General features: G+C 37.3%; 2 protein-coding genes and 1 long non-coding RNA gene across 7 annotated transcripts; 1 reads left to right on the top strand and 2 right to left on the bottom strand.

Annotated features, from left to right (window-relative positions):
- Positions 1-43,065: 43,065 nt before the first annotated feature.
- Positions 43,066-54,556, top strand: tcea2 (transcription elongation factor A (SII), 2). The gene is given in 10 exon segments (XM_038309199.1): positions 43,066-43,294; positions 45,521-45,583; positions 48,281-48,386; positions 48,999-49,092; positions 49,190-49,238; positions 49,240-49,333; positions 51,786-51,842; positions 52,729-52,883; positions 53,286-53,432; positions 53,519-54,556. Coding segments are annotated over 10 exon segments (990 nt in total). The 5' UTR covers positions 43,066-43,225; the 3' UTR covers positions 53,675-54,556.
- A 3,426-nt stretch (positions 54,557-57,982) lies between these two features.
- On the bottom strand, positions 57,983-64,157 carry LOC119799458. Its single transcript, XR_005282851.1, has 3 exons — positions 64,131-64,157; positions 63,913-63,983; positions 57,983-58,484 (listed from the first exon to the last, which is right to left on the bottom strand). It is a non-coding gene; the product is annotated as an uncharacterized LOC119799458 (long non-coding RNA).
- A 4,999-nt stretch (positions 64,158-69,156) lies between these two features.
- Positions 69,157-121,549, bottom strand: rgs19 (regulator of G protein signaling 19). 5 transcript variants are annotated; one of them, XM_038309362.1, is made up of 6 exons: positions 121,327-121,536; positions 101,617-101,724; positions 81,556-81,728; positions 77,449-77,541; positions 74,493-74,727; positions 69,157-71,295 (listed from the first exon to the last, which is right to left on the bottom strand). In XM_038309362.1, the coding sequence occupies exons 2-6, from the start codon at positions 101,629-101,631 to the stop codon at positions 71,107-71,109; spliced, it is 705 nt and encodes a 234-aa protein (XP_038165290.1). In that variant the 5' UTR covers positions 101,632-101,724; positions 121,327-121,536; the 3' UTR covers positions 69,157-71,106. The 5 variants fall into 5 exon arrangements, with proteins under 5 accessions (XP_038165290.1, XP_038165289.1, XP_038165287.1 ...); XM_038309361.1 differs by having other exon boundaries at positions 101,617-101,727; XM_038309359.1 differs by lacking the exon at positions 101,617-101,724 and having other exon boundaries at positions 121,327-121,549.
- Between the last annotated feature and the right edge of the window lie 347 nt (positions 121,550-121,896).

Genomic DNA, 121,896 nt, shown 5'->3' on the forward strand with positions numbered 1-121,896 from the left:
ATTAAGGAATATAGGGCTGTTTAAAGGCGCTACTCAAAGTTTTATGTTGAAGAAGAATGAAATTCTTAAGATCCATATAATTGGATGGATAGAATAACATAAGGGAACGTAAAGAGGACAGGTTTGTTTAGATCAGGGGTCTTCAACAGGGGGTTCGCGGGTCACAAAAGTTTTGGTTGATTAGACTTTTTTTTATATTCCCCCTGGATTTTTTCCACTAATAGAAATGTCTTTAAATCTACATTAACATGAATTCAAAACACTGTAGTAAACAGATAAATGGAGGCAGAAGATGTCTTTCAGTCATCGATGCACACATTCTGCGACACAGGCGCTCTTTTAAGCTGGGCACCGTTTCATTAACAACATCTGTCCCATCAACCAGGAATAAGAATCAGAAATACTTTAATAATCCCAGGCCAAAATTACTTTCGTTAATGTCACCATCTGTAATAGAGTGACTATAGGATCAGTTTGATTTATCACAATGTCATACAATATATATAATTAGGGGGTCCCCGCTTTATCTCGTCTCAGTTTGGGGGTCCTTGGCCTGGAAAATGTTAAAGACCCTTGGTTTTGATATTCATCTACTGTATATACAGGAATGTTTTATAGGCCTGAAAGTACTGCATATCTTACAAAGAAAGCTATTGAGGTTGAGGTGAAGGCAAATTAAGCCCTTTACAATTTAGTCCTAAGCCGATCGAAAGACCTGGTGCCCTTTTACAGTTTTTATTCAATTCCAAACTAAAGTAAATTATTTTTCTTTTTCTTCAGCTATGATGTTTTTTTTTCTTAATCAAAATCATGCACAAAGGGGTATTTAACTAACCTGACTCCGCCAGATGGATTTGCTCTGCATATCCATCTGGAAACCTTCCGTTGAAGTAATTTCGGGAAGGGGCGAAAATACTGGTTAGCTGATTGGCCTATGTTGGTGATAGACGGGCCAAATAAACCAATCAGATCAACGAAGCATATGACGTACTAACGAGCAACGATGAAAACACAACCACAAACCAGTCGGGAGAAGAGCAAAAACATCTTTTCCTCTGAGAAAAGCCTCCAGAGCAGTGTTTTGCTCTTCTTTCAGTGAAGAAATACTCTGTAATTCCGATAAAACTTGCTCGATAGCCACGCTAACGCTAGTTTCATCGGCTGAAGCCGCCATGTTCTTTAGACTGAACTGTCGTGCTTCTCGTTGCATCACACCTCAACCTGCCTCAAAGCCAACGCTGATTGGACGTTCGTTTGGTGAACGGCTCCAAATTTTCTTTAACAGAGAGTAGCCAGACTGATCTGCGAGTGAAACCTTGAAAGCTCGCGAGATCAGGATGGTCTCACGAGGATAGTATTTAACTTGATTCATGCATCACTGAGTAATCCTCATGACGTTTGCACTCATAACAGTTACACCTCCATATTCTGTGAAAAAAAAAGTTTAGAGATGAACTATATAAGAATGCCCCAACAGGAAGAAGCTACCTTAGCCGTACAGAGCCTTCACTAAAAAAACGGCTACTTTCTCTGATCAGGGATACAATGATTTTGGCTCAAACTCGAGACAACATAGCTCTTTAGCGGCCAATCTGCAAAGGGCAATAACTTTTCTAACTCTGGTCTAAGTCATGGGTGAAATTAACTTTTTTGGCCTTGAATGGTCTTGGGCTTTGTTCAGCCTTCAGAATGGGCGGTATATGGGATGCCATTAAATGGCTGGCACCCAGACGGGGAGAGGCGGCTTGGCTTTGAAGGCAACTGGGTTTTTCTTCAGTGTTGGAAGAAAAAACACTAAATATTTCATAACAAATTGATACTCTGTAGCTCTAAAGGCATTATTTTATCAAACATTTGCTTATGGGTAACTTTGAAAGGTTTGAAAAACCATAATGTAGAACAAATAAGGTCACGTTCAACTTTCAAGGTGACTCCATTGTATTTCCACTCCTATTCTCTTTCAGAAGCAAATACACTGGGAAGATGGTGGGTAAAGTTTTGCTATTACTTCTATTCATCAGTAAATTTTAATCCAACTTAAGAAGCACTCTGCTTGCTTATAGTGACAAGGGATACAATGGCAGAGGGAACACAAAAGTACAATGTTTGGCTTCACTGATAAAACTGATATTAACAATTCATGCTGCCAGATATGCATTAAAAGGTTCACTCTCAAAGGCAAGATCAGAAGAAATTTGACCAAAGACCTATCTAAAGAACATGAAAGACAGTCTATGTTCGTTTTTTTATACCTTATAATAAAAAAGGTATAGATAACATACTAGATTGCTAAGAAATATCACTAGGAGTAGTTAGTGTGAGGGATCGCATTCGAGTCAATGAGTCAACTGGTTTTTCTTAGAAAACTTTGACTGGATGATCAGGCGATCTATCCAAGGGAAACCCTTAGTTTCACTGCCAGTCTAAAGCATCAGATCAGCATCATATCTTTAGGCTATGGTCAAACTTTAACCTTTGGAATAGAATAGAATAGAAATACCATAGACCTTAGAAGGGAAATTCAGGTGTGCGAGGAAGCAAAATAAAAAGTCAATGTCAACATACACATAAGGCAAAAAAGAAAAAAGACTACGACAATACATTGTTCAAATAGCAAGATTGTACAGTTTTTTTCTGAGATCCCTAAAGTGCAGCCAGACACAGAAGTTCAAAAAATAGAGTTTGAAACCATCAGAGACTCTTTGTCATTCTTTTCATTCAAAAAGAGTGCAAAAAAATGGCTTGTAGAGAGCCAAATTTGTGGGCACTAAGGTTTTCTGTGTATTTAAATAATTTATAATTATTTTAGATGAATTGTATTTCTTAACTATAATGTTTTTTATTTAATTGGTATTGTAAATTTATCTTGTGATTTTATACTTGTGTTTATTTTTAAGGTTGCCTTTTTTATCCCTGGCTGGGTGACTACCGATGAAAATTAGCACTCCTTAGCTAACTCGGGTATATTTATATTGTTTTAATGTTGATTAATGTACATTGTCCCCTTTCAAATAACCAATAAATAAATAAATAAAATAAAGGTGGTGGGCAGCAACAGAGACAGGAACCTCTAGAACAGAGGTCACGGATTAGCAGACCAGGGTCAGGATCCGGACGCACCTGCTGGCTAATCCGGACCCAACCTGATTTAAAACATTTATAAATTACTGCATGTTGTCCGACAACAGTGTCAAACTTCACTTATATGGTAAAGCCCTCTTGAGCGTTGCGGACCAGGCTACACATGATACAAATTAGCCAATGAACTGTGTCAGTCAGGGCTGCTGCTGGTAGCTACTTTTAGACACAGCAGGCAAACCTGTGGCACGCCAGGCGATGGGAAAGAAGGAAGCCCATTCAAGATGATTAAGTTTATCATTTTTTAACTGGTGCAGTCTATATGCTCTAAAGTATGTTTTTCTTCCAGTCACACAAAATGCTGATTTCTGTGGCTCGGGCTTAAGTCTTTTTGCTTTCCTTTTCCCTCCTCTCCTGGTAATTTTTAGCCCTGTTGTATGATCATGCCGGGGGTTACTAGTCACTAACCCCCAGCACAAAGGAGTCACTAAAAACAGCTACTGTTTTAGTGACACCTTAAAACTGAGACTGTTTTCGGCATCCGGTTTAGAAACAAAAGAATATGAACAGCTCTTGCTTTTCATGCTTTCACAAATGTTCATAGATATTTTTTTTCTGAAACACTATATTTTCCGTTTAAAAATTACTCCTTTTTTTAAATACCCCACTGTATTAGGTGTGGAAATGTATGCATCATCAATTATTATCATAAAACTCAGTTAAAAATGTTTTGTATAATTTATGAAGGTCCCCAGATCTGCACCCTGATATTATGTCTGAGACTTTTACTTCAAAAACCCAAAAGAGGCTAAAGTCAAGAAATTTTACGTTGCTTATGTAGCCTCTAATCAACGCTTTCACGCAAAATTCTGAAAACAAAGACATAAAATCACTTAGATAGCAGCTCTATGGTGAAAACTTTGAGCAGGCGGTTGGCATCCGGTTGCTCTCACAGCTATCTGTCTGGCTGTCTCTCTGTCTGACTATACATAGCGTTTCAGCAGAGCTTATCATTGCTTATCCTGTAATTAATGCAGTGCAGCACCACAGAACAATATACGACCTTTCCCACCAAACACAACGCCTCTGTTCCTGGGCCGAACACTTTTTTTTGTGTCTCATCTCTTCTGTCCTGTTGTCTTCTCTTTCTCATGGCCCCTGTCATTTTCGTTCTCTCTTTAGCTTCTCACTCTCACGCTAACATTTTCACAACGCTTTCCTATTTGAGGAGCTATCTGAATCTTTCATCTTTATTAAATGGGCTTATTTGTTCTTTGTGTAAATCTTACTTTACTTGTTTCACTCTACCATTTTGCTATTACCATGTACTATGTGGAGTTCTCAGAAAAAGAAACCAATAAAAGACAAAGATATACAGAAATCCAGGAAGGTAAAGAAAGGTCCAGAGATAAAACCGTGATGCATTATGGGAATGTGACCTGTAAGTCATGCAATGTCACAATAAAGATCACATGAGTCATCTTTTAATGAGAAGGGTGGGTAATGAATCATCAGGGTGGTACTGCCCTATAAAAAATATCTTCTATTGAGTTATTTTTTGAAGTATTACAAAGGTTTATGGACATACAGTTATTAAAATAATACTACTTGAAAAAGTAAGTTAGCCAATATAAAAAAAAAGCTCAATAAGCACATTCCAAAAAGATATGAAAAAACGTTTTTAGAACAGTGTCTGTATTTCTTTTTAGAATCTCCTGTATGTAGCTAATAACATAGAGCAATCTATTATTTGTATTTTTTTGGTATATTCTTTTAAACCTCCATACTTCCATTGCTGTTTAATTTTACTTCTAAGATGTATGGATTTCCTCATTGAGAGACAACTGCCAACCCTCTTTTATATTTCTTAGGTTAGCATCCAAAACAAGTTTTTTTATTTCAATCCAGAAATTTTCTGCAGGATGCAGGACTGAAAAGTTCATATCAATCTTGTTCTTAAACATGTCTGCTCTGTCGCATTTGTGGGCCATTATCCTGTTTGATTAATAAAAGGGTATTTTCCCTCTTTAGCATAAGAAAACATGTCAGTTATTTTTGATTTGTTGAGCTTGATCTACCTTGCTGAACATGCAATATAGCTTTAACCATACCATGACAAATGACACCATGGAACAGCTATTGGCACTTATCTCTATACAGATGGCAGTTTCATGTTTTCTTTTACATTTTTCAGGTTTCCATGCTAAAACGTTTGAGCCCTTTTAAGCCAAGCAATAATTTCCTGCTCATGTTTATTCTTCTTCCTTTCCTTTTAGTTTATTTTTCCTGAAAGTATGAATCATATGATCCCCTTTACTCTGATTTGTAATGTTTGTTCTTAGAAGAGATGACTGATCTCTACGCTGTTCTTATGTTAACTGTGCATCTTTCATTTACTGAATCACTAGTAGAGATTCAACAGCAACATCAAGGCTGTTGTCAATATAGGCTGTACCCTACCAGTAAATTATTTGTGTTCTAAAACCATAATTTACACCAAAAACAGTGATTGTTTATCTGGTTAGTGGTTGAAGTCTCCTGTAGAATGTAGAATAATGTGGCTAAATGGAGCAATCTACTGGTTCTAAGTCAATATCACTGTTTAAACAGTTTCTGGTAGGAACTGTAGTACGAATTTAAAATATTTCAATTGTATTCCTATATTTAGTTGTAAGTTGGGTACTTTCTCAAGGATTTGGAAGACCATTTTCCTTCATTTAATCTCAGGACCCTGTGGAAAGACAGGAAGCCCAAACAGAGATAAGCACATAGGAGAAAAATCCCCAGGCGGATACAGGAAGGATAGGTGCATACCACAAAAACTGCAGCATTCACTGTTTCAACTGGTCTTCCAAATTTTGTCATGTACATTTTTCTGAGATTAGCCATTTGTTCACCCCAAGATATATATACATATATATATATATATACATAAAAAAATCTTAAAACATTTCTTGGGACATTTGTTGCATTTATTTGTTAGCTTTTTGACATAAAAGAGAACAGAGAGGAAGAGGATGGATAAACAGCAGGTGGACTGGGCTAGGAGTCAAGTTCAAGACTGGTGAGGGAGCCTCAGTAAATGGCACTCATACCCTATCCTGATATAGGAATTAGTTACCGGTAAGAAAAACATGTATCGCATTATTTTTAGAAGACACACTATAAAAAATATTTCCCATTGGATAAAGATGACATAAATACACACTGAGAAAATAACTTCTCTTCTTTGGTCAAGGTGTAGTTTTCTGGAATGCATTATTTAACTTTTCTCATACTTGTGTGTAATGGTGGTGGAGTGTTTATACAACAACAAAGATTTGGTGACCAAGGGATGCAAAAGCCCTGCAAACACATGAATTGATGGTGTCAGGGCTCATAACAAGAGAACCCTGTTTTTCGAGGCAGACAGACATATTGGCGCTACACTACTTAATGTACTTGGTCTCATAAAGCTCTGTTCTAACCAACATCTAAACCTGAGGAGAGGGTGGATGAACTGCAAACCCCAAAAAGGGTTGATCATTCACCTAAAATTATTAAAGAGAACTTTAAACAAAGAAGCAGCAATGATTATAGTAACTCTGGAGGAGCTACAGAGGAAAAGGGTGATAACTATAAGTGATGATCCTCAAAAATCTTGTCTTTCTTTAGTAGTGACAGAAAGAATACCACTGTTCCGAGAACACAAAAAGGTCGGGTTGCAATTTCCCTAAACCCATGTATGGCACATTGTAAATGTGGTGCAAAACAGATATCATCACATTATATTGCCTACTTGCAAAATTCTATGTTTGCTGGAAAGCTAACCTTAGTCTGATATGTTAGCAGTCTTTACCATGTTGAAAAATAGTGGTGGCGTACTATGCCAGGGGGTAAGGGAAGCTTTTCAGAGTTTATGGCAAGATCAATAAAGCTTAATATAAGACATTTCTGGAAGAAAACCTATTAGAGGCTAAAAGATGTTTTGAGAGTTGTGTAGAGGTTTAACTTCTATAAGGAGAACAACAATAAATACAAAGCTAAAGCTACACTGAACTAATTTAAATGAACATGTTACATTAGAATGGTTTACTGAAACTCTAATAAAATAATTGGACAGGGTTTGAAATTTACAGTTCAGATTATCTCTGTCTATTCTGAGTGATTTTAACGTACTTGCAGACATGTCTGACTTTAGATTTGCAATGCTTAAATAGTGAAACACTAAGGACTTGTAGCAGAATTGTGGTTGCACAAACTAAAAACTAAAGAACATTAAACTTTTCAGATTTCTTCTGAAAAACTATAGTTTTTTTTTTAAGTTGCCTTTTTCTTCCAGCAAACTACTTAAAACAAATCTTCACTTTTAAGGGTATTATTTTGCTTGCTTGTTTGTTTTAATTTATATTCACCATTTTTCTCTCTCTTTTTTCTTTCTCAGCATCTGGCGACACAATCCTTGCATCACTTGCTATTGCATAAGTTTCTATGATACAAATAATATAAATTTAAACTGAGAGAGAGACAAATAAGAAAGTATACATACTTTATATTTGCAGAAGAGGGGTGAGCTGAATGAGCATTGGTTGTTGTTTGAAATGTCTTACCATTCACAAAGGCATCATATTCTCAGCACAAAAACGAAAATATCATGTGTGACAGCACTCTAAAATTATGACCATAATTCTGGTGTTCTTGGCTGCAAATACCTACATACCATACATGCAAATTACAGACTTGGATCACATTATGAGCATTCTTGAATTACTCATCATTGAAAACTGGTTATCCTTGACATGGTGAAATAAAAATGATTTGGAGCTTCTGAAGTAGATAAAACAAACTAGACAAGATGGAGGGTTGATTCAAACATATCCTGTTCCAGTTTCTGTCTGCATTCCTTCTGTCTGGCATCTGGCACAGACCTGGCAGTTTTACTCCCTTTTATTTTTCAGAACATGTTCTTGGTGGAAATCCTTCTTTCTAGATTTCTATACGAAACAGTGTCACATCTTTTGCAAATGACGAAATGAGTAGGAAAAAGGGTGAATATCAAAGCCAACTCTTACCGACCTAATTTTAATTGCTAGCGCCATTCTTTTAGTGTTGAGTCTTAAATCCTTCCCAATAGTTTGTGCTACCAACAGAGATGGGAAGTAACAAAGTACAAATACTTTGTTACTGTACTCAAGTAGATTTTTCTGATATTTTTACTTTACTTTACTACTTATTTTTATGGCGACTTTTTACTTCTATTCCTTACATTTTTACACAAATATCTGTACTTTCTACTCCTTACATTTAAAAAAAAATTGGCTCGTTTCTTTAGTTTTGAATCCTTTCAATGGAGTTACCGTTATTATTTTTCACGTCATCAATACCAAATTCATTCTAATTGGATGGGAATCTATGTTGCATTTGACGCACCACTACAAGATGAATCGACAGATTCGGCGGTATTCATTCGCTGCAGATCATTGCAGCTTGGTGGCGGTGGCGTTAGCATAGTAGCATGGACGACGAGATGATTGAAAATGAACACAACGGAGATCTAGTCCTATTGTCAGACATCCATTTAAAATGTAGGCAACGGCATGAAAAAAGTGGTTTCTACTTTTACTTTTATACTTTAAGTAAATTTACAAGCCTGTACTTTGTTACTTTTACTTGAGTAAAGAAGTTTAATCAGTACTTCCACTTTTACCAGAGTATTTTTTAACACAAGTATCTGTACTTTTACTCAAGTACGGAAAGTGAGTACTTTTGCCATCTCTGGCTACCAAGTACCTCAACTTTAAAGTAAATTTAAAAAAAGCTGCCAGATCATTGCTTAAAAAATTCATAATAATGAGACTTAACCTCAGTGAGAAAACAAAAAATAACATATAAAAAGTAAACAATTGATTTAGTGACAATGAACTGTTTGTTTCTACCAGCTGTGAACATCTGGAGTCAGATACTTTTGCTTATTCAGGTCAAATGGAGAGCATCTGTGGAAATAGAATTTAATCTATTACTACAGATTTTAAATTAGATTTAAATTTCTTCGTTGACTATTCTAAATATTAATATCTTTGATCAAAAGCAGTCATGTAAGCGACCAGTCCTGGAGGAGCGATGTTCACATACCTTCTGATGCAGCTCTACTTGAACGCTCCAGACTTAGATATTGGCTCATTAGTAGTGATAAACTACATCTTACAGAAACGGTTTAAATATCTGATTCAGGTGTTTAGAGAAAGATATTATATTGAAAACACAGCGGCCTCAAGGATCTGAGTTTGGAAACAATCAGACCTCTACCTTCATAGCTCTGCTGTAGGTTTTTCTGTGATTGGAAGGTGAACCTTTACCTATGGGCTCTGTTAGGTTTTCTTCCAGGACTTTGCTGATTTTTATCATTTAAAACAATGATAAATGTCTTGTACTTTATCAAATTCATAGAATGTTCAGTTATACTGTTGTAATTTTTCACAGTTTTTTTCTAAATTGGGTTAACTTATTGGAAACAAATTAGACTTTTTCTGATTTATGAGAATGAAATGAGGTGAAAAACACCTAATTTTAGCCAATAATAATTGGGTGTCCTTGTGTTAAACATCAAAACTGACAGCAGGTTTACTCAGTATTTTTTTTTCCTTTTGCTCTCCCTTTATAAACTATGAAATATGTGACAGATATTTTTCTTGTAGGTTGTTGCTTTCACACATTCCCATGTAAACAGAACCAGTGAGTTCATGCAACATTTCACGTATTCCCTCTTTGTTTTCAGAAATGAGCCTGTTTAGTCTGAACATTTGAGCATTTTCACTTATCGTTCTTTCCTATTTTTCTTCTTTTTTATTCCCACTTACAAAAACTCTGTAAACTCCCAGCATTTTTTAACTGGCGTCTATTTCCGGCAGCGATCGAATATCTTCTGCCCATCAAAGATGTGTTTGGGAACAAAAGAAAGTTTGAAAGCAAGACTGCCTTGTAGACGACCAGGAAAGTACCAGGGAGAGGGGCCGGGAAAGTGGGACTGTGGATTGTTTGGCACCATGAGAGACGTTGGGTGGGAGGTAACGTTTTTTTTTGCTTTGTGTGGTGTGTGTGGAATCTATTTTTTTCCTTTGTGGCTCGTGTAAAGAGTATGTTTTTTTATTCTTTTGTGGTGAGCGTGTGGGAACCGCTGAATGAGATGGAGTGATTCCTGAAGTCAATGCTATCAGCCTTCGACATACTTAAACACTGGTGGAGGTTTGAAGGGGTGGAGGGGGAATGATAAGGACCTGGATGGGTAAGCAGCATGGAATTTTATGTTGATATCAAAGTAAGTCAATGCAAACGGCAACACAATCAGACAAATGCTCAGTTTCAACAAGATAACAGCGTGATCTGACCCTAGTTCAAACCCTTCATTGGGATGTTGACTCAGTTTGACTAAAACAGTGTCTAAAATAAGTTTAAAGTCAGCTTCATGTAACATTCACACATCTAAAATCTGAAAAAAACCCAACGTGTTTAAAGTTAATTTTGAGGTATTGTATCCTTTTATCACAAGATTAAGTTGGCTGGACATTAGACCCTGAAATGATTGATGTTTTAATTATTGTTTGTAATGTTAAAAAAAATAAGTCCTGAGATCTGGAGATGTTTAGACTATCATATATAAAAAAAAAAAACAAGTCATCTTTTTGTTATTGTGAGAAAGCTAAATGCTTAACCCACAGTATGCGTCTCTATTGAAGACATCTGAATGTGGTCGTCACTAAATCTTTTCTTTTACTTTTCTCGCCTTTGAGGCTTTCCAGACTCAGTTTAGAAACGTTGACAGTGTGGTGTAGCTTATGTTCTCTCTCTTTAGTCTTGTCTAGATCAATATCCATTAAAATGATCCTTGAGATTTGGAAAATGAGAAAGATTTAATAACTAGCATCACAATCCAAGAAAACGAAATGCCTAAGATTAGCATTAAATTAACTAAAATCATCCTTGGTTCTAAGATAACTATTGTTAAATAAACAGGAATTTGTTTGAAGTCCTTCATCCTATCTATTAATTTTACATAGTCTGCTGTTTTTTGCTCAAATGCATGCTCTGATCACCAAGTAATAGAGATTTGACCCTTTCATATTTATGAAGAGTTTATACATACTGAAAATTATGAAACATAGTAGCACAATAAGATATTGTTTTCTATAATTGATTAAAATAATCATTAATGACTCATTATTGATTGAAATAATCCATTAGTGTCACATTGGTTTATGATCAAGTTGAAATTATATAATAAAAATAATGAAAAATGCAGAGGAACTCCCCAAAATTCTGCTATCAATAAATATGTTTGTTTTGTACTTTAATTTTAGACTATCATTTTAAGGAAAGTGAAAAAGGAACAACTTGTAGAGAAGTCTTATAAATAAGAAAATAAATATGATAAGACTTATAAATTTCTTATCATATTTTTCAATTGATTTAATTGTTTAGATTCTTTCAGCAGTAGACAATGCAGGTGTAGTGTCTTGCCAAAAGACATAACAACATCGAAAGTCACAGTTGGGGCTTGGACCAACAACCCCCGGTTGCAGGGCAAACTCCTTCATCCGATACCAATGTCGCTTCCATACACTTATGTGTATAAAACATTATAGTAGAACTCATAAATGGTCAACCTGTGAAAATAATCTTAATAGGCATCATCTTAGCATGAGAAAACCAATACTGAGTGCTACCAAGTCAGAGTTCTGAGAGCCAGACAGGACATGGGGGGAAAATAAAAAATAAAAATCTTTACCAAACAGTTAAAGAAATAATTAAAACATTTTTAAAAAATTGTTTAAAAAACAAATGTCTTATTTCATACAATTTCTCTGTGCGGTGGGGGGGATAGCAGCAGGGAGGGCGTGGGTCCAGTAAACACATGTTATGCAACAAAGCTGAATTAGGACCCGAGTTTACCTCTCCTCTAGATATGGAGTATGATACAGTTGAAAAAAACATAACTTGTACAAAAAGTTGCATAAACTCTTTTATTCAAGGCTACCACAAAACCTGTCATAGTTACGATAGTTCTGTCCCGAGAAACAAGCCACATTCCAGCAACCGATTGGGGGAAGCATGTAGAAAGATGCTTAAATTGTTTGACTAGATGCAGGTCACAAAAAATGGGAAGCTCTACCTAATCTTAAAGCGATTATTTGAGACAAAGAAATCATTCTTATTGTTTTTGGCATTGGATAAATATTTGTAATTCCATTACACTAAATTACTTTTTGAATTTGTTTCATACAATGTATAGCTTAACATATTAGCTTAACATAACAGTTAGTTTAGAAGGTAAGATGATATAAATGCTACAAATTTTGTGTATTGGCTATAGGAAAACAAATCACAGAAAATAAACCAATAACAAATAAAAAACACAGCTGTAATGAGACTTAGAATAAGATTGTTGCTGTTTTAAAATGTCTTTAAAAAACAAACAGACATAATGCTTCTAAGCCATGTCCATTTTTAATGGGTCAGGAATTTTCAGCTGCAAAAATCCTTTTAGTGCTGCAGGAAGCTGCAGAGAGATCTAATACCAGTTTCTTCAGTTGTACAGATAAGTAAAAAACAATCATAAAAAGAAAATCTGTCAGAGAAGTTAAGGAACTTCCAGTAATATTTGTTGCTTACACTCCAAAAATGTCCTTAAAATCAGTTATATGATGATGCGATAGTTACCTGCAAATATTTGTTGTTAGAACAAAGTTGATGTGCAATTGCCTTAAAATCAAATTAAATTTTTATCTCTTATTCTTTTTTTATTAAGTATTTTACAAAGAGTGCAATCTAAAATTGTTTTGACATAAAAGAAATACAAATAAAATTATAAAAATTCCACTATTATTTAACATATTAACTAATACAACTTCAGATGGAACACAAAAATTTCTGATTGTAAAATGTTTTCAAAGTCCTAAGCTATCTGAATAATGAATTAGTCTCAAAACATAACTTAATATTAGCTACTTTGTTTAGGTAAATTGCTTTGTGAGTAATTACATCATACATTTGAATTAACAGGGACAAAGTGGCCATATTTATTATTCAAAACTTGAGATGCTTCAAAATAACAAAAAGTTGCTTTTAGCTGCAAAATATTGAGCAATATATTTTTGTACTTGCTGTAAAACAAATCTCTTTTATATAAAGAAACAACCAAGCAAACAAACAAATAAACAAACAAGTGTTCATTCTAATTATATAAAAAATAGAACAATGACATTTCTCTTATGATTTATATTTCATAAGGTAAGCAGGCTAAGCTTTGTGCTCAAACACATCTGTGGACAGTTAAGATTGAAGCTCATCTGGTTTTAATATTCTTTTATAAAATTATATCTTCAATTTTAATCAACTGTTTTAGTCAGACATGTACCTTCACTAAAATTCAGCAGGGTTATGGAACCTGAAAATACAGTTTTAAAAACATTAACAGGACCCAGTGGCACTAAGGCTGATCATTTATAACGCAATCACCATCCACTCTTTCTCTCTATTCAGTAAGTTAAAGCTCTTGGCTGTCAGTGTTTTAAGTGGAGCTGGGAGAGCAGAAAATGATTCAGTTGCAAAGTAACAATTATAATCTATAATCCATTCTTGTAATTTGTGGTTCACCAACATCATTAATTTAAGCACATCTGAGCATCTGTGACGATGAAATTAATAGCAGCCTGCTCCATGGGATGTCTTTGTCTCACATGGAAAAAAACAACACCTCTATTGCTTGTAATTTGAAGCCTAACTGATGTTCATTATGTTTATCTGCTATTGTTTGCTCAAACAGAGCTACTCATGGCAGCTCTTTCAAAGTAAGACCAAGTGTTTTAAACTGGGAGTCAAGCAGAGATAGTTTGATGTATTTTTGTAAACCTATGTTTATCCTTTTTTTCCCACCAGGAGAAAAAGAACAATATTTGAACATTATCACAAGCATGAAGCTGATGCTAATTAATTATCCCCAACAGAACATGAACAAAGTTTGATAGTTTTGCTCAAAATGGTTTAATACATCTAGAAGTATTCTAATGTTTTTTGGTGTAGAAAGTGTTGACAAGGGCAACATGTATTCTGCATTACAGAGAAGCGTCTTCCCATTTCCCACTGCCAAATACTTGTCCAACTGAGGCAAACCACAAACCAGTAACAAAATGTTGTCTGTTTCATGAACTGAAGCAACAGAGATCTGAGGCTACTAAGCATGCCAAAGTAGAGGACCGTGTGGTGCTGGACCTCAGAGACCAATTTATGGGCTGGCACCTCAGCAGGTTTATGGTGTTGATAGAGATACCAGCAGTAATATATGCAGCTAGGATCATAATTTATTAGTAAATTTATGTTATGCTCTCATGCATTTTAAAGTGGGTTTCTGCATATTTTAATCAAGATAAGAAGACAAAAAACATACAAGCAGATTAGGATGCAAAGATATTTGTTGCACATACAGTAACTCAGAAAGTAGGATCTTAAACGGTCTAAAAAATGTCAAAAAGCTGCAAAAAAAGAAATGGACAAAAAAAGGAGTGACAACATGTTACAGTGAGCTTTTATTCATTTTAATTCAGACTGGATAGTTACTTAGATTAAATAAATCAGTAAAATAAAATAAAATATTGTATTTATAAAAATGTAAAAGTGGCTCTAAAAAAGCTTAAGGTTCTGTTGAGTGCTTTTGTCTGTGCGAGCATGAGGGTGAGATTGTGTGAATGTGACAGGACAAATGTGAATATGTCTTTGTCAACTTGCCAGGCTGAGTGCTTGGCTCCCCTATTGGAACATCTAAAGCCCTCAGCATGAGCAGGGCCTTTTTCATCCACCTTCTTATGCTCCCCACCAGTGAAGGGTGCCTGTGTCCACTGGTGTTCTGATGATTCTCTAAGCACTGTGTTAAGGGTAGGATACTTCGGTAGGTCCTTTTTCATTCCTGGTGGCTGCAGGGTCGGGCCTAGGCCTACTGCCCCTTTGGGGTCCCCCCTTGGGTGGGTCTGAAATTTTTCAGATGCCATTTTCGCAGGACACTTGGCAGAGATTTATGAACTAAAAAAAAGGAGACTAGTACTGAAAAATACCCTCACATTTTTGTGCAAACTGCGCCCACCAGGACTTAATAAACAAATTTGTGCGCCAGGTCCACTGAAAATTTAAACCAACAAATCAAGTCAAAGCATCCAAGCTATCTTGGGAAATATCTGCTACTAAATGAGGAATGTAATGAAGGATTGTTTCTCAACAACTGGTACTCATTACAATGAGGATCAGTAGTTGTAAAGTGAGGACATTTTGCTGGTCCTCACAATGAATATAGCTTAAGGTTAGGCTTAGTGCTAAGATGTTAATTGGGTTAGGGTTGGAGGGAGGTATGCATTGGTAATGATTAGGTTTAGAGTTAGTTTTAGGGTTAGGGCATTGAAAGGAAAGATTCCTCTCCTAAATGTCTGTCCCTGATTGACCTAATGGATACATAATAATTAACTTAATTAAGTGATTAATAATTAAGTGATTAAAGTAGCAAAGTTTATCTGCTGTTGATATGAGTACAAATGGGAAAGTCAGGTACTTCCTGTTGCACCAATTTTCTGTGTACACTGAAGTTTGGGGGCACTCCGGTGGGGACATTTTTACTTCTAATGATAAATGTAATGCACCATCATTAGTGAATATATCCATGGTTAATCTGCCCAGGCTCTCTGCTGGAGAAAAAAATATTACATAAGGATGTTAATCAAAATTATTCAATAAAACTTCTTCTGCACATAAGTAAACAGGTGCCTTACAATGACACTCTTAAAAAAAGACATGCAACCAGATGCCTTCAAAGTCTGACAGTTAAAGCCCAGACATAAATTCAACTAATCAACATTTATGTTCTCAGACATTTTGTTTCCAGTAAGAACCTCCACTGTCATGATCTTGTTACTGATGGCTGGCTTAACTATTCTTTCCGATCACCTGTCTAACTCTACTCATCTGATCCACCTGCTCCTGCCTCTATTTAATGTGCTTGTATTCAGTTATCAGGGCCAGATAATTCTCATTCTCTCATGCCTGTGGTGACAGGGTTTATACTATATCTTAGTGTTTCTGATTTCCTGATCCTGACCTGTTCTGCCTCTCAACCTGCTCCTGTTTTGATTTGCTTGCCTGACCTGGTTTGGGAATCATGGACCTAAGAGCCTTCCTGTTCTGATCTGTTTAGATCTGGTAGGATCCAGGTCACTGGCTGGATCCTACCTTGTTCTCAGGACACGGACTGAACTGTTAAACCAGGTTAGTGACTGATGCGTTTATATCATCCTCTTATATATTGTTAGATTTATGTGGTCACTAACCTGTGTTTCCTTTTACAGAGTTTCCTCTGGTAGATGACCTAGACACTGCTACTCAGGTCATCTGATTTCAAATAAATGCTTTTTGAGTTATCCCACTGCATGTCTTGCCTTGAATAACATGGACCCAATCGACAGGCAGACAGTGGCGTTCTGAGGTCGCGCTATATATTTCTCAGCTTGAGTCAGGGGTACAGTAGATTTTAGATTATTTGCGCTTTCAGGCTACTTTCCCGTCTGTCTCACCCTGAATTTTTATTATCCTGATCTGTGTCTGTTTTTTTCTGACAACCCACTGTCTGTCTTCCCTTGAATATCGGTTCCCTCTGTCTGAGTCCTGACATCCTCATTATTGTCTACATTCAATCCTGACAAACTTGTTGATTTTCTTATGTGAAATGCTAAAAGGCCTTAAGGAGTTTCTTATACTTCTGCAATGCACTGTCAGAGGGCCTGTGGTGCTGTGGCTTGCATTCGAGAAAGTCTTTTGAAACAACCAATGGAAGCCTTAAACAAGTTCTCAAAAGACAAAATACTGCTGATCTCTCTCTATCTCTTTGCATTCCTCCTTATTCATGTTTAGCGCTGGAATCCATTGAAGCTTTGTCAAATCCTACTGGACAGACACCTACCAGAGCTCATCTTATGCATTTTCTGTTAACAGAAAACTGTCGACTTTAAATTCTGTACAATGTCTGTAAAAGCAGATCAGCATGTCGTCAACCATCTGTCCCACAAAACAGTTGGCGAGGCCACTTGTTAAAACAACACAAACTCATTCACCCAGTAAAGCCGCTAATTTAAAACCTAAATACTGTTTTACCACTTTCCAGTGGCTGCAGCTGTTTTGAGTGCGGTTCGGGGGAGAGAAAGTGATTTAGAGGTGAAATGGGATAATGATGATGTTCGTTCTAGTAATTTCTAACGCAAAAAAACATCCTAATTTAAATCAGGCCAGACAATCTGTGATTAAAGCGTGGCAGATGAGGCCAGCAGGCTTAAGGCAAATGTAATTATAGGTGCTATTGCTGGCAGGATTTTGACAGTGGTATCTGGTTTCTGGTGTTGACTAAGAACCTCTGACCAAACATTTAACCCAAGCTGAAGTTTTAAAGACATTTATTTTCACTAAGTTCTTTTTTTTTGCCAATCTGTTGCCAATCGGGCAACATTAACCAGTATGAAAGAATGTTTTGATTTGATAGAAATCAGTTGCCCCTGAAAAAAGTTCATCTTTGATTTACTGTATACATCTCCCTCATTCTGGTACATAACCTTGTCTTGAAAAGCTGTATCTCTGACCAGCCAGCTTTGTTCTTTGAGATGGTGTTGTACACTGATTTTCCTGAGGCCAGGATGTACCCCTTTTGCCCATTGACAGCTGGAGGCACAAGCACGACTCGCGACCCCAGCTGGGATAAGCATGGGTTAGGCATAATGGATGGATGGATAAGATATGCTTTATCATTTATAAAAATCACATTAAGTCCAATTTGTTAGCATATAAGAACAAAAATTCAGATTATAAAATGCAGGAAGTGCAAATCTTTAAAACCACGATTAATTTTTCTTCCGAAATATGCAATGGCACGTTAGTCTAGGATATACATTATTATCCAAGTAGGATACAATGAACTCCTTGGTTGTAAGATCACAAAATGTAAAAAAAAAGCTTAATGAATATGAAACCTTGCCTTTTAGAGTTGTTTTGAATTGTTTCTTTGGAAGTTACTGTTAAATTGCGAGCTGTACTTCTATTGTTTCAGGGCAACATGAAGGGCAAATAATTACATCATTTAAGATGATGCCCAATGTTTTTGCAAACTGGTTTGGTTTTGAATTTCATGAGCTTAATGAAGGCTATTAGAAACACACACACACACAAAAAAAGGTGGAAAGAAGAGGAAGAAAGCCTTGAGAAAAATGTTGATTTTTTTGGGTAATTCCTTTGATCACTGTTGGTAAAGTTTATCTGATATAAAAACACAGCTGTATTGAATTGATGAAAATGGGAGGTTTCTGAAATTGCTTTTTTAGTTTCGAATTATAGCTTTTAGTCTTTCAAGCAACAAAATCAAATAAATGTGTCCTGGAGCAAATGTTTTGTTCTTTTAAAACCCAAAAAATGTAGATGTGGAATAAGTTTCCTTAGATGACATTTGACCAAGCTGGGTTTGATAAAACCCTTTCTATTTATTAATATTATCTTTGTCTGGTATAATCAAGAGTTTTTTTTTTTTTTTTTTTAAGTGTGTGTTTAATTTGGTTGAATTAATTCCATATATAACTCTTAACTTAAGGTAAGGTAAGATAAGATAATCCACAATTTCCCCGTTGTAATAATAATAATGGAACTTTATTAATCGCACACTGTTAAAATTCTCCTCTGCATTTAAAGGATTTTCTATTATATTATAAACTTTCATTAGTTTGGTTTCAAACTATAAGGAAAAAACTTTGAGTTAGTGCTCCTTTAAGCTGTCACTTGGAAAAAAGTACTAGATTTTTTGATAAAAACAAGAGGTTGCAGCTCTGAAACCATAGGTTCAAGCCCCTGCACTAGCTTTCAGTGTCGTTCATTAATTAACCACTATTTTGGTCAAAGTGACCGATTTGTATTGGTTTGCCCTTTTACTAAAATAAAACTTTTAAAAACACTACCAAAGTAAATTGGCTGCTTTAAGCAAAAAATTAACTGGACACATAACTTCTGTACCAACTAAACTGGTAAATATCAACCAATGTATTGGTTGTATTCATCAATCTGATTTTAGCGTATGTTCTAACACATTCTGTTGTTTATTTCTTCTCTGCAATGAATTTTGCCTATTTCAATTAATAACACAGCCTGAAAAAAAAATGTCTTAGGTTTAACTTCTGATTCTGACTCAGTAGTCCATCTGTGCAGAATCTGTGTAGACAGAGACACAGACGTCCAGATTAAAAACATAAGCAGACAGAATCAGAAGCACATCTTAGAGTTCAGTGACAAGGTGGTGATAAAAAGGTTGATGGCATATTAGAAAATCAGCTCATTAGACCTCTGTCTCAATTCTAATGTTATTGTAAACTGTACAGCTGCATTAAAGTGCTGAATCTTCACCGTTTTCCTTTAGCTTTCACTTTCCATTAGGCTAGTTTCTGCTGATCTCTTAAAGTGGACTTGATCAACATTTGTCAAAGTTCTCTCAAATTTTTCTTTCCTTTTTTAAATCCATCAAGGTCAAGCAGTCGGCTAGTTTTCTAGTGAAGAGATCTCGATCATATCTATTAGATATGGTCAAAACTTTTTCTCCAAATTTGCAACCAACAGAAAATGTAAAAAATAACAAGTTCAAATAGGAGGTCCAGGCATTTTTCTTTTATAAGATTGATTGTTCATGAAAATTACAAATCTGCCACAATATTTTAATAAAAGGCTACAACTCCCAATGATTGATTTACAAAAATACCTGTTTTGAGATCAAGATTTTGCTCTTTGATCACTGGGCAGAAAAATCAAATAAACAGTAAAACCAAGAAATGGGGAATAAATCACAAGATCTGTAAATGTCATGGTTGCACCTTTACAGACGTAAAAATAATTCAAACAATAATTATAAAAATGAAAAAAAAAGTTGATTTTAAAAATTGTCAAAAACATGTCTACCAAAAAGCAAAGCAGTCAATGAAAACTACTGGGGGAGGCAAAATGTTCTGTCCTTAGCTGTCTTCCCTTCATTGCACTCTGCTTCTCTCTCATACAAGACATAGATAGAAAAATGTTAATGGCGAAACTCTAATATCGATTAAATCAGATAACGAAGTTAATGCATAACCTTGGAGTGAGTACATGTCTTACTGTTAGAGGAGTTTCAAGCAGTAACAGGTTGCTGAACCTCCTTTCTCTACCTTCTATGTATTTCTGTTCCAAATGTTATTTCTATATTAGCTTAATCTCACATGGAGCCCATTGACTGTTCTTCCTTTTGATGAAATAACAACAGATTAAACCAGGTTCCTCTGGATACCAACATGTGAGCTGCAGGTGTAGTGACCGATAGTTCTGTCATCAGCAAATAAAAATGTAATTTATAATAGCAGAGTTGCATAATATATAATGATATAGACTAATAAAATGGACAGTTGCTTCTAGCCGACAATAAATGTAGTCACTTAGTGAAAAACTAGATTTGGATAACAGCTGACTCCTACATCAAGTCTGGAGCACTTAAAGTGTGCCTGTACGTCAGGGAAGATTAAGAATAGAAGAAAAATGTTGAATGCAAAATTTTCTCCTAAATCTATTCTTTGAACTTTTGAAGATGGAATTTATTCGAATGACCGCTTCTTGCATGAGGCCCAGTGACACTTTTTACATCCATCTCTGTTCTGATGGAGATTGGTAATGGGGAATCTGAATGGCCTCCATTGCAGTAGCTTCAAGTAAGTTTTGCTGGAAGATCATTTGTTGCAGTAGCAGCTGACATCAGAGAATCCCTTGGAGGACATACAGTAAGTGAAGATCTATCAAATTGTCAAAAGAAGCCTTCAAGGGTTGATGGTCTCTCAGGAGCCTTAACAGAGCAGACAGATACTGGGTGTCCATGTTTGAAGACCTTTTATATCCTGAAGAATTGCTTACAACCTCATTTCAGAAGGCATATGCCTAATTCTTAGATTGAAATGGAAAAAAAGAATCTGAACTCCTATTGACATTTTGTCATTGTGATTTATGCATGTCATTTTAGGTTTTCATTAATCCCTAAAATGTTGTGCAATTTATTTATAAATAATTTTTTTGCTCTGTACGCTCCATGTCCAGTCTTACAGCTTACCGGCTGGTCGGAATGCAGCTCATAGCTTGGGTTGTATATCAGGAGACCAATGCAGTGCAGCAAAAACATTTACCAACCCTTAGCTGTGTGGTTTTTAACCCAGTGAGTCATTTGTCCCCAGTTATTGCTGAGGTGCAGCAACAATGAAACATAAATGTAACATTTATGTAGGTAGTCACTTCTTTGTATGTTTGAAAGAAAAGGTGTATAATGACTTTCAAGTTTTTAAGTAAGAACAACTGACACTGAAAAATAAATAAATAAATGTTTGCACATTTAAAACGTTGGCTGAATATAATGCTTGATTTCAGTCATGTCTATCCTGAGGTTGTGATCGTCTAATGATAAAAACATGGTGGAATGAAACTCATTACAGCTGCTGTTAAACTCTTTTTTAATGGGCGGCTCTTTTTTTGTAATTTAACCACAGATCTTTGATGTGGTTACATTTCAGCAAACTCACAGACACCCAAAACAACAAAAACATGAAATTTAAAAACATCTTAGGAATGACAAGGCTGTCTGAACCATGCTTGCTTTAGGAGTGAATCACAAAGTTTTAAATTTAGTTTAATACAGCCAAGAATAAAAAAAAAAAAAAAAAATTCTTAATGGTTTGACTAAAATTCAATTTTTAGCTAATCATATTAGCATTCATCTCTTTGTTGTTCAGCTGAATATTTAAAATCTGATTTCTCTTATGCAGAAGAGTCAGAACATAACCATTAATTTGTCAATTCAGGTAGATACTCACTGATATGTTTAAAATTATAATAGATTTTATTTTATTTTGATAATTTTAACCGACTGTATGGTTGAATTATCTCTGTGTATAATTGATGCTTTATAAATTAGCTGAATTGCATTTAATTAATTGCAGCATTGATTCTTATGAAATAGAAGTGATGTGAATTCTCTTTCGAGAACTATTTAAACAGTTGTTTTAAATATGAAAAGTTTGAGAAATCTTTCCTAAAAACCTTGCTAAACTAAAACAAAAAAAATGCATAGGAGTAAAAGACAGCAACTGTTAGGTTAAACATATTCCTGGTTTTTGAGTGCGAACATGAAAGAAACCAAGGAGGCTAGTTCTTTAGATGTAAAAAGCAAAACAAATAGAGAAATGTAAACTACAGTCAGATGGAGATAAAACTTTATATTTAATGTGGAGTTGACAGATGGGAAGATATCAGGGAGGACTTGAGGAAAGAGACAGATAGAGAGCAAAGGGGACCAAAGTCAGCTCAGCGACTCGAGTCGAATCAGCCACAGAAGTTGAGAAAGTATTCTGTGGTCGCTGCAACTATTTAGAAAATGTTAGATGGAGGGAGGGGATCAGTAACTACGCTCTCAGAGTGTGTGAGGGTGTCTGTGAGAAAAGGGAGAGATGCAGCAGAGAAAGAGGCATCCATCCATGTTTTTTACTTGTAGCCAGCTCTTTGTGTGTAACATAATATTACATGTCCTGTTTCTTAAGAGAATACATAGTTTATTAGAGAAAAACAATTGTAACAAAATAATTACTCACTAATTAGGAAGAGGGGTCTTTGGAGCAGAGTTTTTCTTCAAAACCTCAATTTCTGTCAGAGTTTTGAAACATTTTCGATAGTCCCTCGCTCTACACACCTTGATCAAATAACCAAACTACCTTTCTTGCATGCAATAAAGCTCTACAGAGCTGCTAGTGGGATAATATTTGAGTCAAGTGTTTTTGAATTAGCCTCAGGACATTGGCCCTAGTTATACTGTAGTCTTGCCTGGAGTGTTTGTGTGTGCTGTGTGTGCATGTTTCCCCCAATGAAACATAGGTCTCCGGTAACTCGGGTTTCTTTCTGGTTTCATTGTCCACAAACCTTCATGTCTGATAATATGTTCATTTTAAAGTTTGTGAAGCCAATTCAACCTGGAAAAGCTCACACAGAGCAAAGGCAGCAATTAGAATGTTTTAGTAATATGCAGAAAGATAAGTCTTTGGTGCTCAGAGCCCTAGATTTATCCAACCATACTTTACTTTTTATATAGCACTTTTAAAAAAACAACTAGATCAAAGTGCTGCACAAAAGCAGGAAAACAAACACCATAAAATGCACCAAGATTATCAAAAACAATAGGAAATAAATATGTAAAAACATATGAAATAAGAAGTAAATAAAATATATAATAACTAGACACAAAATCCTTTTACATAATAAACACAAAAGATTTACAAAAGATTTAAAAATGGTCAAAGAGGAAGCCTGTCTGATATACTGCAGTAAATCATTCTAGAGTTTGGAACCTGCTACAGAAAAGGCCCAGTCACCTCTGATCATATTAGTCACACAACTACTAATATGAAGGAACTGGCTTCTGCGGCACGTCAAGGCTCCTCACAAAGATCTAAAACATGCAGATCAGTGGTACCTGATGACCAGAATTGAAAAGCAATACTTTACATGACATCTAACAGCAGGTTTCTTTCTTAACATTGACTCAAATGAAAAAAAAATCTCTAACTTTATTTGTTGTTGCCCAAATAAACCAATTCTTTGATCAGGAAAACCTGAACAGTGTAAAAATTGATATAAAAACTGAGACATTATGTGAACCATAATCAATTTGGAAATTTGTCTCACATTATTAGCCCTGATGTTGACAAATACAGGTGCTGGTCATAAAATTAGAATATCATGAAAAAGTAGATTGATTTCAGTAATTCCATTTAAAAAGTGAAACTTGTATATTATATTCATACATTACATACAAACTCATATATTTCAGATGTTTATTTTGTTTAATTTTGAGGATTACAAATGACAACAAATGAAAATCTCAAATTCATCATATCAGAAAATTAGAATATTGTGAAAAGGTTCAAAATTGATGGCCCCTGGTGCCACACTCTAATCAGCTAATTAACTCAAACCACCTGCAAAAGCCTTTAAATGGTCTTTCAGTCTAGTTCTATAGGCTACACAATCATGGGGAAGACTGCTGACTTGACAGTTGTCCAAAAGACGACCATCGACACCTTGCACAAGGAGGGCAAGACACAAAAGGTCATCGCTAAAGAGGCTGGCTGTTCACAGAGCTCAGTGTCCAAGCACATTAATAGAGAGGCGAAGGGAAGGAAAAGATGTGGTCGAAAAAAGTGTACAAGCAAGAGAGATAACCGCACCCTGGAGAGGATTGTGAAACAAAACCCATTCAAAAATGTGGGGGAGATTCACAAAGAGTGGACTGCAGCTGGAGTGAGTGCTTCAAGAACCACCACACACAGACGTATGAAAGACATGGGTTTCTGCTGTCGCATTCCTTGTGTCAAGCCACTCTTGAACCACAGACAGCGTCAGAAGCGTCTTGCCTGGGCTAAAGAGAAACAGGACTGGACTGCTGGTGAGTGGTCCAAAGTCATGTTCTCTGATGAAAGTAAATTTTGCATTTCCTTTGGAAATCAAGGTCCCAGAGTCTGGAGGAAAAGAAGAGAGGCACTTCATCCACGTTGCTTGAAGTCCAGTGTAAAGTTTCCACAGTCAGTGATGGTTTGGGGTGCCATGTCATCTGCTGGTGTTGGTCCATTGTGTTTTCTGAGGTCCAGGGTCAACGCAGCCACATACCAGGAAGTTTTAGAGCACTTCATGCTTCCTGCAGCTGACCAACTTTTTGGAGATGCAGATTTCATTTTCCAACAGGACTTGGCACCTGCACACAGTGCCAAAGCTACCAGTACCTGGTTGAAGGACCATGGTATCCCTGTTCTCAATTGGCCAGCAAACTCTCCTGACCTTAACCCCATAGAAAATCTATGGGGTATTGTGAAGAAGAAGATGCAATACACCAGACCCAACAATTCAGAAGAGCTAAAAGCCACTATTAGAGCAACCTGGGCTATCATAACACCTGAGCAGTGCCACAGACTGATCGACTCCATGCCACGCCGCATTGCTGCAGTAATACAGGCCAAAGGAGGCCCAACTAAATACTGAGTGCTGTACATGCTCATACTTTTCATGTTCATACTTTTCAGTTGGCCAACATTTCTATAAATCCTTTGTTTTTATTGGTCTTCAGTAATATTCTAATTTTCTGATATGATGAATTTGAGATTTTCATTTGTTGTCATTTGTAATCATCAAAATTAAACAAAATAAACATCTGAAATATATGAGTTTGTATGTAATGTATGAATATAATATACAAGTTTCACTTTTTAAATGGAATTACTGAAATCAATCTACTTTTTCATGATATTCTAATTTTATGACCAGCACCTGTACAAATGACAACAAATGAAAATCTCAAATTCATCATATCAGAAAATTAGAATATTACTGAAGACCAATAAAAACAAAGGATTTATAGAAATGTTGGCCAACTGAAAAGTATGAACATGAAAAGTATGAGCATGTACAGCACTCAGTATTTAGTTGGGCCTCCTTTGGCCTGTATTACTGCAGCAATGCGGCGTGGCATGGAGTCGATCAGTCTGTGGCACTGCTCAGGTGTTATGATAGCCCAGGTTGCTCTAATAGTGGCTTTTAGCTCTTCTGAATTGTTGGGTCTGGTGTATTGCATCTTCTTCTTCACAATACCCCATAGATTTTCTATGGGGTTAAGGTCAGGAGAGTTTGCTGGCCAATTAAGAACAGGGATAACATGGTCCTTCAACCAGGTACTGGTAGCTTTGGCACTGTGTGCAGGTGCCAAGTCCTGTTGGAAAATGAAATCTGCATCTCCAAAAAGTTGGTCAGCTGCAGGAAGCATGAAGTGCTCTAAAACTTCCTGGTATGTGGCTGCGTTGACCCTGGACCTCAGAAAACACAATGGACCAACACCAGCAGATGACATGGCACCCCAAACCATCACTGACTGTGGAAACTTTACACTGGACTTCAAGCAACGTGGATGAAGTGCCTCTCTTCTTTTCCTCCAGACTCTGGGACTTTGATTTCCAAAGGAAATGCAAAATTTACTTTCATCAGAGAACATGACTTTGGACCACTCACCAGCAGTCCAGTCCTGTTTCTCTTTAGCCTAGGCAAGACGCTTCTGACGCTGTCTGTGGTTCAAGAGTGGCTTGACACAAGGAATGCGACAGCAGAAACCCATGTCTTTCATACGTCTGTGTGTGGTGGTTCTTGAAGCACTCACTCCAGCTGCAGTCCACTCTTTGTGAATCTACCCCACATTTTTGAAGGGGTTTTGTTTCACAATCCTCTCCAGGGTGCGGTTATCTCTCTTGCTTGTACACTTTTTTCGACCACATCTTTTCCTTCCCTTCGCCTCTCTATTAATGTGCTTGGACACTGAGCTCTGTGAACAGCCAGCCTCTTTAGCGATGACCTTTTGTGTCTTGCCCTCCTTGTGCAAGGTGTCGATGGTCGTCTTTTGGACAACTGTCAAGTCAGCAGTCTTCCCCATGATTGTGTAGCCTATAGAACTAGACTGAAAGACCATTTAAAGGCTTTTGCAGGTGGTTTGAGTTAATTAGCTGATTAGAGTGTGGCACCAGGGGCCATCAATTTTGAACCTTTTCACAATATTCTAATTTTCTGATATGATGAATTTGAGATTTTCATTTGTTGTCATTTGTAATCCTCAAAATTAAACAAAATAAACATCTGAAATATATGAGTTTGTATGTAATGTATGAATATAATATACAAGTTTCACTTTTTAAATGGAATTACTGAAATCAATCTACTTTTTCATGATATTCTAATTTTATGACCAGCACCTTTATATACTGTACGCTCAAAGTGACCATTACAGTCTGGCATAACATGTTTACTTTGTTTGACAAAATAAGCCACAGAAAAAAAACTATTCCATAGATTGTTTTCACTATCATTTAACACGATAAGCTATGTCTGGTTAAATAGGCTGATCAGATTTGGGTTTCTGAAAAGGAGGACCGGACCGGGCATTCGAACCGAGCCAGCCGGGGAAGGAGCGACCAAACCCGACCCAGTGACAGTATGCTTCCCCCCGCCTGCCCAAAAATATACAAAGGCTTGAAATGGAATAAAAATGAGTGTTCCCCCTTCTGGCTAAAATAGTAGAAAAATTTGACATAGATTTGGAGTCAGTGGGTCACATGACCTGGAAGCTATTGAAGAAATATAAATTATTTTTGCTATAAAGATTTTTTACAATATACAAAGGCTTAAAATGGAATATAAACAAGTGTTCCTCATCAGCCTAATGTAGTAAAACAACTTTGCAAAGAATTTGAGTCGGTAGGTCACATGATCTGGAAGCTATTGAAGAAAAGTCTCAACTTTTGTCTTTAGAAATATCTTTAAAATTGAAAATAGCTTAAAATAGCATATGTAAGTGCCTTACATATGCTATTTATTGGCATGATTTTATATTAGTTTCGTCTGGTGATAAGATAGGGAATTTATTGATTTTGTTTCTCAAGAGTGCTTGGTTCAAAGATTTGTTGATGGTCCCTAACTGCACCACCTGAGAGACGCTGGCCTACATCGGAGTACCTCAGTCGGATCAACTGTTTGCTAGATCCCGTTGACTCCGTGGAGCTTGAATATCCAATATCCAACTTTAAACCAACTTCCCCACGATGCTGACAGCTCAGTTCTGCCGCACTGTAGCTGACCAAAATCCTGGATGATTTTGAAATTCCCCCTAACATTTTTTTAGGTATGAAGAGTAGGATATGTCCGGGAAAAAGAGGACGTCTGGTCACCGTAGGTAACAGGAACCAGGCTGGAACAGGCCTTCCTCAACCTTAGAACTGCAACCATCTTCTGTCAACATTAAGGTCCTCAGAGGACAAGCTAGATGCTACCAGAGCAGCTTATTACCACAGCTGATCAGGACCTGCAAAGATTAAGAAACATGAGGCAAAGAAAACTGTTTCTGCCAACGAGAGGCTGTCCCTGTACTCTGACAGAAACCCAATATACATGCTGTATGATGTGCAGATGACAGCGTTCCACACTGGTTTATGTTCTATGTTTAGAATTGGGATGGACTGATGTTAAGAATCTTTTATTTTAATCTTAATAAACCTTTCATAACCTGATGGTAATGGGTGGTATTGATGATTCACAGCGTAGTTAGAGTTAGAGGTGATGTTAATAGCTAATTGCTCAATATTATTATAGATGAAGGATTAATAAAAGCTTTTGCCTGGGTAGCCAACAATCCTATAGGAATTTTTGGTTTTATGAAACAGTTTTGATTTTTCAGGTAGGTTGAGACTTTTATAGCACCTGGTATTACTAAAGAAAACATGCATCATTACTTATTTGATGGTTCTTTCAGTAATGAAGTACATAGGAAACTCTGAAAACATGCAATGCAAGTAAAATCAGCTGCTTGTCATGTTGATTGAACTGTGGTGATATTTAAAAATAACAGCTTCGCTCAAAAACCATTTAAACCACCCTTCTCATCATCTCATCATCAAATAGAGCTAATTGTGCATTTTGTAGGCCTGTTTTTCAGAATGACTGAAAAACTGTCTGTCTGGGCATGTGCAGCATGGTGGAGGCTGTGGATGTGTGTGCGCAAGACTGTGTGTGTGTGGTCAACAACAATGCCCACACACACAGCCAGCCATGCCACATTCACTGCATCCCACCATTGTCCTGCTGCACTTAACTGATCCAAAATGTAAACATATGTTGACACACGTGTAAAACGTGCTCTGTGCACTTAAACACATCAGTTGATAGGAATCTATATAGTGTGTGTTTGCGCGTGAGTGTGTGCAGAATGGAGGGCAGTTTCTGGGAATTGTGCTGCCGCCACAGTGGGGAGATGCTGAGAGCGGCAGGAGGGTGGAGTGTGTGTGCGCTTGTGTGTGTGCTCATTGTTTTCTCTTGTTAAAGATTAGAGCACTTTTTCAGCACTCAGAAGCACACACGCACACACGCACTCACACACAGCGTGCATACACCCAGCCTGACCTATATCCAACTTTGTATGCTAATACACTCTAAGTAATGAGAGCAGGCATGTTGACAGACGGACAAAGCATGTCACCCTTTGTTAAGACTCAAATCAAAAGCAACAGGGCCTCATTTACTTCATTAAATCCCCTTTGACCTGCAGATTGCTTCAATGCATGATCAAATTTACCAGAGGATTAATCTATGCATTTGCTATAAAGTGAAGTTCTGTGTTAAAAAAATGTTCTACAGGTGAATTTTTATCAGTATTTTAAAATACAACTAAACATGTTTGCTGTGCAAATCTCAAAAAACATGAGAACAATATATAAAATATTTTGAAACTATGGGAACATGGTTAAAAAAATAAATATATAAACAAAAATCTGTGAGATAATCTGCAAAAAATTTCTATATATATATATATATATAGCAACATAGATCATTTTACTTCAAAGCTAAATAAAAGGCGGATCAACAGTTTATCTACCATTAAACTAAAGCAATTATATAATTGACAACCTATATTTCAAATATTTTCACTATGAATCATAAACAAACTCTTTAAAATGACAGTGTTAGAGCAGGCTGGCCGCTTCACAAGTAGATAGTCCTTTGACTCTTAACCTACTTCATCATACTTTAGAAAGACTGTACAATGTGAGTGTTTGTCTTTGTGGTTGTAAAAGCCACGACAACTAAAAGGCTAGAAATAGGTGAAGATCAATAACAAAATGAGTGACCACTGACGTAATATTGCATGACTGAAGTGAAGTCTAAGCTTCCTACTGTAACTATTTGATCTCATTGTTGCATTTTGTAATTTGCTTCCAGTTCTCTTTAACTCAGGTTTGCACGACTTGCTCAACAGAAACAAAAATGAGGCACAGATGCTTTAAAACTCCTCAAGAGACTTATAGAGAGGAAACTGGGGGGCATCTCAAGGGACACAAGGACAGGAAAGTGATTCAGGGAGCCAAAATGTTCCCATTTTCACACCGGTGAAAGAGTTATTCTTTTGTCTTTAATCCCTGAGGAGCAACGTCACTCAATCACACACAAACACAGACACACACACACACACACACACAATACAAGCACAAAAACACACACACCTTGGTGAAATTATGCTCAACACTACACAAAAGTGACAACTGAGACAAAATCAAATGGGCAAAGTTGTTTTCAAGCTTCTCATTTTAGAGGGGGGATTATTTTAGACATTACATTTCTACGTCATCCATTGTTCTACTTGATTGTCCATTATGTCAAAAACATATTAGCAGAAATCCATTTGTTCATACTTTGCAGGGTAGCTGTACAGCTATTAGGAGTTTAGAAAATATGAAAAAAGATTTTCTTGCATAATTATGTGAAAAGAGAAAAGAAAAGAATATTTAGCATATATACTGTAGTTTCCAGACCATGTTTAAGTCCAGTGGTTTACACAAGAGATTACAAATATATAAATATAAAAGATCCATTCGCCCATCTGTCTGTCTGTCCGTCCGTCCGTCCGTCCATCCATCCATCTTGACCAAAATGCAAAGTATTACATACTGTTTGGATATTTTAGGGCCATCTGCAAATAAAGTCTTTTCACTGCAACTTTTTATTGGTTCATTATAAATACAGCATATTTCTCTTAGGAAATATCCTCATTTATTGAAAAAAAAGAATAGAATTTTATATAAACGACACCAGGGCTAAATATGGCAATGTTATGCTGTCATGATTTTATCTAAAGATCTGATCCACATGCAGAAAACAAAACAGAGAGACCAGGGGAAGGTTTAACAGGTTTATTATGAACTGGTAGAGAAGGGTCCAGTGCTGCTCTGAACACTGGCAAACCGGGACTGAAAAGTGAAGGGGAAGATTCTGCGGTTAGTTCAGGCTCAGAGGGAAATTTGTGTTTCGATTGTAAGAGGGAATAAAGGCAACAGGACTCACGTTTCCAGAAAAGGTGTCTTTCTTTGAATCCAGTCAGTGTGGGTTGTTCCAGTAATATACTTGCTCGTTGGAGGGCAGACAGGGTTTACCCAGATTAAGGTGTTTCCTTGAGGAACGCAGGAGCTTACTGCCACTTAGATTTCCTATGGTACTTGAACGGTTTCTTGTAGAGATAAATCTCCTGCTCAGTGTGAAGCCCAAACAATCCTTGGGGAAAAGTTGATCCAAACCACCTGTTTGAATCCTCAGCTCAGCTTGACGCTAAGACAATCCTTCCAGAGGGAGAAGGTCAAAAAAAAATCCAGTTTGCAGGATGACTTCCTGCCGAGAGGCAAAGACAAAAAAACAACAAGGTTAAGACTCGGTTGACAAAAAACTCAGTTTGACTCAGCAAACCTCAGCTTGGCTAGAGTACCCAAAACTGGCAAACAATCTTGCGTCGAGGTAGGGGCAGTCAGCAGCTTAAGAGTCCTCCGGTAATGAGGCAACCATCCGAAGGTGTGTGAGAAGGCCAACCAGAACCAGGCGCTACCTGGTGGTGGAGGGAAAACAAACACAAACACAACCCACACAAACTGGATTCCTAACATATGCAGTCAGTAAAATACTTTGAAAGCCAAGATGTACTTTACAGAAGAATTAAATGGTGTCAGAAAACAACAAACAAGTGCAACAAATTAGATGCAAATTTTGAACATTTTTATGATTATTCATCTCAATAGTCATAAAAATGCTTGACTGCAAAGTGAAAGTCAACTGATTAACATCCCTATCTGTATTCACTATATTTGTCTAGAAAGATGAATCAAGATTACAGGACTAAACAAATCTCCAAAACAGTTATACGAAAAATTAAATAAAAGCCAGAGTGAAAAGGACAATCAAGCTTTTATGAGAGTGCATGTGGACAGAGCATGAATTTGAGGCAGGGGGTCTGCAGGGGAAGTGTGTGGGAGTAGGGCTGCTAGTACCTTCCCACACACACACACACACACACGATCACACACACACACCCACATCCTAAAACCCTCATAAAACATGGGTCCACTCACACGGAACTGACACACACCCACTGCCCAGCAGCAAACCGGGAAGACTAACTGACTGGGCCAGAAGGAAACCTTACAACAACACACACACAGCAAGAGATACTGACACACAAAAACACTGAATAAAACTCTGCCCTTATCTATGAGGATACATTATTTGACAAAGAAGAAAAACTGGCAGCTACTGTAAGTAAGTTCTGATGAAAAGAAAAACAGTGCTAAAAATATTGGCTTAAAAAAATGATGACCTTTTCCACAAATCCCAGATGGGTTTTTGACAATAATCTGAAATCATTTTAATGTCAAGTATTACATTTTATTAGTTCATTATTCAGAATAAATACTCACTAAAATTAACTACTTACACTAACTGCAGAAAATAGAAACAATGTTTATGTTGAGGTTATACAGCAGCTAAGTTTTATGCACCTGTGTTCATATTTTACAGACGTGATGGAGTCTAAAACACAACTGTGGGACTCATGGATCCTAAATTGTTCCAAAAATCTACAAAAATACTAAAAGGCTGACATAATATAATTTAATTTTATTATTTATAAATGAAGATGAGAAGGAACTGGTTTGGGAGAAGGTTTCTCGGTTTTATGAAGTAAAGCATCTAAATTTGTCTTTGAAATGTTTATCAATATTTCCACATTATTGGGTACATTCTGGATAAGATGCAACAGACCTTTTCTGCTGTTCTCTTCATTATACCTCTGCTTTATCCTCTTCCCATGTCCACAATCACGGCCTGTGCAATTCCTGTCCAATTTAATAAAGTTTTACTTCAGGGCAGGCATTAATTGGAAATGTTAACCAGCTGCTCCAAAATGCAAACAAATCTAGAATGAGTACTTACTCATAACAGATACTGAAATGTGCAAGAATTAACTCCCAGAAAAAAATCACAGATGCAAAAAGGATCAAAAGAGAAATTCATTCCTAAGAAACTGTGCTCATAAAGTGGTAATCCATGGATAAGTCATCCCAACATGAATTAAATCAATTGGAAAACTTCACAAAGTTCCAAGAGATTAGCAATTAGCTTGCAGCTGGGCCTAATTTAAGCAATGTGCTTTACAGAGTGGCTGCAGTTTTGATGCAAATCTCTATAATGGCTGCATGCTGTTCTTTCAAGCTAAGCATAGCTATGATAGGCAGGCAATTATTTAGAAGAGCATCTGCCCATTAAAACCTCAGCTTTCTGCTAATTTTAATTAGACTCATTCTAATCTTTATATGTGCTGATGGGATGAACTGCTGTTAAACTGACAATTTTAATGTAAAAATACAGAGGAAACTGTTTTCTTAATAAAATGTAGTAAAATCTTGAAAATCCCACTGCACTAAATAAATCGGGATTCAAAATCACAAGTTTATTGTTGCAAGGCAACCATGCAATTTTTTACCATAAAGCTAAGGCTTAATGTACTCAGAAAATATTTGTTCACCAACATTTGGAATGCTTTTAGGGTTAGTTAGGATCCTACTGTAAGTATTCAACTCTACAACTAGAAAAGCAGCTGGAGAGCACAGACCTTCACCAAGTAATTAATTTCCCCCAACGTATTGTGACTTACTTATACATACATTTTTCAGAATCCTTTTGAAAAATTCCTAGATCCAGACGGTGATCCGGATCACCACCAAAAGAAGCCTCTTTGATCTACTAAATCACACAGCTAATAAAGCTAAACGTCTGTGGTACAATGATGCTATTGTCTAAAGCAGCACAAAAATTTTTGAATTATTGGTTTATTCACTAAAGCTTGTTAACAGTTGGAAACACACTTTAATACCACAGTAAACAATGGAACTGGATTACTGAGAGTAAAAAAACACTACCAAGATTTTTTACTATACATTTTTTTACTATTTGAATTTTACAATTCGACTGTTACGATTACACACAAAAATAAGGACACATCAAGTTTAGGCTACTCCGAATAAAATACAATGAATCTTATAATATTTTTGTGGAACAAGATTTTTTTAAGAAATTAACATGCAGGTTTTTTTTTAATTTTTTTCAATGTTGAGGTTTGAGCTGTTTTTCCTCGTGCCTCAGTGTAGCCCTATGATAGAACTGGCTGGGTCTCAGGGGTGTATCCCTTTCCTGTCCAAAAGAGCTCCGACCACGTTTGACCCAAAAGGATTAATCAACTGCAGAAAATGGATTAATATATGCACCATATGCTGTGTCTAAACAGGCAAGTGTGACTTGTATTGAAAATGGTGAAAAATGTGTTTCACTAGTGCAAACAGTTGGTCGACCTCGTGTTGGCTACTTATCACAAAGGGTTATTCAAGCAAGAAGAGTGCTGTTATACTGTTTAGCTGAAGCTTAGATAAACAGCAGATATATATTATTTTTACATTATGTTACCCCTAAGAAGAACTAGATTACTACTACAGTAGGTAGAACTTTATCTAATTACACAGGCTCTAAAGATGAAAAAGGTGCTTTAAATTGATTTTTGGTTTGGTAGCATAAATGGTAGTGAAGTTTAACATAGCTACAGCAAAACTTGGATTCAAAGGGTCACCAACTCCTACTTAAAACATTTGTCATAGATAACAGTAGTACTCAAGCATGTATACGGTATTGGGAAAATTATTTAAGAAAGTAGAAGTGACTCCGAAAAAGGCCTTTAGTCTTTATTATACCAGTAATGCTTGTTTTATATAATGCAGTTAGTAAAAGAATATTAACCAAAACGCACATTATTCTTTAGAGTATCACAGACATGGTTTTATATATATATATATATATATATATATATATATATATATATATATATATATATATATATATATATATATATATATATATATATATATATATATATATATATATATATATATATATATATATATATATATATATATATATATATTCTATTGTTTAAGTATCACAAAATACCCATTTCTGTATAAGAGCTACATAAAAAAAATAATGTAAAAAGAATGTTTTCCAATACTTAAATAGGTTTTTCATAGGCTAATCACTTGCAATGAAAAAACGTATTACTGGAATATTCTTTTAAAAATGACCATTAGTTTTGCCCTTGATTTGACGAAAGTTAAGGGAGGATTGTTTTTATATAGATCTACCGGTAATCCCAATTCTTGTTGTCATTCCTAAATTATCCTCAATCCATTCTGGAGCAAAAACTATTACCTCAGCTGTAGTCAGTGTTATTTATTCCATTGTTGATTTTTATTATCAAATGGTCTTTGACAAACATCATAAATGTCTTCATATTCCTAATGTTTTACCAAGATTCTCAAACAGTTAAGCTATTTTCTATTAAAACACCTTAATTTCAGTTCACATTTAGAAAACCATAGAAACAGTGAATTCTGCTTAATTCTTAATTCCAACACCAGGATGTGTAAAAGTTGCATTCGTCCACATGGCAAACAATATGTTTCCTACTACTTCATCATAAAATGTATCAGAACAAAAGAAGGCTCAGCAAATGATTTAAATCACCAGAAGAATAGGAATTAATACATGTCATCAGTGGTCTGAAAATCAAAAAAAGCCTCACACAAAAAAATTATTAACCAGGCTTTTCCATTTTTTTTATTTACTTGTAATCAGCTCTGAGTGCTAACATTTATAGATAAAAAAACAACACCAAACAAACAAACAAAAAACAACACACTCTATCAATTCTAAGATCAGCATGAAGAGCCCTGCATGTGGAAGACAGATGGAGATAATTAATAAAAGCGTAACAGCAGAGAAGTTTGTCTGTCTGGGAAAGTGGTGCTTTCTCCATCATATTAATGTGAGAAGGCTCTCGCTCAGTTGGACTCATAGAATTTAAAGACGGTTTCCAAACATTTACAACATGATTATATTTTAATACTTAATAAACATTTCCATGTTTTCGGGTAAACTGTTTTCCTGCTAGATTAAAGAATTAAACATGAAAGTTGTAGGAACAGATTTCTCTGCAGATGCAGATCCATAATATTTATCGAAATCGAGTGTTGATTGCGTCTCCTGGACATCGTCTGTAGGAAACTCCAGGTACGCTTGTGGTGTGTGCTCTGTCCATTGTGGATAAGTTCCCAGGAAGCATTTGTTACATGAATGAGATCAATAGAACCTCTTTTCTTGATGTATCGACTCATTCAGGTAACCTCTGACGCCAGGAAGTCCTCCTCTGTTACAAGCTTTATTTGAAGCAGGAAGTGCCCACTTTCCTTGATCTTTAGATCTTCATTTTGACCTTCACACGCCACCAGGAAGTGTCCTTTCTGCCCGTACTAGATCTATGGACTCCTTGCAAGCTCTGATGGGAGACAGGAAGAGTCCTCTCTGTTGGATGGATGGAGGTATTCTTATTTCCTTCAAACATCCAGCCAAGTATTGTGTTGTGCAGTTAATTTCTTTCTCGCTGATGGTAAATGAGTCCAGACAGCTGCTGAATGAGATAAATAAATGGTCCAGTGTAAGATGTCAAACACTGAACCACAACACCAGCAAACTAGTCCTAGAAGCTTTGACTGTGGTCATATTTTCTGTGGGCAGAAATTGCTGCATCGAGGGACAGACATTTCAGGTATATTTCCTAAAAGCAATACCATTTTAGAGCAGATTCGATCATTTTGTATGCATCCACTAAAGTTGAAGATGTATATTCGATTTGTATAACTGTAACATCTCTGGGGAGTCTTGAATGTCCATTTGAGCCATGTTGTACTTTGTCTTTTAAAGAAAGGAAAATCCACCTGAGAAATGTTGAAAGCTGGTAGGACTGAACAAACTGCACTTTTTTTTTTTTTTTTACAGTGTCCTGTCTGGCAAGGTGGCAATAAGAATAATTGTCTTGATGCCAAAAGGAGCCCAACAGATTTTACTTTCACAAGTGTAGCGGTATCGCAATTGCCATACCGCTCCACTTGTTTCATGTATATAAATTGCTTTATTATAATTATGCAGGGAGTTTTACAGTTCATATGGACACTGCAATGTAAGTAGAGCAGAAAAACAGAAGAAGAAGAAGGAAAAAGAAAAAAACAGGACAAAAGATGAAAGAAAGAGGAGATAGGAAGGAGACAATGACAAAACATTTTCAGTCTGCTTCAACACCTGTAATGAGATGGAGAAAAAAAAAAAAAAAAAAAAAAGAAAAAAGAACAGCACAACCAAAAAACATGGTACGAGATATACAATAAAGCAAACACCTTGAAACTATCACTAAAGTAATATTATTAAGTCTGACATGTACTCTGTGTTACCTGAAGATATGAATGTGGGGTTTCTGTTTGGAAGTGAATCTCTAAGTACCTGAAGCCTAGCACCTGTAGTTGTTTGTGAGGGTGAACTTGTGCATGTAAAGTTTTAACCATAGAAAAAAATGCTCAATAGTGGTTGTGGAGAGCCGGAGAGGCACACCCCCCAGAGCACTGAGTCCAGCGCCGGGAGACCCAAAGCCCCAGGCGCCCAAGGGGACCCCAGAAGCGAAGGCACCAAACTGCACTTTTTTAGTTATACCAACCATCCATCCATTACTTTACACGCTTGTCCCAATTGGGGTCGCAGGGGTGCTGGTGCCTCGCAGTCCATCGCAGGTCATACCAACCATTTAAAATTTATTTCAGTCATAGGCTACAGGGTATGAGGATGTAAAGAACTTGGGGTGTGGTGCACCATCAAAGGATGCTTTGACATGAAGCTGGAATCAAACCTCCTCACTGCATTGTCTTTAAGAACTATAAAAAATGGGGAAAGAAATCTGGAAAAGCAAATACGCTATAGAGTGAAGATAAAACAATGAGGAAAAAAAGACAGTAAATTACAAACGATTAAAGAAGAGATATGCAAAAAAAGATGGCAGGAAGATCAGAGTCTACTTTAATAACAAAACTAGAAAGAAAGATAAAGGTAGAGAAATCCTTTAGCTGGCAGAACGGGAATTCACAGAAAAAAGTCAGTAATGATAAAATAAATAAAACAGTAAAAAAAAAAAAAAAAAAAAAAAAAAAGCAGAGAACACAATAGCAGAGAACATTTAAAGTATAATGGAAGTTATTTTCGCCGCAAGAAAACATTACATAGAGGATGCCAGCTTCTCTGTCAGCAGCCTCTCATGTTGCTGCCGCTTCTCCCTGCAGATCTTCTGTATGAGATGAGTTTGGCTGCAATATGAAGTTTCTCCAAGACTCAGAGGAGAGTCTGGCTGAAATTTGGATGAGGACGATGATAAAGTCTCATGCCATCATTACAAGCAGGCGGCACTATGTGAGTTTTAGATTACATAGATCATAAAGTGGGTCACATTAAGCATATCACAGGTTTAATTTTAATATTTCCTGTTCATTAAATATGTTCATTATATCCACTAATGTAAACAAACCCATGTGCAAATTTATAAAATAGACTGAACTAGTTTTTGTTCGACGTAAAAGACAAAACACGGCCAGAAACTTTTTTTCATCAGTTATCTTAGTAACAGGCCAGTCACCAGGATGAAAGCTGAACCTTTGGAGTTTTACTTTGCTCAGATCTCTAACCTTGTGGTTATGTTAGACATAACAACAACTGGACAACTGCTATATGTTAAAGTATATAGAATATATTAAAGTTCATAAACAAACCCAAAACATAACCAGTTCTTTGTTTACAGGATATTTCAGTGGTTCTCCTCTTTTCATACCTTTTACTTGGTTAAACTTTAATGTTCCTGATTTCTCTCTGCTTTTTCTCATCATATAAGCTACATCTGGCTTGGTAGAAGCTTGATTCTATATTTTGGAACCTTGGTAGGAGAACCTTTTTATTTTGCTGTGAGATCTTATTTATTACCTATAGGCGCCATAGTTGTCATTGCCCTTACAATGACAACTTATGCCAAAACTTCAGGGAATATAATATTATCATCTTTTAGAACTTACTGTAATCAGTCCACCCCATGTTCTGTACAATTCCATGAAGACCTGAGACAGGACATTTATTTTATATTAAAATTATTGATTTAATACAAAGACTTGTTGTTTTACTCTGAGCTTAGTACGGTACAATATTTATTATCATCACTTTAAAAGGTTTTGAAGTACCTTTACCATTTGGAGTAAAAGATTTTGACAGTTCAGCAACTAGTGAATTTCCTGGTGAACACTGTACACAGTGGAAAATGGAAAACCTAATCATTTGGAAATACTGACATCTAGTGAAAGATGTGAAAAACATAAGTTGTACACACTTTTTTTTTTGTAGATAAAAATATAAACGTGTTTCTTTCTTTTTTTTTATGTATAACTTTTTACTACTTTAAACCATACTTTTCACTGAGAGTATATTAGTATTAACCCTTTAACACCGGGTTTTTTTTTTTACCACCTGGTTATATACAGGTGCTGGTCATAAAATTAGAATATCATGAAAAAGTAGATTGATTTCAGTAATTCCATTTAAAAAGTGAAACTTGTATATTATATTCATACATTACATACAAACTCATATATTTCAGATGTTTATTTTGTTTAATTTTGATGATTACAAATGACAACAAATGAAAATCTCAAATTCATCATATCAGAAAATTAGAATATTACTGAAGACCAATAAAAACAAAGGATTTATAGAAATGTTGGCCAACTGAAAAGTATGAACATGAAAAGTATGAGCATGTACAGCACTCAGTATTTAGTTGGGCCTCCTTTGGCCTGTATTACTGCAGCAATGCGGCGTGGCATGGAGTCGATCAGTCTGTGGCACTGCTCAGGTGTTATGATAGCCCAGGTTGCTCTAATAGTGGCTTTTAGCTCTTCTGAATTGTTGGGTCTGGTGTATTGCATCTTCTTCTTCACAATACCCCATAGATTTTCTATGGGGTTAAGGTCAGGAGAGTTTGCTGGCCAATTAAGAACAGGGATACCATGGTCCTTCAACCAGGTACTGGTAGCTTTGGCACTGTGTGCAGGTGCCAAGTCCTGTTGGAAAATGAAATCTGCATCTCCAAAAAGTTGGTCAGCTGCAGGAAGCATGAAGTGCTCTAAAACTTCCTGGTATGTGGCTGCGTTGACCCTGGACCTCAGAAAACACAATGGACCAACACCAGCAGATGACATGGCACCCCAAACCATCACTGACTGTGGAAACTTTACACTGGACTTCAAGCAACGTGGATGAAGTGCCTCTCTTCTTTTCCTCCAGACTCTGGGACCTTGATTTCCAAAGGAAATGCAAAATTTACTTTCATCAGAGAACATGACTTTGGACCACTCACCAGCAGTCCAGTCCTGTTTCTCTTTAGCCCAGGCAAGACGCTTCTGACGCTGTCTGTGGTTCAAGAGTGGCTTGACACAAGGAATGCGACAGCAGAAACCCATGTCTTTCATACGTCTGTGTGTGGTGGTTCTTGAAGCACTCACTCCAGCTGCAGTCCACTCTTTGTGAATCTCCCCCACATTTTTGAATGGGTTTTGTTTCACAATCCTCTCCAGGGTGCGGTTATCTCTCTTGCTTGTACACTTTTTTCGACCACATCTTTTCCTTCCCTTCGCCTCTCTATTAATGTGCTTGGACACTGAGCTCTGTGAACAGCCAGCCTCTTTAGCGATGACCTTTTGTGTCTTGCCCTCCTTGTGCAAGGTGTCGATGGTCGTCTTTTGGACAACTGTCAAGTCAGCAGTCTTCCCCATGATTGTGTAGCCTATAGAACTAGACTGAAAGACCATTTAAAGGCTTTTGCAGGTGGTTTGAGTTAATTAGCTGATTAGAGTGTGGCACCAGGGGCCATCAATTTTGAACCTTTTCACAATATTCTAATTTTCTGATATGATGAATTTGAGATTTTCATTTGTTGTCATTTGTAATCATCAAAATTAAACAAAATAAACATCTGAAATATATGAGTTTGTATGTAATGTATGAATATAATATACAAGTTTCACTTTTTAAATGGAATTACTGAAATCAATCTACTTTTTCATGATATTCTAATTTTATGACCAGCACCTGTAATAGAGTGATAGAGCGTATTCAGAAAATGAAAAAGTGAAAGCATTGATAGGGGAAGCTGAAAGATATTCTAGAAGAATATGACACCACTGTTTTGACCACTATTACCGGTGCAGTGGAGATGAGACGACAGCTGCTTGAAAACCTAACCCTTTATAGGAATCTCAGCGAAATATTCTGATATCCAAAATTTCCATCATGAGTGTTATTGGAAGACAAAACCTATATGGGGACATAATTATTGCAATATCATTTGCAAATGTGTCCGGAGAGTTGTGTGTGTGTGTGTGTGTGTGTGTGTGTGTGTGTGTGTGTGTATTTCGATTTGTGTGCAGTAGGATTTGAAAATGTGTTAGCAGAGATGTCACTGTACTAGAATCTGCAAATGTTGAAATAACGTGCATGTAATCCCATATGCAAATGTGTAAAAAGTCCACAAATCTGTATTCCGATCAACAAACATGTGCTAAGATTTGCTAATGTGTACTGTACTAAGATCTACAAATGTGTAGATCAGTCTGTAAACAGAGACTCTTATGTCTGAAGTATCAACACCCAGAAATACAGACAAATCATTGGTTACAAGTCAAGCATTTTCTCGCTTGGCTCTCTTTACACGTGATTTTTGCAACAACCCTCAAAGCATTAAAGAGACCTTACTTTTCTAATGATACTGCCACCTGTTGACAAAACATGGAACTGCAGCACTCTTCTGCTATTTCTTGTAGCTCTTGCTTAAGGGTTTTTTTTGTTTGTTTTTTGCTTTTTTACCTGGATGTTGGTCCCTTCTGAATATCAATGAAATTATTCTTGAACATAACGTTTCAATGGTTGGCTAGGTCGGACCCATTTAACAGCACGGAAACTTCTGGTAAACATTAAACAGAGGTGTCAGTCTACAAATCAAATTATGTTTTAGTCATTAAGTATCAAATAGAAAGGCTAGTTTAAAGAAAATTTTAAGAAAAATGTACATAATGTCTCTTTAATGCTGATAAAGGAACATGAAATATTTACTTTTTAACTTTTTTTTAACCTTTTTTTTAATTACCTTTCTAATTTTTTAATTAGGTTTTGAACTTTTTAAATGAGTTTAATAAATTCTTTACTTAACTGATAGACATTTTTAAACTTAATTAACTTTAGGTAACATATCACAGACAGTAGGCAACATTAGGACGCTATTCTAATTAGCAGTTACACTCATCTTTAAGACAGAGGTGGATCCTGCAGACCCTGCAGAATCACAGATATACGGTAACAAGAACTTCTTATTCACAAGCTAAACACTCTGTAAAAAGGTGCTAAAATAGATCTCAAAGTATTTACTTTAATAATTGCATATCTCAGCAGTTTTTTAGCATATTTATTTTTCTCTTTCATTGACCTGAAAATTATTAACACTTTAAGTTATGTTCTGGAAATGTTCAGTTGTATTATTTTGTTATCATTGATTTATTTAGTTGATTTGCTGAAAATAATCATCACTGATTAAATATTCTTCTTTTTCAGTGTTTAATAACGTTATTTTCTAGTATACCTTTTCATGTTAATGTCTCACTAACACATGATTGTTTTGTTACTCATTAAAGGCTATCATATGTAATATTTCTTATAAAAGCAAACATTCCACCTCCTAAAAATGTGTCGCTTTCTGTTTTTAAGACCAATAAAACTACTGGTCTTGAAAAGGTCAATTGCAAAAAGTCAGAGCTGCTTTTTATTCCATATTTTTTAACAACCACATTGATTGAAATTCGTTTGATTACAAGAAACAGACCCTTACCATTCAGACATTGTTTATGGAAATATTATTTAAAAGGCTTTTTTATATCATAATTTTTTACTTGTTATTGGAGCGTATTTATCTGAAGAAAAGCAATTCTTTGAGCTGGAGCCGCTGAAGTTTGGTCTGTCTGAATAAACTCCATCTCCCATCATCCTCTTGTGTCACACCACAACAAACGAGAGAGGTTCAGCAGCTGGGACAGAAACCCCACGGGCTGCGTGGAAACAGACAGAAATACAGAGGGATTTTTCCACCCCTCTTCTTAAATGGAGGTTTTCGCCGCAGCACAGCAGCTGAACTGACGCAGAAGAGTCCGCAGAAATGGCTAAAACCCAGGAGGTGGAGCGCATCGCCAAAAAGCTGGATAAAATGGTTCAGAAGAAAAACACGGTGAGATCACAAAGCAGTTGCTGCATCCGCGGAATGAGGACAGCAATCAGCTGATGCCTCCACTTAACTGGACAGAGAGGGAAGATTCTGGAAACACTGTCTGCTCTGCAGGACATCATCTCGGTGTTTTTAATGTTGCTGCTAAAACAGACAGTTTTCTGCTCGTTTTAAAGTGTTTTGTTGGATCTGAATCTCAGCAGCCATTGGTCACAAAGTTGCTCAGAAAAACAGACGCACCTGGAATGAGTTACGTCATCTGTTCAGTAGTTTTTTGCTGAATTTGATTTGATCTACACTGATTAACTTGCTCTTATGTATATCATGGCATGAATAATAGAACTTCAAAAAAAGAGCACTAAAAATACTTTAAGCTCTAAGTTTGATTTATCTAATGTTTTATTTAAAATGATAAATTAAGGGATGACATTGATGCATGGAGGAGGGTTTTCTTAATTAATTTTATTGTCTCTATAGCCTTCTAACCCAATAAGCTCGCTAAAAGTGAATGTTAAACATATCCCACAAATCTACCATCAGGCTGCAGCTGTGTTCATACTTTACCTTCTTCTTCAGTAGGGCCTAAGGGTGGAACAAGTCACACCTTAAACAAGAGTAGGTTTGATTTTACACAATTTGTTAAGACCAACCCATAAACTGTTTTATTAGATTTTAAATAGTAAGCACAGAAACACTTATTGCAGTTACCTGGTCTGGCTGTTAACTCCCTGCCTACTATACGAACACAGCTTCACTACTAACTACCTCTATACACACATGCACTCATCCATATAAAGATGCAAATAGATACAGGTAATCTATATTGTGGAGACCCAAAAGTCACAATAAATGTATTTAAGAAAAAAATGTAATTTAAAAATAAAAAAAGTGAATTTTTCCATTATGTGTCTCCTTTAAATGTATCATTACTCACTCAAAAGGCTAGCATTACTGTGGCTTTATCTCTCCCGCCGAAACTGAACCGTGCCGAGTTTGGACCGAGCTTGGATCGGTTAACTGTGCCAAGCTTGGTTCTTACGAGCATCACGCTAGCATGGTTCCTTGCCTCCTATCCGCGGACAACGATACTGCAGCTCTTAAGGTGGTAGTTATGCAAACAAAAATGCCGACACCCATAACATTTAGTAACTTATGTGACTGGATATCTTCCTTTGCCCATATTCCAAAGAGAGCCTCAGTCTCAGCATCATCCCAGGTCACATCACACTTTTGGTTAATAGGCCTAGAAGAAGTTTGTGTTGTAAACAAGTAAAAAGATCAGTGAATTGCAAAGCTGGACACACTGGAAAACCTGCAAAATGAGTCAGCTGACTGTAAATAGGAGATGACGTGTTTTTTTCTTGCGCTCTTCGTTATCAGAGAACCGAGCCAAAACTGAACCGTGCTGATGAACTAGTACTCGATTTAGCGCGGTTCGTTTGCGTTCCATTAACACTCAGCATCTCGGTTATCGTGCTCGGAACGTTTCCAGCACAGTTTCAAAAGGCGAGTGTAAATGGGGCTCAAGACACCAATGGTTTCCTAAGCTTTATTATCCTAAACATGTGTCAGACAGTGTGTGTGAAATGAAAAAAAAAATGTTTTTATTCACATTCACAAATCAAAAAACGCTCCAAATTAAAGGAGCAATATGTGAGTTTTCACCACGTGGTTGGCTGTTGCGAACTGTCTGCAGACAATTACTAGATGTGTGACAAACCAGATCTCTCTCTATCTCCACTCCAACTGCAAACCTGTCCTGACCCACCACCTTCCCCTCTCCTCTTCTTACCAACTGCCTTGAATTTTTATATTTGCAAACGATGAAAATGTTCCAAAACATCGCCTTTGAGAACATGTCTAGTAAAGAAAGGCAGATACCCGTAATTTTATGATGCTGCTGGCAACGAAACTCATTTATTCACCAACCTGTTAGTCAATAAATGAGTAGTTATGATATTAACTAAGTCTTTTGCAATTAGCTTCAATCAATGTATGTTTGTAGCAAAAGATGTTAGCAGACTATTACGACAGTAACATAGCTAGTTTATGATTGCAGTAGAATTGCTCTCCTGCAAAAAGAAATAAAAAATGTGCTCTCATGCATTACTGCTCCGTTCTCGCACGGTAAAAAGTACAGTACTGTTGGAGAAAACTGGTTACCAGCATGTGTTAAATCAATAAATGAAATGGAATTCTGCATTAATTAAGAGTTTGATATCTTTAAAGGACGGTGCTCTTGATTTGCTGAGGGAATTAAAGAACATGAAGATGTCTCTGGAGACTCTGCAGGTGAGTCTGGCATTAGTGTTTTTTGTTGTTGTTTTTTGACAGCAAATGTTTCCTCCTTGCAAACCTCCAATAACAGTTTAAACTTGTTCTGTCTTTTTGAAAGTACATTCATTTAGATTTATCTATACATAGTAGAAGTCTTCCATTTTCCAGAAGTATTGTAGTTTACAGTTCCTGGACCACTAACTTTTGATTTTCCAATAAAATGTGACTGATGCCTTCAGTTTAAACTTATTAAACCCCCGTACTAAAGGCAAAAGCTGCTACAGAAGAGGTCAGAAAGCTCAATGACTCTCAGTGCTGTGCTCTGAGTTTCAGCAGTCAGAAGCTCTGGCTGAGAATCTGCTCTTATATTGTGAAGCGGATATGATGCAGCATCTACAGGTGCTGGTCATAAAATTAGAATATCATGAAAAAGTAGATTGATTTCAGTAATTCCATTTAAAAAGTGAAACTTGTATATTATATTCATACATTACATACAAACTCATATATTTCAGATGTTTATTTTGTTTAATTTTGATGATTACAAATGACAACAAATGAAAATCTCAAATTCATCATATCAGAAAATTAGAATATTACTGAAGACCAATAAAAACAAAGGATTTATAGAAATGTTGGCCAACTGAAAAGTATGAACATGAAAAGTATGAGCATGTACAGCACTCAGTATTTAGTTGGGCCTCCTTTGGCCTGTATTACTGCAGCAATGCGGCGTGGCATGGAGTCGATCAGTCTGTGGCACTGCTCAGGTGTTATGATAGCCCAGGTTGCTCTAATAGTGGCTTTTAGCTCTTCTGAATTGTTGGGTCTGGTGTATTGCATCTTCTTCTTCACAATACCCCATAGATTTTCTATGGGGTTAAGGTCAGGAGAGTTTGCTGGCCAATTAAGAACAGGGATACCATGGTCCTTCAACCAGGTACTGGTAGCTTTGGCACTGTGTGCAGGTGCCAAGTCCTGTTGGAAAATGAAATCTGCATCTCCAAAAAGTTGGTCAGCTGCAGGAAGCATGAAGTGCTCTAAAACTTCCTGGTATGTGGCTGCGTTGACCCTGGACCTCAGAAAACACAATGGACCAACACCAGCAGATGACATGGCACCCCAAACCATCACTGACTGTGGAAACTTTACACTGGACTTCAAGCAACGTGGATGAAGTGCCTCTCTTCTTTTCCTCCAGACTCTGGGACCTTGATTTCCAAAGGAAATGCAAAATTTACTTTCATCAGAGAACATGACTTTGGACCACTCACCAGCAGTCCAGTCCTGTTTCTCTTTAGACGCTTCTGACGCTGTCTGTGGTTCAAGAGTGGCTTGACACAAGGAATGCGACAGCAGAAACCCATGTCTTTCATACGTCTGTGTGTGGTGGTTCTTGAAGCACTCACTCCAGCTGCAGTCCACTCTTTGTGAATCTCCCCCACATTTTTGAATGGGTTTTGTTTCACAATCCTCTCCAGGGTGCGGTTATCTCTCTTGCTTGTACACTTTTTTCGACCACATCTTTTCCTTCCCTTCGCCTCTCTATTAATGTGCTTGGACACTGAGCTCTGTGAACAGCCAGCCTCTTTAGCGATGACCTTTTGTGTCTTGCCCTCCTTGTGCAAGGTGTCGATGGTCGTCTTTTGGACAACTGTCAAGTCAGCAGTCTTCCCCATGATTGTGTAGCCTATAGAACTAGACTGAAAGACCATTTAAAGGCTTTTGCAGGTGGTTTGAGTTAATTAGCTGATTAGAGTGTGGCACCAGGGGCCATCAATTTTGAACCTTTTCACAATATTCTAATTTTCTGATATGATGAATTTGAGATTTTCATTTGTTGTCATTTGTAATCATCAAAATTAAACAAAATAAACATCTGAAATATATGAGTTTGTATGTAATGTATGAATATAATATACAAGTTTCACTTTTTAAATGGAATTACTGAAATCAATCTACTTTTTCATGATATTCTAATTTAATGACCAGCACCTGTATATGTCATTTTAACTCACTCATTTTCAGGGGTGATAAATATGTTGGATGTAACTACTTTTTTTTTCTTTTAAACATTTTATAGAAAAATGTTTATCATATTTAGTTACTTAGGTAAAAAATGGCAGTACATCTATTCAGTTTTCTACAGTTTACTTATGGAGTGAATTTCGTTACATTATTGTTTCAAGCAAAGAACAGATTTTGTACATGGAATTTGATAAAATTTAATCAGAAAATGAAACTTGACTAACTTCTAGATTGCATTGTTTTATTCCAAATTTTTATTTTCAAATTGTTTTTGTTCTGTTTTTTTATTCTCAACTTTTCATTTACAAAACTTTTTCTTTGCTTTCAACAATAATAGAACAAATTTCACACAAAGGTTCGGACCACATAGGGACAAAACGATAATCATTTAAAAATGTGTACACAATGTGTCCACTATTCTGTCTGTTAGCCCTATCTGTGGCCTACATAGTGTAAGATGATACTTTGCAGACGTCTATCTAATAAATGTTAGCTGAATTTTGATTATGGTATAGTTTGCATAAACAATATAAACATGAACAGAATCAGAATCTTTTAGTCGCAAAAAAAAAAGTAATTCTTGAAAGTCTTAGTTTAAAATCCGAAGCTTCTTTTTACGTGTTTTTTTAATTTATTTTTTTAATCCTTCTTTTTCTCTTGTCTTTTGGAACATATGAATTGCAGTCAACCAGAGTTGGGATGTCAGTGAACGCAGTGAGGAAACAGAGTTCGGATGAGGAGGTTCAGACTCTGGCTAAAACTCTCATCAAGTCCTGGAAGAAACTTCTGGGTGAGTTTCTATCTCTCTGTAAGATGACTTTTAAAATGGCCCTTTTAAAATTTGACCTTAGTATTAGCTTAGTTTGTGATAGATTAAATAATTTTTCAGATTCACATATTGATGCTACATGCAGGCAACCTCTATCAAAAACTTGCCCATGTGATTTGAGAGTTGTATCCGTTGATGAATGACTCATATAAACCAGAACAGCAATTTATGGCAGCCTGAGCTCCTCTTAAACACGAGAGCTAATGAGCTAAAAGTAGTTTTTAGGCAGCAATATGATACTTGCATGATAAGACTAACTCTTGGTTCTCTAATGTAGGATTTGATCTAGGAGGGTAAATATTGCCTTGACTTTAAGAGTAACTCCATGACTTCCCAATATGCTGATCGGAAGGGGTCCATTATCAGATTCCAAAAATTAGAGGTTTAACAGCCATAATAGCCAAAATAACAAATGGAAGATGTTCCACTGATCAGTTTCCTGATCACCTTACTGTTAAATATGTGATTCTGTCATGACTCAGAATCTTTGGGTTTCCCTGATCGAGATGTTCTGATGAAGATAGAAGGAATTCTGGTCCTCATGTGTTTGTTTTTATCCGTCTTGTCTCAAAGAAGGTGCAGAAGGGAAGTCTGATGAGAAAAAGAAGGACGTCTCTCCTGTCAGGTCATCTTCTACCTCCAAGGACTCTGTTACCACTGAGAAAAGGTGATGACTCAGCTTTTATTCACAGTCGCCCATCAAGGTGAATCTTACCTAAAACAGCTACGTTTGTCTCTTTCTTATCCTTCTTCCTTTATACCAGGGAGAAATCAATGGAGACCCCGACCCCTCCCACCACACCTACCGCCCCCCCAGCGGTTGACCTCTTTCCCCCCCGCCCCCGTCACTGCAGACAATGTGCGGACAAAGAGTCGAGAGCTGCTGGTGGCTGCTTTGCAAACTGGTGGTGAGAACTTCTGTCATGTCATTCTGAGCTGCGTTAAACCATGACTTTAATTCTTTGAATCACGCGTATCCCACTGCAACTTCCAACACATCATTACAACCTTGAATATTGATCAATATTGATTGAATATATACTTTTTTCTTGTATTCTGTTGTACGATGCTAAAAAAAAAGGCTTAAACAAGTGAATTTACTCAGAGAAACATAGTCAACAATAGATATGAGAACAGCTGATCAATTTAGCTTTAATCAGTGACTTATAAAGCTTAAAAACATAGAAATATTTTTTAATTGTATAAAATGAAAATAATGAATACGAATATGACAAACTTTTGTTAGCATCTGCTTCTCTTTTGTTAGACACTGCTATTGTTGGCTCCATGTGCCAGATACAATCGCTGTGAAGCTTCTGTCAATGTTAAAATCAGATATTATAGATACAGGCCAATATAATCCGATTAACGTTTTAGGGCTGATTTCTGACTGGGAAATCCCTACATTAAATACTTTTTACACGCTCGCCGACTTCTTTTGTTACTTGGTTACATGATAGCTAGCTGTATTACTTAATAATGTGTCTTAGCTTTCTTTGTCATTGAGGGCATTTCAACACCAGCAGCTCTAGGTTGATCTTAATTCATATCAACCAAATGTTGTTCAGCATAAAAGCACAATCTGACTCTAATGTGCAACAAACTGGTGGATTTCAGAAAACTACCATACTCGATGCAATGCAACTGCCCAAGGAACTTAACACATTTGAGCTTAAAGGGCTCCCGTATTCGCCTCAGCGTGGCATTGTAGGTTGACAGGGAAACTTTTACATTAAAGCTTAAACTGACAAAAATCTGCTCAGAAGATTTTATCATGAAGCAATTGTTGAACACTCACGGAATCAGCAACATTGATGCTGTTTAAGCCAAACGCTCAGAGAAAGGGGCTTTGTTCGGTCCACTGAACATTGTCGCTTAAAATGAAAAATGAAAGCTCTCCTCTGACTCCTTGCATCAAAAACACATTATGTTACATAATGTATTGCATATATAAATTACCTTGTCGATCGTTGGTATTTGTGCGAGATAATCTGCACCTTCTCCTGAATCGGACAGATATTTCCATTCAGCGTCTCCAGTGTATCAGCTTATTATTTTCAAGCCACAGCTGAGCTTCATTTTAAAGCACTATTGTTTGCTAATAGGTTTACATGCAAACCATATAGAAAAAAAAAAAGGTTAGAGCTACTAATAACGAGTGTATCTCAGTCTCCATCATAAAAGTTAAATGACTGAGAAAAAGCTGTTATGAAAGCAGCTTTACTACCGGTAACTGAAAAATCAAACAATATATCATTTTAATAATCTTAGCTGCACTACATGCACAAGTGAAAACACATTATTTTGATATTTAGTTACCCATTTGGGCATCAAGCTGGTGTTCTGCCTATTTATATCATGTACTTTTTTGTATACTTTTTCCTCAGGTACTTGCATGTTTACTTCCTTACCCCGAAATCCCACATCCTCTGTCACCGCTGCTCTCCAGAACATTGTGCAAAGCAAATCCTACAGCCTCCGCGGCTCCTCCCATCTTGCTCCGCGGTGACTTCCTTGGAGTTTCAGGAGGTCACGCACAATATTATTGCTAAAATTTATAGTACCAAAACATGCCGAAATTAACATTTAATTTAATATGAAACATTTACAAAAAATCCCCATCAGTATGAAGCATATGTGCAGTTTCTGCCCAGATATTTTTATTTTGTTGTGGATTTTTGTAACAGCGATAATAGGATCATACAAAATTTTTCTTTTATGAGCTATGTTTGTTCTCAACTTCCAAACTCAGCATCTCTTCATCCAGGCCTGCGACAAGAAGTTTCTTTTGACTGGATGTGATTAAACTTTAACCCTCAAAATAAAATAATTATTTTGATCGAGATGGGAAATATGCTTCCTGGTACCAATAGTTTGCATCCAGTCATTTAAATAAACGGCCTTAGTTTTGGGAATTATATAAGAATTATGCTATAATCTTTAGTTACCAATCTGTCATTACTATATTTTAATTTGACAAACGGGATCTTTTTCCTGTTTGGTGCGGTTGCAATAGCGGATCTTGACTTGGCTGGACCGGAGCGGAGCAAAAATGGCTCGGCTCTGTATTCTGATGATGACGGAGAGAAGACGTAGGTTGATGGGGACGTGCGGAAGATTTGCGGTGGATGTGGAACAACTCATTGATTAACATGACAGACAAGTACTCTGCATGACGTACATGAGCGGCGCGGAGCGCTGATGGAGTATCTGGAATTTGGGGGTTAACTTTTCAGCATTTGCTGCTTGCACCTTTTCACAATTCTGCTTTAAAAGTTGGATAAAATTATTGTTTTTTTTATGTGCAGGATTTTTCTTCATTTGCTTGAAAATTAAAAAAAGAAATGTTTTGTGTTTCAGATGACTTCAAAGCTATTGGGGTTGACTGTGAGCACCTAGCAGCACAGATTGAGGACCATATCCTTTTTGAATTAAATCATTTAGATGAAAGAAAATAAAGGCAGTTCTGCTCCTCCAGGAGGCAGACTGAGGCGTTAGCGGGAGGCAGATGCATGAGCCACATCAGCTGACTCCTCAACGTCGAGGAGCTTTAACTCTTCCTTGAGCCCAACTCAGAAGTTTTATCCAGGATCTCATTCTTTCAGTCTTGATGTTCCTACCCATGGCTAGGAGCGTGGAACAATCAGCTAAAGGAGAACTTTGGTTTTCAGCTCAGCTAAATGTAAAAAAAATCTGTTTTATTACTTTTAAATTTCCTACACTCTGTTGTCTCCAGTATTAATAAACCAAATAATTTACAGGTTTCTTATTCATCAGGGCCAGACTAAATTACACATTTGATCTCACATTTAGTCTGGGTTATCAGGCAATAGCAAAGGAGCATTTCCAGGCTTTTAAACTGTTTGGAAAGTGTTCATGCAGAATAGAGTAAGGACAGAGTTTAATCTTGTAAGAAGCAACACTAGAAATTACCTGGAGGGTATAAGTGGTTAGAAAAAGAAAAGACTGATTGCTGAATGTTCTTACTTTTTATCTGTGTCTTTATGACTTTTCAAATGTAAAATGCGGCATGTTGGGATGGGAGTCGATGCTGATGAGGTATGCTGTTGTTTTCTCTCATCCATATGAGGTTAGACATGCAGCAATGTTCCAAATAGAAGCAAAACCTCTTGTCTCACATCTGTATTAAGGTGCTCAGTTACTATTGCTCATGGTCAGTGATTCATGAATCTGTCTGCAGTAACATTTTTTGACAAACTGGGTGGGGGAAAAAAAATGATATTGTTTTAGCGGCTCTGATTAAAAAAGCAACTTTAATTTTCCTTGACTGTTGATTGGATACGGATATTTCAGGAATTCAAGTCGACAGATATGAAGTACAAAACCCGCCTGCGAAGCCGCATCTCCAACCTGAAGGACCAGAAGAACCCGGACCTGAGGCGCAACGTCCTGTGTGGGAACATCTCCCCTGAACGCATCGCCTCCATGACTGCTGAGGTCAGGCTGGCAGGGTGTCAGAGGTCAAGTTCGGGACATTAGCAGGAAGTTACTTTTCTGCCAGATAGTTTGACTGTTAAGAGGGAAATGGAAACCAGTTCAATTGGAACCAAACGGGGTCACTGAAGCAGACCAAAACATTCAAAGGTCTCAATGAAAAATAACCTAAAAAGGTATTCCCCATGGAAACAGCTATTAGGTTTAATATGTGTATACATAAATAGGCTGAGGGTTCTCTTGATGCCAAGGCTGCGCTGTTGGGTTAAACCAACTCAGAGCATCCCTTAGTGTGTATATTAGAGAATGAATGGCTCCACTTTATGTGCAAAAGAATAAAAAAAGGAAAAATTGTAGTTCTCATACTGAAGCACATGGTCTAAAAATGTGTCTCTTTGATTTTAGGAGATGGCGAGTGCAGAGCTGAAGCAGATCAGGGAAGCTCTGACTAAAGAATCCATCAGAGAACATCAGCTGTCAAAGGTCGGGGGAACCGAGACGGACATGTTCATCTGCAGCAAATGTCACGGCAAGAACTGTACATACACACAGGTAGGGAAACCCAGAGACCACCTCAGAGGAATCCCAAACTGTTTTCCTGTCTGTTTTTTTCAACTTGATCTGGGTTTGATTGACAGGTGCAGACCCGCAGCGCTGATGAACCCATGACGACCTTTGTTCTGTGTAACGGCTGTGGGAACAGATGGAAGGTGAGGAAGTCCCTTCAGTCATTTACAATGTTTGTGGGATCTTGGCAAAAAGTTTCTAAATCATGTGAGTCAGGATCAGTTTAAATGTTCTAAAGGCTGATGTTCTATCAGAAGGTAGCAGCAGAGACCGGCCTTACTCTCCTCCTCTTGCTCCACCTTCTCATTTCACTCCTTCATCTTGCTCTTCATGTCCTCTGTTTTGTTTTTTTTCCAGACTTCTTTCCATTTTTTGTCCCCCCCACCCCTCCTTCCTCCATCTTCTTCAGTTTCATCAGTTCATTCCTTTACCTCCCTCTCAAGTCTCAGACCCTTTACTTTCCTTTTGACCCTCCCATTTATTATCTCCACCTTTCCCCTCCTTATTAGTCCTTCCTTAATTCCCCTCTACTATTCTCCCCTCCTTCATCCCTCCCTTATTTAGCTTCTGGATCGAGGTGAGGTGACTAATTTCCCCTGCTGCTCTATATTGCAACTTGTAAGAATAATCGATGGGAATCGTGGCACAGATTTGAATAAATACTTAAAGCTGCTTCCGTTTCCCAGCTGGGTTCAGCATAATCAGCCTAAACGGAGAAATCTCCCACTTTTCCCACTAGCTGGATGCTACCGTATTGTTAGAAGCTTATCACAGCTTGTTCGCTGCATCTCTTAAGAGGTTTATACTGAAAGATCAAGTTTCAGTAATACTACAAGATGTTCTAAATGAGGCTGTCAAAACTGCAAAAAAAAAAGGTTATTCTTTTTCTAAAATATTATTTGAAATAACATTTTAGTTTATAGTTTTTCAAATAAGGGATAATCAGTACAAACAAGATTAGGCTTAATCTCACAGGTTAAGTTTAATTTTGGTCATGAATGTTCTTGGAAAATGTGAAGAGATAAGTCGCTTGTAATGCCTAAAAAATTTTTTGTTTAGCAAAATGTGAAAGTTTTTGTCAACCATAAACTTTAAAGTATTACAGGGAGCACTGGGTAATATATTGCAGAATCTGTGATATTAAAATATTTCGATGGCAAAATGATATTGATATCAGCTACTTTTTATATATAAATGGACCTTCATTTGTCGGGACCTTCAACATTAATGACAAAGTCATTTGTGTCCAGTCTGAGCATCTGCTGCCTTTAGACTCTGCCAAACACAGAATTGGTATTATATAAGCAAAACATGTGAGTTTATAACATTTGGAATATATTAGACAGCATTTACTGCACTTCAAACAGCACTATGGATGTTGAGCATGTTAATATTTTTATGGTAAAATATTTTCCATTCATTCTGCAGCCTTATTAGATAAGACTGATCAAAACCAGAGCTGTGATGATTTCCTGGTCAGGGCAACTTAAAGAAATGCATTTTATTTCAAATATATTTAATTTTTCTTACAAAGAGAAGGATCTCTTGGATTTAAGGGATCTGCCCTGTTGCTGAAGCTAAATTTGAACTTTATATACCTATTGAGCAAACTTTAATCATGCTGTTTTTTTCTCTTTTCACAGTTCTGTTGAAGACACTGATGGGTGGGTGTGTTTGTGATGCTGTGAGTGTGTGTGTGTGTGTGTGTAAATATATCATTCAGAAAAGAAAAAGTTGGTACAATAATTTAACTTACATTTGGAACAACAGTATTTTTTTATTTTCTAATTTCTTCATATAACCCTAAGAGTTGTAATATACTAAGATAAAACATTCCTGTTATTTGATTTGTATGGAGCTCAGATATGTTGATTTAATATGGAGCAAGCTTTGAGCCTTGTGAAAGTGATGGATCTGCCAATATTTAACTTGTTTTTCTGCATTTTTTTTTTCTTCTTAAAGTTGTATTAAAGTTGCTCCTGGATTGACATAAAATCACGGAGTCATTTCCTTCATTATTAAACTTAAGAAAAAGGTTCTCAACTAAAAGAAGGAAATTTTTAATAGCAACATGACAGATTTCTGGTTCATATTTAAATCACTGCTTGGCCTTAAATAGCAGTAGGCTGGAGCATTAAGCTGACATTTCACATTAAATTTACATATTTAAGACTGGGGAAAAAAAAACAAATTCTTAATCCCACTTTTATCCCTCTGAAAAAGAAACTAAAATTAATATTTTTTGGCATTGGTGGTCATTTGTCACTGAAAATATTTTGTAACTCAAGAATATTTATTGAGAGAAAAATCAGGAAAAAAAATGCAAAATCACTTAGCATGGCACCGCTCTACTAGGTTAGAGGCAGAGAGAGGGAACTCTGAGCTTTTCTTATTGTGCTCCAGAGGATATTCTAGGTCTATATGGTTATTCTCCTCAGTGCAGACCACAGGTTTCCTACAGGAATTTTACTCCATGCGTTCATCCTTTAGATGATTCAAAACTGGCCTGATCAAGAGGCACCTTCTGCAGAGGCAGGGCACTGTAAGTTTTTATATTGCATAACGGAAATTCACATTGGACTTTGGCTATTTCAGAGGAATTTGGATTATTTTTTGTTAAATTCTATTATTTCAATACTTAAGGTAAATCAGTCTTATTTTCTAATTTCAAATATTTTTTCCCCCATAAATGATCCATGAACTGCTGCTTTTTTTGAAATGTTTAAACACTGAACTGTTCACTTGAACGTATACAGCTTTGTCAATAAATTTCTTAAAAAATGAACGATTTTACCAGAAGTGTTCGAGTAAATCTACAATGAAGGTCTGCAGACCTGATACCTCCATGGTAATACTTTGGGTTTATACTAGTGTTGCACCGATACCAGTATAGGACAGGGCCCCGATACTGCCCTAAAATGGTGGTATCGGTATCGGCGAGTACCAACAAATAGGGCACCGATACCATTTTGAGAGCCATAAGTTTATTCAACTATTGTCACCCACTCCTGGTAGGCAATAAAAAGTTCTACTGGATTCCCTTTGTATTAGATTTTTTCCTGCTTCACAAAGGTAGGCAGCAGATGACAAAGCCATGATGGCAATTATTTTACATTATTATGGTATCGGCATTGGCCCATACTGCACAGCCAGGTATCGGGTATCGTATCGGGGCCAAAAAATGGCATCGGCGCAACACTAGTTTATACCCTCTACTAAGGGCTAACACTAATCCTAACATTGGTGGATGAGAAGCTTAGACCTAAGATAAGTTGATTTAATATGACTTAATTAAATTCCCGTTTTTGGATTTTGAGTGATGATAGTAAAAGTAGCGGTGCCATGCCCCTCTTTCATTCACGGTTCCTGACCAAAGCACACATTCCCGGTTCAGGTCCCATCTGACTCCACATAGTTATGTTTGTGCTGGTAAGACAGAAAAGGCTTTTTCCTGTTTTGCTTTCCAAACAACCACTTAGCATGTCGATGGGGTCTAATGGTTGCTATGGTGACCTCTAAGTTGGCACTCTTTGCTGCAGTTCTATAAACAAAGAACTGAGGTTTTTGTACCTGCATTACCATCATTTTCACTGTGCACGTCAAAGAACAAACATGTCTGTGATAGAGACAGTTTAAACCAGAATATTGAGCCTACTCCACTGTTGTTACTGGTTTCCTGAATGATTGAGTCTCCCTAACCCAAAAAGTTATGTTCTCTGGTTATTTTCATTTTAGGTGACATCTAATATGCCTGTCTGACATACTGTATACCCAGGGAAAACTTGGAGTCATTGGTGGCTAAGAAAAAGTGCATTTCATTTCATCTATTTTTGACAGAAACAGAGCAAACAAAGGGTGATAAAGCAAAGCAGGTCACTAAAGTGCTGAATATAAGTTTATAGCTAAATCAAATGCTCAACTTCAGTCCCTGGTTAGGCTTTTCTAAAAAATAGATTTTGCTCACTACACTACTTTAAGTTAAGAAAATAAAAATATCATAAAATTGTAAAATATGCATCTCATACATGCTGAGTACAGCTTGGGTTTGTCTTTAAACAGTTTTTAAGCCTGATAGTCAGCATTTAAAAATCAGCTACAGTCTTGATGTCAGATGGTAATGAGTTCCAGAGCTTAGAGCTTCTAGTAAATCAGATTACATTTTAGACATTTAAGGAGATTCTGATCATCTTAAAGACATTACTCTGAATACGTTTTAAAAGGTTCAGCAATGAAATTCTTTGTTTTAAAGTAATGGTTTCTAGTTATGATTTTAAATACAATCCTTGGATTGGAGGCTATTTCCTACCCTTTTTAACCATTTATTACAAAATAAAATAATTTTAACATTTAAATTTAAGACCTGATCTGCAGCAGAGAAGCAAAGTCAGCAGTTTTTTTTTTTTTTTTGCTTTTTTCCAAGTTATCAGAAGGGTTGAAATATGCATGTAACAATATATCAGCTGTAAGGGAAATGGTTTTAGATCTCAATATCGGTCAATTCCAGATTATTTTAAGACTGAGAATTTACATTTTAAACAAAGTGCTGATGGGTTTGTCTAGATCATGATGTATCAACTCATTAAATCTTTATTACAGATTATATTCAGAAAGTAAAGAACTAGTAAGAATTGCAATCCTACTGTTCCATGAAAGCGAAGAACATTCTCAGGAGATAAATTACTGACCCTGACCTGCCATTAAAAAAAGCAAAGACAGAGAATGATGGTTTAAATGAATCTTGGATACAGTAGAAAGCCAAGTTACACTGGTTATTTTCTGCATGATGGCGGTGGTGTTGAGCATGTTGACGGAGATGACAAGTGGTGAGAAAGCAGAGCACCAAAGGTTCCTGCAGTGTTTGTTGTGGAAACAGCACATAGCTCTTCCATACATGAGCATAGGAGGAGGAGGAAGGAGGTGATGAGACACTTACAAGGCTCAGGGCTCTGTGATATACCACATTCTGTTCGATGTCTTCTTCCTGGAGGGAAAACTGGACTGAAGGCATGCAGAGGAAACGGTCCATGAGCTGGATGGCTTTGACAGAAGAAAAAAAGGTGCAAGAACTAAAATTATCTAAAGTAACCAAGTTAAGAAATCTTTTAAAAATAAAGAACCATCAGATTTAAGGTCACTTTACCACTATACAAGAACTGAGCTCCACGCCTAACAGTTAATATCCTGTTCATTGAAGCCTCTGTGTATGAAGGACCAACTCTGCCATATTTAAAAATAAATACAGAAATAAATAAATGCTCAATAAATGTATAAGCATACAATTAATTGCCAACAAAAAAGTGAGACATAAATGTATATAACTCTTAATTAGCTTCTTTATTTATTTGCCTTTGTAATATTTACCTTATTTATTTTTCTGTCCTTTATAATCTTCAACTTTATTTTTTAATTACTTATATTTTTAAGTATTTATGTGCATGTTATAATATTTTTGTCTGTTTTATTCTTCCTTTGTATTTTTTTACCTTAGTTATTTCTTCGCCGCTGTTTATTTCTCTCTGCCCTTTTTACATTTCTCTCTGCCCTTTTTACATTTCTCTCTGCCCTTTTTACATTTCTCTCTGCCCTTTTTACATTTCTCTATGCATTTCTGTCTCATTATGCAAATGAGGAGGGGGTGTGTCCTAGAGAGTCAACTTCTGCTCATTGGTTGGCTTGGCGGTCCATCTTCTTAACTCACAGAGCTCAGAGTACTAAGTTAAATGTTCTCTTTTCTGTTGCTGTTGTTCAATAAAAGTACGTTTTAAGATAATTTGAGGCGAGAACATTATACTTTTAAGCATCACTATATGGCCCATTCACAGATTTAATGCGTAATTTAAAAGAAAATGTGACGAACTTGAGAGGACCGTGGCAACCAGCAAAGCTCCGAAGCTGACGGCAGCCAGGTCTAACCACAGCCCATCTGCAGCGGCCCTCTCTCGGCATAACCGTGTGTGAAGCGTGTTGGTTAGCATTTTACTACATCGGTCGAATCTACAGGAGGAGAGTCTGATGTCGAGTCTGAAGTCATTAGAACTTGAGTAGGGACTTTGCCAAATACAACAAAAAATCGCCATCATAGCCTGGCTATAGACCTGGCTGCCGTCAGCTTCGGAGCTCCGCTGGTTGCCACGGTCCTCTCAAGTTCGTCACATTTTCTTTTAAATTACGCATTAAATCTGTGAATGGGCCATATGGTGATGCTTAAAAGTATAAGGTTCTCGCCTCAAATGATCTTAAAACGTACTTTTATTGAACAACAGCAACAGAAAAGAGAACATTTAACTTAGTACTCTGAGCTCTGTGAGTTAAGGAGATGGACCGCCAAGCCAACCAATGAGCAGAAGTTGACTCTCTAGGACACACCCCCTCCTCATTTGCATAATGAGGCATAAATGCATAGAGAAATGTAAAAAGGGCAGAGAGAAATAAACAGCGGCGAAGAAATAACTAAGGTAAAAAAATACAAAGGAAGAATAAAACAGACAAAAATATTATAACATGCACATAAATAAATACTTAAAAATATAAGTAATTAAAAAATAAAGTTGAAGATTATAAAGGACAGAAAAATAAATAAGGTAAATATTACAAAGGCAAATAAATAAAGAAGCTAATTAAGAGTTATATACATTTATGTCTCACTTTTTTGTTGGCAATTAATTGTATGCTTATACATTTAATGAGCATTTATTTATTTCTGTATTTATTTTTAAATATGGCAGAGTTGGTCCTTCATATCTGTGCATCTTACCATTTTAACAAAAAGAGGGCCAATCCCAGCTGTGGACTGACAAATGGAGCAGGTAAAAAGAGGAAAACTCATTTTATATATCAGGTAATTGTTAGGTAAATATAATTTATTATTTTTTCTTTTCCCATACAGGACCTTTCAATATGCTAAGATGATGCTCCTTTAAAGTAATTATAAAAACAAAATTCTGTGTCAAAATCCCACACACACACACACACACATATATTTATTTTTTCAAATGAAAAGTTTTTTCAACAAAAAAATTTTTTTTAAATAATCTTATAGGTTCCTAAAAAACATAGTTATGAACCTGTCAATTAATAAAGTTCATTCTCCATGAAGCTGCATGTATTTTTTACCAGATCACTGTTTAAAGTCATGTCAGGTTTGCATGTTCAGAGTGATTGGTTTGAAGATAAAGAATCTATGAACAAAAAAATGACAACTGTAAATGTGTGTCTCCGTGAGAGACATCAGATTGACCTGTTGTAGGGCTGCTTGTAAAAACCTTATGGACAGGTTGTCCTTGGTAATTACAGTGGGGCAAAAAAGTATTTAGTCAGCCACCAATAGTGCAAGTTCTCCCACTCAAAAAGATGAGAGAGGCCGGTAATTTTCATCATAGATATACCTCAACTATGAGAGACAAAATGAGAGAAAAAAATCCAGAAAATCACATTGTCTGATTTTTAAAGAATTTATTTGCAAAATATGGTGGAAAATAAGTATTTGGTCAGTCACAAACAAGCAAGATTTCTGGCTCTCACAGACCTGTAACTTCTTCTGTAAGAGGCTTCTCTGTCCTCCACTCGTTACCGTCATTAATGGCACCTGTTTGAACCTGTTATCAGTATAAAAGACACCTGTCCACAACCTCAAAGAGTCACACTCTAAACTCCACCATGGCCAAAACTAGAGAGCTGTCAAAGGACACCCGAAACAAAATTATAGACCTGCACCAGGCTGGGAAGTCTGAATCTGCAATAGGTAAACAGCTTGGTGTGAAGAAATCAACTGTGGGATCAATTATTAGAAAATGGAAAACATACAAGACCACTGATAATCTTCCTCGATCTGGGGCTCCACGCAAGATCTCCCCCCGTGGGGTCAAAATGATCACAAGAACGGTGAGTAAAAATCCCAGAACTTTGCTTAATCCCCTCAGTAAGCTACTGACTGACAAAACAAAAGCAATTTGGTACAGAAGAAACAGTTCAAAGAATGTCACAAACTTTGTCATATATGAGGGTATCACTTTCTCTGTTTCCTTCAACAAGTCTTATTACATGCCACTTCTGTTTTTCTTGCTTTTCAGAGCTACACTATACAGGTGCTGGTCATAAAATTAGAATATCATGAAAAAGTAGATTGATTTCAGTAATTCCATTTAAAAAGTGAAACTTGTATATTATATTCATACATTACATACAAACTCATATATTTCAGATGTTTATTTTGTTTAATTTTGATGATTACAAATGACAACAAATGAAAATCTCAAATTCATCATATCAGAAAATTAGAATATTGTGAAAAGGTTCAAAATTGATGGCCCCTGGTGCCACACTCTAATCAGCTAATTAACTCAAACCACCTGCAAAAGCCTTTAAATGGTCTTTCAGTCTAGTTCTATAGGCTACACAATCATGGGGAAGACTGCTGACTTGACAGTTGTCCAAAAGACGACCATCGACACCTTGCACAAGGAGGGCAAGACACAAAAGGTCATCGCTAAAGAGGCTGGCTGTTCACAGAGCTCAGTGTCCAAGCACATTAATAGAGAGGCGAAGGGAAGGAAAAGATGTGGTCGAAAAAAGTGTACAAGCAAGAGAGATAACCGCACCCTGGAGAGGATTGTGAAACAAAACCCATTCAAAAATGTGGGGGAGATTCACAAAGAGTGGACTGCAGCGGGAGTGAGTGCTTCAAGAACCACCACACACAGACGTATGAAAGACATGGGTTTCTGCTGTCGCATTCCTTGTGTCAAGCCACTCTTGAACCACAGACAGCGTCAGAAGCGTCTTGCCTGGGCTAAAGAGAAACAGGACTGGACTGCTGGTGAGTGGTCCAAAGTCATGTTCTCTGATGAAAGTAAATTTTGCATTTCCTTTGGAAATCAAGGTCCCAGAGTCTGGAGGAAAAGAAGAGAGGCACTTCATCCACGTTGCTTGAAGTCCAGTGTAAAGTTTCCACAGTCAGTGATGGTTTGGGGTGCCATGTCATCTGCTGGTGTTGGTCCATTGTGTTTTCTGAGGTCCAGGGTCAACGCAGCCACATACCAGGAAGTTTTAGAGCACTTCATGCTTCCTGCAGCTGACCAACTTTTTGGAGATGCAGATTTCATTTTCCAACAGGACTTGGCACCTGCACACAGTGCCAAAGCTACCAGTACCTGGTTGAAGGACCATGGTATCCCTGTTCTTAATTGGCCAGCAAACTCTCCTGACCTTAACCCCATAGAAAATCTATGGGGTATTGTGAAGAAGAAGATGCAATACACCAGACCCAACAATTCAGAAGAGCTAAAAGCCACTATTAGAGCAACCTGGGCTATCATAACACCTGAGCAGTGCCACAGACTGATCGACTCCATGCCACGCCGCATTGCTGCAGTAATACAGGCCAAAGGAGGCCCAACTAAATACTGAGTGCTGTACATGCTCATACTTTTCATGTTCATACTTTTCAGTTGGCCAACATTTCTATAAATCCTTTGTTTTTATTGGTCTCCAGTAATATTCTAATTTTCTGATATGATGAATTTGAGATTTTCATTTGTTATAAACAAATAAACATCTGAAATATATGAGTTTGTATGTAATGTATGAATATAATATACAAGTTTCACTTTTTAAATGGAATTACTGAAATCAATCTACTTTTTCATGATATTCTAATTTTATGACCAGCACCTGTATGCTGCAACCACTAAAGACGCTAATTCCTCCTTTAAAAAGGAGGCTAAGACTTGTTGAAGGAAACAGAGAAAGTGATACCCTCATATATGACAAAGTTTGTGACTTTCTTTGAACTGTTTCTTCTGTACCAAATTGCTTTTGTTTTGTCAGTCAGTACTGAGGGGATTAAGCAAAGTTTTCCTACCGTAAAGCTTGTAAGGACTTTTTTTGTGTGAGCACATTGAGATGATATGTGTTATAAATTTGGCGCTATATAAATTAAATAGAAATTTATTTTCCTTACATTGTTACTGCAGACTATAAGTGTCTCCTACAGGTGAAAATGTCTAGATCCCCAACTGCAAGCACTGATAATGAAATAACTGAATTAACAATCCCTTATACTGCAACACCACTAGAGGGCCAATGCCGCACACAGAATATGTTCAAATGCTGTTAACAGCCTGGTGCCCTGTGTAATAGTTGCTGTTTTTCAACACCTACCCTCTGCATATCCTCCTTCTTGACATTCTTTGTCGGAGGTCATTTTCTGTTCCTCTTTATAACCGAGTCCAAACTACCCGATCCCTGCTTTAAGCTTCTTCCCCTGATAGTCCAATCTGAACTGGCCTCCTGGTTTAATCATTTCTCATCCAGTCTAGTCAGAATCTTACCGTTGTGTAGTTTCCCTCTCACCATTGCAGCCATCTGTCTCTCACAGATCACAAGCAATTTTCTCTACCATCTCCACCCTGCTTGTCCTCTCCTCTCCATCTTTTTTGTGCACTACAGGTACTTCAACTTTCGTTACCTTCAACTCTTTACAACTTCCTTGCAAGTGCTGCGATGACCTCTGCTAAGGGGTTAGATGATCTCTTAGTTCTGCATAATGAAAAAGGAAACACAAACACATATATGTATATACATACATACACACACATATATATAATTTTTTTGCTATTAGCTGGAATCTTTTTACTAATTACTGTAAAAAAAAAATGCTTTTCTACTACTTTGTCTATTGCTTACCTAGACGTTTTACTGCTACTCCATACATGAATGATGTTTGTGTACGTGTGACACATACTTGAGTAATCCCAAACAAAAGAGACTCGGGTTACAGCGAGCTGTGGGAAAGAAACCAGGCATACAACCTGCAAAATGACAAGTTTCATAGGCTGTGTGAAAGTACAGGTGCTGGTCATAAAATTAGAATATCATGAAAAAGTAGATTGATTTCAGTAATTCCATTTAAAAAGTGAAACTTGTATATTATATTCATACATTACATACAAACTCATATATTTCAGATGTTTATTTTGTTTAATTTTGATGATTACAAATGACAACAAATGAAAATCTCAAATTCATCATATCAGAAAATTAGAATATTACTGAAGACCAATAAAAACAAAGGATTTATAGAAATGTTGGCCAACTGAAAAGTATGAACATGAAAAGTATGAGCATGTACAGCACTCAGTATTTAGTTGGGCCTCCTTTGGCCTGTATTACTGCAGCAATGCGGCGTGGCATGGAGTCGATCAGTCTGTGGCACTGCTCAGGTGTTATGATAGCCCAGGTTGCTCTAATAGTGGCTTTTAGCTCTTCTGAATTGTTGGGTCTGGTGTATTGCATCTTCTTCTTCACAATACCCCATAGATTTTCTATGGGGTTAAGGTCAGGAGAGTTTGCTGGCCAATTAAGAACAGGGATACCATGGTCCTTCAACCAGGTACTGGTAGCTTTGGCACTGTGTGCAGGTGCCAAGTCCTGTTGGAAAATGAAATCTGCATCTCCAAAAAGTTGGTCAGCTGCAGGAAGCATGAAGTGCTCTAAAACTTCCTGGTATGTGGCTGCGTTGACCCTGGACCTCAGAAAACACAATGGACCAACACCAGCAGATGACATGGCACCCCAAACCATCACTGACTGTGGAAACTTTACACTGGACTTCAAGCAACGTGGATGAAGTGCCTCTCTTCTTTTCCTCCAGACTCTGGGACCTTGATTTCCAAAGGAAATGCAAAATTTACTTTCATCAGAGAACATGACTTTGGACCACTCACCAGCAGTCCAGTCCTGTTTCTCTTTAGCCCAGGCAAGACGCTTCTGACGCTGTCTGTGGTTCAAGAGTGGCTTGACACAAGGAATGCGACAGCAGAAACCCATGTCTTTCATACGTCTGTGTGTGGTGGTTCTTGAAGCACTCACTCCAGCTGCAGTCCACTCTTTGTGAATCTCCCCCACATTTTTGAATGGGTTTTGTTTCACAATCCTCTCCAGGGTGCGGTTATCTCTCTTGCTTGTACACTTTTTTCGACCACATCTTTTCCTTCCCTTCGCCTCTCTATTAATGTGCTTGGACACTGAGCTCTGTGAACAGCCAGCCTCTTTAGCGATGACCTTTTGTGTCTTGCCCTCCTTGTGCAAGGTGTCGATGGTCGTCTTTTGGACAACTGTCAAGTCAGCAGTCTTCCCCATGATTGTGTAGCCTATAGAACTAGACTGAAAGACCATTTAAAGGCTTTTGCAGGTGGTTTGAGTTAATTAGCTGATTAGAGTGTGGCACCAGGGGCCATCAATTTTGAACCTTTTCACAATATTCTAATTTTCTGATATGATGAATTTGAGATTTTCCTTTGTTGTCATTTGTAATCATCAAAATTAAACAAAATAAACATCTGAAATATATGAGTTTGTATGTAATGTATGAATATAATATACAAGTTTCACTTTTTAAATGGAATTACTGAAATCAATCAACTTTTTCATGATATTCTAATTTTATGACCAGCACCTGTATGCTGGTTTCTTTCACGAGCACAATGTTAGCAGTATAAACACTGAGTGTTAAGTATAACAGCTCTACACTGCTCAGTTCATGTTCACTTTCATTTTAAATAGGACTCACATTTATCTGTGACCTCGGGGAATTGACTCCATGTCGTTTTTTTTTTTTACCCCTGCACACCTCAGCTGTGTTTATGATTTGCTCTTGGAGACACTTTTAAACGGCTTTAGAAGATTGTTTTGGATGATCACTTTGATTCTGGTAGAACATTTGATCAATCGTCAGAATTTGTCTAATTGATTTAGGATGATTTTTCAGGAAATGACTCCTCTTTTATGCATAGTTAAAAAAATGTATAGACCCTTGTCCTAACAGTAACTTTCAACCAGCCCCACAGCATCATACCACGATCACCATGCTTCCCAGTTGGCACTGTACTTTTAGGTTTAGAAAGCTCCACTAACTCCTTCAAATGTCATTCTTAGCATCGTAACAAAACAGCTCAAACTTCGTTCAAATGGCTTCAAATGGCAACATTGTTGCTAATAATCTTCACTGATTACCGTTGATCTAATGGTGAGGATTTCAGCTTTCTTTGGATATTTGTAAATGGGTGACATGACTGAAGTTAGCATCTCTAAATGTGTTTCAGCTACTCCGTCCATCAATTCCAACACTATTAAATATTCTTATGCTAAATAATTAGGACAGGGATGTCCAACCCCAGTCCTGGAGAGCTACAAGCACACCTACATCAATGTTACCAGGCCTCTGTAGAACTGAATAATGTGCTGATAAGGGATTTTTAGCCATTTGAGTCGTGTGTTTAAGTATTGCATCCAAAAGTTTTAGGACTAGACTGGAGTTTAGCATCCCTGGAAAAGGTGATCAACTAAACTTGAGTTAAAACAAAGAAAAACAATACCTTATACTGAAAATCAGTTCTCACAAATTTTTATTTACTTTTTTTTTTTTTCTGATGCTATCTGAGCATGTTACTGGATGTCTGGATGTTTTCTTTTATTTTTAATTATTGCAATTATTATGAACAGTTTAAGGCCAATATCTTTTTTTCCTTCATGAAATGGATCAGAATATTTTTTTTCTTCTTACAGAAAAGAACCTAAGTAACTTTTATTTAAAGGTAACTTTTGTTTTACTTTTACTTAAGTAACATTTTGCAATGGTAACTTTACTGAGTATATTTGTTATCTAAGCTAATGTACTTTACTGGAGTTTTTTCTATCTTTTCACCTCTCCATCGCACCAGGCATTGTACAGGAGTGACATATCAATCATCTGGAGGGATAAGAGGGGTCCAGTGCCCCCTTCTAGCTCCACCCCAGTTTGATGCAGCATTAATCTGGTCTTAGTTGTTGCTTCAACAGAGTTGGTTTCATTTAAGAAAACAAAACACAATAATTGACCCACTGCAGGGTTTAGGTGCTTGTTTGGGTCAGTTTGATTAACATGAAGGATTTAACCTTTAATTACCTTCGTAAAACAAAAACGGAAAGGAATTCAATTCCTCAGTTCTCCAGGCGCCATCAACAAAACCCCAAAGCCTCCATCTGTTTTTTCTTCACCTTCAGCTAACTGAATCAAAGTGTTAAACTTTAATTTTTTTGTTTTCTGGCTATTTTATTAAAGGCCAGTTTACTACATAAACCTATGTAGGAAATAATCAGACTGAAGTCTTTCTGATTTATTAAATCTGGAATAAAGAGAAAAACGCTAACCAGGCCTCGGATCCAACACTGGACAGATGACACTGCTGCTCACTGGATGTTCAATGGTTTCTGTTTATGTATGTACAATTAAAATCACATTTTTAACAAAATATAAAATAAATAACTTTAACAATACTAAGGTAAATGCATTCTGAGTGACCAACCTGCTAAAAGACTTATACATTTCTCTTTTTTTATTTAATGGTCTGTCTCTGCCGCTACAGACACCACCAATCATTTTTTTCTCCCCATAATAATTTCCCATGAAGCACTGGGGTTACGCATACCGTCTCATACAATAGTTACTTTGTTTTTCTTTGTTTATTTTGTATATCAGCTTTTTCATCAAGTTTTTTTTTTTTTTTTGCACCTGGGATTTTTTCTCCCACCCCTCTTCCTGAAACTGACCAACCACAGATCAGCCCTGCGGCCTCCTGCAGCCAATCAGGAGCAGGCATCCAAGTGGGCATCAGACAGTGGCGTGGTCGAAGGTGAGAGGTTACAGAGGTCAGCAGCATCAGTGCCCAGGTAGGCTACCCTGGTGTATGTGTGTGTGTAAATATTGGAATAACTATACTTACAGGGACTGTGTTTCATTTTTATTTTGGTGACATTTTTAGCTAAGAGAGTTCAATCGTTTATTTAGTTAACTGACGCTTGATGATCTGATCAGTCACTGCATCATCTTGCAGACCTTACTGCTCTCAAAGATGGAAAGATCTTGGAACAAGTGCAGAAAAGCTAAGTGAATGAGCCATGAAGCAGAGAAATCACTGCTGGCTTTACCTGTCAGATATCTGTGCAGAAGGGATCACACTGCAGTGGGAAACGTGAAAAAAGAAAGTGACCAATAATAGAAATCATGCAAAATCATGCCACCATTTAATATACTCTATCATATCAGCCTCAGACCTCTACATTTTGCTCTGGGAGGTTATTCAGCTAATATGTGATTGCATTTTTAGGCATTTAAATACTGTCAAAATGTTCTCAGAGGTTTTCACAGCACTGCTGATGGCCACTTTGAGAGAAAACAACCCTTAGAAGTAAGGGCTTCTGCAGCTAATATATGAAACCCACTTATGACTCTCGTCCCTAATTTGGTTCAAAATACCTCTGGTCTTGCAGTGTTGGGTAATCAAGGTCCAGAAAGTAAAAATCTTTAACAGAGATGAGTTTGTACCATTTACATATCTAGCTCTACAACACAGACTTGGAGATAAACAACTGCTTATGTTAACAGGATCAAGGAAACACGCAGGGTTTTTACTTTCTGGACTGAAATTACGCATCTCTGCTCTTAATACACCGAGGATGAGCTCTACCCAAGGAATGCCTGTCGATGCTAATTCCACACATACTGAGACACGTGCTCTGAGCACTACACTAGCCATCTACTGTATATTATGCTCAGTTATGTATATTTTTGCCAAACTTCACACTAATTATCTACTATCATATCCAACAATCTGCACAATTTAGCATCTGTTCAAATAAATTACTCATAAGGCATTGTCTTCAATTTAGAATATTTGAAAGATCTGCTTGAGAACTAACAGAACATAAGAGCAAATTAGCTTTTTTCTACAATGCTAAAAATAAAGCACACATTTTTTTCCACCCCATTTCTTTCTAATTGCTGTCCTGTTGCTTCGGTCAGCATTATTTTCAGGGAGGAGAAAAAATGAAAAGATAAACTTGGTTCAATTTGAATGATTAGTAGACAAGAGCCCAGCTTAGTAACAGTGCTGCAGTTAGCATCCAATCTGGCACTTCTAATCCCTGCTAAAGCAAAGGAATATTATATTGTTGGACTTCATTTGCATCAGTCTAGAATATAACAATGCTCTAACTTCTGGGAGTAAGATAAAAAAAAAACGAAAAAAAGAAAAAAAAAAAACACACAGCTATTTTAGAAACAAGCAATGTTATTTCAACACTAATGCTGGGATTAGAAAAAATCCCAGAGTCCTGCTAGGAAACTTTGGTCAAATCTGAGCTAACTTATTCTATGCCAGCATTTCTCCCAGTCTTTTCAGGAACTAAACACGTCTGTTCCTGTAAATAGCTGGTTTGGTCTTGTGGGGAAGTTGAGTCAACTGGTCATCTGGTGCCTAAACATCCATTTTAACTTGAATAAACTCACAGCTGAAGTAGGAAAACCTGAGACTGACTGCAGCTGTGAGGGAAATAGAAACCAGGAAGAAAAGTTCGATAAGTTATATTGTTTCAGCACAGGCTTTTTTTTCTTCACTTTGTAATTTTTTTTTACTTAAACCCTGCTGATAATTATTCCCTAGACAACATTATGACTGATTAGTGAACAACCCCTGTAAGTAGAGTGATTCTAATATTGTCAGTGTGTGCCTGTTGTTTGGATTCCAGTGTTTTATTGCGGTGATGTCTGTCTGTATGTTGGGTGGAGATCAGTACAGTCTCAGAGGAACATTCCTCTGCTTGCAAAATATAATAATATCCAGAAAAGGGACTCGGTAGGAGAAAAACAAAAAAAAACCCAAAACAAATAAAAATATAATAAAATTGTTCCTTATAGAGTTTTCTCTTAAAAAATAGACTTGACGTCTTTTTGTAAATCAGTAGTTGGAAGGAATGTCAGCCTTCCTTCATCTGTTTGTTAATGACAGGAGGGAAACAATTGATCCAGAACGTAAATAAGTGTTTTTTAGCGGGAGATGGAGGGAGCACCCTTGGTTTTTCCAGTTGAACAGAGGAAAAACGGCAGAAATAAGGGGAATGATAAACATCCGACTTCTTTCACCTTTCCATTGTTCCTCGGGAAGAGGCCCCCGCTGGAGGGAAAAATAGGGCTGAAAGTCTGGGGAGTCCACCTCTGATTGGCTTTTTAAGGTGACTGGAGTGTAACAAAAAAGGCAGGGTGATGTCAGTAAAAACCCACTGAAAGTTCATGGCACAGATGAAGGTTTTTCCTCTTGAAATGCATCAGACTCTCACAAAGTAGTCAAGTACATCTCCACATAACAGTAGATCCTTACTGATAAATACTTAAATATCCAGGAATGCTTCCTTTTCCGGTTATTTTCTGCTGAGGTGAGAAAGGTGGAGGATAGATAAATAAAAAAAAAACGAGGAAGAGGTGAAAACTAAATCTTGACCTGTAAACACGAGTAAAAACTCATTTTACTGCATTTTGAAAAAATTAAATCTTGATCATTTAAGTGCATCTATGGTCATATATGTTGGGTGATTCTAACTTTCTCCACTTCTGTTTGCAGAACATTTATTCTATTCTAGTCATTGTCAAGGGTCTTTTGGCATGGAGAAAGATAGAAAAAGGTAAGGAAAAAAAGAAAAGGGAAATATATTTAACTGATAGTTTAAAAGAGGGTAAAAATGTGGCAGTAATAAAACTGAAATGGAAGAGGAGTGTCGGACAGAGGAGGGGAAATGCTCCGGTACGTCCTGTCCGAGGAATACGAGGCAGCATGGAGGTCGGCGGGGACTAGGATTCTGAGGAGGTGCGGGACCCGCCCTGAACCAGGGTTTTGTAGATATTGGAGGAGAGGAATCGTGGGTAGGAGTCCCTGTGCATCAGCGTGTAGATTTGCAGCTGAGCGTCTTCAAAAGTGTGAGGTGTGGGGTCCTGCATCTTCCTGTTTATCACCTCTCGAACCCGGGCATCCAGACTGACCTGGATAGAAAGAAGTTTAATTTAGCGAAGATAGAAGAAATCATGTTAAATTATTTAATTTATCATTGAACGGTCGTATAAAAGAAACATTTGTTCTAAATCCTTTATTTAAAATAATCAGGGAGAATCTTTATTCAAATTGCAATTTTCTGATCAGGTCATGAGTGATGCCACTACCTGCATGTGTTTAATACCTACTGTCTGGTTTTCAGCTTACATGTCAGAAAGAAACAAGCTTTATAATGCTAGAAACACAGAAATAATGTTTTATTTTTGTTTGAATACAAACAATACAGCTGGATAACTTGGGTTTTGATTTTTTGATTTTAGGAACAGATGCTTTGTCAATTGGTTTGAATAAAAGAAGAACATATTTAGGAAAATTATCAGAAAGAGTTATAAAGAAAAGAAGAAAGGCTGCCTGTCTCTTTGTTTTTCTATCTACTTATCTATTATTTGGAGCGGGGCTATGTCAAATATTTTCTAGCAGTGAGTATACTACTACCCACAGCATTATTATGAAAGTACAGGGATGTGAGTAACAAGTTTACATTTATTCTTATTCCCTTTTGGATATGCAATGTTGTGATATAACAACATAGAATATATATACAGTTGTGCTTGAAAGCTTACATACCTTTCCCCTAAAGAAAATGGTAAAGTCAAACTATTAATTCAAATAACACAAAACTGAAATAAATAATTATACTTAAAAAAAAACCTTAATGATAATTAAGTGAAATGAAATGTTGATTTTGAAGTTTTATTAAAAAAATCTACATTCTTAAATTAATACATCTAAATCAGAGCCTATTTAACAATCGATTTCTTCTTTATAGAAAAACTAAGCCTTTAGTTAAAAGATCTAAAAAAGTATTTAATTGATTTTGTTCCATTATTGTTGCAAGCAAAGAAGGCAGATAGAAATTATACTTTACAAAATGTCTAAAACAAAATAGTTTTTGAGAGTAACTTTACTGTTTTCTCAGATTTTTTAAATTCTTTTATATTTTGTTTTCAAACTTTTTTCAATTTTTAAAATTATTTTTGTAGTTTCAAATAGCATTTGTTTTCCCAACTGCGTCTCACGGATAACATTCTTCTCACTTACAGCCAGATAGAATAAAAAACGCTGCTAATGTCCAAGCAGACCAATAGAAACGTATCTTTGCTGCTCACTTCAGAGGAAAGCACGGAAAATCTGCATAATATTAAAGTATGCATTTTGTAAAACTCAATCTGAAAAAGAAATATTTGAAAGAAAAAAAAATTAAAAGCTAAAATTAGAAAAACTAAACTATGAAAAAAAATTTTTGGTTCTGTAATTTACAAAACAATGAATGAATGAATGTAAGAAATTAATTTCACACAAAAAAAAAAAAACATACAAAAAAAAAATAACATTCTTAAGTCTAAATAAATAAATTAATAGAAGAGCGTTAGTTGTTTCAACTTTGGGACAACATGGATAAATAATGAATAAATGGAACATATCAAGAATAAGTATCAACAGTTAGAGAACGGATGGATACTGCATCTATGCTTGGGTTCCAAGCCAAGAACTGCAATTTAAAAAGAAAAATTCCCTTTTGCCAAAAATCACTTAATGGTCTTTTAGAAAAATATTCTGAGAACTAATGACCCGAAAGTTTAACTTTCCAGAAGGGAACGTAACAGTTAATATCAAACTAAAAGGCCATTTAAAAGGAACATCCCACCCAGAGTCAAACATGGTGGTGGCAGTGTGATGGTCAGGGACTGCCATTGCTGCTTCAGGACTTGAAGATTTTACAATAATACATAAACATTTTTGGCTACCTAGTAAAAAAATTAATCAATCAGTATTTGACCTTGAGCTCAACCAAACTCAGATCGATGATCTCAGTTTATCAGCTGATCCACCTCTGAATGGGTCATTAATAGAAATGAATGAGTATGGAACGGCCTAAATTCCAGACTCAGTCCATCTGGGATCCTGTTCCATGACCCCAAACAGTCCATTTATGCATAAAAACTCTCTAGTTGGTCCAATTTAAAGCAATTTTACAGAAAATTGGGCCAAATTCCCCACAGAATGAATGAAAAGCCACATTGCCAGTTTTAAAATGACTGCCGTTTTTCGCAGCCAAGTGTTGCTCAACCAGCCATCAGCTTTAGGGTCAATTATGTTATCACAAAGGGCTACATTGGTTAAGAAAGCATTCCCTTAATAAATGATATCTTTATGTAAAATATTTGGATTTACTCAGGTTATCACTGTCTATGGTCTATCACTGTTTATGAGTTAAAACAAAAAAGAATCTTGGAGGAAGCAAATCGGTTTTCACATCACCGTACATGAATCCGTTTTTATCCAACAACAGCTGACCCTATAGGTTTACGTCTGACATTTTGTACTCACTCAGATGTTTTATTAATCAGCTCTCATAGAGGGAAAAGTACACAGAGAAGCCCTGTAAAACACACAAACACACACACAGAAGCCCTGCAGGCACCAGCAGATATTTATAGAAAGACAAGCTTTCTCTTATGCTTCCCCTCTGCTCTTATTTAGGGAAGACTCTGTGTCCCTCTAACTCACACAAACCCAAACACACATGCACACACACACAAACCCACAAATAGAAGAGAGATAGGCATCGTACCAAGGTCAGATGTGCAGACAGACAGCCTGGCCTGCCTCCTCCGTGCCAAACTCGCATGGCTGGATATCTCTCTATGTTTTAGTGCGTGTTGGTATGTGTGTGCGTCTATAAAAAAAGTCTTTAGTGCCAGAAGGTGATGGGGAGCAATTTATAGCCTCCTGTAAACACACTGTACAAACACACGCGGTGGCGTACATGTATACACTAACATGTCAACACATTCTGATGAGCTAGTGATGGAACCTGACAAGAGAAGCCGGAGGCTCCCAACACGCATACGAACACACAGACAAATCAGTGTAGTAAAGAAGGCTAGCCTCCTCCCACTCCTCACATGGAAGGCACATCTCTTCCTCTAACACCCGATAATCATTGGGTCAATCAGGACTGGGCGATCACTGAGCATGCTCAGAACAGCGGCACATCAAAGCCACCGATTGTGAAGCATCCGACTAAGGAGTTCTTCTCAGTGCTGCGGTTCGACAACATCGGTCAGAACAAGCAGTAGTGAAACTAAATAGTTGTTTTTAGGTTTCCAGAAGCAAACTTTACCTCTTTTGGCGATAATATAGAAATATAGTCTTCGTAGATGGACCGAGCTTTTTCCTCAATGGCACTCTTATTGATTTCTTGTTTGAGGTCTTCACAGGCCAGCCAGAACAACATGTTCTCCTCGCTGTACTCTGTTCGTAGGAACTCCCGGAAAACATTTCGACCTGCTGGGTTCCTCATCAGCTTGTCAAACGACTGAGACCACATCCGGATCTCCTCCACCGAGGGTTTGGGGCTGTGGGACAGAGAGCGGGACATCTCATGTTTGTTTTGGTTTTAATTGATTTAAAAGAAAAAAAAAATACTTTTACATCAACAGGGAGTCCTTGTAGAATATTAGTTCATGGAACTAAGGGTCTAAAGAAACTGATATTTACATTTGTCAAATATGGGTTTTGATGGCTGCTCTGCAATCTAATGGAGATGATCAACAGCAACAGGTCAAAATGTACAGTTATTATATTAATTATATATATATACTAAACTTTTCAGCTCGATACCGTTACCAAGTAAAATATTCGATACTCGATGTCATTTTCGATACCACAAGGATAAAAAAAAAATACAATAAATAGATAAATAAATACAATAAACAATATTTTGAGGTTGTATGCTGCACACAAAATTAAGTAAGCTTGATAAAAAACTTGCAGAATTAAAATAAAGTGTTCCTTACCTGGCTATGCTTTGCACACATAACAATGACACAAACCAAACCAGTTAAAAAACAAAAATAATTCTCAGCAGCTGCACCTGTTACAGAAAAATGTCTGAAACCGAAAAGTGCACATAATTATTCAATCACACAGTGTTCAGAAAGTGCATTTTCCTCAAATCCGCGCATAAGATGAATGACTGCTTAGGTGCCACTGGTGGTAGCACTGTATCAATACTTTTGAAAATGAGTATTGTATCCGGATACAACTTTTCAGTATTGATACTTTTTTGAGTATCGATACTTTTGACAACCCTAATATATATATATAAAAAATTATATATAATTTATTATTATATTTACATCAAACACTGCATGACAATACAGACCTCGCCAACAGTTTAAGTTATTTTCTTGTATTTGCAAAAATTGAGCTTTTACTGACATCTGAACAAATGACAACAAAGTAAAGATTGCCTGCAGAAAATGGAAATTATTGATCAACTTACTGAAATTTGCAGCTGTTTGGAGAAAAGTGAAATGGCTTGATAAAGTACTGACTGTTCTTCTGGACCACAGTGACATTGCTGCCAGATGGCTAATTGCGCAATGTGGATAGGATAACTGAGAGGAATAATTAGAAACAGGTTTGGGAGAAACGTGGAGCAGACAATGCTCAAAAGTAGTGTCAGAAACATGAAACCAACTAACAAAAAAAAAAAAAGAAAAAAATTTACCATTTCTCTCTAGAAGAGTGGTCAAATATTGCGACAGAATTATGCCAGGGATTTGTTGATGTTTGCATAAACTGTGTGCTCGCATTGAATGATGCCAAGACACATATCAGCTGGTCTGTATGCATGGAGGAGACCGCTTGCAGTGGAAAAGTAAAAAAAAAAAATTACAGCTTATGAGCCCAAATCTTGAATTTAAGAATGACTTATGTTGAAATGCTGTATAACCATTAAAACACAAAAACTAAAGAAATTAAGCCAAAATATTTCTTATGCCTATGATAAGATTAGTTCAATTCAGAAATAAAATTTACATCAAAAGAAGATGAAAAATGTTGAGTTAAAAAAGGGCAAAAAATAAATAAAGATAATCTGAACTTTCTTAATATTTTATGATTAAATAAACTTGGTCAGAGCTGAAATAATTAATGGAATTAATAACAATTAATTGATTACTCAAATTACATATAATTTACTTAAAAAAAACCCTCAGAGCAGTAAACAAACCAAATCTTTACTAAATAAGTGTATATTTTGCATAGGAGAAGAAAAAACCTTCTTTCTCAGGAAATATGTTCTATCCAGAACTCTTCAAATTTAACTTATACTGTTTCAGATTCAGTGAAAACCTCCCAGAGCGCAGCTTTTACTTTCTAATTTATGGAAAAATAATCAACAAATGAACAATATGGGAAAATCAATGTCAGTTGCAGCCAAGAATGGACCTCTTTTTTTTTTTTTTTTTTTTTTTTTTTTTTTTTAAGGAAACCATGTCAGGACCAGAAGAGGCCCAGACATTGCATATGGGCAGCATTTAATCTAAATCCATGATGCGATTGTGACCTATTAAAAATGTAAAAATGGTAAACTACACTATGGCTTAAAAAAGCTGGAGACTGGTTCAAATTATTCAGAATGACTGGTTTCTACATTTGAAAGCATAACCTTTTCCTTTAGTGCAGCAAAACACCAACTAACTAAAACAAAACAAAACAAAAAGCTATGTTTTGGTTCATAAATGTTGTGAAAACATTTTTGAAAGAACCTTCTGGACTTTGCATTTTTAATGATCAGATATTTAAACTTTAACAATATATTAAAGCAAGTATTCATTCAACGCATTTTGTCTGTTTTATTGCTCTTCTATTAATACATTTTCGGGCAGTATGTCCTTGTACTTTCATTAACTCTAATTGAAACTGCTCTAAATCTATGTTTTGGCCACAGAGGCAAAAATAGATTCAAGAAGAGACAATTTGCAGCGTTTAACAGCCGTCATTCTAGCTAAGCAAAATCTACACTAACATCTATGGGAATCCTTGTCAGCATCAACATCTGAAGTCCCCATTGAAAGCAGTAATAAAGGAAGTTGCGTGTTGGCAACAGTTGCAAGGCTGCAGAAACTCGGATTGTTCAACTTCTTCTAAAGTTTTAAAGTTCTGTATTTTTTTTTTTTTATTATTTCCAAACAGCATAAAAAAAACCCCGCTTAAATGTTTACAATGCAAAGAAGAAAACGGTACTGTGACTCCAACCAAATCTGTATTTAGAAGAAATGCACTCTTACCAAGTTTCAAGTTTGGTTTCCATCTTGGTGTCCTGCGATATTCTCTTCCTCCTTCTCCTTTTCCGTCTCTCCTCTTCATTCCTGACAGTGAGACTGACATGATAAAAACGGCTTTCAGGCAGGAAACACACACACACACACACACGCACCCACACACCACACCCCACCCAAAAAAAAAAAACACTCAACCACAGCTTACAAGGTAATAATTGCTTTTAGAACTACAAACACATGCACACTTACACACAATGAAGTTATTATCCCATTTAATGACAACATAAGCCACAGATATGTTAACAGCAGCTGAAAGCAGTAGTTACAAGTGTCTGTACTTCCATTCTGTGTGTCTGTGTGTAATTGAGAGCAAGCTACAAATAAATAATTGGAATACCTTTGGGAACTACTAAGATATAACTGCATGGGTTTTGACTGCTGTGAATCTTATTTTTACTGACTTTTTATGATTAAACAGGTGTGGTTTTAAAATATGCTGTATAGTGACTCTACTGCAGAAGCTTAAATGAGAGAATGACAGGAAACCTCTACAATATAGCTTAAAACATGTCTGTCTGTAAAGATTACAATGGAGAAAATTGTCTTTGAACTAGAAACCGAAACTTGTTGGACATTGGTTTTTGATTTGCTTCTAAAAACTACTTCTCAGCAGGATTTATATATACTGCTGAAAGCCAGAATGACAAACTGACAAACTTGAGCCTCTTTCACAAAACGAAAAGAAAAAAAAAGAAAAACCCAATGGTAAACAAAAACTCCTTCCAGCTGCAGCTTTTTACACGCTTTTACAGGCCGCTCAGTCTGTTACGGATTTGATTTTAACACAACAAATATAAAATTAAACAGCAAAAAATAAATAAAAAGGAACATTCCCTGCTCCAGTGAAGCTGTGCACTTTGCTTAAAGAAATTTAAAATCTCAGCCCCAGTTTTCAGTCTGACCTATTTTAGGCATTCAGATAAACAAACGACTAACGATCAAAAACCTAAAATGTCTCATAGTCAGAACAACTGGAAAAGAGGAAACGATTCCTGTTGGATGAAACATATTTATTTTTGACAAGAAAATAAGCAGGTTTTAGCAGAAAGCGCAGGTGGTTAACAATATTACAAGTGGTACAGAAAACGCACTCTGAAGGTGTCCTCGTCTTTGACCGCAAAGTCATCTGCACAACCACTGTCATTTGTTGGGCTTAAGAATCGGTTGGAAATGTACATATCACCCAACCTTAGTCATCTAAAACTACTTCCTCTGCATATTGCATTAATTTAACTAGGTTCTACGGAAGGAACTTGCGCAAACCTGTGAAAAGCCTCTTTAATGGATGCAGATAAATTTAGATTATTTAAGCTTGCCTTAGATATTCTGTTTGACAAAAAAAGCGCAAACCAACAACTAGAGCCTCTTTCAGATAACGTCTTGATTACAGATAATCTGCAGCTTCTGCAAACCACAGCGTGCAGCTTTTTTAGTGAACCTAACTTCCTTTCAGTAAGTTTCTGATGGTGGTAGAGTTAAGAGGCTCAGGAAGCAGCCTCTTTTTGTGGACAACCATCAGACATTTTGCAATCCAACAAAGCCACAACTGACACTAAAACCTATAATGGTTGGGGCATCCTTCGGTGGCGCTAGGGCTGGGTCGATATAGAAAAAAAGCTTATCGATAAAAAAAAATGCATATTGATCGATATCGATAATTATAGAAAAGATTTGAAACCATATTTTATGTGCAGCTCTGCCTGGACTTTTTATAATATTGCTAAATGATTTAATTTTAATAAAAAACACAAACACAGACTTGGAATTAAATCTTTATTTAACCAACTTTTTTAACCATAACAGAATTGTTTTAAAGAAAAATAACTTAAGAGACCTGGGTTATGTTATTAAATACTGACAAAGAATAAACTAAAGTGACCAGAAAAGTGACCAAAATAAATATAACAAATAAATAAATGCCGCCCCACCGCCGCCGCCGCCTCCGTTTCCTGCTTTAACCTGAGTTATTACTTTGAAGTTGCTGGCCCCTCAGCATTTTTCTCTCAATTGTTAGAACTACGTGGGAAAATGCCCAGAACTGAAAATATGTATATATTTTCCCGAAATTCCCGAAGATTCCTCGGAGGAGAGCCGCGCCGAGGCCTACACAGCTCGTACTCCTGCGGGTGTGAGCGGCTGAGATGATAAAAAAAAAAAAAAAGTTGGTTGTGTTATCAGACTTCATTTTCACTGGTTCCCGACACATTTTACAGATGATTGTGGTTTGTTTTTGGTCCGACTTGCCATGACCGAAATACTGCCAGACTGCCGAACTACAAAAACCCTTCTTTGAAACAATTTCCTCCGCCTCTCCTTGCTGCGACATCTTCATGTGCTCTGTGTTGTGGTTTGAGAGGGCGGGGCTTGGTGACGGCGTGCCTGGGTCCGCGATTGTGATTGGTTGGGAGGAAGTAGCGACTAGCATAAACCTACATGCTAGGCTACAATGAGAAGGAAGGAAAACTGCGTTTCTTTTTTATCGAACTTTTATCGACCCTCTTTTTTTCTATTGCGCCACACGTCTATCAATCGATATATATCGTTATTGAATTATCTCCCAGCCCTAGACCCATGTATGGCGGCCTTAGTCCTCGACGCGGATGACCTGGGTTTGAATCTGACATGTGGCCATATGTCATTTGCTGCATGTCATGCGCCAACCTCTCTCTTTGCAGCAGACATGTATGTCTCAAAGGACCCCTGGTCCTTTGCCGCATGTCTCTTATACCCCCTTTTCTGTCAGCCTACCGTTCATAAAAATGAGCCACTAGTGCCGTAAAAAAAAAAAAAAAACCTTTAATGGATTCCTCTCAATGTTTACAGGGCATGTCTGACTGGGGGAAGAGTCCAACACGGACCCAGAACGGGAGTCTAAGCCTCCCTTTTGGGCAAGAAACACCTTAGAATCAGCTGGACTTTGTCATTGGGGGAAGAGACGTTGGGATTTTCATTCCGGATCTTCTACCCCTGTGACTTGATCTTGGTTGGATATAATTCATTAAAGTCACAGTTCAGTTTCACACAAAGCAGCTTTGGCCTAAGAGTTTTAGTCAGTGTGGTAGACTCAGGTTTTATTTAAAGACATGTAAATAAACTCTGACTTTATTGTTTCGTAAAATTAACGTTTTCCTTCACACTTTGTAAGACTTTCAGATTTCAAGAACGGGACATTATTGTCATGCTTCTCATACTGTTATAAATCTGCATGCTAGTAAATGTAGTTCTTAGATAATTAAAAATGGTCTAGAAAACTGCAGCCAGCGCACCTCTTCAATAGGGGTGTAAATAATAATCGTTTTGTATTGATGCATCGATCCAACAGCCGACGATCCGATGCATCGACATGTCCACAAGAGTATCAATTGAGTTTTTCTTTTTTTCCTCTCCAGTCTAGTTTTATCCTTTTGCCCCTGGGCGTAATTCTGACTCCCGTGGTGCGGTGGCGCTAAACCTATTTTGTCCTCCTACCTCGCTTCATTTAGCCACTACCTCTTTCCGCTTGCAGACACACACTCTTGTAAACACAGAGGCATTATTATTTCACAGTGAATGAGGTTTTCATAGGCCTAGGTGGAGCACAACTTTGCAACTTCTGTTATGTGCTGTTGTTTCTCAAATAAAACGATATTACAGCTTTAATTGATTTATTGTTGGGTCAGGAAATTGATACTAAATGGAATCGCTGTGATGGGTGTGATTTACACCCCTACTCTTCAAATAAAAGTAAGTTTATGAAGTCTCTGTTCTGCACTTGCAGCAATAAAGGGCATTATAATAATAAAATAATCCACGAATAATACTCTTGAGTAAGTCTAAAATTTTGACAGGGAGGTTTCTAAAGAGGCTAATTAACAACTTCTTCCACTGGAATATCAGCTGCACGTGCAGATTCTTGATCCTGCTGACAAACACAGCTACAGTTACAGATACACTGCTGACAGGAATATTTGAGCTGTTCTTATTCATGACTGGAAGAGCTGTTGTATCTCTCTCCTACCTCGCTATTTTATTGGTTTGTAGTTGTGTGCTTGTAGTTGTGTGCTTGTTTCTTACCATGAACAGCTGCAACAGCAGCACCAGCAAAAGCAGCAGGCGTTGGGTCGCTGGGAATTCTGGGTAGTGGTCAAGCCCCGGGCCTCTCCTGCCCCGCTCAGAGCCGAGGTCTCGCTGCGACCTCCCCCCATGGCCAGCTCACCCGCCCGCTCAGCTGGGATCGGACCTGTGTACTGCACAGACGGAGATCCACTGTGGTTTTCATTTCTATTACAGTCACAGAGCTTATTCATCTTATGTGTTTGTGGCTGAAAATACAAGTTAGTTTACATTCTGAAAACTCCTCATGCAGAGAAGGAAACTCATAAAAACAATTTGACAAAGAGCAAACCAGCTAGTTAAAGACTAATACCTTAAAAGTGAAAAATCCTTACAATCTTTATGCATTTCTTTATTAAATTAAAGCGTCTGAACTGGTTTTGCACGTTATTTATTGCACACACAGTCTTTGCAGATCACCTGCAACATGCCCACTATTTGCATGTGCTAGTTTTTACGGAGTGCAGAAGCACTTTAGTGCTCCTTATTTGGAATCTTTGAAGATCAAAAACGTGTTTCATGGAAGGCTGTTGATCTTTTGCAATCTGCAGTGGAACATTAGTGACCTGATGCTACTTGTCGTTTCCACAAATGGCCATGATCTTCAGTGATCACTGGAGCAGTTCTCAGTAAAGTGCATGTCAGGATGAAGAGTCAGCGCTTCTGTGTTTGAGGCCACAGTTGTCAAACTGACAAAGGGGGAATGCTAGGAGTACAGCACTAGGAGTCAGCTGAAGGAGTTCTGGCATGTGATAAGACTGCCCCATGGATGACTCCCTGTGGAGGTTTTCCAGAAATATCGCACTGGGAGCAGGACCTGGGACAGACCCAGAACTTGCTGAAGGGTATATATTTCTTTTCTGCCCTGAGGAAACCTTGGGAACCTTCATAACAAACCTGAATGTTGCATGAGATTAGAAACTTTTGATGAAAATAATTCACGCCTGTACAGTTTTTTTTCTACATTGGTTTTCTTTCTTAATAACCTTAAACAAAATAAGCTCATTTTTAATTACACATATTTTATTAAGGAAAATACCCTAACCCTAATAAATTGCTTTGCCACTATTAGTAACAAAACTTTTCATCATGTGTTTTTGTTTCTTTTGATGAATTTCTTTAGAAAAGTAATGAAACACAGTATATTGGGTCACACCACCAGAGCAATGATTTTGGCTGTTCCAATGTACGGGACTCCTGACCTCATCCTTATAGAACGCCTTTGACATGAACTCAAGTGGTGGCCGACTCTGGTTTTCTCATCCAACTATAAATTCTAACCCTAACCCAACCTTATCCCTTTCTCACACAGACCCAGTAACCTATGGCTGTCTGATTATAAATTGTTCACTGATCCGAAAAACTGAAGCAATATAAGAGAACTTCTACACATTGCTGCACGTTTCTGAGTGGATTTCTCTGGATGGATGAAAAGTAAAAAGACACAAATTAAAATATAAGTTCCTGCTGTCATATCAAATCATTAACAGCTTCTTTGAAGTGCTATGGTGAGAGAAACCCCTGGTGCGCCCCACACTCACATCTAGTACAAACTATTTTAAAGGTATAGTGGAGGATTTTTAAAAAGACCCGCCATCTCCACTTTAAAAATAAAAAATCACACAACCCTGTACCCGCTCCTGAGAGGGAACACCTATTAAACGCGTGCGAGAACATGTATGGCCCATTTCTCCTCGTGCACGCTCTGCTTAAAAGTTGCTGCATTGCATCGCTCATACAAGCTTACTTTCCAAAAGATAAAAAAACTTTCCACCATGTCAGACTCGCCACCAGTAAGTGAAGATGGGGACAAACACGTAGGATGGCCTTACGTAAACATATCACAAGAATTATTGACAATTAGGAGGACCACTTATTTTGATGATCCACCCAGAAAAAGACCATCCTCCACTATACCTTTAAGATTTACACATAACTTTGTTTTTTGTTGTTGTTAGCTATTCATCTTTGGAGCTTAATAAACGATATGATCAAATCTGGCTCTTCTTTAGTCTTCTGACTTCCTGAAAAATTTGTAAACCATAAAAATGTATGTCATTGTGCCTTTATTTGGCTAAATTGTTATTATTTAATTATACATTTGCTTTTTTTGGGCTCCTCAGTGGCTCATCGGGTAGCACTGCTGCCTTGCAGCAAGAAGGTTGCGGGTTTGATGCCTGGCCCGGGGTCTTTCTGCATGGAGTTTGCATGTTTAACCTTAGCATTCGTAGGTTTTCTCCTGGTACTCTGGCTTCTTCTCACAGTCCACAAACATGACTGTTAGGTTAATCGGCTTCTCTAAATTCTCCTTAGGTGTGAGTGTGTGAGTGAATGGTTGTTTGTCCTGTTTGTCTCTGTGTTGCCCTGTGATGGACTGGTGACCTGTCCAGGGTGGATGCCGCCTCTCGCCCATTGACAGCTGGAGATACGCACCAGCACCCCTCGTGACCACACTTGGGATTAAGCGTGTCAGAAGATGGAGGAACATTTATTTATACAGGCAAGTCATTAAGAAAAAGTTCTTATTTACAATGGCCGCCTGACAAGTGGAGTAACCACTTAGGAAAAGGGAAGTAAGGCTAAAATAAATACAATACATTACTAATACATATATAAAATACAAAAAAAAAAAGACAACCCAAAAATGATCATGTAAAGAAGCAGCTGCACGTGTCTGTGAACAAGGATGATGTAATTGTTTTGAAGGATGAAATTGAAATTAGTATATCCAGTTTAGGAATATTTTGCAGAGCGTTCCAGTCACGAGCAGCAGCAGATTGAAAAGAAGCAAGACCAAAAGTAGTGTAGTAATTTTAGATGAAGAGACGACCGGGTGTTGTAAGTGACAGGCTTTGGCTGCAGCAGGTGACCTAAATAAGGTGGTGAGCGGCCGGTCTTGTAAATGAAGATGAACCAGTGAATTTTGCGTCGATTGTGAAAGGAGGGCCAGTTGATAGATGAATACAGAGTGCAGTGGTGTGTATTAAAAGGAGCCTTTAAAGCAAACCTGATGGCGGAATGATAAAGACGGTCAAGTTTTGATAGATTGGACTCACAAACAACCCTATATATAATGTCTCCATAGTCTAAAAGGGGTAGAATGGTCATTTGGATAAGAGTAAGTTTCGCAGAAGCTGGGAAGGAAGAGCAGTTTCTGTAAAGGAAACCAAGCTTAGCCTTGACTTTAAAACAATCTTCTGTCTTCAGCATAAGGTAAGGTTAGCTAATGTCCTAACAAAACTTCAACAGTAGCACCTAAAGTTGCTCTACACTCGAATTAAAGAGTTGAATAACCTACTAAGCATTCAGTCAGTCCTGTAAATGAGTAATTGTTTGTTTATCCAGGTGTGCTAAGGCTGTTAAATAAATAACCTGAGATCAGAAGTCAACCAGTGTGAACTTTTTCTTGAAATTGGAGAAAAAGTATGGAGTGCAAGAAAAATGTCCACAGAATGATTATAAAAAAGCTATGCTAAATATATTTAGAATAGGAAGTAAACATACTTGAAAAATAAACATAAACAGCAGAAGAAATGGACAGCGACCTGTAAAATGAAGAGTGAAGAATTCAACTAAATGACTAATAACCAAAAGACGATTGAAATACCGGTAATATCATTTATAGTTTAACCACAACTAATTTACATTTCATTTTTCTATTTTCAAACATGGGAGAAATGAAAGGAAGATATATTTTGATCTAAGACAGGTGCAACTCGGGGGTAGTGTCTAAAGAGGGAGGGTAACACAGAGAGATGATAGAGGAGATAAGATGTAGGAAAGAAGAAATGGGTCTAAAAAGGAAAGAAGGAAACAAGAGATTATAAAAACTGAGAGGACTGGAGAAAAAAACGAGAGAAACAGAGACATGATGTAACCCAAAGGAAGTGAAAGAGAGTGGGTATGGAAACAGACAAGGCAATGTGACGCATCATGTGATTGAGCTGTGATCACACATACAAACTCACACACACACACATCCCAATGCATACGGACGCATTTTGGAATATGGTCTCAGTTGGTTTTTCTTCGGTATGATTTGAATTAGTTTTAAAAAAAAAGACACAATAGGGTTAAACTCTAAATGGAGTACAGGGCCAAATGTACACATAATCTTAAAAGGAGGTTAGCGACATAATTTAGCAAAAAAAAAAAGACAGATATTCCTGAAATATAATGTTTTCATTAGAATTTTACCTCAATAAGATAAAAACTATTCCCAAAGCATCTTAGGTCTGAAAAGGGCTGCTAACATGAGGTTAAAGGTGTGCCTATACTAACAGGGTTCTATTGAGCTTACACAAATAAGCAGATAAATGTTTAATAATCATTGAAAGATGTACAAATATTACAGAAAAATTAATTTTAATATTATCTATCTACTGTAGAATTCTCTCAGTATTGAACATTTTAAAAGAATTTCAAATAGTCGCAAAAAAAAAAACCCTAAATAAACACCCTTGACAAGATAACAGGTTCCTATATTAGGGCTGGGCCATAAATCAAAATGAAAATATGTCCAGATAGACACTTGATCAATATTAATAAAAGAAATGTCAGATTAAATGGTTTGTAACTTCCCTGTTCCAGAATGCACTAACTTCTGGGGGATGTAGGCAAAGGGAACTCCTCTGGCTTGGCCTTATCCTCTTAACCTCTCACACAGAAACTAGGCAAAGCAGGTGACAGGGATGACCTCTTTTCAAAGATTACATTTGAATATGATAATCAATAATTATCAATATCGACTGGAAAGGCCTGTAATATAAACATTCTTTTTAACCTTAACACACAGCCGTACCCCATTTATGCAGAGGGAAAAGGTAAAAGAGGTGAGAAAGTATTTTGTATTGCAGATTATGATGGCAATATCCATAACCTAAATGATCACTAGAAATGTAGCTGCCATTCAGTTTCTGGCTTTTGAAAGTTGCACATAGCACTTCTCCCTTTTCATCTACGCAAAAGCAGAAACAAAAACACAAATGAAAAAATGGCAAAAGAACGCTCTTGGCATTATTATCCAATCCCAGGTTATCTTTAACACTCTTCTTTCCTCCCAAAACAGAGGCATTGCTTCTCCCTTCACTTCGGTTTTATCAACCTCTCTTCATTTTAGGTTGGTAGTCCAGAAAGATCCCTCTTAAAGAGACAGGTTGTAAGTTTTTACCAAAAAATATATGTCTAATTAGCCTTTTAATTTGACCTGTTATGACTACAAAATCATTTGATGAGCAGACTGACACCTCAGTAATTAAGCCCCGATGAATCTGTAAGCCTATTACCCTGAATGTATTCCGGGTAGGAAGTTATGCCCGCTGTTTCTGCGGATGTGACGTCAAGCACATCAATGTTAAATGGGTCCGCCCTACCAAACAATCAAAGCCTAATATTTTGTGGATACTCAGAAACGACCGGCATCCAGCTCATTAGAGACCAATGGCAACTCCAGGTAAGGTGACACCATTTCTTGGGTCAATGTCTGAACTCTAGCGTTGGTTCATTTGTCTCCATTGGTTTGGCTTAGACTCCTTAGCAGACATTTCTAGGATAAGATAGGATTCTCTGTGAAAACTCTGAGAATCAAGCCTGCACTTTAGTGACATTTTACAATACATACACACATTACAAAGCAAATATCTGTGTAACCCACAATGTACCAGAGCATTATTTCTATGGTAATAAGGGGGGAATTATTATAAAGATGTTGTTTGCTTTTGTTTGCTAATCAGAAGGAAAACAACAACAATAAGAAAAAAGTTTACAATAAAATGAAATGGAAAAAAAAAATCAAAAGTTGCCTAAACTTATAAAACTTGCCTAAATTGTCTCCTGGAACCCCAGTCAGCCTCGGCAGATGGCCGCTCACAATGAGCCTGGTTCTGCTGGAGGTTTCTTCCTGTTAAAGGGAGTTTTTCCTCTCCACTGTCGCTACAAGCATTCTTAGTGAGAGGGATTTGATTCGAATCAGTGAGTCGTTGCAATCAACTGGTTTTCCTTAGATAGAAATATTTGAATCAATTTGACTGGATGATCTGGTAAACTGTGAAGTGCCTTGAGATGACGTGTTGTGAATTGGCGCTATATAAATAAACTACATTGAATTGAAAAGCATCTTCTTATCAACTCAAAACAAATGTATATTTATATTTACAATAAAATTCATTACCTGTATGTGGTGTTAGTTAGAGCTTCAGTTAAAAACAGGTAGGCACTGAAAGGACTGAGTGGAAACCTGAAGGCCACAGGGTTAACTGAGCCCCAGACATGAAGGAGTGCATTGCAAACTGAACCCTTAAAAACAGGTGTGTACATACAGCAAATGTTATTTTTTTAACTGTTATCCTAACTGGCCTTTTGAAATGAGTTAGGATTATCAAAATTATCCTTATTTGCTGGAAGCCAGAATAATGACCAGATTAGTGTTTAGCAAAATTGCTGTGTAATCTGCCTGTATTGTGCAGAGTCTTTGCCGGTCCCTCTGCAGGATTATCACAAATAGTTTGCTAGAATCTGGACCCATTCCTTCTATTAGAACTGGTGGAACCGAGTCAGGTTTGTAGGTCACAGTGCATGCACTCACCCGTTCAGCTCTGCCCATAAATTTCCCATGGGACTGTGATAGCCTCCTCAGTACCTTCTCTTTGTTGTCTATAAGCCACTTTTCAACCAATTTAGCTCCATGCTAGGAGCAATTGTCTATTTATAAGACTCAATATCTGGTTTCATCTGTAAATCCATCCTATATAGCTTGTAGAACAATAGACTTTCTCCAGTGATAATTGTTCTGCTATATGGCTAAGTTTAGGAGTGGGGTCAATGTTTGGGAAGGTTAATGGTATAGGCTCGTTTAGTAACAACAGCAACGGAGCACCTTGCATCACTGATCAAGAATCAAGGCAATGCAAAACATACAAAAGATCAGTGAATTTCCCTATTGTAAGACAATAAAGGATATTTCTGTCCTAACAGATGTCCAAAGCAATGTCAGTTAAGGAGTTGTGGACGAAAATGCATCCCTGCAACCATCAAAGGACTTAAGTTACTTTGTGAATAAGACTGGGACAATACTTTTCAAAAGCAATGCAATACAGACTATTAAACTCAGCACAGAGAGTCATTACATTTTTCTAATACAACCTATTTTCTTATATAACATAATATTATATTGTTTTTCTGGATTTTTGATGATAAATCTAAATAATGTCAAACCTTTCTGATGACTTTAAAATATTCCTTGCTAATTCCTTTACTTTAAAACACATGAGACTAAAAATGGGTGTATTTAGTTTGCATCATTACCATTTAAACACCAGTGTATGACAAAATCCAGCTTAAAGTGCTTTACAAACAGGATTTCCCTCTACGCATAGGCAATGCCACCACCCTAACCCTGCAAGGATTAATCAGTTATAGAGGATGGATGTTTCAAATAAACATAGAGCATCCACTTAAATTGGATTTCAATTCAATCCAGTGCAATCAAGTATAATGGTAGCTATAATCTACATAAATGTAAAAAGCTTTATCAAACAAAATAAAAAAAAGATAACTCATACAAGTATTTCTCGGTATTACCTTCTAACTGTTCTTTTGAATGGTTAAAACTATTGAATGTTGGTAAGCATTTTATGCAATATGGAAAAAAAGGTCGCAAATCAATACAGACTTAAAAATGGAAACAAGACTCAGAAGCATAGTCTACAAGTAAACACATCCTCTTTCACAAGTAGCTTCAATGCTTTCTGAATTTGCGCCTGGTAGCACGAAGGAATGAAGTTCAATTTTGTCTACTGGATCTGGACATTTTAAATGGAGCCTAAGCAGAAGTTCAACTGAAAAAACTGATAGATTGCCTACATCCACCTACGACACAGCCAATCAGCTTTGAACCACACCTCCACAAAAGCAAATCAGCATCTAAAGTTCATCTTAAAAGGCTTCCGATCCGCAACTTATCTGCTACCTAGTGCACAGGCGGTATGCGCTGTGTGAACTCATTCAGATGACCCCGTTTCAACCCACCTCCAGCCCCTCCTCGACCATCGTAGCTAAAATTTTATGAGAATTTTATTACTCCGCCTGGTTTTGCCAGGGGTTCTTCCCAATGGGGAGTTTTTCCTCTCCACTGTCGCTTCATGCTTGCTCATCAGCGGGGGAGTGGCGGCCCACGTCCCATAGGGCTTTGAATCCTGAGGTTGAGAGTTCGATCCCCCACTCCCACAGACTGCCACTCTGGGTCCCTGAGCAAGACCCTTAACCCCACACTGCTCCCCGGGCGTCTCACAATGGCAGCCCACTGCTCCCCAATGGGATGGGTTAAATGCAGAGAAGTAATTTCCCTCTGGCAATATTAGCGTATATAAAATACAAAAAAAAAAAAAAAATCCTGGACAGGTTCTCTCAACCTGTGTTATCCAACTGGACTGGACCAGTCTAGACTGACCAACTTCATCTATCTTCACTTCAGTTTCAGTTTTACTCCTGTTCGTGCATATCTATCAAAATTCACCGCTATGTTTCTTCCCGAGGTCTGAGCGCCAAAGACCAAGTCATTGTATCAATAAATTTCTTCTAATTGTTTTTTCTCTTCATGTAAGTTTCTCAGATTTAAATCACATGTATACAAACTAGCGGAAGATAGATAAACATGTATATTGCACAGTATTTGTAAAAACACAAGAAAGGTCTGTACAACGATCATAACCTCCCACACAAGAAACAGCTGAGAGCTTTTTTTCAGTTTCCATTAAAGAAAAAAGAATTCCTATGTAGAGCTTCTGACAGATGTAGAGTCTGTGCAAGTTTACTTACTGCAGAGACACACACAGGCAAGCATAAAAGTCAAACATAATCAGTCATGTTGAGGTATACACACACACACACACACACACACACCTACACACACCTCTACACACAAGGTTTACCTGATATGTCAGAGAAACGACAGGGCACTCCCTTACCTCCAGTTGTCACCCACCCCATCTTATATAACACAGAGATATCATATTGCGGCTTTTGTGTACATGAGTGTGTATGTTTTTGTCAGTGATTGTCTGGAGCTGAATGAGGGCAAGACTGTTCAGAAAGTATGTGAATTTATCTCTATGAGAGTGGCTGATTGTGGTATCATTGGTTTTAGATGACAAAGGGAGGACAATGTACAAAGACAGCGAGAATGACACCTTGAAAAAGGAGTATTTGTCCTTAAAGTATAATCAATTTCACAATCCTCCTTTCAGACGCTATAAAAACATTTTCTTTTTCAGTTAATTCAAGTTAGAGTTGTAGGACCCTAAGAATCCAGGTGACATCCATCTGTGTTGGAAGTAGTTTTGGAGTTGAAGTTAACCCAATCCAGGATAAGAATGCACCTGACTCACATTTAGAAGCCTCGGATAGTTTAAGCATTTTGTTTTTTGGGAATAAACAATCATCAACTGATCTAGAGACATCCTGTGATTTAGCTCACAAATATCACCACTATCAACAGATTGTGGAAAAACTCCTGGAAAGAAACGACTGTTGCTCTACGACGACAAAAATATCATTTGGAAAAGTTAGAAACGGCTGTGTTTTCTAATTCCTCATGTAGTGTGGTGTTGCGAGATTGCAGCTTGTGCTGAACATGCCCCCATCCTGGAGCTGGCCAGAATTGGGGAGAAAGCCGCACAGAGCAATAAGCTTGGTGTGTCCTCGCCGCATTGAAGACAAGGGTGCATGCGCCAAAAGTGTCAAAATCATGCCGTCCCTGCCCCTGAACACCAATCTTTTTTATTTTTTTATTTTATAGCGATGGCCGTGCATCTTCGCATACAAACTCTCAGCTATTTATATCCATCCAGCTGGCTAAATTATACCATTAGGGGAATGAACTATGGTCTGAAAAAATGAAGCTTATTGGGCAGATATGAGGTTCCTTTAGTCCCACAGTCAGCTCCCTCGCAATTGTTTGGTTGTTACATCTTCTGCTCTCAAGTTCTGAGGCAGAACTTTTTTTCATGCTTAGGTTTTAAACAAAACAAAATAACAGAATATACACAGACTCATCTCAAGTGCTAGAAAACAGGCCCTGTTTAACCCAATATCCTACATTGGTAACTTTAAAAAATGGCTGGAAAAAAAGAAGCCAACAAATTCCTAGACTGGTGATGCCTAGGCTAATTCATAAAAGTGTAAAGCTTATGTTGTCTGGAGAACTAAAAATGCTAATTTAACCCTAGTTAATTGGAGCTAAATGTTGCTCAGACTGAAATTTCTAGCATCAACACAATGCATCTATGACTATTCAGACTCTGTACAGTCTGACCTATCAGCCAATAAACTGAGGGTTGGTCCCACAAGCATAATTGTATAGTATAATGTGAACGGCACTGAAACAGAAGAACAAAAGTAATACATTGAGTAGATTACATGTAACATCAGATGATATACTCCATACTGATATAGTTGAAATACATTAAGCCCTTCAGGTATGGAATAAATTTTTAACATCCAATGCCTGCTTTTGTACTAAGGATCAGTGGAGGATTGCTTCTGTCAATGTGCCCCAAGGCAGCTTTGGCTACACTGTAGGTCGCTACTATCAATGTACGAATGTCTGTGTCAATGGCTGATTGTAGTGTAAAGCGCTTTGGAGTCCCGTGACTTAAAACCGACTATAAAAGTACAGGCCATTTCAGGACTGTTGACAGTGGCATAAAAACACAAAAAACCTAAAAGATATTTTATAATCAGCCTTTCAAAGTAGATCTGAGAACATCAGAGAAAGCCACGTTTCTCTACATTGCTTGCATAAACATATTATGTCAAGTCACAAAAAGATACTCACCAGCATCTACAGTGTCTACAAATAGACGATGGGGAAATCTAATGGTACCCTTATTTTGTCTGTCTTTTTATTTCTGTGTTTGTATTGCACCTGTTAGCCAATGACACATTCAAATACTAATGGGAAGTATCTTGACTGCAAGGGAAATAATAAGCATAGGAGAAGCACCTTTGTCCTACAACATGACCTAACAGGGCTGCTCACTTTTTTTGGTTCAAAGTTGCATATTTACTAAAACTTTATCGAATTTCATATATATTCTTAAATATATATATATATATATATATATATATATATATATATATACACCAAATAGAGTCAAAACCAAAGGGTTCGGCACCACCAAGAATAGAAGTAATAGTAATAGTCGTTTAATGACTGAGCTGAGAAATGACTTCTTCTTTGAGCTTCTAAGATTGAAGCCAACAAACAAACAAAAATGAAACAAAAAAAGGGTGCATGGGTTGCCCCCTTATTTTTGGATAGGTAGGTTAAATGTTTCCTGTTTCTAAGCAAAGGTTAGCAGTAGCAGATTTGGCAACTTGCAAATAATACGGAACCTGATTCGTCATTTACTGCTGTTCAACTTTTAGCTATCACCTTTAAATATAAAACATGCAAAACAAACAACAACAAAAAAAACTGATGATGGATAGATGAAAGGATTGGAATACATTTCCAGGTATTTTCAAACAGAACAGATTCAGCAGTGAGGCATGTTCTGTGCTACACAGAATCACTATGCAGCGCACATTTCTGAAAATAAATGTGCTACTTTGAAAAAACAAAACATGAGCAGACATTTTCATAGCTACACAGTAATCACCTTAGAGTTAGTGAACTGGTACACTCCCCATCCCTTCAAGCTTTGACAGCACAGATGGGCTTGCATACCATGCCAATAAAGCAATATGAAATTCAAATGAAGACAACAACCGACAGCCAGTTTTTATTTTTTTCTGTACAGCATGTCCATCCATCCACCAGCTCACACACAGTCCATGCACAGCTGCAGCTAACAGCAGGCCTTAAGTAATGATGCGCTCATTTTCAATATTAATCTGTATAATCTGTCCACCTGATCACAGGGGTCCAGAGTGTGTGTCTCTGTGTAACTGTTCACAAGCACAAATTAAGATGAAGAAAACATTTTAAATCCTCTTATGATACTCTGACAATGATTTTTTTAGAGATATATAGACCTTTTTGTTTCATCAAAGGGATGCTCAGCGCATTTTAAAAAATTGCTAAGTCAACCCCAACCAACAACGCATCTGAAACCTAGCAACAAGATGGTGAAGAACTGCTAGCTGCGTCAGATCAAAGTTTTATCAAGTTAAAAACATAAATGAACTGCTCTGGGTGTGGAAATGTACTAAGAACACTTCCTCCAAACAGTTCTTTGTTCACATCTGCCCACATGACCTGTACCAAGGGGGTAAACAAACCAGGACACTGTTACGATGCATTCAGTTCGGACGAGGTGTCCGCAGTAATTTCTGCGAGCACCACAGGGAGTTCATTTGCTTTGATTAGCTCCTGACTCAAGTTAGCATCAGTACTTTTTTCTTGCTGTTATTGCAAATGTATAAATGCATAATTGCTAGTGTTGTACCGATACCAGTATCGGGTGGGGGCCCAATCCAGCACTAAAATGGTGGTATCGGTATCAGCGAGTAGAAACAAATAGGGCACCAATACCATTTTGAGAGCAAAAACTTTATTCAACTATTGTCACCTATTCCAGGTAGGTTCTACTGGATTCACTTTGTATAAGTCTTTTTTCTGCTTCTCAAAGGTAGGCAGCAGCTTGGCAAAGCCATGATGGCAATTTGCATCCAAGTAGTATGCAGTTCTTCATACACACATCAAGTTAAAACAGATGGTATCGGTATCGGCCAATACTGCACAGCCAGGTATCGGGTATCGGTATCAGGCCAAGAAATGGAATCGGCGCAACACTAATAATTGCATAAAGTAATAATTTTCTTTCGTATCCGCGGTTTATATTAATCAAAATCTGACACAGATTTAACTTTAGGGAGAATGTTTGAGAGATTAGAGAAATTAGGTTGAGCTGTTAGAAAAATTTAATCAGCAGGTAAGAAATGAAAAAATATACAGAACTAGGTGTTGGTTAGTAGAAAAAAAAATCTTCGGTGCAAGAAGTTGATGCAATTAACTGGTTTTCCTTAGATAGAAAACTGCATCAACTTGACTGTATGATCTAGTTGAATTATAAAGTGCCTTGAGATAACATGTTTTGAACATTTGATCCTACCATAACCTTTTACAGAATAAGACCTAATGTGAAAATAGTGCTTGTACACTTTTATATCAGAAATATATATATATCTAACAAATGCTGCTGTACAATGTTAGGAGAATGTGCCTCGAGTTTATTAATGCTAAATATCCCAATAATTTTTTTGTTGTGTAGATAGAACGGTAGGTGTCCATGCAATTGACCAAATTGTGTACTGAACAGAAATATGTGTCACTTAGAATAAAAATAAGTTCCCCAAGTAATACACAAGCATTCATCAATTTTACCAAATGATTTTCCTGGAAATGCTATTTATATATTATGTGTCTCTTGTTCGTGATGTAAAATGTTTCTCACTGTTTATAATTTTCTTACCTGATAGATTTTAAGTTGACAAAGTAAATCCTTACAGTTTTTAAAATATTTGTAATATGAACTTATCTTTCATTTTGACTCCACTCTGCTTCCCGTCAGATTCCATGGTTGGTTCCAAAACCAACACAATAACTAAGTTTAGTCAACATCATACAGAAAGTTTTCTTTGGTTTCTAAATAATTTTTCCATTTTTCCATTTACAAACTCTCTCTGCCGCTTTTAATTTATTTATATTGCATTAATTCAGAACAAATGTCAGCTCAGGATATTTTACAGAGTGAATTTAATCCAGTCATACTGACAGATTGGTTAAACGTTTTCCATCGAAGGAAACCCAACAGACTGACTTTGCAGAATTTCTGAATGACCATGTAGCAAAAGAGGACAGTCACTTGCATCCTGTCATGGACTTTGAAGCAATCCCTCAACCTCTGAACCACCACTCTTACAGATGCTGTGGAGCCCTTTTGTTGTGCAGCATCATATCTGTAGTTGCGGCAATCACAGGGGAAGACGTGGACTGACTCAAACCTCAAACAACACGGAAACCAAAATAACTAAATGATCAATATCTTCTGATGAATATATATACAGCACTTGATTTTTTATCATTACATTTAATTTTGCTAACTGGGAAAAAAATCGTAATGTATATTGCAAAATCGTAACGATATTGTATAGTGATCCAAGTATCGTGACACACATTGTATCGCAACACCCATGCCAATATTCACCCCTATTTAATGTGTTTAGTCATTTTTCTTTTTGCTCTTCTTTTTCCCTCCAAGCATACGATATGCTTTAACGACTCACAGCCAACAGTAGAGGAATCATTCGCTGTAAACGGAATGGAGCTTCTGCAACCTTCTGCCCTGACATGTTAAGTCTCTGATAGAGCTCTGCTAATATCCTATTAAAGCACACCCACATGCAGCACTTCTTATTTGCTTGATCTGTCCTCCACTTTTTCTCAAATAATATCTCACAGACCGCTTGCTTACACACACTCTTTACAGCACACATTCAAGCAGATGCGCAGTAAGTGGCTCTATAAATCCAGCTTAACGGTGCACCGAGTTGACAGACTTGATGCTTTTCACCAAAGGGTTGCGGTGACAAACCATAACTCCCCTTCAAATTTTTCTCCATTCCTTATAAGGAGAAGATTGTTAAAAAACAAGCCCACTCTGATTAGATGCACACCATTAACTTAAAACCTTTACATGAGCAATCAATGTCATCAGACGTTAATACAGGCGAACATGTACCCAGTCCTCTAAAAAGCTGCAGGAGAGTAAGCTCAGGACAAGCTCTGGGAATCTTTTTCCTTAAAACACGAAAGATGATGTAAGAAAAAAAAGAAAATGTTTTGTCTATCTAAAGAAGCTTTTTAGAAAAAAAAATCCTTTGCCTTCAGAGCTGGTAATAGGAAGTTGAGGTTACACAATCTGGTGGTCATTTCCTGTATGGAAATCATCAGCTTTAATATGAAAAACACAAAAAGTAAACAGAACAATGTTGAAATGGACAAGCCATCATTTTTCCAATTAAAAAAAACAACAAAAAAACAATACTGCAAATAAAAAAAAATAAAAAATTTGAAAGCTTTGACTCAACTGAGAATCAAGCAGACAGAATCTGTAGCTGATCCACATGTATAGTATGTCACATGTGGTGAGTTATTCTGATTTTATCAGCTGCAAAAAGCAGGACTGCATTTCTCGCAAAAATGTATAGTTTTCTTAGAAGCAAAAAAGTTGGAAACAAAAGTTATCTTAAATACTCTGGTTAAAAAATCCAGGTGACTTTTTTTAGAAATAACTACAGAGACGTTCTTAGTTTAAATTTACTAACAAAGCCACCTACTGACAGCAGTTTTCTATATCATCTGTGCAACAACTCATCATCTGTTGAGCCAGATGTCACCAGAAATAGATGCTATATAGAAGCAACGCTCACCAGAGATGAGATGATACAAGCCTGGACCAACGCGGGTTTACTGAATGACAGAACCGATTCGTCTCTCTTTTGTTCTCTGCTCTTTCTTTCACCATCTCGCAGGCAACATGTCTTCACTCCAACGGAGAAGCAAGAGATGAGAGGCGGCCCAAAGCAACAGAAAAAAATGACGGATGGACACACTGAGGCAGGAAACAGTCAAGAGGTATTGTGACACACGGGGCTTCTTGATTTCTTCACGAAACTTGATGAATCAGACTGGGTGTCCACAGAAACACACACACAAACCCACACGCCCAACCCTGTCAGCCAACATGGAAGGGGCTGATTTTTTAAGCTTTGTTTGCATCAATAAAAGCAAATCAGCAAAAGAAGAAAAAAAAAAGAGAAATCAGTTTTTACATTCCAGCTTTCTCTAACTCAAAAAACGGTATCATTGAGTCCAGTCTAGACTTGTTGATCTTTTTTTTTATAAGCAAAGAAAAATGACTGAACTCCCTTATCTTTATGCTAAAGTAAAGCTCTAAAATCCGTGCAACACGTAGGAAGGTTTCTCCACAAATATGACCAAGTGTTAGATTTCTACCTTACTACCCTTGTTTAACCAAAAACCCTAAACTGCATATTTTTATCGATGTAATCCCTCATCTACTAGAAGGGGTGGATATGCTAAAACTGGTCAATTAAATCCTAAAAAAGGAAAGCAAAAGGACTCAAGTTAAGCAAACATTTCTACTTAAACCCTGCTGTATAATCTTGCAAAAAGCATTCCTAAAGAGGAGAGTTTGTTTATTCTGGAACCTTAATGTGGTGAAAGACGAGGTAACTTTTTTTCTTTACTGTCATTTTTACTCTGATTTAAGACTTTGTTTAAGTGTATATAAAGAGGTAACCCAGTTGTGTTTTGGTTATTTAAAGACAACATCTTGAGGTAGATATATGGATACATTTTTTCGATTTAATTTAAAGCTTTAGAAAGAAGACAGCAAGTGGTGTATCCCGTTTGAATAAAAAAACAAAAAAAACAAAATAATGATATTTACATGGAGCCTATGCTCGTTAGAAGGCCAGCGTGTCCTGTTTTGATTTTTGTATGGACGCTTATAAGCCAGTGTGGGCAAGGCACCAAAATGCATGGCACTTAAAAAACATAAATCAAACCAAACAAGCTGGTATCCAAGTACAAATTCTAGATCTTGCAGCTTTACTGGGAGTTCCAACTAATTTCATGTTGCCAAGTCGAAAGGATTGGTCTATTTTTGAATCCCTTTTAAAGAGGCATTTTGTCAATTTTACTGAAAAATATCTTTAAAATAGCCTTTTATTTGACCCTTTATGATTAAAACTTTGTCTGATGAGCAGAATGACACCTCAGCAGTTCAACCCCCAATGCATCTATAAACCTGTAGCCTATTTTCCTTAATGTGCTTTGGGTCAGTTCGGCGGATGTGACATCAAGCGGATGTTGAATGGGTCCGACCTAGCAAAAAATTGAAGCGTTACATACTAGGTGGAATTTGTGGATACTCAGAAGTGACCGACATCCAGCTCAACTCTGACACCAATGACTCCAGGTAAGGGGAGAAAAGTAAAAATAAAACTCAAAACTGAACAAGCAGTAGAAAACTATCATGCCTCTTTAAGACCCAATCCCAATACAACCTCTAGCCCTACCATGCCCAAATTGTGCACCGTGAGAGTAGTTGTGTGGCAATACCTCTTTGCATGTTGAAGGCACGGGTATATTTGCACAAAATGTGGGCAGGTATCATACAGAGAGTTACAGAATGCATGAAACGTATTATTTATGTTTTCACTTTGTGATTACGGGTCAGGTCGAACTTTATTATTTACGGGTCTGTGCAGTCCCAGGTTTTAAATAGGGATAATTGTGGGTAACAGCTCGGGTCTTGGTTCTGAACTCTAAGGGTTTGGGCAGATGCAGTTTGAAAAAAATCTGACCCATGCAGGACTCTGGTAGGGGGTATAAATCTAGCCTAAAAATTGATATATATTTGAGATGGTGACTTTCCAGGGAAGAGCCAACAGTTTTTTTACTGCAAACATTAAGGAGTGACTCACATTGTTTTTTCCACTTTTGAAAGACAAACAAAACCGGCATTGCTGCTCTGTGTTCACCTGATTCGGCCGGGTGGAGCAGTGTTTTTGAGCTCAGACAGGGACAGTATGAAATTAGTATGACACCGACTAAGAGGGCACCAAACACAGAAAGAGGCTGCCAGAGGTGCCCCTTTCTGGAGCCATGGTGGGAGATTAGAGAATCAAGATACCAGAGTGAGGAGAGAACTTAGCGGCTAGCCAGTGCTAGCTCAGAAGGAGAGTGGAGAAGCAAAATGATAGATCGGAGAAGCCTGCTATAGACTTTCCCAGACAAATACTAATCATATCAAGGACTTATCATGTAATCTCAGGTTAAATAGCTATTGTTTTTTTGTTTGCTTTTTTAAATCTAAGTGCATACCAACAGTAAATACGCAGTCATTTATGTACCATAATGTACACTATATTGCCAAAAGTATTTGCTCACCTGCCTTGACTCACATATGAGCTTAAGTGACATCCCGTTCCTAATCCATAGGGTTCAATATGACGTCGGTCCACCCTTTGCAGCTAGAACAGCTTCAACTCTTCTGGGAAGGCTGTCCACAAGGTTTAGGAGTGTGTTTATGGGAATTTTTGACCATTCTTCCAGAGGCGCATTTGTGAGGTCGCACACTGATGTTGGACGAGAAGGCCTGGCTCTCAGTCTCCGCTCTAATTCATCCCAAAGGTGTTCTATCGGGTTGAGGTCAGGACTCTGTGCAGGCCAGTCAAGTTCATCCACACCAGACTCTGTCATCCATGTCTTTATGGACCTTGCTTTGTGCACTGGTGCACAGTCATGTTGGAAGAGGAAGGGGCCAGCTCCAAACTGTTCCCACAAAGTTGGGAGCATGGAATTGTCCAAAATGTCTTGGTATGCTGAAGCATTCAGAGTTCCTTTCACTGGAACTAAGGGGCCAAGCCCAGCTCCTGAAAAACAACCCCACACCATAATCCCCCCTCCACCAAACTTTACACTTGGCACAATGCAGTCAGACAAGTACCGTTCTCCTGGCAACCGCCAAACCCAGACCCGTCCATCAGATTGCCAGATGGAGAAGCGCGATTCGTCACTCCAGAGAACGCGTCTCCACTGCTCTAGAGTCCAGTGGCGGCGTGCTTTACACCACCGCATCCGACGCTTTGCATTGCACTTGGTGATGTATGGCTTGGATGCAGCTGCTCGACCATGGAAACCCATTCCATGAAGCTCTCTGCGCACTGTTCTTGAGCTAATCTGAAGGCCACATGAAGTTTGGAGGTCTGTAGTGATTGACTCTGCAGAAAGTTGGCGACCTCTTCGCACTATGCGCGTCAGCATCCGCTGACCCCGCTCCGTCAGTTTACGTAGCCTACCACTTCGTGGCTGAGTTGCTGTCGTTCCCAAACACTTCCATTTTCTTATAATACAGCTGACAGTTGACTGTGGAATATTTAGGAGCGAGGAAATTTCACGACTGGATTTGTTGCACAGGTGGCATCCTATCACAGTTCCACGCTGGAATTCACTGAGCTCCTGAGAGCGACCCATTCTTTCACAAATGTTTGTAAAAACAGTCTGCATGCCTAGGTGCTTGAATTTATACACCTGTGGCCATGGAAGTGATTGGAACACCTGATTCCAATAATTTGGATGGGTGAGCAAATACTTTTGGCAATATAGTGTATATGCAGCGAGGGGTGTCCCAATTCCTAGGGAAGACCACAAAGCCCTAACTCTACTGGCTTCAGTTCCAGGGTGTGTTGGTAGTGTGTGAGGGCTAGTGGTTGAAAGTAGGGGATGCATTGGGAATAGGCATTGGGATTGGGCCTAAGTGATGCTTTCTAGGTAACTAACAGCATTTATTTATTCTCTGCTTATTTAGGGTATTTTATGATTTGTTTTGTACTTGTGGAATGCTGCACAATATATCAACTAGCAATCTAAGATCTAAAGTGTCTCGCAATGGCTGGGGACTGCTCGCATGCAATATTTGGTTTGGATATCAAATGTCAAAAGATATGCATTAAAACTTTGTTTAGACTTCTATTTCACTTGATGCATTTAGCTTTACATTTACCAGATGTACAAGCTCACAATAACTTTGATAGTATAAAGCAAACAAAGATTCTCAGTCATCCAGGTCATATTCATTTCAAAAAAGTTTCTTAGCCAAAAAAAAGGCTTTGTTTTGGTCCACTCTATTAAGCCTCAAACTAAAAGCTAATTCTGATATTTTGAATTGAAAAAGCTTCCTGGAAGGGAAGCGAAACGTCTTCAAACTTGGAAACAAATTCCAGTGGATTATTTTTTTTACTTTTTTGGAATGCATACGTGCAACTATTATGTCACAATTACTTATTTTTTCATTATGCTGTGAAGTTGCTAAACTCTTTTACTAAAAATGCAGCTCTACCCTCAGGTTAAACTGGGTAGTAGAAAAAACTAATTTGAAAAAAAAAAAAAAAAAAGGAGCAAGAAAAGAGAAAGAGGAGCAGTAGATTTACCAGGACATCCGCCATGCCGTGAGGGTGGGCAGTCTGTTAGCGTGCGAGTCGTCAGGGATGTTAGCAGGCTGGACACATGCATGTCATCCCCCCTTCTTCTTCGGACCTCTCCTTTACAAACACAAGCAGGCACGCACACACCCACACAAGCGTGAGAACACACCAAGGAGAACATACAAATGTGTTCACAGACAAGCGTTTGTGCAAAATTGCAGAACAGAAAAGCACAAGATGCAAATTTTCTCATACAAGTAATAAAAAAAGGAAAAGCAAAGACAAAAAAAAACCATCCCCAAACATTTAAATACATGGAGGAGAACCCGCACAGCAGCATATATAGCAGCCACAACATGCACAAGAAACCCAATGGAGATAAGAACATGGTGTGTACACCGGCAATACAAGCACACACACGCACACACACACACACACACACACACCCAAACAAAAGAAGAGAAGAAAAAGGCCAAAGTGAATGTGTGTCCCAACTCTGACCATGAATTCTATCAATTACATCAGTTTCTGAATAGTTCAAATTATGTCAAAATGTTAAATTAATGACTATAAGAATTAATTTAAGATATGTCAAACTTGGGGCTTAGAAGACAAAAACATGATTCTATATGTTTCAAGTATTAAGAATATTTTTCAACATTGTTTAAGAAACCTTGGCATATCCTACCCTCTCTGTCGTTTATTACAATAAAAGACAATCAGTTACTTTAATATAAAATATAAAAATGTGAAAGAAAGAAAAATTAAGCCCTTTACATTAGTGAAATCATTTAAAACGCTCATTAGAGAAGCACTTCTTTTTTTTTAAATCTATGAACTTCAGACTTTCAATCAGCAAAGTCTTAATACAAAAAAAGATTTTCTTAAAGAAATTCTTATCTATCAGATACAAATCCAATTAAATGCTCGTGAGGAAGGTTTTAATGTAGATGTAAATTGTATGTACATTCTATTTTACAGTGCCTTATAAAAGTATTCACACCTTTTCCTGCATATTAAGTACAAAATGTAACATATTTTACTGGGATTTCATGTGACAGACCATCACAAACTGACATATTAATAAAGCGAAAGAAAAAGCATGGCTTTCAATTTTTTCTATCCCTGTAACTGTGTTACAAAGTCATTATTTTGCAGGAGCACTTTGTGGTTCAACCATAAGAGAAAAATATTTTAGGATGTCTCCTCAGCAGCTTTGCATGTAAAAAAAAAAAAAAAAAAAGATATTTTGTCCATTAAAGAGTGTTCCTTGAGGCAAATAACTAAGATATTATTTGAAGTTGTGCAACATATTTCCAATTGGATTTAGATCTAAGCTTTTTTTGGCTCCTGATTGTAACTCTGCTTGAATGCTTGCAATCACTCTTCTGCTGGATTGTAACTCCACTCATATCCAGTCAGCTGCTTCTTCCAACAAGTTTTCCTCCAGGATCACCCTGTAGTTCAGCTTCATCCATATTCTAGTGAAATCTGACTAGCTTTCATATCTTTACTGAAAATAAAGCATCCCACATCATGATGCCGCCACCACTGTGTCTCCAGTCCTATTAAACACAATAATATGTGATCCAAAACAAACACTTGCTTCCTTTGTTCTCTGGTATGCACGTTGAAGTTGTTTTTTTAAAGATTGGGAAGTTGTTTTATATCTTAACCTTTTGGTGCTGCTTGTTCAGTATTATCTAAAGAAATCTAAAGCCTCCACAGATTAGCTGGATGTATTAGTTAGAAGGACTATGAACATATAATAATGTGACTTGTGGAAGAAATCTGTTGGTGTAGACTAATTTTTCTGGACATAAAAGTAAGGACAAATATAAAACCCGGCCACATTTTTTTAGATATTTTGGGGATTAAAATTTTAAAAAACCTTCTATGTCCTTTTTCTTCAAATTTACGCTTATGCATCAGTTTGTGCAGTTCTATCATATAAAATACATGTGTTTGTAATGGGGAAACTAAAATCCCTCATCTCCATTATAAAATTAAATATGTAAATTTTTAAAAGGTGGTAGAGTAGAATTATTTTTGCTAATTCATTGTAATATGAACCATCAGACATTCAAACAAGCTTTTTTAATGCAACCTGGTTGGAAGCCATACTGGATTATATGTCTGTGGTTGAACAAGAATCTTCAACTTTTGTAATACAGCATTTCATTCTAAGAGCTCTTTCTGCTGTTTTGGGGCTTTTATTTTTTTTTTATTACTTGTTTTGTTCTTTTTTCCATCAATATCGAACACAGAGTTTATGACTTTCAACGACAAATAAAATCCATGTGCAGGAGAGCACTTAATATGAGATTCCTGGCAATCAAAAATAATCCAAACAGTATACACCCTTTAATCAACGCCTACAGTCATCCAACACAATAAGTGAGATTTTTTTTCCTGATAGTATGCCTGTATTTACCCTTAGACACTATTTTAAAGTGCACATAATGGTGGTAATTGAGTGAATAAATGCTCGAAACAAAATTATTTGAAAAACCTTCCAAAAAGTGGACACAAGCTTTAAGCAGCTGCCCATTAGAAATATCCTTGCAGAGATAGTTCACCTTTGAAATCCCCATCAAGTGAGCAACTTGAAATCCACATTGAAACCATGAGACAGAGATTAGTTGCAAGGCTGTTGCTCATCAAGCAAATTATCATGAATAAGGAAAACTAATGATGGTAAGAAGTTATTCTGGACTGAGTGCTAGAGGAGTCAGCAATCACTGCATGTTATAGGAAGAACAAATAAGCTTTCCTTGACACTTTTTGATTACTGAGTTGTATAATTGGCAACAAACCAGTACTGTATGTGAAATGTACTCTTTATGATCAGGACAAGAAAACAAAAGAGCACAGCAGAAAGCTGTTAGATGTGAAAACAAATAGCTTATGGCTTGTCTTCTGCTGCTCACTTGATAAATATATTTCCAACTGTTGAAATGTATAGTTTAATAAGTAATTTAAATAAAACAGTAGAAGATGTATTTATGCGCTTTTGGAAGCACAACCCCAACAAATAGAATCAAATTCAATATGACATTTAAAGAAGGTTATTTTCTAAATTTAAATTAATAAAAATAAACACAAACAAAACTGTATTGGGAAAAAAAATAGCAAAAACATTATATAAGACTATGTAACTTTGCTGCCTCTTGGCCAGAACTCCCTTGAAAAATAGATTTTTAATCTTAATGGGATTTTTTCCCCCCTGGTTAAATAAAAAAAGTTAATAAAAAAGTTGAATAATTACCTTAATCTAGTGTTCTTATATCCTTATCAACAAACCAAATGTTTTTTGCTGTCAAACTGTTGCTAAACGGAGCTTCTTGATGACACATCATCATTCTAATGTTGGTAATCATACATCTTTATTTGTAAAGATACTTAGCTAAAGAATCGGGAAATCCAATGATTTTAAAGATTGCTTTAAATAATAAATACCAATACTAGAATAAAATCTAAAGACAGCACTCTGAGTGTCAATTATACTTTAGTATGTCTATAAGACTGTAACTTTCTCTGTAACACCTAAACATAGATAAGCAAAGATGAATCATTTAAAGTGATAGAATATTGAACAGGCTTGAGACTTTTTTAGTCTACTCCAACTGATCAGAAAAGAAACGGATACAGAGTTTCCTAAGTCAGGGAGTGCAGAAACATATTTAGACCTGGTGCAAGATGAGGCACTAAATGGAGTCGTCTTCAGTATCTGAACTTCTGTACGATATTCCAATCAATATAGGGGGGCCTTAGTTAAAATGATGGTTAAGTTTAGTCAGGGTACGGAGTACGACTTTACTAACTTTAGGTTTTAAAGGGTGACAGCAAAGTTGTCACTTTAAATCTGTTTATAAACTCCCAGAGATGTATTCCAAGAGATGTTTATTAGGGCAACATTTTCAGTAGTTTGCCTTATACATATTTTCGTCTTTTTCTGCTGTTCCATCTGGGACAATCAACCTACATATACATTAGAAGTGTTATTTAAAGAGTTTGTCCCAGGTGATATCTTCTCAGGAAACGAACCGGAGAGAGAAAGCTTCAAGGTGAGAACACAGAGTTTTACTTAACATTGCCAATGGGTTGTTTCCCCATGACATGTACTTATTGTAACCAATGCACAAGCTGCAACATAAACCCTGTACCTAGATAATGGGGCATGGTTTACATTCCAGGCGGTCTATATACTACACCTATCTACATTCAAAACAGAGGTGTAGTTCTTAGTGGGCTTTTCCAATCTGTCTGCTGCATCCCATTTACCTCAGGAGTTAAAATTGATCAAAGAATAATCCTACATTCGCAGAACCTGTGTTTCAAACGCTATTTATAAGGTTTTTAAGTTGTGAAAGGGTGGCTTCTTTAAAAGAGTAATGCATTTAGATATACAGGTGCTGGTCATAAAATTAGAATATCATGAAAAAGTAGATTGATTTCAGTAATTCCATTTAAAAAGTGAAACTTGTATATTATATTCATACATTACATACAAACTCATATATTTCAGATGTTTATTTTGTTTAATTTTGATGATTACAAATGACAACAAATGAAAATCTCAAATTCATCATATCAGAAAATTAGAATATTGTGAAAAGGTTCAAAATTGATGGCCCCTGGTGCCACACTCTAATCAGCTAATTAACTCAAACCACCTGCAAAAGCCTTTAAATGGTCTTTCAGTCTAGTTCTATAGGCTACACAATCATGGGGAAGACTGCTGACTTGACAGTTGTCCAAAAGACGACCATCGACACCTTGCACAAGGAGGGCAAGACACAAAAGGTCATCGCTAAAGAGGCTGGCTGTTCACAGAGCTCAGTGTCCAAGCACATTAATAGAGAGGCGAAGGGAAGGAAAAGATGTGGTCGAAAAAAGTGTACAAGCAAGAGAGATAACCGCACCCTGGAGAGGATTGTGAAACAAAACCCATTCAAAAATGTGGGGGAGATTCACAAAGAGTGGACTGCAGCTGGAGTGAGTGCTTCAAGAACCACCACACACAGACGTATGAAAGACATGGGTTTCTGCTGTCGCATTCCTTGTGTCAAGCCACTCTTGAACCACAGACAGCGTCAGAAGCGTCTTGCCTGGGCTAAAGAGAAACAGGACTGGACTGCTGGTGAGTGGTCCAAAGTCATGTTCTCTGATGAAAGTAAATTTTGCATTTCCTTTGGAAATCAAGGTCCCAGAGTCTGGAGGAAAAGAAGAGAGGCACTTCATCCACGTTGCTTGAAGTCCAGTGTAAAGTTTCCACAGTCAGTGATGGTTTGGGGTGCCATGTCATCTGCTGGTGTTGGTCCATTGTGTTTTCTGAGGTCCAGGGTCAACGCAGCCACATACCAGGAAGTTTTAGAGCACTTCATGCTTCCTGCAGCTGACCAACTTTTTGGAGATGCAGATTTCATTTTCCAACAGGACTTGGCACCTGCACACAGTTCCAAAGCTACCAGTACCTGGTTGAAGGACCATGGTATCCCTGTTCTTAATTGGCCAGCAAACTCTCCTGACCTTAACCCCATAGAAAATCTATGGGGTATTGTGAAGAAGAAGATGCAATACACCAGACCCAACAATTCAGAAGAGCTAAAAGCCACTATTAGAGCAACCTGGGCTATCATAACACCTGAGCAGTGCCACAGACTGATCGACTCCATGCCACGCCGCATTGCTGCAGTAATACAGGCCAAAGGAGGCCCAACTAAATACTGAGTGCTGTACATGCTCATACTTTTCATGTTCATACTTTTCATGTTCATACTTTTCAGTTGGCCAACATTTCTATAAATCCTTTGTTTTTATTGGTCTTCAGTAATATTCTAATTTTCTGATATGATGAATTTGAGATTTTCATTTGTTGTCATTTGTAATCACCAAAATTAAACAAAATAAACATCTGAAATATATGAGTTTGTATGTAATGTATGAATATAATATACAAGTTTCACTTTTTAAATGGAATTACTGAAATCAATCTACTTTTTCATGATATTCTAATTTTATGACCAGCACCTGTAGTCTCATAATCAGTTTTAGGCCCCGTCCACACGAAAACAAAACGAACACGAAACGCTAATATTTTCCAGAACGTTTGTCGTAAAGACGGAGACGTAAAATAAATGTGATCGTCCACACGAATGCATGAAAACGCTGCAAAATGTATGCCAGGCCTGTAAGTGGCGCTGTAGTGCCAAAGAAAAAATAGGCGACGAAATGTTGGGCATGCGCACTAATATTTATACATGGTTGCCCTGCGGGTCCATTTTCGTGGTTTAGTCAAATTCAGGTGCTGAACTATGTCGTCGATATTGCTCTGTTCTTCCTGGAGATATTCCAGAAGAAGAAGATTCTGTTGTAAGCCCGACAGCAGGGTGAGTAGCATTAGTAGCAACCATTCAACACAGTACGGCTCCATTGTTGTTGTGATACTGTGTCGCGCATGCGTGTTTAGAGGCGACACTATGACGCATGCGTGTAAAAGAAAAAATGCGGTTAGAGCTTAAAGATGGAAACGCGAAAACGGCGTTTCAAAATCTTCCCACTCTGAAGGCTGCATAAAAAAAAGATCGTTTACAGACCCCCGAAACGCCGGCTTCGTATGGATGAGAGGCTGGTTTGGTGAAAAATTTGTGCGTTTAGGCCAGGGTTTGACTTCGTGTGGACGGGGCCTTAGATTTCTAAAACAAATAGATACGAACTACAGAAAACAGCTTACTTACTGTAGCAGGAAAGAGAACATACTGTAGAGATACATGCATACATACATCTTTGGTTTATCTTTATCAGCTATGACAGGTACAATAGTAATGTTTTGCTGTCTGTTGAATTCAATTAAATACACTTTTTGTCTTTTGATGAAACAGCAAAGTAACTTCGCTCTAAATTTCCTTTAAAGGAATTTAAGTTTATATGTGTAGCAAAATTCACTTTAGTCCAAAGGTGATTCAAAGGGCTTTACAGAAATTAAAGAGTAAAACAGAGGGAAAATAAAAGCAAGTAAAGATAAAAGCAAGTAGTAGACCAAATAGAGCAGTTGAAGCACAACCTTAAACCAATAATACCTCGGTTAACAGTTTAACTTGAACAAAGGCAGTTCTAAAAAAAAAGGGTTTTTAACTTTGCTTGGACATCAGTCCTTTAATCCAGGAGATGTTCTTCAGGAGATAAAAGGATGACTAATTGCCTTTATGTGCCTCTGAAGGTTCTGAATGTCTGAGTCCATCATAACATCAAGATTTGTGCCATAATCAGTGGTTTCTAGCTGTAGTAGCGGAAGCTGTGGGCTAATTCTGGATCTCTCCTCCTTTGGTCTGAAGGACATCTTTTATTACCTCAGTTTTTTTATTCAGTTGATGAAAATTATTACACATCGACGTATTGGTAGGGCTGCAACTAACGATTATTTCTTTGCAAATTGATTAATCTGTCAATAATTTTTTGTAGATTAATAATAATAATATAGGTAAAGACCAATTTTTACAAATTTAAACTAGGTGAAACTCAAACTTTTCCACTTGTGAAGCTCCCGGAATAGCATATTGACTAGCATATTAATCTTAAATCCAAAATGTTTATGTATTTCCATTTTATCTTGGTATAATCACTGCTCTAGGTAGGTTGCTCTGTCAACTTAAGGATCGTTTTAGAGTCTCTATACTCCAGTTAATCGATTAATAAATTAGTTGTCGTTTATTTCAGCCCTAGCATCTAGCCAATGCTCTGATGGGTTCATAGCCACCAAGCGACACCGTGATGTAAAGCTGTGTGATGTCTGCATAGTTATGGTAACTGATTGTGTTGTTTAATCTCAGCTAAGTGGAGCATGCAGACATTGAATAGGAGAGGCCTTAAAAAGGAGCCATGAGGAACCCCACATGTGATTTTTCTGGTCTCTGTTAATCAAAGAAAAGTCAAGAATTTAAGGCCTAGTGAAAAAAACAATGTTTTACGTAGTGGTTAATGTTTGTTTCATTGATCTGCTTAATGGTATAAGTGGAAAACAAGCATAATATACTATCAAGCTTTGGTAGTGACATAGTGATACTACAAAAGAGGTTGCAACCGTCATACTGAAACTTGGCAGTGAGATCTGCAGAGAGATATTCTGAAAAACTACACAGCACATAATCCGGGTTTATGAAAACGCATGTGCCCGTCCATATTGTTAGATACTGCACTGTTTTACATCCCAATTTGTATGGACTTGATCACGGATACAAGTATATCTATGCAAGTTAGGTAAAATATGTGTGAGTCAATATAAATACTACATATAAAACAAGGTAAAGGTGCCATCAGGCTGTCACAGAGATATTCAGTCAACAATCGTCAGGATATGTTATAGCTGAGCAACTAACTGAGTGAGATCAAATGAAAATAAAAGTCTGTTTGCATTTTGTTCTCCAATATTAATATAAAATCCACTGTACTAAGCTTAATCAGAGCTTATTGCTGTTCACTGTAATATTTAACAAATCATATTTGCAACAAATGTTTTAATGATTTGAGGTGTCACAAAAGAAAAACCCCAAAAGAACACAAGCCAACGAAAAAAACAAAACAAAACCATAGAATCCAGTAATCACACACAGGGCCTGTTAGAAATCGGCTCACAATAACAGTAATACTTATCATAGCATAAATTCATTCTGACTTGAACCAGACCAGAGCTTATTTGAGACCCATTTGATCAACGCAAGTAGGTGCGCAGCTATTTCATGAAAAATCCTCTATTCATTAAAGCAAATTCATTCAAAGATGGTACCCTCATAGATATATGAGTACAGTTATGCTCAGATTACATTTGGAAATCAAGCACTTGCTTTAATTTGCAAAGCATATCTATTCAGACACAGATTATAAACTGTGGAATGTTGTATATCTGAAAAACATATAACTCATACGGTCAGCAATACACAACTCTTCAATCAGCTCCCTAAAACAGTTGACATGAAAACGCCTAAAAAGAGGGCAGCGTCGTGAAAAGTTGAACTGGCAGAACCACGACGGCCATACTTCCACAATTTCACACTGTTTATGTAGCTATTTTCATACATGCGTCATTGTCTACTTCTTGTCCACCTTATGAATCATCACAACTGACTTGTTTGGAAATAATCTCTTGATTTGTCCCCTTATTTGTCAGAATATATGAGGATTTTGTTAATCCTAATGCACTGACCAATGAACATTTACATGACCAAAACAGAAGAATATTTAAATTGTGTATTTCACTAAGATTGATTCTGTTATTTTTTTAAGATGTGTTATTAGTATGTTATTATAAAAGGTTAAATGTGAGTCAATGTCATTGTTCAGGTTTAACTCAAAAAGGTATTTTTTATTTTTTTAAACCTTAGGTTGGATGCTCTTTAAGGAAGATAAAAGTTAATGGGGTCATATTTACTGTCAAAAAAGGTCAGCCTTGCTGTTGCACATTTTTCATGCCAGCTTAAAAGTTTGCATGAAATACCGCAAATTTTCACACAACATCCAATTATGTACATGCCAAGTTGTGAGAAAAATATTGCAACTTAAGTTTTTGGAGTACATGCATGCTTCATACATGGGACAAATGAAAGACAACCCCTCATTTCTATCTTTCTTTTGACTGAAAGCTTTTTACTCATATTTAGACTATTATTTGGCTGTCATCAAGAGTTAAGTTTCCATATAACTGACAAGTTAGCAAAGAACCTATCATCAAATACATCTTTTTGTTTGTTTGTATCCATCTTGTACTCCTCATCCATCTCAATCCAACTCCAGCAATCTTTGGGTACATGGCGGAGTACACACTAGACAGGTTATCAGTCCATTGCATGACAACACTGGGAAACAATCGTAAATAGACACACAAACACATGTGGTTTTGGAATGTGAGAGGGAGGAAGAGCACCTGCAGAGAAGCCATGCATACACTGGGAGGACATGTAAACTTCGTGCGGAAAGACCCTCAGCTGGGGTTCAAACCCAGGAATTCCCACTGCAAGGCAACCGCTACAAACTATGCAACCACATAGCTGGAAAATAACAGCTTAAAGGTATTTTAGCATCAAAAAGTTGTGTATGATTTGTTTTCATGTTTTTAAAGATATTAGCTGAAGGATCTAAACACGTAAAGAAATCACTCTTAAGCCTCTTTCAGACTGAAATTAGCATGTTAATACGTGTTTTTCAAACACAGGTCAACTCGCTAACAATCAGCTTTTGACTCACGTTCCATTGGCAAAAAAGCTGGAATTTAATCCCCGCTCATAAATTGCATGGCCGCTGTCCCCCCACCGAGTGTCTGATGACGCCATCAAGCTAGGTTAGCAAGGATGTCACCAGTGCAACAGAATTCAGGAAATTACATGTACAACATGGTTTGGAGCCAGGCATTTATTGTCTCCTTTTCTATTCAAATCGCTCCTATGGTGCATTCAAACCAAACGCGGTGTCTACGGTGAACTCCCTGAGAACGGCGGGGAATTCACCTCTGCATTTTAGATGCACAGCATTTACAACCCCAAACCACATTGTCATATAGGAGGATCACAATTATCGACCTTTTCAGTGCTACTTGATTTTATGCAGGTAAAACTGTCATTTGTGCGGATTTTTGCCTTTAAGATTGGATCATTTTTTTATTTCGGCTAATGATGGACCACCCCAGCAGATGTTTGTGCTGCGCTCGTTTCAGAGTATAAAGTTATTGCATAACATCACATGTTATTCCTGTGCTGGCATTGAATATAACAGTGGGCATGTTTACCTTATTGACTGGCTGTAATGATTGTTTAATATTTAGTAATACACCAGCCTCCCAGACCCTTCTCTTTGGACCTGCCGTTACCCCTGGCAACCCACGGGAAAATGTACCCACGCAGAAAGCACTGAGGCTGGGCAGTGGGCAGGGACAGACCAGGGTCTGTGCTGGAGGTAAGGGAGGACGAGGTAAAGCCCCTATAGGACTAAATTAAGGTTTTAAGGTGCCTTTAAAAAAGCCACTTAAGTACCTCTTGAGGGCATTCCCTAATTTAATCATCATTAACATTATTTTCGATGTGTTCCATTTCAGCAGAAAAAACTTTAGCCTACAGACAGTCCCTTATTGGTTGCCTGCCGCATCACCATTTCATGGAAAATGTCAGCTTTTTCCACTTCAGCAATTATGGTTCCACCTTTTCTTCATGCAGTGCCACTGTTTGACAGATCAGTTCAATCTAGTAGCGAAAGGTAAGAGCGGAGCAGTGAATGGCATTCACTGCTGGCCACTTCTCCGCACAGTTTGCATAGAGTTACTGTGCAATTCCTCCGCCCTAGCTAAGGAAACAGTGCAAGGTCTGAATGCACCTTGATCAGCACTGAACCAGGTTTATTGAATACACAGAGTTTTTTTGGCTTGTTAGATCAGACACGGCGCAATATTGTGAGATACCTGCAATGTGCTCAATGGTACCCGTAAATTAGCGAGCTGATGTTCCCATTGTATGCAGATCGGAGCAGAGCCATTTGAAGGTAATTTTAATCTGGGTCGCTTGCCGAGTGGTTTGACGTGGATCAGAAAGCTTGTCCCACTGCCACTAAAAACCAATATAGTTTACCAATTTTTTGGGGGGCGTCAGTGGGAAAGGGGTAAACAAACTCTTTATCAGCTGCTGTAGGATTCAAAAGACTGAAACCTCTTATTTTCTTAATTTGAAAACACCTGAAACCTGCCAAGAAAAGATTGAAAGCTAAAAATGTTCTATTGAAATTTTTTTTAAGGAACTCAAAGAAGCCTGGAGGTCTACTTTTCAAGTATAATTACTGCTGTAAGTGGGATGCTCCATCAACTATACTCCATAGTCTCTATACTCAGATTAACAATTAAATTACTACTATTATTAATTATTAAAACTATTACTTACTATTATTACCATTACTAAATTGATTGACGATTATTTCATTAATCTTTTAATCAAGATTAATGCTATTAAATGTTTTAGCCCCAGTTAGAAGCAATACTGGCTCCTTTATAGTCGACTATAGAGGTCAGTGCCAGTTCGTTGGTTTTCATCAGTTTTTGTGCATACCGGCAGGCAGAAAGAAAAAAAAAATACTTAAGTATATGAACTGCAAATAAGAAAACGCAAGAAAGAGATGAAGAGGGAAGGAGATGACAAACTTGAGAAAGAGGAAGTAGGTAACAGACAAAATGAAGAAAGACTCAGGAAGAGGAAGTGTGAACCAACTGGCAGCAAGAAGAAGAAAAAAAGACACTGTAAAGTCTTGCTGAAGTCACCAGAGATATGTACCTACAAATTAAGAAGAGGTAAATAAAAGAAGTTCTATTGATTGATAAGTGGAGAGTTAAGGAGAGTTGGTGCATGGAGCTTTCACCCTGAGAAGGCTCTTGAGTAAAAACTTTAGGCCCTGAATGCTTTCCTAATGCTACACAGTTGTAGCCCCTGCTAAGGATGGATTAAATTATTTCACTGAAATGAACAACATTATATTGACAAATAAATATGATAGTTATAATTCAACAGATTTCATGAAGACTAATTAGAACGGCTGCTCTGGGTGAGTAAAGCTTTTGGGAAAAATGAAGAAAATCTGCACATTCGTTCAAAGCGCCCGGTGTCTTTTATTGAAAAAAAAAATGCAATGTTTTGACCATAAGGTATTATTCAGGTCACTACATCATAACTAACCAACCCAAACCTTTTTTTTTTTTAAGTTGTTTGACATCATAGTTATTCTCTAATAAATTTGTATGAACTGGATATTCACAGCAGCATAAAGAAGACCCAGAAAGCATGGATTTCTGATAAAAAAGAGAAATGGCTGCAGACATTTGATATCTATGAATTCTTCCTGGTAAGAGCAAACCGATTTAAATGAGCTGTATATCCAACTCATTCTGCCACATCTTTTCAGTTTAGAGATGTTTTTCACCCCAATTTCTTCAAGTGAAAAGTAATTAAATAAAAAGAAGAAAATCTTCTTTTTAAAAATCTCTACCAAAATTTTAAAACAACAAAAAAACCTAGTAAATTCTGACCTCTGTGCCTCTTCCTGTTGAAAGGGACCAACCAAAGATGACACATCATATGGTTACAAATAGGCTTAAAACAAGAATCCCACACATTTCAAGAGATTATGGTATTCCATGAAAGTCTATTGTCGGTTTACTGAAGTCATCATAATTGACCACGTCATAAAGAATTAACAGGAAACAAGGAGTGGCTAAATCTGTAAGTTTAGTTCTCTCTAAGAACATGCAAACATCTACTCTCGAGTCTTCTGGACCAAATCTTTTCTGCATACCAAGAACCAAACATGGAGGAGCAGAATTTTGTTTCTTGCTCCACTAATCTGGAATAAACTCCCAGAAAACTGTAAAGGGCTGAAAATGCTTAAAATTTACATAACAAACATATTTGTTTAGAGTGGCATTCTATCGTGCTATCTAAATATTATTAGTTTGATTTCAAATTTATGTTTATCAATTTTTACTATGTTTATAATATTCCTCTTTCCTTCATTAAACCTTTATATTCTCTTTAGATCATTGTTGTTATGCCTCAGCAATGTTATCTTGCTACTGAAATGTGCTATATTCACACCTATATGCTCACACATTCGCAGCACACAAGAAAATCTATACAGCACATAAAATAAGATCCAACATAAACTTTTAATCAATTAGCCCAATAACATTTTTTTCTGTATAAATTTGAATCCATATATAATTCGTCCTTTTACTTAAAACCAACAATGAAAATATGAGAAATGCTTTGCTTCTCCTTCGACTCGTGAAGATGAACCAGCTAGAAGAGTGAGGTGCGCGAGAACGAAGGGACCCTTTTTCCATCTGTATCCCCGCTCTTTTTCGCCCTCATGTCCCTCTATTGTTGGACAAACAATTTTGTCCAAGACTTCCTCACCGCCTCGGCCATATCTAGACCCACAGCTAGTTCGTGATTGTCTTGCGTTGTGGCGTAATTACATAGCGTGGACCAGGCTTCAAAATTGAGCATAAATCAAAAATGTCTGCGTTATACCTGCAACAAGCTCACCGTGACACAATGCTGCAGAAGTATAACCAGCCCTTTAGCGTTTAGGGGCCGGTTTGGGATTGGGCCATTGTGTTATAGCCGTTAAACTGATTTGTGAGTTGTTTCAGGCAATTATTTTGATAATTTGCTAGCTATGTAGCTTTGGTCATTTCAAAGCTAAGTCTTTTAGTTAGAAGTAGCAGTTTCAGGCTGCTCAAGTTCTTACACCGACCGTGCATCAATTTGTGCAGACAAGTGGGACATTTTCAATTCATTTGACACCTAAGGATTTGAGGTCATTTTCTTTATTCTCCTTCTTGTGTAAGGAAATCTGCAAAAATTTAACAAATTTAACTTGGAGTTATTATAACGGCATTCTCATAATTCCTCAAAACAGTCAACTGGTCAAAATATTTGGAGGTATTTTTGTGTTTTTATCCAAGTCGAGAAAAATTAGCAATCTGAAAGGGAAAATAATTTTGGAAGTAAAATAAATATATTGGAAATAAGTTCTCACACTGATATCTGTTGGGATCTGGAGTTGTTCCACCTTTCCCCAGCAGAGTGCGCCGTGGGTTCTCTGGGCTGGAGCTCACCAGCACCCCTGGAGCTTGTCAGCCCATTAGAGGACCCCTCTACTTAAGCAGATGCCAGACCTTTCTTAGACGCCGCAGTGTTAGCTAAGTTTGGTTAGCGAACCTGAGCCTCCTTGTCTTTGAATTTTGTCCCCTGGAGAAAACTGAATTCTAACCAGCCTTTGTCTTGTCGCTCCTAGGAAAACTTGTCTCTCGTGTGGAGCTCTGGGAGAGCTTAATCTGAATCTGCCTGCCTGCCCTAGAGAGCCAAACCTGAAGATCTCACTTTGGAATCCACCTGCTGCTCTCGGAAGGAGAGCTAACCCCTCAATCCAAGGTCTGATCCAACAGTCAGAAGTTAGACGCTGCACCTGCTGAGCCAGCAAACCTAAATCAAACATGAGTTCATTTAGCCGTGTAGCTGTAGAGCAGGTAAATAACATGCAGGATAACAGCTCTTTAAGGATGGAGTTGAATGCCAATATTATAGATCATTGACCCAAAAAACATGCTGCCCATGGTCTCCATTCAGCCTTTTAATCAAAGTATTTTTGTTGCTCTCTGAGCTTTAAGTCTTTCACTCTATAAAGGTTTCCATACCAAGACAGAGGATTTGTTTATTAGATATTTATGTGCCTTTATGTCAGCTACGAAAAAAGGCAACACGGACAGAACAATGTATTCCCTCTCTAAGGACCCGGCAGAGAGGTTTCTGATTTGAAATGGCATTATGAAAGAAAGTGTAGCCATTCTTAGAGGCATTTCTTCAAAATCCTGAGTTAAGAACAACAAGAAAAACTCAACTACGATTGTCTTATCAACCTGCAAGCATGATGCTTGCTACATCTATTGCACAACATACTGTAACAGAGTGCATGTTAATGTTAAAAAAAAATAAAATGATTGCATTTTAAATCCTAAGATCACAATATCCTTTTTCTCTAAAGATTTATGTAGGGATGTTTTTGTTTTCTTCAACTGAAAAGTGACTTTCTATCATTTTAGACATATTCTTTTCTCTTTAATCCCCTTAGATGGTTGACTTATTTTGAATATAACCATATTAAGGTGTGTTATTTGAATTCTGTGGATATGGACTTATGAACAAACCTTTGACTTTGACTCACTGCAAAATGCCCTTATGGAATATGCAGGTCTAATTTCAAGATTTCTAGTGCATTCCCGAACCCACTAGGTGAAATTTAAGACCAAACCATGAGCGACAATATGCTTTACATGGGACTGCAGCCAACATTAGTCTTTCACATGTTCTCCATTGAAAACATAGAAAAGTTGAGAAAATGCTCACTCAATACTTGGTTTTACAAGTGAAATAACAATGCCTATGTACATAACAGGTTTCTAGCATTGGAACTTACTCATTCATTGGCTGATTTTAAGCAAACTATTTGAAAGCAGTTTTTAAAGCCAACCCAGCTGTAAACATATAGCATCCATAGCATTGTAAGCTCCCCCTGAAAGATTTGTTGAGTTTTGTTATGTTTCCATGATTAGATATACACAAATGAGAATAGAGAATTGTTTAAAATTAAGCAAATATAGCTCAAGAACCTGAACGCGAACTTAGGTATTCAAATAATGATTTCATGAATACAAGCAAAAAAAAAAAAAAAAGGCTGCACAAACCACCCAAACTGACATATAACTCTAAGAACTAGTTCTCCAAAATTAATGACAATGATAACCATGATAATCTAAAAGAAGATGGTAATAAGTTCTTTAACAGCTGTGGCGAAACTTTGGCTTTACATGATTCTTATTAGGCACAATGGAGGGTTTTCTAGCATAAAAGTTTAACTCCAGCCTTTGACTAGGCCACTCTAAAATCTTTTTTTTGCCCCGAGGTTGATTTGCCGCTCTGGTCCGGATAATTGACCTGCCGTGACCCAATTAAGCTGAATCTCAAAGCTGCTAATTGATAGCCAGGCATTTTTCCTCTGAGTGTTGTCAGTGAAGTGAAATAATGGCTCCATCATTTAGGGCCAGCTGTTCAGGATTTGAAAAATCAAATGTAGCCATGTATATTATATATATATATATATATATATATTTCAGGGGGATATGCTGTGTTAGATCTAGATCTCCCAGAAAGTCTTCGTTTTATTTCATTATTCCAATGAGTATTTTCCTCAAAGTCCTGCGAATTATTCAGACTTTTTGGTAAATATGCAATTAATTTTTGTCTTCTTTTTCATAAGTTCTGTTTTGCCTTCCAACTTTCATTTTTTTATCTTAGCTTTAAAACATGAACACTAAGAAAGTGAGGTTGGAAGTAGTTTACATGTTGATCGGGGTGTTTTGTGACCTCCAAGATCGTTGTACTTCTGTAGTAATTTTGGTACGATGGGTACTCCTGAGAAGGTTCAACACAGTTCAGTGTTTTCTCAGCTTGTGAAGAATGGCTCTCCCTGTGGTTCGCCAGAGTCCCAAAGCCTCCCAAATAGCTTTATAATCCTTTCCAGGCCAATGAATAAACAAATTTGAGACTCACCTGCTGTGTAATATCTATAGATCAGGGCGCAGATCATATGTCGCTTTTTGAGACCTTCTACGCCAACTTCATGTTGTCAGACAAGTACTATTTTAGCAATTTTTTAAATCTACTGGTCTTATACTAATACAACCAGGGTGCGGCTAATAAAACTGAACTCAGCTTCATAAAACAAGGGCATTCTTCACACTTTTGTTCTTTTAAAACCATAAAGATTTGGTTAACTTGTTCCATAATAAGTTTCAATTTTGTTTGAAACATTGCAAAGTGAGTTAAATGAAGAAGAAAAAGGAAGATCTCTGCAGAGGGGTTGCAAATACATTTTGACATTTCAGTAAATAGCGTCAATAAATTACCAAAAAGGAGATTAGAGAGATGTTTTGGGGATAGAAAGCAAAAGATGCAGTCAGTTTAAAGTCTTAGGAAAGCGGCTGTTCAAACGGTTGCATTTCCGAAATTCTCCCGAGTGGTGCCCGACTTTACACGAGTGAATAAATCGAATGTGATTGTTTGATTATCAAGAGGGCGGGAAGGTTGTGGCGGAAGGTTTGCAAGCAAGTTGGTTGTGGCCAATGTCTCGGAAGCATCTTGCTAACCAGTTAGCAACTGACTGCTGGTAGGTTCCCAATGGGAAATTACATTGGGACCAAGTAGCACTAAATTGGGGACTTAGCACCGACACTGTCAAGGAAAGCTATGGACAGCGGAAACATGCAAGAGGAGGAGAGTTTTGAGTCAGAGGTTGAGGATTAGTCTTTTCCGTCAAACATTTTTTATCCAGAGGAAGGAAGCGGGGACGATGTTGTTGTGGAAGACGACGCCAGGCCGGCAGAAGCTCTGTTTGGTGTAGAAGGCTTACAGCCATACATGTTAGAGCCCTTGCCTCACAACACTGCCAGTTCTGTTAGCTCTACGCCTGCTGAAGACACAGACGTCCATCCCTGTGAACACTGGAACGGAACTCAATGGTAAAGTAAATGATTCTTATTTCTTATTTCAACCGTTGCGTATATTAGCTGCGAGATATGAATCAAGATGCTATGACTGAATAAATTTGACCGACAGATGACCATTGATATATGATTGGCCGAATTTAGGTGTACAAGCTGACGTATAACTAACTGGTCTTCATAAGATTACGAAAAAAAAACAACAGATTTTAAAGCTACAGTGTGTAATTTTTAGCGACATCTAACGTCCAGACTGCAGACCGCAGCGACATGAACATCTCCCCCCACCACTTCTCCCCCCCAACAGTACGGCGAGCGTTACGGGACAAAATGTCTTCCACAACGTCCACATCACCTACCTTCTCAAGTGATGAGGTTTGTTTACATAGATAATTTTACAGATAGTATTCTCAGGCATAATAATGCCATCTATTGTTCAGTGCCGTCTCAGTTCATCTCTCTCAACTTGCCATAGTTACTTTCGAGCGTAATGGGCGATCTCACAATCGCTAGTTTGTTGGCTCTGCGCTGCCGTAGCGCAAAGATGTCTGCCTCCATGGCTGCGAGACCCGCTCCTATGTAATTATAAATAACGAATTCTAAGGCAACGCAAATATTAAGGTTAAGAGGCTGAGCTCATAGATGATGATAAATAACATAGTTATGTATAATATATTACATTTCTGACTGTATATCCCTGTAATTATTACACACTGTAGCTTTAAGACAGGATTTTTTTTTTTTTATAGAAATTTTCTAACTTTTGGGACAATGTGGTCTGATAAAGAGTACATTCATATACACGTTTAAGCCAGAATGGTTTGACATTTAAATATGACTTCCCTACAACTTTAAATTCACACATGAGATGGTCACCTACCATAAATACTGTCTTCTGAGTACAAAGCAAAAACTTTATTGTGCAACAAATTACAGAAGAAGTCATTTGGATTGGCAAATCTCCCTGGCAAGTTAGAACATCTTTCTTTTTTTTCCTAATTAGCTATTCTTCCAGATAAAAAAAAACACCCACATAACTTTCAAAAGTTCATCAAAATAAAATAAAACTTGTGCAAAATTTGAGTTGAGTGCATGGCAGCCTAACCTGTGGATGATCAGCCTCTGTGAGCGACCAGGTGGGTTTAAACAGGTGAGAAGTTGATGCATTTAACTGATGCTTCACAAAACTAACAGACAAGACATGACAAGTGACAGGATGTCAAACTGACAGGGAAATAAAAGACGTCACAGCTCAGTTGTTATTTCCTTCTTTTTTTTTTTTTTTTTTTTTTCCTTTTGCTCATATTACATGATACAGAAATAAAAGCTGTTAAAGACGAGGTGTGAGACTGCACCGCCCCCGCTAAAGTCAAGTGTTATTAGTCACCCGCTTCTTTCACTTCATTTTTAAAGAATAACTGCTGCAGAAACCGAGGAGGTGAGAGAGAGGAAAGAACGGAGCGGGTGGGGGAATGAGGGGGAGAGAGGTGAGGGAGGGGAAAGGAAAGGGAAGGAATCAAGGAGTCCGACCTTCCCCTTTCCACCGCCGAGAAGCCGCACCGCGGCAGCTTCACCTCCTCCAACCCACTCCCCGTAATCCTGCCCGTTCTACGAGCCCAGCGCATACTTACAATCCTGGCATTAATCAGGTCCGGAGGGCGGTATCCGCTGCGCCTTCGGAGACACATCCGTGCGGGTTTTTTTGTCTTCCTCAGCCGCCCCGCACCTCTAGGTTTGGTGCGCTTAATTTATTGATCAATTAAATTTTTATTTTTTTTTTTTTTAAATCGCCTGCCTCGGTCGCTGAATCGGAAGAAGGAGACCTCCTCCTCCCCCTTCTGCTGCTCTCCTCCTGCTCGGGTTTTTCCCAGAGAGAGAGTGTGATAGAGAGACACCCACGGAGAACGTGCGTGTGTGTGAGAGAGGGAGCGAGCTCACCGCCCTGGTGGACACGCGCGGCAGAGCGCATGCGCTGACCCACGTCCTACCAGGCAGGGGACCCGGGGATTTCTTTTAAACTTTAAAATCTAACTTTTTCCTAAGGTGTGGCGCATGACCTACATAAATCGTATTTAGTACAACTTTCAATAACAAAATCTAACTTTCAAGGGGACACCTGCACCAATTATTTGATTGCAAATAGTTCCAAAGTACTTCCTAAATGTGCAGCAGATTTATTAGAATCTCCTTATGGAAAGACA

Source organism: Cyprinodon tularosa, unplaced genomic scaffold (assembly GCF_016077235.1).
Source record: "Cyprinodon tularosa strain WSP-4 unplaced genomic scaffold, ASM1607723v1 ctg66, whole genome shotgun sequence".
In the NCBI taxonomy this organism is placed as follows: Eukaryota; Metazoa; Chordata; class Actinopteri; order Cyprinodontiformes; family Cyprinodontidae; genus Cyprinodon; species Cyprinodon tularosa.

Excerpts from the sequence above, each read along its gene's own strand:
- rgs19 (XM_038309359.1), bottom strand. The coding sequence starts at position 121,383 with ATGTGTCTCCGAAGGCGCAGCGGATACCGCCCTCCGGACCTGATTAAT. Across the intron at positions 77,542-81,555 it reads TGCTGTTGCAGCTGTTCATG|TCTCACTGTCAGGAATGAAG; the intron begins GTAAGAAACAAG and ends TTATCATGTCAG. Across the intron at positions 74,728-77,448 it reads GAAACCAAACTTGAAACTTG|CCCCAAACCCTCGGTGGAGG; the intron begins GTAAGAGTGCAT and ends TCTGTCCCACAG.